Source organism: Wasmannia auropunctata, unplaced genomic scaffold, assembly GCF_000956235.1.
Source record: "Wasmannia auropunctata unplaced genomic scaffold, wasmannia.A_1.0 LD335880.1, whole genome shotgun sequence".
Classification (NCBI taxonomy): Eukaryota; Metazoa; Arthropoda; class Insecta; order Hymenoptera; family Formicidae; genus Wasmannia; species Wasmannia auropunctata.
This window is the reverse complement of record NW_012027010.1, coordinates 4,880-119,204: the sequence shown is the minus strand read 5'-3', so window position 1 is coordinate 119,204 and position 114,325 is coordinate 4,880. Positions and strand designations below refer to the sequence as shown.

The 114,325-nt window shown below is 36.5% G+C and overlaps 5 protein-coding genes across 13 annotated transcripts; 2 read left to right on the top strand and 3 right to left on the bottom strand.

Moving 5' to 3' along the window:
• Window positions 1–821: 821 nt before the first annotated feature.
• On the top strand, window positions 822–5,631 carry LOC105455725 (myotubularin-related protein 2). 3 transcript variants are annotated; one of them, XM_011699262.1, is made up of 10 exons: window positions 822–918; window positions 1,521–1,749; window positions 1,844–1,951; window positions 2,258–2,710; window positions 2,826–3,273; window positions 3,352–3,527; window positions 3,915–4,022; window positions 4,109–4,293; window positions 4,383–4,587; window positions 4,685–5,631. In XM_011699262.1, the coding sequence occupies exons 2-10, from the start codon at window positions 1,624–1,626 to the stop codon at window positions 4,835–4,837; spliced, it is 1,962 nt and encodes a 653-aa protein (XP_011697564.1). In that variant the 5' UTR covers window positions 822–918; window positions 1,521–1,623; the 3' UTR covers window positions 4,838–5,631. The 3 variants fall into 3 exon arrangements, with proteins under 3 accessions (XP_011697564.1, XP_011697566.1, XP_011697565.1); XM_011699263.1 differs by lacking the exon at window positions 822–918 and adding an exon at window positions 969–1,217; XM_011699264.1 differs by lacking the exon at window positions 1,844–1,951.
• Window positions 5,632–10,719: 5,088 nt separating this feature from the next.
• Window positions 10,720–17,203, bottom strand: LOC105455724 (nose resistant to fluoxetine protein 6-like). The gene is given in 14 exon segments (XM_011699261.1): window positions 10,720–10,949; window positions 11,023–11,165; window positions 11,404–11,578; window positions 12,082–12,211; window positions 12,289–12,384; window positions 12,482–12,561; window positions 12,670–12,835; window positions 13,259–13,396; window positions 13,398–13,467; window positions 13,554–13,781; window positions 14,091–14,191; window positions 14,328–14,521; window positions 15,013–15,257; window positions 16,621–17,203. Coding segments are annotated over 14 exon segments (2,151 nt in total). The 5' UTR covers window positions 16,847–17,203; the 3' UTR covers window positions 10,720–10,790.
• Window positions 17,204–27,316: 10,113 nt separating this feature from the next.
• Window positions 27,317–94,114, bottom strand: LOC105455723 (protein FAM102A). Of its 4 annotated transcripts, XM_011699257.1 has the most exons (10): window positions 93,825–94,114; window positions 88,258–89,086; window positions 37,750–37,870; window positions 37,003–37,193; window positions 36,180–36,382; window positions 35,709–35,928; window positions 34,737–34,814; window positions 33,939–34,646; window positions 29,299–29,504; window positions 27,317–29,027 (listed from the first exon to the last, which is right to left on the bottom strand). In XM_011699257.1, exons 2-10 carry the CDS (start codon window positions 88,401–88,403, stop codon window positions 28,906–28,908), a joined length of 1,995 nt encoding a protein of 664 aa, XP_011697559.1. In that variant the 5' UTR covers window positions 88,404–89,086; window positions 93,825–94,114; the 3' UTR covers window positions 27,317–28,905. The 4 variants fall into 4 exon arrangements, with proteins under 4 accessions (XP_011697559.1, XP_011697560.1, XP_011697561.1 ...); XM_011699258.1 differs by lacking the exon at window positions 34,737–34,814; XM_011699259.1 differs by lacking the exons at window positions 33,939–34,646; window positions 34,737–34,814 and adding an exon at window positions 32,169–32,360.
• Window positions 94,115–95,430: 1,316 nt separating this feature from the next.
• LOC105455722 (rab GTPase-activating protein 1-like) lies at window positions 95,431–107,286 on the top strand. Of its 4 annotated transcripts, none has more exons than XM_011699253.1 (17): window positions 95,431–96,549; window positions 96,894–97,072; window positions 97,212–97,386; window positions 97,475–97,673; window positions 97,763–97,946; window positions 98,327–99,046; window positions 99,160–99,325; window positions 99,416–99,657; window positions 99,744–99,932; window positions 100,069–100,194; window positions 100,281–100,466; window positions 100,620–100,794; window positions 103,954–104,144; window positions 104,230–104,289; window positions 104,373–104,564; window positions 104,660–104,897; window positions 105,421–107,286. In XM_011699253.1, the coding sequence occupies exons 2-16, from the start codon at window positions 96,902–96,904 to the stop codon at window positions 104,891–104,893; spliced, it is 3,210 nt and encodes a 1,069-aa protein (XP_011697555.1). In that variant the 5' UTR covers window positions 95,431–96,549; window positions 96,894–96,901; the 3' UTR covers window positions 104,894–104,897; window positions 105,421–107,286. The 4 variants fall into 4 exon arrangements, with proteins under 4 accessions (XP_011697555.1, XP_011697558.1, XP_011697556.1 ...); XM_011699254.1 differs by having other exon boundaries at window positions 96,548–96,636; XM_011699255.1 differs by lacking the exon at window positions 95,431–96,549 and having other exon boundaries at window positions 96,881–97,072; window positions 98,327–98,689; window positions 98,771–99,046.
• Window positions 107,287–107,964: 678 nt separating this feature from the next.
• LOC105455721 lies at window positions 107,965–113,605 on the bottom strand. The gene is made up of 5 exons (XM_011699252.1): window positions 113,203–113,605; window positions 112,555–112,802; window positions 112,287–112,469; window positions 108,665–112,203; window positions 107,965–108,582 (listed from the first exon to the last, which is right to left on the bottom strand). Exons 1-5 carry the CDS (start codon window positions 113,470–113,472, stop codon window positions 108,479–108,481), a joined length of 4,344 nt encoding a protein of 1,447 aa, XP_011697554.1. The 5' UTR covers window positions 113,473–113,605; the 3' UTR covers window positions 107,965–108,478.
• Between the last annotated feature and the right edge of the window lie 720 nt (window positions 113,606–114,325).

Sequence of the window (114,325 nt, the reverse complement as noted above, 5' to 3'; positions counted from 1 at the left end):
CAAAAGTAGAGACTTTAAGCTGTAAAATGCTTTTTCGATCATTATGTTACGATAATTTTTGATAAAGTTGCTCTATCTTGAATTTTTAGAATTTATCGATATATTAATGCATTGTCCGGTCAATTAGTTTGATGACTGTGTATATATATATATGTATATATATATATATATATATATATTGTATATATAGTATATATATGTATACTTGATCCTCTTATGCAAACTGTGCCTTTTTAATTGAGAAATGATTCTTGACAAGCATATATATAACGTCGTAACGTAATTATAAATATTACGTTAATTATTAAAGATAAATAAACTTATAATAAGGTTAATAATTTCTAAAAGGATCAGTTGTGCTGCTGTTTCGTCTGTATATATATATAGATTATTATGAATCTTACCAATTAAGTATATATATATATATATATATATATATATATCAATGGATTCGAATGTAATACAATTTTTTAAAATAATATTGTTTAAAATAAATGGAGCAAAATGAATAAAACGTACTGACTGTTTTTTTATGTTATAATTGCAGCGTACTTAAATTTTTCAAAAATTTGATACATATTTCTGAAATATGTATTTATTTATATATTATTTATTAATTAATTAATTATAAAATACAATAATTATATTATATTATATTATATTATATACATAAACATGGTATAACATTGGAAATATTTTGAGAAATATTAAATTTTTAGAAAGTTTAAATATAAGCACTCTTGAAAAGACGATCCTGAATCTGACAGGAACAGGTGCACGATGCACGTGCAGTCGCGGGTAGGAGCGGTAGCGTCACCTGTCGACGATCGCGTGCAAAATGGCCGCGTCTGTCAAAAGTATGTTTCACTGACAGAAGAAAACGCTGCTGGATACTTGCGTAAATACAAAGTGAAGCAGGTTTGTATCCGGCGCATCGCATAGGCTTTAGTATAACTGAAATTTTTGCACGTCTCGATGGACAATAAAGCGAATCCGTACACCTCTGGGCGTGGCACGGCATGATTCGCTCCCAATTCCGGTCGTATCCTACTCGTAAATTCTTTTTTCGTCGTGAGTTTTCTGTGAAAGTACGTGCCGTTTGTATCGAGCTCGAACGATCTCGCCGTTAGCTCGTCAATCAAGATTATTTTATCGTTACGTTATCACGAGCGCCGCGAACTTTGTGAGGTTATGTCACAGGGACAGCAGTCAAGTTTGTAAGAGCATAGAAAAATATTCAAATATGGCATTGTTTATATATATATATACACATTTTTTTATGCTCTGGCATGTTTTATATATCCAAAGTATATTTGTTTCAACAATATTTATTATTAGATACATTCAGAGAAAAAAAATGGGCAAACATTCCGATTCTGATTTAATATTCGGAGAGCAGATTGTTATTTTGATCCCGTTAACTCTACATTTTTGAGAATAATATTAGTTGAAAAATTGTTAACTCTTCTCTTACTTTTAAATTAATTATCACATATCTTACATTATAATTGGCTTTACAGGTGCAGAAGGTTTATACACAATCTCGTAGGTAGCAGTAAATAAAGTTGAAAACAAGAATGTCATTGCAACGAAAGTAGAAAAATTTGCGACTTTAATACAAGTATGGAAAAGAGGGGCAGTGCAGAACTCTTGGGTACGGAACAAAGCAATTCAAAGAATGCCAGTTCAGACTCTCTCAACACAGACAGCAAGAGCAGTTCGCTTAATTCGAAAATGGGCCAGGAATCGGTATGACGCAGAGTTTATTTGATTAAGATTACAATTGATGACATCTATACATTACTATTTATTAAATCTTGAGTGAAACTAAAAATTTCTTTAGGAGAGTTGGGAAAAAGCTTCACATTCAAAAAGTTTTTCTTCAAGCTCCACTTCAACAGATAATAATATAGTCTCTGCTCTAGAGGCTAAAAAAGATAATCAAGTAAAAGTGAGTTTGTAGCGAATGCTTAAGCACACACAGCACGGTTCTTATTTTTGTTTATGGCAATTATGACATTTTTTGTTCGAACAAACATTCAGCAACAATTGATAAATAATATAATATACTTTGAATGTACGATGTTTCGTTGTGTAAAACATTTTCCTATTATTTCACTTTTACTTTGCAACACACATTTACTGCTGTTGCCATTTTATTCTGTTGAAGTTGTATAAAAGCTTTTCTTTTATTATAAAATTTATCATTGCACAATATTTATTTTTAGCTGACTACTTACGCCGCTATTTTGTTTAGAATTTGTCTGCAGGGGACACGGGACCACCGCTCTTGAATGGAGAACGGGTGCAAGGCATTGCGCACGAAGTTACCTATTTGTGTCCTTATTCGGGGCCTGCCAGAGGAGTCCTTAGTGTTACGAACTACAAGCTTCATTTTCGTAGTGTAGATCGAGAAACGCCTTATGTTGTCGAAGTGCCGTTGGGGGTCGTTAGTCGAATTGAAAAGGTCGGCGGTGCGTCGAGTAGAGGAGAGAATTCTTACGGGATCGAGGTGTTTTGTAAAGATATGAGGAATCTCAGATTTGCTCATAAGCAGGAGAACCATTCCAGACGAGACGTATTCGAGAAGCTACAACAGTATTCTTTTCCACTATCTCACAAGTTACCTCTCTTTGCCTTTGAATACTCTGCAACCTTTTCTGAAAATGGTTGGAACGTTTATGAGCCTATTGCAGAATTAAAGAGGATGGTATGTATTAAGAAACATGATATTTTATTTAAAACTCGAATATATTTATTTTGACGCGATACTTTAATCATAATGACAATTTGTTAATCTAACATCGTTTCTCCTTGTATTTCAGGGTGTAAATAATGACATGTGGAAAATATCCAAAATCAATGACACGTATTCGCTGTGCGACAGCTATCCGGCTGTCTGGGCGGTACCCGCCGCAGCGACCGACGAGGATCTTCAAGCCTCCGCGGCTTTTAGGAGTAGAGGTAGACTTCCGGTCCTCTCGTGGATACATCCGGAAAGTCAAGCGACAATAACTCGTTGCGCCCAGCCGTTAGTTGGTGTCGGCGGCAAACGAAGTCGCGAGGACGAGAGATACGTCCAGCTGATAATGGACGCTAACGCACAAAGTCACAAACTTTTCATTATGGACGCGCGACCGATGCCAAACGCGATAGCGAACAAAGCGAAGGGCGGTGGATACGAAAGCGAAGACGCTTATCAGAATGCGGAATTGGTCTTTCTCGATATTCACAATATACATGTTATGAGAGAAAGTCTCAGGAAGTTAAAAGGTATCAGATTCGTCGCAATTACATTAATACAAAAGTTTTTTCTCTCGGTCTACATTTTCTTTTTTTTTTTTGCTTTAGAATTATGTTTTCCTACAATTGACGAGGCTCGATGGCTATCGGGCATAGAATCAACAATGTGGCTTAAGCATATCAAATGTGTTCTTGCTGGAGCTGTAAGAATTGTCGACAAAGTCGAAAATCATAAAACTTCAGTCTTAGTTCATTGTTCCGACGGATGGGATCGAACAGCACAGGTAAATGTCATTTAATTCTAATCGATTAATTTTATTATTAAGAAAATTGTTTGTCCTAATTGATGAAAAAAATGCGTTTTTGAGAACACGAGTAAAAAATAGAGCAAAAATATGACATTTTTCGTTGACTATTTTTATTGAAAATTTTTTTTACTTTATAACCTTTTAAATATAAAAATATATAAATAAATTGTTAACATCAAAATATTAAAATTTATTCTTAAAAGTACTTTTTTTTTATTGAACAGTTAAGCTGGAAAAAACTCAATAAATTGCAACGATGTAAATTTTATTTTGTATCAATCGATTCTAACTGTCGTCTAATATATATAAATCGAAAGATGAAACGTTACAATATTTATTACATGTCCATATTGTCTTTTTTAGCTTACAGCTCTCGCAATGTTAATGTTAGATCCATATTATAGAACAGTCAAGGGATTTGAGGTTCTAATAGAAAAAGAGTGGCTTAGCTTTGGACATAAATTTCAACAGGTACGTAGAACTTTATTTAAAAATTGCTTCTACAATATTTTATACTATTGTTATATTTGCTGTAATTAATAATGATTTTGTTTTAGAGGATAGGCCACGGTGATGAACATCACAGCGATGCAGATAGATCGCCAGTATTTTTACAATTTATCGATTGCGTTTGGCAAATAATGCAACAATTCCTCAACGCTTTCGAATTCAACGAACATTTTTTAATTACTATTCTTGATCATCTTTATTCTTGCAGATTTGGCACGTTCTTGTTTAGCAGGTACATATTTATTTTATAAGACGATTTACTTTACATTCTTATGTAATTATATTAATGATATTAACAGCGAGTCATGATGATATTTACAGCGAACGCGAAAGAGTGCAAGAGCAAGTGAAGCAAAGAACAGTCTCTCTCTGGTCGTACACCAATAGTCAATTACCTCTTTATCTGAATCCACTTTATCGATCCGGCACGAACTATCAACTTGTTCTAATGCCAGTTGCTAGTATGCGATATATCAAACCGTGGAAAAGTTTGTATTGTAGATGGAACCCCAGTATGCGGCAACAGGTACATTAAATTATTTCTAACAGGCTTATCATATTAAATTAAGTTTGCGAATTATATGAATGTCCTTATTGAAACGTCTGTTTTTGTCTATTTCAAGGATCCCGTCTATCAGAGAACAAGGGAGCTTCTAGTCTTGAAAGAGCAGCTTGAGAAGCAGCTGGAGGAAGGTAGACGCGAACAGGCCTCACGTGCGAATCGAGCCATTACCTCGCCGGCGCCACCCAGAATACATTCCCCGGTTCACATATAGCGCCACGGGGAACTTTGACCGTCTGATAATTTGTAGTTTTGTAAATGAGCTGTAAACTCTTGATCTACTCTTTCGAGCCAGTACAAGATATTTTGACTGAATTCCGCTTATGGATGTTATGTATAATATGCCCACTTGATAAAAACGAATTTAGATTCGTGCGTACTTTTTTTTTTGCATTTCAATGAATTTACCGCAACCGCATACGGAGAACGAATCCTTTCACATAATTTATACAAATTGTACCCAATTTAATCCCAAGGCTCCATCAAAGTCGAATATGATTTCGCACAAATGTGTAGCTGGATATAAGTCTAAAAAATTGATTTTATTTTATTCGTTTTTTATTACAATTACAATATTACATACTTCCATCGCACGTATGCGAATAATCTGATGTCCTTTATATTTTTTTTTTTTGCTGAAAGATTGAGTAAATGTTCGCATTAGTAAGATATAGAGTGATTCTGCCATTAAAGACAATGCGTATCCATAGAAATAACTAATTCCTAAGTATCCCATGATTAAGACGCTCTGAAAAACGAAAATTGTGACAATAAGTGTATTTATTTTAAACATATCGATGTCAGGATTTTAATTGTTCGTGTACTTACTATGAGCAGAAACTCGAAGTGAATGGGTGATTCACTGTACAGACGTATTAAATATACATGATAATAAGATTTACGAGGTAAACGCAGTACGTGAGTCTGCTGAAAGGAATCCAGACTTTCCTGTTACCAGCTTTTTAATGATGCCTGCAATAAAATCAAGTGTTTGATGACCAGATTAAACAATTTTTTTTCTAAATTATAATATTCTGTTACGCTCTGCCACTGTCTATTACAAAAATGCTTATTATTAAAGCGTGAATTAAAAAAATTGGATTAAATGGAATGTAAGTCGTGAATAATGTATATTACAACAATTTATTTATGCTGATATATGATATGAGATTTATTTATATATTATTAAATCAACTAACCTCCGTGCTTATAATAGAGCACACTATTACAATCCATGCTATGCCTATGGCCCAAACTGTTCTACTTAATGCAACATAGATAGCAGTAGACAGAACGGATATCTGTCGTTTGTAAAGGCTGAATAATACAAGAATGTTGCAAGCAGCACCAATGCTCCAATATAAAATTACAGTACTCTGAAATTTACGTATTATGTGCAAAATTATGTTTAAACTATTGTAGCACATTGCGAATAATTTGTGGATCTGGGTTAAATAATTTTTTTTTATACAGTTTCTTACATTACTTATGTTTTTTTTCATTGCAGACATGTTAAATTTTAAAGAGAAATCTCAGTGTCTTTATTTATAAATGATTAATCTGTGTACACACAAATAATAAATGCTATTTTGATACTATTATTAGATAATAACAAGCAAATAAAAATCTAATTACAGAAATATAAGAAAACTAGCAATTTTCAGCAAAGCTCTTTTTTCGATTAAAGAAATTATTTTGACATTATTAGTTTATCATATAGGTATAGACATTTCAAATCCGCGTCCTGAATTATTAGAAATAATAATTGTCATCTGAATAATTTTATTAATCAGTAACATACATATTTCATAATTGTACTAACAATTGTTTATGTTTTTATACGTCGAATTCTCTTGTTCGAAAATATAAATAATAGAAAATAATAATTAACTTTACCCTACTTTTCATGGTAATTTTTTATTCAGTCTTTTTACAATGTAATCTGAAATCATTCCAATAATATATGGATCAATTCGGATCCATGATGGATAGTATAAGACATCTCTAAGTCTGTAAATTGCTCGTCCAAGCTGCAATAATAAAAAGAACGTTCTTTTATCTGATTAATCTCATTAGTAAGATGACTATTAAGATTTTTGCAACGTTCGGGACAAATTCGTAAATGTATGAGACATAACCGCTTAAAATAATCAATTCTATCAGAAGCATACCTAGTATAACGACCGTGTAAAAATATCTGAAATTCGCAGCTTATATATTTATTTCTTATATTTATTTATGCGTGCGGTAAAATATATACATGTAATTAACATCTCGACATTAACGATTGTTTAGTCTTACATAGACGACAGAAGCAAGAGCGCCAGATCGATTACAAAATATTGCATATTGCTGGATAGATATACCAACTCCAAAGCATGCACTGCAAGAAAATGGGAATTCCGATACTTAATTCAGAATAAGGAATCTCTCGCGCGCTATCGAAGCGCACAATATCGGATTGAACATCATAATTTGCGTTCACGTATCACATCATTGAAATCGAACAGATTATTTATGTACAACCCAGATAGCACGCAGAGCCCAAAAGAATTCATTAGTATATTCAATTTGATGTCATCAATTCTGAGTTCATTTTCAGGTGCAAAAAGAATCTCTTTTAGAAAAAGGATTCTTTTTGCATCTGAAAATGAACTCAGAATTAGTGACATATAACTGAGTTCTTTTTTCATTCTCAGTGCTATCTGGTAAGATATATTCCTCCACCAATATTTCGCGCAAGTTTTGTCCGATCTCTCATCGGTGTAGAACTGCGAGGTCTCCTCCAAGCTGAGTTCAATTGAGCTATTTCTATATCATCATTATATGTAAGCCGGTGTCAATCTTAAAATGAATTTTTAGCTTTAATTATAAAAACGTGAAGAGAGCATTCATTTATTTATTTGGCTCGCCGTTGAATCGAATTTTTCTTTAAATCGCATTCTCTTATTTTGCTCATTATTACTATACTATTAATACTGTCACGCTTACAGCGTCGTCTTTGTTTGTCGTCGCTGCGCGAAGATAACGAAGAAACATACCGGATAAATCTTCTCATTACGCCGAGAAAGAACAGTTTTAAAGATTCTCTGCAAATCTCTTAATTGGTTTATTCCGTTCCTTATCATTCACCTTTAAATATATGTAGGACAATAAGAGCCCGCTTAAAAAGAAGTAAGTGTCGACCGATACGACTGCGTTGCTTATCACTTGAATGGGGATACCCTCGGCGAATCTCAGACTCCACGTTTTATTGTCTACGTATGCGAAACGACGTTCGTCATGCATAGAAAATGACACAGACGTAAAGTTACTCAGTTCTAACAATTTTCGTGCATTGGTTTATCGCAAAATGGAGCTAAAAAAAGTACGCTGTGGGCTATGATTATCCAAACCATAGTCAAAAATCGTAAGTCGTGAACGACAGGAATCGCTTTGCAGTTCAATTCCATGTTAAATATTATCTTCGTATTTGTGTAAACGGATAATCACATTAGTATGTTCCCAATTCTACCGCTGTGCGATCTCGAAGGGATTTCTGTTCATTGTAATAAGGCACTGGCTGCGACTGCCCAGCCAAAAATTATTTCCATAAAGGAAACCTGCGGTGGGACCGCCATTAGAATCCAATACTTGAAGACAAAAATACATAACATTGTCATAATTCACATATAAAAATATTGAATATAATATATCCATTCTTATTCATTGATATTAGATAATCGACGAAATTTTCATTAATTGCGGTGAATGCAGGATTACTAATTCACGAAAGACAACTATATATACATATATATCGCATTATTCGAATTTCTCGGTGTTTTTTAATTTCATTAATTTAACATCGACGCGATTTGCTTTACTAGTTTCAATGATTGTTACGAAACACATTATATGACATAATTATTCTATGTTACCTATTATTATGCATTTTATGGAAAGAATCTTAGAAGAATACGATAAAGAATAATAATGAGATAATGTATTAATAAGTGTACGCGAAATATTTTCGCTAACTCTAAACTCTCTTAAGTAACAACTTACAAAGAATGCTTTGCGACTTATTCGTACCAACTTTCATTCAGATCGCTTCTGTCATCCATGAATAAACGAATAGTGTGAAAAAATAACCGAAACTTAAGGCACATGCAGGAATATCTATTGAATACATTGAGTATCCAATGAGAGTGTGTACTCTTAATTATAACGTTCTCCAAACGCTGGAAGGCGTATAGCACCGCGGTACGCCTCGCAACGCGTGCCTGAATCTGCAGGATCCTCGAAATGAAATGAGAGAAAATCGTGCAGTGTTGCACGCGTAACAGACGCTTCTCCCTTGCACATGCGGCTGAGAAACTAGTTACTTGTGTAACACGAAGAAAGTTGATTCGGCTAAGTGTTCTAACCGAAAGTTACGCGTGCGACACAATCGCAGTTGGTAATACACTTATGGAGAATATGTTGCATAATGTGAATAAATGAATTATGATTGGAATGCAACTCATATGTCCCCGGACAAATTGTTCTCCAATCGAGAGAAAAAGACCACGTTTGAGGTTTGAATAATCGACGTGATAAGTGCCACTTTTCACGCTCGTTATTTTAACGATCTACCGCATTGCATATTTTATGGAACGCGAGTGTATTTTAAAGATATTTAAGAATGTTTTTGTAATAACGCAGAAAATAAAACAGATACAGCTCTTTGCATTCTATCTGAATGATAATTAAGTAATCCAAGTAACAAAATGATGTCAAATAATCGTTTCAATAACATCTTATTGACGTTGGAGAATAGACTAAGATGACTTTTGACGTTATTAAAACGTGACCTTGCATCACTTAGAAAATCATTTTACTGAAAATCAACTTTTTAAATCGTTATCATATGCGTTAAAGTACTAGAATTAAGAGGAAAAAAGAATCAAGTCGATATCTTAATTCGTTTTTTCGTAATTACTTCCGTCAGCTCGAAAAACATGTCACATTCAATTGCCACTTGGAGGTATTAATAAAATACATACAAAATACATAAAATAAAATACATTTTTATATAAATAAAAAATATTTTTTTGATGTTTAATTAATATATAAGTTTATGTAAAAACCCGCGTTTTAATGTATATATTAGATTTCCTTAAAAAAATTCATGAAACAAGGGCTAATTTTACGGCAAAGGTGAAATCCCCCCTTAAGTTGGAAAAAATCTCAATAAATTGCAACGATGTAAATTTTATTTTGTATATCAATCGATTCTAACTATCGTTGAATATATATAAACTGAATGACAAAATGTTACAATATTTATTACATGTCCACATTAGTCTTTTTTAGTTTACAGCTCTCGCAATGTTAATGTTAGATCCATACTACAGAACAGTCAAGGGATTTAAGGTTCTAATAATAGAAAAAGAGTGGCTTAGCTTTGGACATAAATTTCAACAGATGCATAGAACTTGGTTTAAAAATTGTTTCTACAATATTTCATATTATTGTTATATTTGCTATAATTAATAATAATTTTGTTTTAGAGGATAGGTGATGAACATCACAGCGATGCAGATAAATCGCGCCAGTATTTTTTCAATTTATCGATTGCGTTTGGCAAATAATGCAACAATTCCTCAAAGCTTTCGAATTCAACAAACATTTTTTAATTATTATTCTCGATTATCTTTATTCTTGCAGATTTGGCATGTTCTTGTTCAGCAGATACGTATTTATTTTTACCTTCACGTGAGAATCGAGCCATTCCAGCTCGCCGGCGTCACCCAGAATACTCTCCTCGATTCATATATAGCGCCACGGGCAACTTTGACCGTCTGATAATTTGTAATTTTGTAAATTAGCTGTGAACTCTTAATCTATTCTTTCGAGCCAGTACAAGATTTTAGACTGAATTCCGCTTGTGGATGTTGTATATAATATGCAGTCCATTTGATAAAAACTATCAATCTAGATTCGTGCGCGCGTACTTCTTTTGCATTTCAATGAATTTACTGCGACCGCATACGGAACGTAACCTTTCACATAATTTATACAAACTACCCAGTTTAATCCCAAGCATCATCAAAGTCGAATATGATTTCGCAAATGTATAGTCTGAAAAATCGATTTTATTTTATTCGTCTTTATTACAATTACAATATTATATGTTTCCAGCACAGTCATGTATGTGAAACTATAACCTCATGTTCTTTATATTTTTTTTTGCTGAAAGATTGGATGCATGTTCGCATTAGTAAGACATAGGGTGATTCTGCCATTAAAGACAATGCGTATGCACAGATATAACTAATTCCTAAGTGTCCCATGACTATGGTGGTCTGAAAATTGTGACAATAAGCACATTTATTATAAACGTATCGATGTCGGGGTTTTGATTGTTCGTGTACTTACCATGGACAGAAACTCTAAGTGAACAGGTGATTCATTGTACAGACGAATCGAATATATGACAAAAGGATTTAAAAGGTAAACGCAATACGTGAGTCTGCTGAGAGGAATCCAAAATTTGCATGTTAACAGCTCTTTAACGATACCTGCAATAAAATCAAGCGATTGATGACAAGAATAAACAATTTTTTTTCTAAACATTATTTATAACATTATTTTGTTACGCTCTGCCACTATCTATTACAAAAATGCTTATTTATTAAAGCGTGAATTTAAAAAATTGGATTAAATGGAATGTAAGTCGTGAATAATGTATATTACAACAATTTATTTATACTGATATATGATGAATTGATTTACTTATATATTATTAAATCAACTAACCTCCGTACTTAGTAGAGCATACTATTACAATCCATGCTATGCCTATGGCCCATACTGTTTTACTTAATGCAATATAGATAGCAGTAGACAGGACGGATATCTGTCGTTTGTAAAGGCCGAATAATACGAAAATGTTGCAAGCAGCACCAATGCTCCAATATAAAATTACGGTACTCTGAAATTTACGCATTATATGCAAAATGCTGTTGAAACTATTGTAGCACATTGAGAATAATTTGTAAATCTGGATTAAATAACTCTTTTTATATAATTATACAGTTTCTTACATTACTTGTGTTTTTTTTTGTTGCAGCCATATTAAATTTTAAGGAGAAATTTCAGTGTCTCTATTTATAAATAATTAATTTGTGTACACATAAATATTAAATGCTATTTTGATACGATTATTAGATAATAATAAGCAAATAAAAATCTAATTACAGAAATATAAGAACTCTTTTTTACGATAAAAGAAATTATTTTGATATTGTTAGTTCATCATATATAGACAATAGACATTTTAAATCCGCGTCCTGAATTATTATAAATAATAATTGTCATCTGAATTTTATTAATCAGTAACATATTTCATAACTGTACCAACGATTGCTTACGTTGTTATACGTCGAATTCTCTTGTTCGAAAATATAAATAATAGAAAATAATAATTAACTTTACCCTTTTCATGGTAATTTTTTTATTCAGTCTTTTTACAATGTAACCTGTAATCATTCCAATAATATATGGACCAATTCGGATCCATGATGGATAGTACAAGACATTTAAAAGTCTGTATTGCTCGTCCAAGCTGCAATAATAATAAGTACATTTATTTATCTGATCAATCTCTTTAGTAAGATGACTAATAAGACGTTTGCAACTTACGTCGGGACGTATTCGTAAATGTATGAGACATAACCGCTTAGAATAATCGACCCTATCAGAAGCATACCTAGTATGATAACAGCCGCGTAAAAATATCTGAAATTCGCAGCTTATATTTGTTTCGTATATTTATATATACGCGTGGTAAAATATATACACGTAACATCCCACCATTAACGATCGTTTAACTTACATAGACGACAGAATCAAGAGCGCCAGACCGATTACAAAGAATTGCATATCGTTGGATAGGTACCAACTCCAGGACATGCACTGCAAGAAAATGGGAATTTCGATAATTCAGAGTAAAGGGATCTCTCGCGCGCTTTCGATTCGCATAATATCGGATTGAACATCATAATTAAATTGGCGTTCACGTACCGATTCATCGGGATCGAACAGATTATTTATGTACAAGATATTCCTCCACCAATATTTCGCGCAAGTTTTGTGCGGTCTCTCATCGGTGTAGAACTGCGAGGTCTCCTCGTACCATGCCGAGTTTAGTTGCACTATTCCTATCATCATTATGTAAGCCGGTGTCAACCTTGAAACAAATTTTTTGCTTTAATTTTAAAAACATGAAAAGAGCATTCATTTATTATCTACAAGCGTGCCTTGCGCATCAAAAGTAAAATCGCAAAATATTTCGTTTTTACAACATAAATATTTTTTTTTACAAACTGCATTAAAAGTATAACTTTCATTATGAAATCACAAATATTAATCTAAATTCGTAATTTTTAAGAAAAATATCACAAGTATTAGAAATTTACTAAATTCATATATAGTAAAAGTGTTGTGAAATCGCAAACATTTCTAACAGTGTGGCTCGCCGTTAAATCGAGTTTTTTTTTAAAATCACATTCTTTTGTGTTGCTCATTACTATACCATTAATGCTGTCACGCTTATAGCATCGTCTTTGTTCTTCGTCGTCGCCGCGCGAATCGAGATAACGGAAAAACATACCGGATAAATCTCCTCATTACGCCGAGAAAGAACTCCTTTAGAGATTCTCTGCAATTAATTGGCTTTTTCCGTTCAGTGTCCTTCTCCTTTAGATACATGTAGGACAATAAGAGCCCACTTAAAAAGAAGTAAGATCGGCCGATATACTGCGTTGCTTATCACTTGAATGGGGATACCCTCGGCGAATCTCAGACTCCACGTTTTATTGTCTACGTATGCGAAACGACATTTGTTATGCATAGAAAACGACACGTAAAGTTACTCAGTTCTAACAATCTTCGTGCGTTATACTTACCGTAATAATTACTTAAGTAAAATGCGGAGTGAGCTATGATTATCCAAATCATGCTTAGAAATCGTAAGCCATGAACGACGGGAATCGCTTCGGAGTCCAATTCCATGTTAAATATTATCTTCGTATTTGTGTAAACGGAGAAACACATTAGTATGTTCCCAATTCTACTTATCTCACGTGAAGACGGCGAATCAGTCATTTCCATCTCCTCAACCGTGTTCTTTACACCTAAATCACAATACAGAATCTGTAAAAATCATGAAAGATGCTTGCCGACAAAGAGATATTAACGAGAAAATAATTCGCAAGAAAATATTGCACCACAAGAACAAATATGAAATATGGGAGGGAAAAATGCCTTGTATATTTTGTAGAATTTTACTAAAGTAATATAATATCCAAACTAGTTAAATAATTTCAATGCGCAGAGCACGAGTGTAATTTTCTGTTAAAATACCAGAAGCGTGGGACAAAATTAATAATGATTGTCTATTGCTTAAGAAGTTTAAAAAATTTAACAATTAGAATTGTACTTACTAACGGCAGTTTTACTCTTTCTCTTTAAATATTTTTGATATATAAATATATCGTATATCGTGCCGCTTATCATCATGGAGAAGGTAAGCACTAAAACAGCACTGAAACGATAAAATTAATATACGCAGATATCTCTCTTCCCCATTGCTTCTTCGAATACTCGAAAGGTAAAAACGTGTGTTATTATTTTATCTGTAATTATGTTAATTTTGTTGTCTTCGCGTTTTCTCGACGTACCATATGAGAGGCATCGCACCAGTCAATAGCCATTGATGATTGTCCCTTAAGTCTTTTACTTGGACCAGGCTGAAGTCCATAGAATAGAGATTATTGATCCAAAAAACTCTATCCTGAAATATCTTTTCCAATACAAAGCCTATATCGTTTATGGAACAGGACGCGGGCAAACAGAGGCCGAGGGTGATTAGATCCTAAAACAAAATTTTCTCTGTGTAGCATATTATATCGTATACGATGCATCATTAGTATTTTTCTGAGATTTTTCATAATTTTACATTTAAATATTTGTTCATTAGAGATAGATCTCGTCACGAAAGTTGTATGCGTAAACAAGTTGTATGCCAATTTTAATGTAACTTTCTCTTTTTACGATTTACGACATTACTTATATGCCATATGACCTAAACACTATAAGTTGTGTTTAGCGTGTTTAGGCCTGTTTGCAACAATGTTATAAAAACCGAATTATTTTAATGTTTTCGTCGCATTGATTTTAAAATAATAAAATTCATCCCGATTGTGATATTATAGAAAGACACTAGAAATGTGCGATTTAAGATCGATTAGCATACAATGTTACAAAACTTGACTTGAAATAAAAATGAAAAATCTACACTGTATAAAGCCATTGATTTAAAAACGGGATATAGTCTAGTTAAATCTCGACGAGAAATGAACTTACCTCGGTTTGTACAAATATGTGATACTGAAGAGTACTGTTATGTCTGAGATGAGCGACAAAGTAATTTACCGCGAAAGGCGGGAACTCTGTCTGCGGATCACGGTACCGTGTATTATTTATTATATGCCGCTGTGCGATCTCGAAGGGATTTCCGTTCATTGTATCGAGGCACTGGCTACGACTGCCCAGCCAAAAATTATTTCCATAAAGGAACCCCGTGGTAGGACTGCCACTAGAATCCAATACTTGAAAATACAAAAATACACATTGTCATTCACATAAAAATATTGAATAGTATCCATTCTTATTCATTGCTATTAGATGACGAAACTTTCATTGCGGTGAATGCAGGATCACTAATTCGCGAAAGACAACTTATATATATCTCGCATTATTCGGATTTTTCGATGTTTTTAATTTCATTAATTTAACATCGACACGATTTGCTTCACTAGTTTCAATGATTATTACGAAACAATAATTATATAATCTCGACATTATTCTGTACGTTGCCTATTATTATGCATTTTACGAAAAGAATTTTAGAAGAATACGATAAACAGTAATAATAATGAGATATTGTATTAATAAGTGTACAAAATATTTTCGCTAACTTCAAAGTAATAACGAAGAATACTTTGGGATTTATTCGTACTAACTTTCATTCAGATCGCTTCTAGTCATACATGAATAAACGTATAGTGTGAAAAGATAATCGAAACTCGAGGCACACGCAGGAATATGTATTGAATATTTTGAGTATCCAATGAGAGTGTGTACTCTCAGTTATAACGTTCTCCAAACGCTGGAAGGCGCATATGACACTGCGGTACGCCTCGCGGCGCGTGCCTGAATCCGCGGGATACAGGATCCTCGAAATGAAATGAGAGAAAATTGTGCGGTGTTGCACGCGTAATAGACGCTTTTCTCTTGCACATGCGGCTGAGAAACTAGTTCCTTGTGTAACACGAAGAAAGTTGATTCGGCTAAGTGTTCTAACCGAAAGTTGCGCGTGCGACACAATCGCGGTTGGTAATACACTTATGGCGAATATGTTGCATAATGTGAATAAATGAATTACGTTTGGAATGCAACTCATATGCCCCCGGATAAGTTGTTCTCCAATCGCGAGAAAAAGACCACGTTTGAGGTTTAAGTAATCGACGTGATAAGTGCCACTTTTCACGCTCGTGATTTTAACGATCTACCGCATTGCATATTTTAAAGAACGTGAGTGTATTTTAAAGGTATTTAAGAATTTTTTATAATAACGCAAAAAAGAAAGTATAAAACAAATACAGCTTGCACTCTATCTGAATGATAATTAAGTAACCTAAGTAATAAGATGATATCAAATAACGTTTCAATAACGTCTTATTGCCGTTAGAGAATAGATTAAGATTAATGTCTGACGTTATTAAAACGTCACCTTGCATCACTTAGAAAGTCGTTTACTAAAGATCAACCTTTTAAATCATCGTTATCATACAATATTATCATTATAAAGAAAGAAAAACGAGAGATTGTTTATTTGATTAGCATTCCTAAGGTTAGTACTTCGTACTTTTACGGTACGATTTTGATTAAGAATGAATTTTAATTACTTACTCTTCAAGCTCCACAGGATCCGTTGATCGACAGCATTTCGGAAATCTCGTAATTCCATTGCACATGTTGCCGAACCGAGAAGATCGGCTCTCGAGGCGATGGCATAGGCAGGTAATAAATGGATATCGCTGTTGTTTTCGTTAGAACCGTGATATTGTGCAGAAACGCAGAATAACGCGGCCGAATGACAGATATACGAAACGAACAAAAGTCGCTGACGCGACATTATGCATGTTTTTAGCGCACCCAAAATTCACAGGCACTTCTACTTTCCCGTTGCCGCAGCCTACGTGGCGAATACCAATCGCGAAACGATTAATTTCGGAGATACAATTACAGCGAAGCGTTTTGCTTGTGTAAAGAATTTAGTTAAAATGCATAGATCTAGAACTTATTCTCTTCGCCGAGATAAAGGAGTTTATCCTGACGAATCCCATTAAACAAATGTGCTGTTTGTTAATTTTGTCTGCGCAAACGTCAGTGTAACGTGTATTGGAGTTTTGTTCGAGGGTGCGCCCCTTTTGATTTGTACAATGGAGATTAATATTGGTCAGCGAGATTCGACGACCGGGACAAGACTGGTCTATATAGGGAGAAGTTAACGCGGATTTGCAGTGGAAAGCGAAACGTCCTCCCCGTCAACTTTTTCGTGGCGGAGCCCCACCACGTTATTGTGCACGATATCATTTGAATACGCCAACATATCGCCGAGATATCGTAATCTTAAAAAAAATAATCTTTTAAAATAATGAAATAATAAAATATATATTTATTGAGATAGCCTCTGTGTGAAAACAGAAACTATCTTTAGGATCGGCCGTAATCGATAGTCCATTTTCTTTGTTTAAGATCATCTTAGGTACAGTCTTAAGATATCACAAACCATTAACAATGCTTTTTAGCATTTTTAAAACTTAAAACTTGAAATAAAAATGGACTATAAATTATCAGCTTAGAGATGTTTTTTGTCTTATATTTACTTTTTCTTTGCAATTTTACAAACAAATTATTAAAAGATAAATACCATAATTGAAAGAAAAACATATTTAAAAAACAAATATTTCTTTATTTTCCAGGATTTTCAAGATTTAGTTATTAAGCTGTCAAAATATTCAAAATAGAAATTGATAGAAGAAAATCCAATTTTAAAAAATTGATCAAATTAATATAGCAAATTATGCTACAGCAAAATTCTCTCCGAAATGCGACCATAGGTTTCCCAAAGAATTTTTCGCACTGAACATGGTGCCGTTTGAAGAATTCGCATAGCACTTCAGGATTTTAAGTAAATTGGAGTGAAAGTGACTAAAAACTGTCATTTCACTTTCAATTCATTTCAATTTCCTCAAAATCCTGACATGCTAGGCAAATTCTGCTAACAGCATCGTGTTCAGCGCAAAAAAAACCTTTAATCGCATTTCGAAAAGAATTTTGCTATAGCACAGTGTTATCAATTTGATCAATTTTTTAAATTGGATTCCTTGTTTCCTCTAGTTTCTATTTTATTCTAAAATACACGTCAAATTTATCTAAATTATTATTGTCTGGGTAATCCGAGATAATTCCGATAAGCATGTAAGCAAAAGAATGTGGGACGCAAACGATGGAATCAAAAAATTCGCAGAAAATGATAATCTTCACTTTAAAATCATGCAGGCTAACAATAAATTATTCCGAAGTAATTCCCCCCAAAAAACAATTATCAAAGACATGTAAGGCAAAAAAACAGCATTGTGCATGAACTGACAAGGAAAGGAACCCAAGAGTCCACCTCCGATTTTGATGAGCATTTAGTATGTTATTCTCTAGACATAACCAAGAATTAAGCTACCGCATATTTGTGCTCGTTACGCACTTTTAAGGGATGAAACAACCCTTGGAAAAAAATCGGTTTTTTTATTTTAATGCGAATATCGAAACTACGAGAGATAGAAAAAAATGTTCGAACCAAAGTTGAATGGCTTTAAGAGTACTTTATAATTATAATTTAAAATAATTTTTGTATTGTTAATTTTTTTGTTTACTCCCACCACCACCAAATTTTTTTTTAATATTTCGAATTTTTTTGACCAAAATTAAATTTTTACCAATTTTAAGACAAATTCAATCATGTGTGATAAAGTTAGTTTCCGAAGTATCATTTTCGAAAAATAATTATAAACGCCTCTATACAATATGCACACTATCCATACTCTACGCTGCGTTCAATTCTTCACGCAGTACGTTCCGTTCGCATTTTTGCATTTAACAGGGGACAACGATTAAAAAAATCTATCTCCGCAATATTTTGCATACGTATAATTATGAATCGTTTTTATCGCGCGCGGCTAAACAACGCTAATTACGAAGCAAAATTTGAATACCATGTCCATAATGTCTAGACATGCTCGATAAAAACGATTCATAATTATACATAAGCAGAATATTGCGGAAATTATAGATTTGCTTTGATCGTTATCTTCTGTTAAATGCAAAAATGCGAGCAGAACGTGCTGCGTGAAGAATTGAGCGCACCATAATAGAGTCCGGATGGCATACGTATAGAGACATTTATAATTATTTCTCGAAAATGATACTTTGAAAAATAACTTTATCACACATGGTTGAATTTGTCTTAAAATTGGTAAAAATTTAATTTTGATAAAAAAGAAATTCGAAATATTAAAACAAAATTTTTGATGGTGGGGGTACAAAAAAATTAACAATAAAAAAATTATTTTAAATAATTTAAATTATAATTATAAAGTACTCTTAAAGCCATTCAAACATTTTTTTTCTATCTCTCGTAGTTTCGACGATATTCGCATCAAAATAAAAAAAAACCGATTTTTTTCCAAGGTTTGTTTTAAATCTTAAAAGTACGTAAGAACACGAATATGCAGCTTAATTCTTGATTTTGTCTAGAGAAAAACATATTAAAAGCTCATTGAAATTGGAAGGGGCACTTGGATCCCTTCCCTTGTGAGAAATGTTTGACAAATAATAATTATTATATACTCCTAGCGAGTTTCATAAACGTATTCACTTAAAAAATATGAATGCTTGAATATTTATGAATGCTTATGACCTACGATCGAGCTCTAATAATAGATTAGAAATCGTTTTTTAATTACCGTCTCGCTTATCGTTATTTAATAATAAGCAATCATGACATTGAGAAATTCATTGGCAGAATACGTAATGAAACATTATGTGGCGAACTGGTTTATACATAACGTCATGTTATTTGTATGTGTAAATAAGTCCGGCCAAATTAAAAAATGATATCTACAATATTCTAAAAATAAATGTCAAGAAATATATATTATTTTAAAAATTATAATCTATATAAATAATTATAAACGCACGTTACGTTATTTAATAATTATTATGCGTAAATAAATAAAACACATATGTAAGATATGATAGTTTTAACGTGTGCTTAATGCTATTATTTAAAAATATGCAGAATATTTGGAAAAGTATTAAAGAATTTAATGTTTATCGAATTATTAGAAATGATCAGCAAAATAAAATGCAAAAAAATTAATAAACATTCTGATATGTGTAATAAGATATAATTAAAATACTCGTTTATATGCAAAAACACACATACACACACACACACATATACATACGTAAAAACCTTGGCGACAAATACTGTTTGTATAATTGTAATTTTAATAAAAATTTTTATAAAATGGTTATATTAACAAAAAATAATAATCTAAAATCTAGCCTGTATCGCAGAAAGGCGACCCACATATAGGGAAATTAGTTGTGTTATTTACATAGGCAGTTTTATTCAAATTATAATTATTATAAAATAATAACTTTATTAGTATATAAAATATATATCTGATTTACTTCTGTTTGAACAGTTAATAACAGTCTTTTGATTTAAGAAAGAAGAAGAATGATACATTTCACATAATAATTATTATATTAAAATGTTTAAGTATTTATAAAATGTATATAAAATACCAACATTTTTTTCTTATAAGTTTCTTATAAGTACAAGTAATAAAAATAAAAAAATATTAAATTAGAAAGTTTTTTAACATAAAAGAACAATAAAAATTTATTAATCAAAGTAAAATCCGGTGTGCAAACTTTTTACGGGAATAGAAATAAATAATTAAGCTTTCTTTCTTGAATTTGTGCGTTAAATATTCTGTTTGTACTTTTTGTTTTACATGTAAAAGTATGTAATCTACATACATATTTCTGTACACTTCTACTCCTCTCCCCTCACCAGTAATTTAAGGGCTAAAAAAGATCATTTGAAATGCTTTTGCCTTGTCCCAATATTTTTTCCAAGTCGGCGCCTCTGAACATGATTCCTCTGTAATTATTCTGCACATAAAAGTATTAAGGTAAAGTTATCGAAAAATCAATACATGATATTTTATACTTTATTATATATTTGCCGTATTTCGACTTAAAATATAAAATATTTCGTAAACTATTGATTTCTTGATAATTGTTCTTGATAATTTTATTATATGCTTTTATGCACAAAATAATGAGATCAATGGATTGGTATAAAGAAAACTGCTGTGCAAAAAATACAATTTTTACATTTTTTTGCAAAGCAACTGTGTTATATATATATATATATATATATATATATATATATATATATATAATATACATCTGGAAATAAATTATGCGAAATAAGCTATGTTTACAATTATAACAACTGTCAAATTAATAACATTTAGAAATAAATATATAATTTAATTCTTCCCTAAAACAAAAAGATAGTTTTCGATTTATTTTACAAGTCTCTCGATCATTCTATCAATTACAAATGTTGTTTTTTTAAAATATGACTATTTAAATATTATATTACAAGAAATTTTATTGTGTATTTTCTCACTTCCAATGCGATAATCTGAGAGAATGAATAAACAGAAGCCTTAACATAAATCGCAACATTATGCATCGATGCATTTATTAGTGCCATTGCGTTGCGTCTATTCTAATTAACTTTTTAGATTGGTAATGCTGACTTTTTATTGTTGCACATTTGCAATTAAATACAGTACACCGTCGTTTAAATACAGTACACCGACATTATCGTCGACGCGTATAATGTTCACATTTTTCCATTGAAAATAACTCGAAAGTAAGTCGAAAAGCGTACGACACTTAAATATTGTATTTTTCACTAATGATGTAATCAACTTTTAAATTGTTATACTGAAAGCTTTGTGTACTAATTATTGCGCTCTCAATCATATGTATATGTTCTAAGCTCTCAATATTCAGTATTTTACTTTTTCTTTTGTTTTTAAATACTGGAAGTTCTTGCTTAATTTATCTGTTTATTAATTTTGAATATTTTCAAAATTTTGATATTAAGGATATAAACATATAAATTTGGTCATTTAAAAAAAAATTGGAACATTAACAAGTTTTCAATATATAATCTAAATTCTAAATAATATATGCAAATAGCAAGCAGTTGTCCTTAAAATTTCAATATTTCGCGTTCTACTTAAATTTGCAATGTTATATATAATTGCGTATTAGATAAATTCGTATCGTAACTGAAAAATACGCGTTGAGTGTTACTTTATTAAAAATAAAATATTGAAATGTGTTGAAATTCCGGTGGTAGAAAAACATCTGTTAAAGACTATAGATGAAATAGAGAATAAAATAGAATTTGAATAAAAATCTCTTTTTAAATTCAATAGCTACGACTATGAAAGAGTATAAAGAATTTTTACGAAATATTGCAACAACTTGGTCAAACAGGAATTAAAGAAAATGTCATATAGGTCACTATTCACAGTGGATTCTTATATTTAAGACCAGCCTAAATACAGTTTCAAGATGTCATAAACCAAAAATCATATTAGCATCTTAAGACATTACTTAAGACAATCTTGAAATAAAAACAAATTATGAATACTGATCATAGTAAATGATATGACAGTATATGTAAGTCAAAAGTTACACAACGATAAATCTGTTGTAGGTATCTATCAGTAAAAGATATCAGTTCTCTTCTCTTCTATTAAACACGTAAAAGATAATGTGATAAAGATCTGTCAATTCACTTTTTTTTAATTCATCAAAATTCAGGCAAAAATCCTTATTTTATTCTTCGAAACTAGCGAATTAAGTTAAGAAAATACAAAATAATTGAACAAGATTTTAACAATGAGTTTGTAACAAATCGAGTTTAAAATCGGAATTTTGGGGTAAGATTTCGCGATTAACAACTTTGTGGTGATAATTAGTGTGCAAAATATATATTATGTGAATCTATGTTATGATAAAACATGCAAAAATAAAATTTTTTTTCCTTTAAACAGAATTTTAATGATGTATAACTTTTGCAATAAATGACTAACTTAATTATTAATTCAACATATCTGTTTATATCCATCTATGTAATTTAGAAAATGTGTTAAGATATCCACATGTATAAAATGCGCGACGTCTAATAATTCTCATCTGATCGTTTTTATACATTTTATGAAACATACATTTCTATGATTGTATGTATTGCAAACCCTCGTCTCTCGGATGTATCTCGTCAAACTCCGAGGATTCGTTACCTTTAAAATAACTGAATCACGTTTATTATTTTCATATCGATACCACCTTGACTAATTGCTTCATGAATTGCTTCATTTGTGTAACAGTGAATAATGAGTATACAAGGTGTTCCAACCGTGACAATATAGTTAATGTTAGACTCCTGAAATCATTTCAAGATGAAAATTCTTATCACCAAATTGTCACAAGGCTATAATAACTATGTAATTAGAGAAATATGTTTTAATACTTTAATCTAACAATGAAATTCAATTTCCTTTCTTTTTTAAGAAACAAAATAACAAAAGCCATTTTTTACAAGACAAATTAATTTTGTTTTAGACAAATTAATTATTTTTTATTTCAGAAAAGATACTTTAACTTTTTATATAATTTTGAATAGTTACGAATCCCAATGTTCGTAAATACGATATTCGATTCAAAAGTATTTAAAATACACAGTTCATCACTGTCACGTAAAAAAAAGTCAGATTAAATTTTCATTACTTTTGTCACGATGATACGCCACGTTCTTTACACGCATGTTTGTTTTCGCAACATGTTACTCCATAAGAATGCATATACGAAATGAATGTGTGACTTATCACACGCATCAGAAACATCATGTACATCTATCGTATTTTCATTGTCAGTGTGACGCAAGATTTTATACATACACATGATAGTGTATCCTTTATACGTGATAAAATACAATTTGTAAATGCAGACATTTGCGAAATTTCACGATAAATTTTTTCATGTAGGTGTAATGTTGAGAGATTTTCCCATATATATACATGTACGTACATTCGAACACCTACATTATACATAAGTCATTTATAACGCAAGAACATCATATTAAAAACATTTACGAAAACCGACGTATGCACTATTAAAATATGGACGGAGACCGGGAAAAAGAAGTAGAAGAGAAGGATAGAGTAAAATTCAATTGCAGAATGCCAATATAGAAATGTTGAGCGTAGAATATAAAATGGAAAATATCTTCTACTTTATTCTTGATTATTTTATGTTTCTACTATACTCAATTTTATATTTCTTTTCTCTATTTTTAATTTTCTTTGTTGTGTTTTCTTGTCTCTGTAGCCATATGCATGCATATTTTGTTAACATTTTAAAAAAATAGTAATTACAATTTTTTGTATACAGTCATATCTATGAAATAATCGTATATGTATATTTTATAATCTCACTCATATATACTTTAATCTTGTATAGTTAATTTCTAGCACATATCTGAATTTAGAAATTAAACAAAAAATAAAATGTTTAAAGTTTTTTCTGAATAAAATATGTAAAATATGAGCAAATATTTTTGTAGTTATCAAATAATTTGGATGAAAATGAAAGAATTAAATTTGTTTTCTTAAGTCTAACTATCTTGTTCTCTAGCTATTATTTTTCCTACTCTTTTTGGTTTCTTGTAATTACCTATTCTATTGCACAAGATTAATAAAACACGAAAATGTACCTGTAAAATAAAATAAATAATGCGTCGATAATGTAAAGTTCTCTACTTTACGAATTCATTTAATTTAATAGCGATCTATTTATAAAGATTACGTAATTTAATTGTGTATAAAAAATAAAAAATTACAAATTAATCAGATAATACAAAAACGTTAGCTGACAAAATGAATAACAGAACTAGAAGTGATCGGGATAAGCGTACCATTCAAAAGGTCTTTTAAAAATCAATAAAAACATATAATGCCTATTGTAAATTTTAAATATAATATTTGTATTTTGCGTTTACCGTCAAAAAGTTCTTACTTATTGTACTACTAAAAATATATCATATATTTGTATTAATATTTTAATATTGCTAAAATTTCTACTATATGAGTCAGAGACAGAAACAAATAGTGCGCGCATTATTCTTTTCTGATTCGTGAAGAAAAGCAATGTGGAGATGAGGATTCTTCAAATAAACGAGACACGCGTGGTTTTCAGAATGTTATTATCAGCACATGGAAGTTTCGTATTCGTCTCACAAAGTAAAGATTAGACGTAAAATGTCAACAATTGCGAATTAAAAGGAAGGCGGCCACGCGCGCGACTTGCGGACTCGCATGGCGGCCGTTCCCCTCGAAAATAAAGATAAAGCATTTTTTTGTTTACAATACATTTCGATGATAATAATACAGGTAATAACGGTATTTATTATTACGGTATCGTAAAATATCACAACATTAATATCTGCCGAGCGAATGAAACGAACGGTCTGCGATCGTGGCTTCTTGCGAAGGGAGAGACGCGAAGCGAGCGAGCGGATTCCACACTTTTCGCACCTATCTCTCTTTGTCTCGACGTACAAAAAAAAGTAGAAGAAAGAAACGAGGAATCTCGTTGGTGTCTCACTCGGGAAGGATACTCACGCGTACAGTTACCCCTTCGCGAGAAGCTACGTTCAATAAATTAACTAATCGTCAATCGGCGAACGCGACACGCTCCGCAATGGAGAAATCACGTCTCCCGGTCATCGCGCGCGTATTTTTATAAATAAAAGAGCTGTACACAAGCGGCGTGTCGAATGAAAAAATAACTCTCGCGCGCAACCCCGCGCGAAAGCTTGCGGATCGACTTGCGTTTTAACTCGCAACCACTTTGATCGAAGATGAAGAATATGATTGCTATATGTATAGTGGGTTCAGCTTTTATTTATTAAATGGCACTATATTTTTCAACAAATTGACAATTCTAATTATTATCCGTTATCCTCCAATAATCATACCCCAATTATTTCTGCTATCTATTTTCGTGACGAACAAAAAAAAGTATTAAAAACTACAAACAAAAAATAATTAATAATACATTAACAAAAATACATATATAAAATATGTTAGTATAATATAATTGATAATAAATTAAAAATTTAAATTAATTAAAAAATTATATACTTTATGTTTTTCACAATTTTTGAAAATAATCGCAAGCTTTTAAGCGTTTAAATTTATGCTTTGTCAAGTTACAATTATCGAATCTCTACAAACTCCTTACAAACTCTTAAAAATCCTGCATCGAGATGAAGTTACTACGCGTATATTGAGCAATTTTTCTGTTATTTTATAAAATATGCGATATGGGAATGGGCTCGATCTCACCGTGGCGGTTGAAAGTTAACCCGGAAGTCGTTTTCGCGATGGAACTCGTTCGAGTGATACGATACGGTCGTGGTTTCGTATAAAATCGAAGTGGTATCGAACGGCACTCGGGTATGACCTAGAAGAAGGAGAAGAAACGTACGTAAAAATGAAGAGGAAACGCAACAATGGAAGGAACGTATCGATCTAGTTATAAGAAAAACGTACAGCGCGACGGCTGCTTATTATCAAACTTTGCGATTCACAAATCGAATATACGAATCTGCCGTCGGAACGTCGGGCGATTATTATCACCGCTATCTACAGTCTTCCCGGTTTAGCGTAATTAGCGAACTCGATCCCTGAGAGCGGAACCCGAACGGGGAACATCTTGGAAATCTTCTCGGGGGGGGAGGGAAGTCGCTCGCGCGAGCGCGCGTTCAAGATCGGTACGATCAAATCAAACCGGCGTGAATTGCTTCGGAGAGCAAGCTCTGAAGAAGCGTTTTTTTTTGTGCAATTGCGATTTTATCGACTTCGTACTCGCGTTCATCTTATCTTTCTGCGACGAGCCACAAGAGGACCGGAACGCTCAGACTAATTTCCGAAACGGGCCTCACGGACGCTGGAAGTACTCGCTATTACCCTCTGCAACGATTCACAGGCACACCCAACACTACACACGCACTTTTTTTCTTTTCGTCTGGCAGACACACACGGAAAAACCTTCAGAAAGGAAACACGCACGAGACGCACACGCACACGCACATACACGTACACAAGTACACGCGCGCATACATTTTTTGATACGTCAGCACAATGTATACTAGCAATTACAGGATTATTCGAGTACGGAGAGAATGTGTATACAACACCAGCGATCTAGCTACGTAACAATTACTACAGCTATATACACAGATTTACTACCGGTACAGCCGGTCGCGTCAAGTTCACCGGGCCTTTGGAGAAGGTTCGACGAAACGGTGGTCCATCTTCGTCGAGCTCGATATAATACAAAATAATAATACGTCCTGTACATGTATATTCAGTCGTGAAACTTTTATACAGAAATATCTTCAACTTTATTTCCATTTAAAAAAAAAGAAGTGAATCGGCTAGTTTAGAAGTATTACAGAATTCAAGAATCGGAATTGCTCAGTAATAGTGTCAAAACAAGTATCAAAACTATGCCGTTTTCAAGGGAAAGCTACTTGAAAACAATATTTATATAAATTATAGAACTACGCTCTTATATTTTTACAAACGCATTCAGCAATATATTTATAATTATAAATTTCTCTCTCTCTCTCTCTCTCTCTCTCTCTCTCTCTCTCCGTTCAACTGACCGATTAATTTCAACTGATCTCACCTCTAGCATATTATTTAAACGCATTTTTACATTAATTACATATAAAGATTTTGTAATCGAGGAAAGAACGCAACAAAAAATAATCGGTAGAAAAATATATATGCATACAATATAAAGCAAAAGTAAATTGTTAATACGCAGAAGAAAACTACAATTTAAAAGCGAGATATCGGCAGAATGTAATTTCCCGGGATGCCTCTCCTGGAAATTCACTTCGAGCCATCCACCGGGAAATATTCGTCGTTTCGGCTAATATTGTCAGAAATGCTGTCAAGAATACTTTTTATACAAAAGATATAATCACGATATACAACGTCTCAATTTGATATTTCTTTTCACACCGACTTCCGCGAGCCGCTTCACAGTGTACGTCCGCGCAAGCTTACGTCGTCGTCATATATTGCTATAGGTAGATAAATAAAGTTGGCGCTTAAGTTTTGCTCGATGTTACTTCCCATTGCGAAGTTTCGTCGGACCTTGACCGTGTTTCGCCGTGTCGTTATTTTTCTGTAACTATACTCCTTCGCGCTACGCTCTGTACTCCCTCTCGGTTAAACTTTATTGACTAACCCTTCCCTTTCAAGCGAAGCACGCTTGACGGGAATCATTGTGCTTCGTTTACCAGGAAGAAAATATGTATATTTGTCTTTTTGAAATGATTTCGAAAACGTGTGAACATTTTTCTCATTTTTTTTTTTTTTTAACCTGACATCGTTCGTAAATTGTGCACGCAGCTGCGACTACAGCGTCGTGAAGTGGCAACGCTGGCACATGGATTTCGTTCGCTGCACGAGATTTTGGAAAATGCAAAAACCCACGTGTGAGAGAATTGTCTCGGTCAGCCGCGTGTCGAAGACGCGACCGACAATCTCGCGAGCTGCACACGGCTGTCCGATTATTCACGTTTCAATGCGCACTTATGAGATGAGATGATCAGTATCAGCCTCGGTCCTGCGAATCCGTACAATGGATTTCACACGAAGTAATCGACTCGAACGTACTACTTCGACGGATATCAGTTCGACTGATCGTCGAGGCACGTTCTTTTTACACGGAGGAGAGAGGTACAGTCTAGTACGATCTAGTGAGGATGTGCGGACGTTTCGCGCCGCGTTTGGCTGCTCCTCCCGAGTCGACGATTCCCTCGTCCGTCGTTGTCGTCATCTCTTGTGACTACCGCGGCTCGTAGGCTTCGTAGACGAGCTCTGGCACCAGTGCCAACGAGAACGTGGCGCTGGCCTGTCTTGCATACTGCCGTCTCGTGGTGATGGCTTCGTGTTACCTGTTGTTCTCCTCCATCACCACTTGCTTGAACACACCGGCGGGCATCTGGCTCTTCACCTCGTGACTACCAAGCGCGGTCGTGCCGTCTTTCGCGATGAAGAGTTGAAGACCAGTTGCTGCAAAATGCAAACGGCTTATTTATTTACAAAATTTGTAATCTTTCTCAGGTACTCGTTCAAAAATTTACGCTGGAAAATAAAGGTAGTTGGGAATAATATTTCAACGTAATTAAACAATTACAGTTTAGAGAAAATAAAACGATTTTGTATCTTTTGCTCAATTGTTTTTGATTTCTCTTCATTTCTTGCGCTGTAAAGTAAGGAACAGTTGTGAATAATAATATTTCAACTATGTTGAAATAAATTAGAAATTAAAAGGAAAACGTACTCTCGGAACTTTCAAGATCGGTCTGCTCCAAATTCGTTGCCTTAAGCAGCTCGTCGATAAGAGAATCGGGATTCGGCCTGGTGACTTCAACTCTACAGAGGATAGGATTACCGGCACCGTCCTCCGCTTTTTTTCTACGCTCCAACGCAGCCTTAGCACGGTCCAGGGATCCAGTTTCACTGAGACCCGAACCGCTGGAAGGATTTCTGCGAATAATGACGTACAAATTAAACCCTCATTTTCATTGCATATCGCGACACGTTCTATCGTTATTAAATCGAGCACTGGGCATAAAAAAAGCAGGAATAAAGTAGCGACACTACTCTGTTCGGCGAAATCGGAAGATTACGAAAGGTTACGAAGATTTATGAAAGATTGCGCGGATACAAATATTACAACGCGAACGAATCTAATAGACGGTTTATAAGAATTAATTTTATCCGTCGGCTCATTGACTACGTAGATTATGAAAAATTGATAATTAATCCAGGAAGAGGTCTAAATCTTCCATTACGGCACACTAATCTATTGCAATTACTCGTCACGGTAGATGTAAGCCATAATTATAACTTACTGCATGCCGCTATCTTGCTTAATGAGATGATCGATTAAGTCTGGCTTGAAAGCAAGATTTGATCGATCATTTCTTTCTACGTCCGTTCTGAGTTTATTTATTCGTTCAATCTTAGCTGTAATAAATAAGCTCAGGGCAGCGATATAATACATTTCTAGAACACAAAGCTTCTATCTAATATTTCATATCGCCTTGATTTCTCCGCAGAGTAGTGTCACAGTTGTATCTACAAGCAATAAATATGTCAGATACGTAATCAATAAATAATTGTGTAGTTTAAAATTCTTCTAAAATTAAGAAAGGTGTTGTTCCTATATAGAAAATATGTATTCCATGCCGATGTGCTCGCATCTATTGGATTTCTTGAGGTGAATGTATCATCGAGTATGTGTGTAACGCACTCACTTAAAGTAGGAGAAACATTATGTTGAGACGTGAGTGTCCGATAAACGTACAAAAGAAATAAATGCGTAGTTCTCCGAGTGAGGGTACTAACAGTAAATTTAATGTACAGGGGAGACGACTTCTCGTGCGGGTAGTGATCGAGACGATTAATTATACGCGTGGAAGTTGAGGGAAAGAACGCTTAATTGAGTGAGCGAATGAAAAAGAGGGGAAAAAAATCGCAGAAAGAAGAGTACCATATATGTGTTAATTACAATAGATAAGATAAAGTTAATTAAAAATTAAAAAAAAACAAAGATTATTAAGTAAGTTGCCTGAGAATAAAAATAGAACCTATAATGATTATTATATTAACAATATGTTACTAATAATTTAAATAACATAATTTAAATAAATTAAAAAAGTAAATGTAATTTATAAATAAATATTAAAAGAAACGTTTCGATTAATGAAATAACTATTTGTCATTTTTAAATTTTAAAGATTTAAATATTTTTAAAAAATTAAGCGGTAAACATTAAAACATGAGAGCAAAAAATCAATTTGAATTTTATTAAACAATATTTGTACTTCTATTTTTTTAATCTAATTTTCCTCTAAGTTGAAAATTATTTTATTAAAAAGAACTCAGAATTTTAATTTAGAATTGATAAAAGAAAATTCTGTCATAAGGAGTTAATATGTGAAATAAATTACGTTTAGTACAATAAAACGGTTCACACAAACATAAAACATAAATAACAAGTAAATTAATAATAAATAGAGATATTATTTCTAACAGATTAATGTAGAGAAGTGAATGTGGTGCACGAAAGTATTATTTAGTGAATTTTTGTGAGATAATTGCATTTTTTGCGTGTGAGAAGCATGCATTAGATCCGGCAAGCCATGCAGATGTGAATTCTTGCGGATTAATTGCACGGCGAGGAAGGAAGCAAGAGAGAGAGAAGTTTACAGGGTGCCGCCGAGCATTATAACGAATCGTCGTTTCTACCGAATCATTGGCTTGGACGGCCACCGACTTCCGGCAAGCGTAGATAAATTTTAACGACAGACATTATTGCTAACGTGCGCCCAGGCTGTCATCGTCAGACGATGATCAGCGTCGGGCCACAGTGAAATGTAAATCGTCTCGTTTTAAACGCGACGCGGTGAAATTAGATTTGGTTCGTAGCTCGCTTATTCCCAGCGAGTAGGAGCAAACTTGGAGAGCACTTAAGCCTTATTAAGGTCCTCTTGTTCTCGGAAATTTCTGACTAGCCAGTTCAAGGCCCACTTCATCACACTTTCACCCCGCTGCGCGATTAAAACAATGATTTTTTATTTTCCTTACGAAGAATATATTTTACCGATTTTTATCATCAAAGATATAAAAACATGCTCTGCATCGGGTAGCTTACATGTGTGACTCAAAGACTTACATAAGATAGAAAAAAAAGTAATTGCTACAAACAATCAATCTGATATTCAAACTCATTTCTCCTTAATTAATATTCGAATCGTCTGCAATTTTCTATTGTAGTAAATAAATATATCATTAAACCAACTAATTAATTTATCACAAAATTGAATTAATATTGAAATATCGATTCGTTGATAATCTGGTTCTGATGTATCATACATTCATATTACGGCATAAAGAGCAGAGTTAATATTAATACTAATTGAAATGCATAAACTATAACTGGAAGCTACGTGGGAGAGACAGCAAGAAGTTACATTTTGCATGCATCAAGCTAATCATTGCCTGCCTCAGGATTAAATGTGCTAGCACACAGTTAAGTATTCTTCATATCATAGAGACTAGAAACTGCTGTGTTTTTGCATTGGTGGAAAGCAAAGGTGTATGCATGAAGGAAGGATATACGTAAGAACGAAAGCATGGACTGACGGTGGGGTAATGCTGTTTCGGTGCTGCGAGCTCGGCGGCGCGATTTCCGGCACCCCTATCGAGGACTCCTCAGAGTCCGCTGGACTGGTGGCGACGGTAGCCAGCTTGCCCCCCGCCCCGTCCAGCAACTTCCGGTGGCCTCCGCCAATACCCCTGCAAGGATTCACAAAGCCATCCAAACTGAAAGCATAGCTACCGCATACAACGCTAAATACCCCGATCTGCACTTCTTCATTTGCGGACAGTCAGCTTATAGATTAATTAAATTTAGATTAATGACAGCGACATTGCTTCTGGTTCTGATTATGAATTACACTGCACTTTACGTGTTTTACATATTCTTAATTCTTTATTATTCTCATTACTTATTAAATCGTAACAAATTTAATTTTCTCTTCCACCTGTTATTATTTTACAAGGATATTTATGTTACAGTAGAGATTTAATTTTATATATATATATACATATACGTATATATTACGACAGTTGAGGAATCATTTGGATAAGTCTCTATCTAATCTTAAAACGTGATGATAAACACATTAATAATATTAAAGTCGTGGCTTTGTAAGAAAGTGGAGAAAGAAATGTGAGAACAGATTGTATATCTCATGAGAATAACAATGAATTTTTAACGAGACACACATTCTTTGATTATGTTGACTATGCTCTTATGTTAAAACGTCAGGCGCACAATTCCCCTTGTACCGAGATATCAGATAACTTTTCTTACTTGGAACTGCCATATAATACGTAGCATATATTTAATTAGCTCACATCAAAGGCACAGAAATGATAAATGATCGAGCATTTAGTTATCATGGTTAATGAATCATGAGTTATTGCAGTCGTATGATAAAAGTAAGATGTGGGAGATAATTAAGCGATAGCGTAATATTAAATTTAAATCTGTCCAAAAAATTCATCATTTTTCATTGAATGAATACCTATACGATTAGATAGACATCTCTTACATTCTTATGTTACATGTACGATCGATCAAGTATCGTTAATTTCTTACGGCATTAAATTCAAGCGAATCGATTACGCGCAAAAATGAGCTTTAAACACGAACTTCTCTATTGAATTATCATTATTTATTTCGTCTCAAGCATCGCTCTACTCTCTGAATAAAAATTGGACTAAAATTACACCGAAATAAAAGATATAAAAAAACATACGTAAAATAAATTAAATAGTTGATAAAAGCAAGATTGGTGAATGTAACTTGGAATATGCTTTTCTCAACTTTCTCAATGTAGAAAACATGATGTGTTGCACAAGGAAGAGAAACGCTGAGGGTGGGGGAGGGGGGAATTGCTTCTTCGAACATCTGCTGATTCGCTCAGGACGGAATCACCAATTACTCCGGCATGCCGGACATACAGTCGTCGTTAACGATTTGTAAGTGAGATGACCTCACCTTCGAATAAAGACCGTTTAATGCAAGGATAAAATGCGGCGCATCGTCGGCTAATCAAATGCATTGTCGTAAATATTCACTCCTCCGGTCGGAAATATCTCCCTTCTAGATATCTCCTCCCAATAAGCGTTCTTGCGACCGAGAGGGTATTAATCACTCAAGATAAAGCGAGATATTGCGGCGCGTAGAATCGTCTCGGGGAGTTGAAAACGGGGAAACCAGACAAGACAAAGACTTTTTGAGGAAACCGGAGGAAAGAGAGAGAAAGAGACGCTCGCGAGATCGTCTCCCGTGAAAGAATCGCGGGAAAAAAACTGAAAAACTCGCTGATGAATGAGAAAACCTACCTGAGGGTCTGAGCTGTCGTCGTGGGACGTAGCGGGGCTCTTTGATTGTCGGGCCTATGGAGAGGATCGGGGGAGGACACGGCTCTGGCCTGATCGACCAGTCGCAACACCGGGCTCGTCTTGCCCTTCTCGATGCAGTCACAGGTCTTCGACATGCCGCGCCAGCCCGCGGCGCTAATTCTCGGCTTCGCGATCGGGAAGCTACCCGGCTGGCCGTTACCCTCCATGGCGATCGAGCTCATTATCGCGTTACGTTCGTTGCGCGCCTCGAAGCTGTTCCTCTCGTAATTCTTGCGCGAGTGCCGCGGCACGTCCGGCACCCTGAAGATACCGGGCGCCACTCGGGCGTTCGCGTTCGCGTCATCGGGACAATCGCGCGAATCGCTGTCGTTCAAGAAACCGTTTCCGATTCTGCAAAGCGGCTGCTGCTGCTGCTGCTGCTGCTTTCCGATCGAATAAACGTTCTTCGCGACGGACGCGATAATGTCGATTTTCATCGGGTCTTCCACATCTGTCGGGCCAGTACGCGAGGAGAGAGGGCTCGATGCCGACCAGAACCGAGCTCTGGAGGCCATGTGTGACAAGGAGGACGGGTGCAATGACAGTGGTTCGATACAGGCGGTATCGGGTCGACAGGCGATCGGCTGTGTGGACAGGTTCTGGGAGGAGTTGGGGATTCGTGGTGCCCATACCGGCCAGGAGGGTGACCTATAAAGATCACAACACAAATGTACAAGCATGCAAAAATCATAAACTCATGTACATAAAGGTAAAAGAAAGAAAGTAAGAAAGACGTACGTAAAGTAAAAAAAAGATAGAGAGTCCAGAGTCTCGTAGTTATGGTCAAGAAATTGAGAATGAAGAGATCGCTTGAGGCTGGAGCAAAAACAGAAGATTTTCTTGCGTTATTGATTCGCTCGCTTGTCAGGCTCATCTGTCAGATCGCTTATATCCGCCATATATAATTCCAATAATGTTATTAATTTAAAAGTGAAACGGTTAGTTAATCGAAAGTTTACATGAGCTTGCTCAACAAGCAAGTTTTTTTTATCGATTAGTATAAAAGGTTGATATCGTTAAAGGTCGAAGATAGAATATCTTTCTCAAGTTAAGACAAAGGCGAATAATATTTAAAGCAAGATACAGTGTGATAACTATAGCTCGAGTATCTTGTTAATAAAGCCATATATGTATTGCATTATAAAAGAGAAATAGTTAGTTTATTGTAGTGAAATTAGGGACGAAATCTATTTATCATTCGCGCGTTATCGGTCGTTTATAGTGATCGTTGCAATGAAATCGATCATATTCTTTCGTGCGATCTTTTTAGATCTTCTCGATTTTCAACTCATGCTCATTGCTGTTATCACAGACATAGTAAAATCAGGCAATTCGCAGGTATAAGATTAGAAGGAAAGTGCAGTGAACGGGTGTCGATAATATCTTTCCAGAATATCGTACTATTGGCAACTATTGAATAATTGACAATAAAAATTCAATATATCTTTCTATTTTAATTAAACGCGATTAGATGTAGAAAGTGATGCAATATGAAAAATTTAAATCGTCTCTGTCAATAAAAAAACTCTGAACGTCTCCTCGTTGATTGCACTCAACTTAAAAATGTTTTTCTTTTTTTCAAGATATAAACCTTCCTAAAGTATCGCTTTGTCTCATATATGCTACACCAGACAACGTGACGATTTCGAAAGTTGTTCAAAGTTATAGATGCGTAGGGTCGTCGAAACGTAGGATCGTGATAAGTCTTACCTAATGTGACCGCTGTCACCGCTACTGCTCTGTCTGCTGTGCTGGCTGTGCGAATTTAAGGAACCGTAGCCGGACCCCTTGCTAAGCTGGCTGGTATTGCTGCTGTTGCGCGAGTGCCCGGATTCCGTGTGCGCCTCTACCAGAGCCTCCACCGGGACTGCCGAGGGTACGATTTCGCTGAGCGTCATCGGATCGTACGTCTCCGTTCCGCTGAGAAGTTCTAATCGCATCACGACTCATTAAAATAACTTTTCTTTGGTCGATTTTTTAAAAAATTTCTTCGCCTCTTTCCAGAATTTATTCTTTAATTTTTAAAATAATTTTATAGTCTTAAAATAATTTCAAGACCACATCTCGGCGCTTTGCACGTATACATACGCTTCTTTTGTTAATTAATTAAAATACAAAATCTGTTTTGTGAATTACAAATACTTTACATATCAGACGCAAAATAGAAAATAGACGAATTACCGGAAGTGAAGAGCGCGGGCCTCTTCTTGGGAAGACTGCCGAAACCACTGCTGGCGCTTGCTATACTTCCCGCCAGCGAACCGGTAGACACATAATCCTCCCGATTACTGCATCTTTCGGATGCCGTCACCTCGTCACCGGTGACGCCAGGCACACCCTGCACCCCGGGCACCGTCAACTGCTGCTTCAACGACGGGGAAGGGCTGGGGAAATAATCGATTAATCCGTTAATCAAAAGAATTCCATCAGGTCGTTACGATCAAACGCAGGCACAGCGTTTGTCGTACAGCAGAAATAATTAAAGCGTAACGATTTTATACCACACTTTCGCACGGTGTAGAATAGATCAATAGGAAAAAAGAAACAGAAATGGAAAATGTGCTATAGGAAAGAATTTCTTTTCATCGAGGCTCCATTTAAAAGTTAGATTAGTTTAGACTTGAGTTTGTTTAAATTTAATCTATTACAATAGAACTTCGTTTACCCAAATATATCGAGGAACAAGATAGGCCGGATAATCTAATGGATAATAGGGGCTCATTAGTTTCGATAATTGGAACTGGCGTTTAGAAAACGGAAGTCGAGCTCTTACCATTCGAATGATTTGGATAATAAGAGTTTAGTTTAGAGTCCTATATTTGAAACTAAATACAAATTTGTTCGGATAAACGGAGTTCTATTGTAATTTGATCCAATATATTACTTATTTTAAAAACTACACATATGTAACGTGATAAATTCAAGAATCTGAGATATAAATTTTCACATAATTAATTCAAAAATTAATAATAAAACTATTTCAGATAGATGGATAGTGCCTTACACTTTAAATAGAATATCTCCGGAGAGCATATTCATTTTTATGGCTACGCGCAACATAGAATTATCCTGACGATGTCGCGCATCGTAGCCCTCCAGGAGGCACCTTGTTCGGCAGAGGCCAGCTCCTGCGAATTCGGCCAGGTTTAAATCGGTGAAGCCCAGCTTCTGGAAGGACCTGCCCCCTTTCAACTCCTGCCGCGCAAAAGAGGTTTATGAAAACACGTGGCATAGTTTAAAGTTAACTACTTGTCTAATTACGCTTTCACTCAAGAATATATTTATAAGAACAAAATGAAAAATTAATTTTGTAATAAAAAAATATACAGCTCTGGTATTTGAATATTCCGAATATTTCCAACGGAAGAGATATTTATTTATTCAAATTATCTAACAATAAGTAATAAATCTATCGGAACATTTTTAAAGAATAAAATTAGCAAATTTTATTATAAGCATTTATGATGAGATCACAATTCTTATCTTCATCGTATATCTTTCTTCATTTTATCGATTGAAATTTCTTCGTATTATTAATTTTACAAAGAAAATAAAGAATGAATAAATAAGACAAAGACGTTATTTCATAGGCGATTTTTGCTCTGCGCTATTTCGCACGCGTGAGAATGTGAATGAAGAGAGTAAAACGTTCGCGAAGACAAGAGTTGAGAAAAATCTCTCCGTCTTCCTTTCGTCGCGTTCCCAGCCCGGCGATGTTCACGCCTCAAACGGAAAGTAAGTTTGCTCTCACCTTTCTCACAGATATCCTTAAAATGCACGGATCGAGTACGCCCGTGGACGCGTTGGCGCTCATCTTGCATAAAAACTCGAACTTCGCGTTCCATCTCACCGTGTGCTCCTGCACTTCCTCCCTGCAAAGATAGAAAAAAAGGTTTCGGATGAAATTCAGAAGATTAATGTCTTTCCGCGTTATTTCGCGTGTTACTTTCATTGTGACTATAAAAATACACAAGTAATTGCTTTCTCTTTCTCTCCCTTTCTCTATAACAAGTATTGTCATTCAATACTACACACTCCTAATTTACGTGGATATTCTTCAAGTTCCACGTGATATCAAGAATTGCACATGACTTACACCGATAAATTTCATTAATCATTTCGCAATACAGCAGCGGTATTGCAGGCTGCAATCGTCTACTTCTTAATTTTCTGTATTTTTATCTTAAACCTCGGAATTAATTTTTGTTATCTTGAAGTTTCTATTTTTTAAATTGACTCTACAAACAATTTCAAAAACTCTAGAGACTAAATACAATTTCTTTATATATATATATATATATATATATATATATATATATTCATTTATTCTCTCTGAGTTCAATTCAAACTGCTTTAATTATCATTGTTAAAAATTCCTCACAATTCGACATTTTGTCAATAAAGCGTCGCTAGGGAAAAATAAATTCTGCATTCACGAGAAGATCTACGGCTGAAAGGAAATGCGTTCTATAGGGCAGCGGGCGTATATACTCGGGGAAAATGTATTCTGGGACAGCTCGTGTACTTAAGAAAAATGCAAAGTAACGTTCGAAAACTCAAGAACTCAAGGATTCTTCTAACGTTCGCGACAACCGGCGTGGAACAAAAAAAAAAGATACGTTATCGTATAAAATAGAAATATGTAAATTATCCAAGGACACCGTTGTCGTTTTTAATAACGCTTTGCATCTCCCACGAGAGTCTAAAGTCGACTTTTTCTATGTGGCAACGCGTTTTACATCAGACGAGAATGCATGCACCGGAAAGTACGAGGTAAGAGACAGAGAAGACACACCGCGCTCTCGTCCAATGCAAATGAAGGCAAATTGGCGCGTATGCATAATGCCGCGCGATCAACGTTTCAGTTCCGCCGGGAACTGCGCGAGGACGCGTCCAATGAATCCGCGGACCCCGAAATGACGCGGGCGTCTCCCACATCGAGACCCTTGGCCGACATGCGTGTAACTTGTTAATGAAACGCGCGCCGATTAACGTCCAACGCCGTTTACTTCCGGTAAGAACACTTCCGGACGCACGCTCCAGCGCACGTATCGGCCGGATCCGCGCCGAAGGGACGAGGCACGGGGACTCGTAGCGGATCGATAGCGATTTCAACGACGACGGGCTGTCCCATCGACATGCTGTCCGAATTTCGTCAACTAATTTCATACGCCACTGTAACGAGATTTTCGCAGTGTGTCGTGTGGGACAAGCAACGTTATTATTATCAATTTCACTCGGTTTTGCGAATAAAATCGTAATTGATGTTAGTACACATTGATGTAATTGACGTGACGCTCGCGGCTAATTATACGCACGATGACGTAAAAAACCGGCGATGAAATTGCGGACCGCTGATACGCAAATAATTTCTACTTATTGCGATATACGCAACGTTTATATATTATTACCGATTTAAGCGGCCCGAGCGGCAAACGGCGTCCTATTATTTCTGACTTTGCGTAATGAACTTCTTTACGTCACGTGATCCTATCAAATGCGATGAACTGTTCATCGAAAAATAATAACATTCTGCGATGATTATATAGCGTATATATCATTCCGAGATAATAAACCGTAATTATAAGCGCATAAATTTCTTAATTGTACAATAATTGTACGATCGTATACAGTATAGAAGTTCAAAAAACTTCTGCAAAACCTAATCGTGGAACTAATGATAATATCAAATAAATCTCGCTCCAACGCGACCCCTGCGTACATCCTTGCCATTTTAGCCTCCCTCTTCCTTCTTTTTTTTTCTTCGATACACCGTCTCTCCCTGCTCGTCTCTCACGGATATCTTAAATAAGCAAGAGCGTAAAGAGCGATCACAAGAGCGGAGGCCGATATTGACTCATGGTGTACCGAATAATGCGTGATGACATGAGTTTAAAATAAACCAACCCTGTGCACAACGCCCACCACTCGACAGCGCCCACGTAACCCCGAAGAGCCTGTCTTATCGTAAATATCATCGCCAACCCCTCTTATCGTGCCAGGGAGCCGGAATATCGATAACGGTAGGTGGTAATGAGAAGGAAAGAAAGGAAACGGAATACCGCCTGGAGCGACGAAAACGTGCAAATGATCGCGGCGAGAGGGGATTGCAGCACGCACAACGGCAATCTGAAAAGAAAACGGCATTGCTTTCTTTTCCTTTTTCTTTTTTCTAAACAATCGCGCTATAACAGAAAGCTAAAAATATCAACGTGACTGACGTCAATCGAGCGTTTTACAGAAGCGCGCGCGCGCGCGCGCGCGTGTGCGACGGTACGCTTTATTTTACAATATTATAGTTTTCTGAACCTCTATCGGAAGAATCAAAGGTAGTAATACGCGACGCATTGTTTTTTTTTTTTTTGCGCTTTTTGTTTCCCAGAAATTTCGGTAGAAATTTGTTTTGTTATCGAAAACGGTGGCTTCGTGGTAAATTGAGTAAAACAATATGTATAGCTCACGGTAAAATATATTCGATAAAAAAGAAAAGAACAAGTATTTTAGGGATAAAATAGTAGATGGTTGATAGCACTTCGCACGATAAACGGTAATATAGGGATAGGATGCCTACGCGCGGCCCACAACAACATTAAGCGGTTTAGCCGCGCGCTCGCCGTGGTTGTAATACCATCCTAAGAGTGTATGCCATTAATTTTAAATGTCGGCCGATAGTTTCTATCGGAACGAGGGGCCCATTAAAACGCAATCTACTCCGTGATAAACGAATTTCGCGAAACGTAAAATATGAGCGGGGTAGATAGCTCCTAACAGAAATCGCGCGACTTAAAAAAAATAACGGGGAGGTAACGGGAAAAGGGCAGATCTTCATTTTCCGCAATGTTAGCCAGGCAACTCGACCTGAAGCGACTTGCGTAATAAAAGAAGAAAAATAATAGGCCACGCGACACACCGCGATGACGTATTTTGATAACAGCTGATAAGAAGCTACACGCGTTCATAGAAACACTTGCACGCGATCGTGCTCGGTTTCAAGCGTTTTGTAGCGAAAATGCTAATACAATATAAAATTTTATATTAAACATAAAAGTGTATGTAAACCTATACATATATTTAATATATGTATTTATATATGTATTATATTTAATATATGTATTATAAATCTATACATATATTAAATATATGTATAGGTATATATAATTTTATGAGAAAGAATTATTATTATTATTTTTTAAATTATTGTCCTTCCCATGACAAAGTATTTTTTTCATCGTATAATGATTGCTCAGACATCTGAAAGATATAACTTATATCTATCAATCAAGTAGGTAAACCTATATCGATATAACGCAAATTATTATACATATTTATAAAGTCTCTGCATGATAAAGAAGGCAAATTTTCTAAGATTTCATGTATTAATAAAATGTACAAACATACAATTCTTTACAAGTTACAAGAGAAAAAAATATATTATAATATTAAAAAATTTAATAATTGCCTTCTACGTGTGCGACATCAATGTATCTACAAATTTCAAATCTATATTTAATTTAAATTTTATGTGACTTTTTACTGGCAAATTTTTCCAGTCTTGAATTTTGTTCCTTTCATGTGGTAAATTGCAATAAACATACATTCTTCTATAATTATTATAGAAATTAATTTAATTTAAAAATAAAATAATAATAAATATAAATGCAAATAAATGTGAAATGGTTTATATATTTTAAATGTACAATTTATAAATTTTACACATTTTAAATGTACAATTTATATAAATATTATAAATATTATTAACATTTCTTTCAACTCAGTCTCACCAAAATACGCGGTAGTTTTATAAACTCTCTGTACACAAAATATTCCAGATTAATTTATACATTTTTCAGCAAATTTGGCGTCAATCTCTTTTTTCTTTTTTTTCGTAATTTTTCAATTTTTTCGGTTTAATTTCCAGAAATCAAACTACAAATAAAATCCTTGTTAAAATATTGGCACAACTGAAATACGAAATATTCGTACCTATTCACACTTCCAAAGGCATATATAAATTGAAAAATTACTTGCTCGACATTGTAACAATTATTATTCATCTTGCCGTTTAGCGTTTCCCATTAAAAGGAAAGCGGAGAACAATGCCCGATACGTTGTGGAAAGTTATAAATGTTATAATGATCCTGAAAAATAAACGGTGTTTTCCTGTGCACAGGAAAACGACGAGATAGCCGAGCCTGAATTAGGACAGTAGGTTAAGAGAGCCGTTCGGGCGGTATCAAACGTCATTACGGAATAATAACGATACGGCACATATATACGGTATCGTTGCTCCGTTGATAAGAGACGTGAGATTGTGCGACGATGCGACAGAGAACGCAGAACGGATTCTCCACTTTTTGCCCACGCACGCGAGTGGTATGAAATCTCGTGTGCACGTGGAAATGGAAATCGGTTTTGCACGATACTCCCGAGAGTCTGTAAATTCAACGAAAATTTATTCCATGTAACTTTCATCGTTCATGTAGAAAATCCAAACGAATTTATTCCGCCGGCAAGTCGACTTATCGATATAACGCGCTTCGCGTATAATCTCATTTGCGCCGCGTTGATTTTTATCAAAGTAACACGTGGCAAAGTATATTTCGTTCCCTCAAAAAAAAAAAATTACCAATCAAAAATCACGAAATGATGAATAAAATCCTGGCGATGTATAGTGTTAGATAAACACATGTCCCAAAGCTATTATTCTTTATTTATGGGATAACGATTTACTAGTGATTTGTATGGTTCTGTGACACGCGAAATGTATATACTGTGTATATATATATATATTCTCATTTCTCATTTCGATAAATCGTCCTCTTTCTGTTCGAATCGTATCAAATGGTAGTTATTTATTCATTAATACCGACATGTTGCGCACGATGGTGCGATGCTGTTGCAACCTCCTGTCACCTCGAGGTAGCGCCCAACGGTATTGTGAGTCACAATCTGCATTTGAATGAAACTGTCGCGCTCTCTTATGCAATATCGTTCGCACGAAGACCAAAGTGTCAAAGGGAGAAGGAGCATCCCGAAGACGTCGCGATCCTCTTCGAGACATTCGACGAACGTACGTGACGAAGCTATCGAGACGTTGGATTACAAAATATGAAAATATTCAACGGGGCCCATGAGTAGTATATAAAGAGTTTTGCGTTTCCTTCTCGCTCCCGTTGTGCCTCGTATAAGGTGCATTGTCCTCGTCGTTGAATGAAAAGAGAATCGCAGCCGCCAGGACTTCTCGCGGGAGCATTGTACGCCCGCACAAGATTCCCCCTCCCCCCCTCCCGTCTGCTCGTAATTCCGTAATGTTTTCCATTTCCAGTGGCTTAACAGTGTCACTCGTCGTGTCGGCCGCGTGACAATGACGACAACTCGCGGATTTATCAACTTCACTCTCGGACGAGCAGTCGGATGCGAATGTAATAAACATGAACGGAATGTTCGATTAAATTCCTAAGTAATGCACAGGGAATGCATTCGCGAAAAAATATGTAATATAATAAGAATGAGAGAATATGAGATTATTAAAATCAATATCAATAATTTAATTTTATAATTTATGTTTCTTTATGCTAGTTCTTTATGATTCTTTCGCTAATTGTGATGTAGCTCGAGTATCTTCACAGGAATGAATAAAGATTCGTTTTGTATAATTATAATGTTAATGTTACGCAAATTATGCGACAGATGAAAGTCTCTCCTTGATATATGCGGATGAAACGTGTTACTACGAGCGTAAAATTATATAAACGATGTTACACACGACGTGTAACGCCGAAAGTGCAAATGAAGATAATATATTTTCAGTAGTTTTGCCCGGCGTTTACAATCAGACAAGCCGTGTGTGAGACTCTCCGTTCCATACCGATTGCTCAAGGAACGGTTCGGGAGCGCGAACGAGAACGAAATGAGCGTCCGTAATGAGTTGCGAAATGAACGCTCGTTTTTGTCTCGGAAGTCTCGGGACACACAGGCGAGCAAGCGGTGTGACGTAAATGCGCGCCCGGCATCGTGGGCGAAAGTAAAGCTATATAACCAGCGGGATTCTCCAGCAACTTCCCATTGAATTCCGGTATTCATGGACCGGGAATGCGACGCGGGGGACGGCTACGGGGGAGAACGGTGCTGGCGCCGCAAAAGGGATCGCGCAGCGTCAGAAAATATACTGCTTAATGAAACGAATTTCTGAATGGCGACCAATAATTTTACCGCGCGCCGATCGCGAAGCGCGAGGAATCGTGCGGAAACGCCCGGACGAAGCGACCGCGCCCGATCTATTCGCATTGTGAGCCAGATCTCCGGTTCGGTTCGATGCCCGTAAAATTGTTTCAAAGACCTCTCCCCACCCCCGACTTCCTCCCCGCCGCGGGTGCAAAATGCGAAAATTCATCTCCGCGGAGCTTATCGCCCGCATATATTCGCGCGCGAAGGGCAACGTTAGCAAAAAATCGCGATTGGAAGCACCTGTTCGCGAGCGTGTCCCAGAAAAATATATCGACACGCGAACAGCAGCATGTTTTCCGACCAAGCGCGGTGGTTCGTGAATCGCGTTTAATGAGTAACGTCATATGTTCTTTATTTGCGTAGGTCTCGTCAAGCAATGAACGTGTAGCGTTTATAAAAGAAGATTAAAAAATTGTTTGCAAGAGAATAAAAAGAAACATTAAATTTGAAATGATTGAGTGAAATAAATGAAATCAGTAATATAAGTAGATAGAATTTTGAGATAAAAAGTGTCATATTTATCATATTTATTTAATCACAAAGTTATTGATCTTTTCTTTTTTGAAAAATTCTATTATCGCGTAAAATAATAGTAAAAGAAATGTGTTGTTATAATCGTTTATGACTTTATCTATTTTTATAGTAGATAGCTGGTAATGAACGTTTGATTAGCTATCAGGTCTATCAGTCTAGACTCTAGTACCTACTCATAGATTACATGTAACTAATCAGACTGTCGTGTAAAACATCGCGACAACTAATTATCAATCGCATAAAGCGCTTCTCAGCACGAGATTGGCGATTCGATCTTGAGTTTTGTGAACATGATCTCAAATCCCACCGTAAATTCTCTTCCGTTCTTCGTCTACAGTTTTTTTTCCATGCGTTTGACGACAGATTTCGATAGAATATCCTCTGGAAAAGCGACTCGTCTGAGTTCGCAACACTCATTATCCGATCATTATCTCGATAGAGAATTTCATTAGCTGGAAACGCGAACGTTGCCGTTACGGGTGACTCGCGGAACGGGCGCGGGATTGCGTGCAACGAGACGACGACGGGCACCAGTCAATACTTGAGCGGCGACGTGGGCGTCGCGGCGCGCCCGACGGCGCCGGGAACGCGCCTGCGGTTGCCAAAGTTTCGTCGGAGCGAACGCCGCGAGCCAATTACCATGGAGAATTGGAACAACGCATCTGCTTCTCGAACGCACGTTTCTATATATATATATATATACGTAAATCGGATTTTTGGTTCCGCACCGCGTCGCGGAGTTTAGTGGTCAGATTTTCCCTCGGACGAGTTGTGGAGTGAATCTCTTTTTGACCACAACCCGATTTCATTGTCAAGTTTGCTATCTTTTCACCGGTGAATTTCGTCGCGATCGCAAATTACCTGTTGAGGAACAGGTAAATTTAAAAAGTTATTACGCTTAAAAATCAATTACATTAGTTATTAATTACTTAAATTATTAATTAAATCATTTAGTTGTGTTAGTTCAATCAAATAACTTACGGATAATTACAGTCAGACTGTAGACAGTATTAAAAATGAAAAGATTTCTTTATAATTGAGAGTTAATTAATTTTCTTGTGTAACGTGAGCTCTCGAGACTGCGAACGAAAATCCAACTTCCGAGGTTCCGTTTACATTTTGCACAGAAATAATTTCTAACTTCTGAATTGCATTTTCAATATCGCTTATTAATTAATTTCTCTCGTTAACCTTCCACTTGCGTTTTAAAACATCCCATTGTTCTACAAAGAGGACAACTCGTAGGATTTCACATGCAATGTTGCGGCACGGTAATGCGGTTTCAGTAAATTACAAAGCGCAAAAGACGCCTATCACGTAAGTCTATTTGCGTTTCACCGAGTTTCTAGGATTTTATTATCATCCTCGTTGTATTTACGCAGGGCCGCTATTATAGATTTTAGGGTGCCGTGTCTCGTGGCAACAGGCACATAACAAAAACGCGCGTTTCGTCGAGCGACGGAAGATCTATTGATTGATCGATCGTAGGCACCTGTTCGTCGAAGTGATACAGGAAGCGTTGCCAATGAAACACAACGCTTGCGTGTCGCGTGTGCGTTGCCACAGAGGTCAAAAGTCATGACCTTACGTTTTAGTAAAAATTTGGTGTATGTATGTATTTGTATCGTCGCGGTATAGTTAGTCTGCGAATAATTGAAAATTTTCAAGTTTCGTTTCTAACAGTGTGTTGAAAATACAAAAATTACGTTATACGTTTCTATACATGTATACGTTTGTATACATCAGATCGGATATCAGGGTTGCCACAAATTCCTAGAATTCCATAACTTTTTCTCGATATATTTTCAGACAAAATTTCATAAATTTCAATACCTGATTTTCAATAATATTTTCAAATTTTTTATATTTTTCGACTGTGACGTTGTGACACAAATAACACAAACACGCGTGTGTAAAGTTAGCAGCCCAACATTAAAATTTCATAGTTCTGATTAGAATTCCCGCTTCATTTTGAAGAAACGAAGAGTTCTCTGTAGTTTATAACAAGCCGCTCAGAACTATTCGATCATGAATTTTGATAAGAAGTTAGCACCCCATTTTTTAAAATTTAAATTAAAAATTCTTATTAAGCAGAACTCTTGTTATAAACTATATAGTTATTATAGGGAACTCTTCGTCTCTCTCTTCAAAACGAAGCGGGAACTCTAATCAGAACCATGGAATTTTTATGTTGGAGTGCTGTGTGAAGTTAATTCAGAACTATTCGATCATGAATTTTGATAAGAAGTTAGCACCCCATTTTTTTTAAATTTAAATTAAAAATTGTTATTGAGTAAAACTCTTGTTATAAATTATAGGACTCTTTGTATCTTCAAAATAAAGCGGGAACTCTAATCAGAACTATGGAATTTTATTGTTGGGATGGTAACTTCACATATGTATGCCACAAACACCGAGTTGAATTAACGTGAGGTCATGTGAAGGTAACACGCGCGCTAAAATTACGTAGGTTTGATTGTGCACATTAAACTTTCTCAAAACCAAGAATTTGAATTTTGCAGAAAATTTTACAATGTTTCCTGAGTTTTTCTTAATTTCCTTGACATTCTCCTGATTTCCCTAATTTTCAGTTTTGTGACAACCCTGATATACGCAATTATATTAACTGCGTAAAATTCAGAATTAAACAAGAATATATTTTGTTGTTATTTCCATTTTCAGCCCGCTTTTACTTGCAAAAAATATTAACACAAAAAATATTAAAACAAAACTTGAGACGTGTAATTGTAAATTTTTTTTTAACAAAACGTTTTCACGTTTCTACCGTGCCAAATATGTTTTTTTTATATGCAAAGCACGATCGATTTAATCTTCGTAATAAATCGCCGTTGATTCAAGTAATTCAGGACCGCGAGAGATCCTCGTGAGAAACCCGCAATGACGAGCCGCGTATAATCGCTTCGCGAGACGAGATTGCTTTAAATTGCAAATTAACGATTTACGCGAAAAAAAAAAGAGAAAAGAACGATTATTTGCGCAGCAATAATCATTAAAAGGCGGCTTTATCGTCGCTTGTATTCGCCGCTTAATTATCTCCGGCTCCACGCGTCACTGAGTTTCGTTCAGAGGCCAGAAGAGCAATCGGGAGCATCAAAACGAATTATCCGACCTGCGAGCCGATCCGGACGAGCATTTAATTCAGCCTCTCCGTCGTGTAATTTGATCGTTGATTCTACCTAAGGCAACCGCACGATAGCTCGGTATTACAGTCGGGTGTCAACAGGTCGGTTACCCCATTACGTTCGCTGATTTCTATTAGCCAGATATTGCTCGACACGGTTTAACGCGTTCTTACACAATGCTATGTGGACTGCAGCGTAGAGTTTGCGTAGATTTAAATCGAGACACGTTTGACATAACGACGGAAAGTGTTACCGTGATCGTTATGCATGCAGCTTCCGGATTTCGATAAGCGCGTATTCGAGCAGAAATATATCTTCCAAGTTTATTTATATACGCGTGCTCGCGAATAAGCGGCTCTGAATAATTTGTGGACGTTCTTGCTGTATTAAAAGGACAGAATGTGAATCGCTTCGACAGAATCGATTATTCAGTTGCGCGCGTAAATATTAAATGTCGGGGAATTTGCGCTGATGCGAGCGACTAATTATGTAAGAACATCGATCGCGATTAACGTCAAATGAAGAACGCTACATTATATGAGGACCGAAATAATTGGCTATTTTTCTTTGCCTTCACCTCCACCAGGTAAGTAATCTTCCTCACCAAAGCGATAACTTACGGCCGAAATCTGTTGTCCGACGAGAGAATCCAGGGAGGATTGGAGGAAAAGGGGAACGGGACGAAATCAGCCATATCGAATGAAAGATCACCACTGCAGTGTGGTCTTGCCGGTTTAAGCGAGCGCTGCTCCAAATATGTCAGCGTTTGGCGTAATGCAGACTCGACTCCAAAAAGGCGAAAACGCTATCGGCTACATGCTGTGCGTGTTTCAGAATTGATAATAGTGGCGCGCAAGAAGAAGTTTTCTCTCAAACTGATCTCAAGTCCAAATATTACACGCTGTAAAATTTCAAGCTGCTCGCTAGAAATCCAAAGATAATTTGAAGATAAGTTTTCAAATTCTCATAGACTGTTCTATATTGTTCACTTGATCAACTTTTTACTACAGAAGAAAAGTAATTTCAGAAAAGTTTTTGATTCTTTCAAGACTCTTCGCGTATCATAAAATAAGATGTAAATACTTTCGAAAATTGATTTTGAAGAGAATATAACTACAAAAAAAAAACGATATACGCACGTGCGCGCGTGTGTTTCAATTAGATTACTACAATTAAACTGTATGCCATTGTAAAATATTATTGTCCGATTAATTATTTATCTTTAATGTTTTTTTTTTTGTACAAAATGATGAAATTGCCTTCGTGTTCGTTAATGCCTCAAAACCGTACAGCAATCGCATTAGCTTTTTCTCTCTTTGGAGAGTTTAAACAGGACCACAAACAGGATTAATTTAGACCACACGTATACGTGAAATTGCACAAGTGAGAATATTCCCGAAAGCGCAACTGAAATGTAAAGCCAAAATTCATGAAGTGGAATCCAAGTTGAGTTACATGCGACACTTTTACAAAGTCATGATCTCTCGTAGAATTGTAGAAACGCGAGACCGAGTTAATTCTGCAGATAACGAACTCGGAAGTTCGCCGTACCCAATCCACATTGCGATTAGGCGGTATCCGTAAAGCTCTATTAAGCTCACGAGGCTACGAGGCCTCGTTTCGGTTTGACCTTTGCACGATCAGATTCGTGCGTGAGAGCGAAACACGTAACAAATCGCGTAATAAAGCTCGCATTCGACGTTTGTACTGCAATCGGTAGTTTCGGATGTAGGCAAATAAACCGATAACACTGCAGTTGTGATAAATGCGCGCGCGTATATCCGTATCTAATTTCGCGATTACGAATATCAACATTATAAGAGCTTGCACTTTTCACCGAAAATAAACGCGTAAAAGAAACGGAGAACATAAAGAAGAAAGGAAGGCATAATTGAAAGCAAAAGCTTATATTATTGAAAACATTTGTGACGATTATTTCATCCTGAAATTGTAAAAAGGAAGAATTTATGGAACAGAAAGAAACATAAAAGTATCGCAAAATATACGTGCGCAAAATTGTTTATATTGTCAGTGTAATCCAAGATATAAATATAAATATACATAATTTCAAACGTTCGTTTCGACCTCCAATTGGGTCATTTTCAACGCTATTAAAACAATAATTTAAAAACAAATAATCTGTGTTTGTTTTGTACATCATTTATATTAATTAAAAAATTGTAAACAGCATACTGACATATTTAGACGGTTGCTGTTGATATATAAATAATAAAATATAAGCACGCTTTTGTGCACGTCTTCCTCCAGCTTGTTATTTCCGATGATTGACTTTTAAACAGCGCGACGAATATTATAGCTTGCAACATTCCGAAGGCCGACCGAAACCGTTAATGTTGTAGAAAGATAGTATATAACGAGTCACGTAACGCGTAAAAATTGGGGCCGTGGTATCGTCACGATATGAATATGTATGGAGGATTAAGCGCGTTTCAAGTCGGCGCGCGCAATATCGACGTTATTCATGCCCGAAGCAACTAATTAATTTTCAGATTCAATACACAAATAAAAATATAAGAGAGAGTTATCGGGTCATGCGCGATAATTTCTCGAAGCGCTAGACAATCAAACTCGAAAGACTAAATTTCGATACTTTTAAAACGTTGCGATAACGATAAAGACTATCTAAGGATCAAAATCGTAAGAGCCGCGTCGTCAGACATTTCGTCGCATATGTAAATCCGATAGCAATAATTAATGCTAATAATTGCAATTATGATTCATGCTACGCCTCGAGCGATGTAGTAACCGTTTTTATCATTCCGCGAATTGTGTAAATATAACTTTCTCCAGGTGTCAATTCACCTGTTATCGCCAAGTGCTACAACACGCTAGAGCGATGATGGTCATTACGTGTTACGTGCAGATGCAATTGATTAATCGCACCAGTCGAGAGTCACATCCATAAAACGTAACGCGAGCAGAGTATCAAACGCGTTTCACCATATCGAGCACGTTCTCTTCTCCTCCTCGCCCACCTCACTCTCACCCGGTATGGGCCTGGAGAAACACGAATGCGACTGCAACAGTTGCATTAGCCGTGGGCAAGGCTGTTTCAAGGCTGTCCAGATCGTGTGTCGTTTGCGGTTTTGCAACGCGGCCTGTGTACAAGCGGGAGAGCGAGCCCTCATGACGAGAGAGTGCATTATATGACGCGCGTGCATGATTTTCGTCTGTACACAGAGAGAAATATTTTTTTAGATTGAAATTTCGAGGAAAATTCTTTCACATCGCGTTTTCTCTTGTGCCAGACAATACAGTTTAATACGACAAAACTACAAAATTTGTATTGAACGAAACAATATTTCATTAAAAATTATACAGTCAAACCTCGACAACTCGAATCTCTATATAACTCGAAAACCTCTACAAGACATTCATTGTCAAATATGAAATTTTTTCTTTTCAAAGCCATTATAATCGGAAAATTACAAACTCTCGTGTAAACACTCCAAATCCAAGTGTAAGCTTAATAAATCTGTAGTAACATTTTACGCATTTATATTTTTACACATTTTATCTGTGTTTTACACAGTTAAATGCATATTTTTACATGACTAATTTTACAATAATATGTGTAAAAAATATGCATTTAACTGTATAAAACACAAATAAAATATGTAAAAATATAACACGCGTATAAATGCGTGAAATGTAACACAGATTTACACACTTGGATTTGGAGTGAAGCCTCCGTAAGTCGAATTTTCATATGTTAACCCTCTTTTACTCGAATTTCGATAAGTTAAAAACTCTATAACTCGCATATTTTAGCTCTTCCCTTGAGATTCGAGGTTCGATTGTAATGTTTCAATAAAATAAATGTAAGCCAAACAAATAACAATACTGAATAAAAAGAAATTTTTTTTCTCTGCATACTGTCTTTTGTAAAATGATAAAATTGCAAATTATATTTTTTTACAGATATAATTTCAATTGATATTTTCGAACCGATGATAAATTACCAATTCGGGAAAAATAAAACATTACATGTAAAAACGGTACAGCATGAACGTTTTAAAAATTTAATTTTCAGATAAAAACAGAATAAAAAATTACAAGTGCAATTACTTAAATGCACATATTGTTTTTCCGCTTGACCTTTTGCGTTTATCGAGCTAAATTTGGACGGAAAATTGGACGGTGTTCGCTGAAGACTCGTATAAATAATGCACGCCAGTATTTACGCGATCCGTTCCCTATAGGGTGATACAGAGTTATCGTTCACTTTTCCCAAGTACCTTCTCTACGAACGGAGTCAAGGAATTCTCTTTCTGCTGCATATTAATCGTATATCGTATCGTGTATCAACACAATTGAAATTTTTCTCAAACGTATTTATTTGTTCGTGAATGTATTCGAAAGTTAGTATAAACAGTATAAGCCAACCCGTATAAAACGCTCTAATCGGCCGCAGACAAATCGATCGTCAGATCCTTCAACGTCAAGTCAGCTATATTTGGTTCACCTTGCACGTGAATCGCGCCGAGAATACCGTTTACGGTGAATTTATACGACATTGATGTACAACGTACATACGTTAAGCGTACCGCCGAAGCCGAGATACCAAAAATATATATATCCCCGTTTAGAGACGTTCGCGATGATCGTAGTAGAAACGCTTACGACACGACACTGTCCCCGCCCAATGTGTTTCACCGTGAATGATGTGACCACACGCGTAATGACAGGAACGAAATAAACGGTCGGTCGCATTACATTTAGAGGTAATGATTCTCCTTGAGAATCGCAAAAAACGGAAATTTACAAATTATCTGGTCGTGGCAAAACAATTTTATTGACTTCGCGGTGCGCAGACCGTTGCTTTTCCCATCATATCTTAACACGAGCCATTAATATTCGAGAAATCTCCTTAGAAATTGTATAGCGAAGATGCGCATCGATTGTCACCGCTGGCCATTCTATCGCGGAATCTGTCACGGTCTCCGTTATGCCGGACGTCGAACGGTATCAGGAGGCGTTCCAAGATAAATAGCGGCTTGTTTGCATGGCAGTAAAAACTATTAAGCGTATAGTTGCGCGTTGCCGAGGCGGAACTACTGTCGCGTAAGGTATTTCGAGCTCGTCGAAACTTGTTAAGCTGCAGAGCTCTCTGCTGGAATCCGGCGAGACGAAGCGACTTTGACTTTTGTGCCGAAGTTAATATACAGATATTACAGCAGATTTTGCAGTTGTGTAACTGACGGATAAAGCGTGCGAACAGACAAGCGCGAATATATTCGAATTCGCGATCAAGTATTGTGTGGACGATACCTCACGAACTGCGGCTTTCGATATCGTATCGCGTATATTATCCGCCACGTCCTCCGAGTCGCGATGTAAAACGATCGACGGGCAACGAGCGTTTCCGAAGAAAACCGTTCTGTAGAATAATGCGCGTAACTGTAAACGAGCCACCGTAACGCATTGGGAATTCGCCAGTTGAGTTTCTCATTTTTATCCTCGCCTCCCGGCCGGACTTGTGCATCGAATCTTAATCTCGTCGCTCGACGGCGAGCAATCGTCGCTGTATTAATGAGAACTAATGCCACGGTATGTGATATTGCATCAGATAAAGCCAATAAAGCTGTCACTCTGATTCATTCCAATCTTAAGAACCATTGTTCGTACGCAACGATTTCGCATTCCTAATGCGATTCTCGTGCTGTAATATTGCACAATTATTAACGTAGGTATTATTATTCAACTAAATAGTCGATTTATCACAATTAAATGTAAAATTCAAAAATAATATATAAAAATATATATACATATATTACACATAATTCTTTGTTTTTATTTTGAAATTCTGTTTTTTTGATCATTAACCATGCCATAAATTTCTTTAAACACCAAGGAGAAGGTCGAATATACTCCTTCACGAATTAAAAACTCGGACGTGCGTTATATGCCAAAAATAAAAAAAATATGCCGCAGAATCTTATTTTTCGATATAAATCTTTGTATAATAAAATAAATTCTCTTGATTCGACGGAAGCTTATAAGTTCTAGCGCAAATTCGAATCAATTTTTTCCTCGCAAAAGAAGTGCAGGACTTGCGACGTGCTTGCGACACACGGCGACGGCAAATTGTTTGTACAGACGGCGCAAGCCTTGTTTGCGCTTGCCAGCTGCAAGGCGCGTTTGAAAAAAAGAAAAAGAGAGGAAAAAAGGCAAGAGCAGTGCGTGAAGGAGGAACGACGGGCGCGCATAGCGACCGATGATGTAAGCTAATAATAAGCGCGGTTTATTCTCGGTGATGCACACCTCTCGCGCGCGCAGCGACCGCGGGAGAAGATCCCCCGCGAGAGGCGGCAAAAGAATCCGAGATTCATTGGGGGAGACACGGGCGATTGGCCGTGAACTCCCGCAGCCTTGCAGCCATCGTCTGCGACTGTCATCATTATGTCATTCCGCATATAATCACCTCCGTGCGATCGCGCGCCCGAGAACGCGCACGTGCCCGCGCCGCCAAGGCGAGCGCTGGCTGGAACGATCGAGACCGATCGGGAAATTCGCTGGTGGCGATGATGCCAATCGTAGACGCAATCGACACGTTTAACGCTCACGTTATAACACGATCGCGTAATAATATAAAAGCGTAGTCGCGTCTTCTCAGAAAGTGAATCCGTGACTTCCACGATTTATATATCGTGCGCCGAGATATACTTCGGAATTATCTTATTAACGCGTGAAATCTCTCTCGTGTTCCATCTCATTTCAGAACTCTTTCTTCTTATCGTATATCCTTGTAACTTAATGCCGCCTTAAGAGGCACGAGCAATCTGCCAAGGCAATGCTCATTCGAAATCAGCTGACAATAAATAACAAAATCGCGCTATCAATTCTTATCTATTTCTATCGAAAACCTCATCACCTGTTCAAACATTTAGCCGACATTAAAACCATTTCGTATCTATAATCCAGAAGATTATATCGTTGAAAACTTGAAACACGCGTGGTGTGCGTCTTCGGGGAATTCTTTGCGAACGTGATAGAACGCGGCTCTCGTTCTAGAATTCGGCGGGTGAAATTCAAGAACGGAAATAAGCGAGAGCTCAGCCCCTCTCTCCGCAAATGTCCCCTCGTAAACCGGCGAGTGTGTACAAGCACGCACGCGATACAGAATTATATTTACTGAACGATATATTAACCCTTGTTCGAGCAGGAAAAAGTCCATCATATAATCGGACACTTGCAATTTCATGGCTCAGCGTGCAAGTTTCGCTCTATCCACGTAAGTCGAATCAATCACAAAAAAAAATTCAATAAAACTCGATAAAACGCAGAGGTATGATTTTTGTTCCAAGCATTTCGAAAACGTGCTTGATTTCTGTTACAATGAAATGTAACAATTACGTCAACGAAAATGAAATTATACAACGGCGCGAAATTATTTACGCTTCGCTTGTATTAGCACGATAATGTAAGCAAACAGACGCGTTGTAGAAAGAGACGCGTGCGAGAATTCGCGCTCCCTGTAGTGGCAGATGTTCACTCGGTGAAGCGAAAACTTCATTTGCCTTCCGCGACCGAATTTCTGCACGCAATTTCGACGTAAACATCAAACTCGCATCAAACAACTCGCGTCAGGAGGAAGTAAAATCGTTTTGAAGCGAAATGAGTGCGTTTAAATACGCGCGCGAGACGTGTTTTCTCTGATGGTAGACTGGCGAAAAACCGGAGAAAGGACTAACGTTGAAAAATTAACTTGCGACACTAAATCGACGTTAAAAAGCGACGATGATTATGTAACGGACCGAAAACGTCTGGGTAACGGCGAAGTTGTTGTCCGAATCGAACGTTCGCGAAGTGCGCAGTATCCAGAGCGCCGCCGTTCGCCGTTGCGTTAATCCGGTGCGACCAGTTCCCTTTATCTTATATTGAGTCGGCTGATCGCGATTAATCAAGTTACACTCTGATTAAAAATTCATGCTCGAGGCAAAACATACTGTACAGAACAAGAACTTATAGCCAACCCGAAAATTTCAACGTTCTTAATCGTAAAACTGCCTCAATTTCTTATTATAAATAATAATGTAACAATGACAGTATGACAACAATATTAATAACAATTATCTTAAATATATTAATAATATTAAGAACGATTATCTTATTATTAATATATATTGATTATTTGATTTTTTCTGTAAAAAATAAGACGGCAGTATTTTCAAAAAAATAGTTTTTCCATATATTTCAATCTAAATATTATTTTCAATCTTTGTTTTATTTTGTTAAAATTCTAACTGCAAGCACGTAAATATATTTCAGCATATTTAAAAATAATGCCAAAGATTCTACTAATTTCTAATAAAGAACTTCCTTCTATTTGTAATATAAATATAATATCGTTTTTCATAAAAATAAAAGCTAGATTTGCAATATCTGCGAGGCAAAGCATTTCATTCTATTTACGGTTTCAGATGCGAATCGAACGATAACGAAATCGAAATCGGGCCGCGCGTTTCATTTTCCCGATTCAATTTCGTGTAGAAAGGCAGGCGAAGGTAAAGAGCTCGAGGGAGCATGATTGCACGAATTTTAATGCGAAGGAGAAGCTTTAACGGGGAAAATACAGAATTTGACTGGCTTGCTGATAATTAAGGCTGCACGAAGTCTCAATTGATGTGCGCGATTATATCCCTCCCCCCAATTTCTTTATCATCGTTTGCGTAAAACGAGCTAAAACGATTTATGTAAATCGCTCTTCAGTGTGCCCTGTTTATATTATACCATCAGTAATAGGTATTATTACTTAAAGTATTAAAGGTACTTGCTAATCATAAATATTTAATTAATTATTAAAGTATTAAAGTATTAAAAGATTTCGTCTTCAATACCTATTGTTTTCTAAATATCTTACGTAGGCTCTGTGATAATTTTGTCTTTTTGTTAAAGATTTACAAAATTATAGATAAACATATATTATTGCAAATATCAAGATTGGACGACTTTGGCTAATTGGAGCCTTGTCATTGGCAACATAAATTGATTAAATTTATATTTTCAATATAATCTATTAAACACTTATATTTATAAAAAATTATATTGATAATGCAACAGAAATATTTCTTATCGAGAAATTCGGGATTATGAAATACGTCTGAAAGGTTTTTGCTTACTTCAAGTTTCTTCCATCGCACCATCGCACCGGAGTTTTCATGTTTTCTCAACAAGAAATGCACATATCAGAACATATATCTTATGCCTTATAGCTACCATCGCGTACTTGGATTACATATACATGTATGTACGTGCGTATCGAATACGCACGTTTACTTGCCTATGGAATAAATTCGCATGGTGCTCGCGACGAAAACTTTCTATCGATTTTTGCGTAAATGGATAAATAATATATTATTTATGTATAAAACTACTACTTTCATTAATACTGTACGCAGCAAAAATAAAATTTGCACAATCAACTTCATTCTTTTCTTCTCGAACACAAGTGTTTTAGATATTTCATATAAAAGATAATAAATTATACCTGCATGTTACGTAACTTGTATAAAGTCCATTCTGATCTCTATCGGTTTTTTTCTTATTTAAAAAAAAACTCTTTTACGCAATCATAAGAATTTCAACAATAATATAATAAGTATAATTAAATGATATTATAACTTGAATAATAAATAACTTCAAAAGTAAATACCAAAAAATTCAATCTGACGAAAGAAATTTTATCATTAATTATATTTTTATTCTTCTTTTGTGCATTCTTTATATTCTTTTTATCTTTTTTTTTTTTCAGGCAATAACAAGAAACGCTTGCATAATATAAATAACTTTATCGTTAATTATTCAAAAGTCCACTCTCTATACTCTGAACCAAGACGAAGGTAATAAAGAATCGAGTTCGAATAATAGAGTATAAACGATTCGAATGAAAAAGATTAAGCCTTAGACTATTCGAGGACCTATGACCCAAATAATACATGTGAGCTATCATGATCGCGACGATTCAACCTACACGCAAAAGGAAATCAACCGTTACGAAGGCTGCGGAAGGGTCATATAAAAAAAAGAGCGAACGCGTGTTCTCAGTACCATTTCCGGTAGCAGTGCTAGCGAATTAACACATGGCGATCGCCGTGCTAAAATTAAATGCTAATTAACTTCCTAGCATTCGCGAGCGAAGGCGCAAACCGCCGCTTCAAAGGCAATATTCCTTCGTAAACTGCGCACGAAGAAGAGCTGACGTGTTTTTTTTTATGGTCACGATTATGCACATGTTTAAAAATAGTAGATAATTTTAAACCAACAAGATACCTAATTTTATTTTTATTAAAACAAAAAATTCACTTTTTCTATTTTAATCAATTTTTAATTAACAATTATTAATAAAGTATATCGAATAATTAATTAATTAAAAATTATACAAAGCTGTATAATAAGGTAATATTAGATAAAAAATATATAATGAAATCTCTTTTAATCATTCTGTTAAAAATTAAATTATATGTAGGAAAAGTGCTAATTAACGGAAATGGCAATAAACGGAAATACACTGAAGTGAAATTATTTCAAAGAGTTTCTTGAAGATCCATTTAATTGAAAAAAAGTGAAACGATAATCTTTGCGTAGAATCTTGTTAAAACACTTAATAATAGCCAGAGACCTGAGACAGTGACAAACATGACAGTACTGAGAACTCAGAATATCATGAATAACCTTTGGACATAACAAAAACACACTGTTCCAAAGAATCATTTAGATTACACGATAATCGATTAAGATAAAGCGATAAGTTATCGGAGAAAGAGATGGTATCAATAATTCTTATTGCTAACAACAGTGAATAGCTCATAATTAATTGTTCACAGAACGCATTTTTACACGTGGCAATTTTTACCTTATCACGAAACTTACGTGTGATTGTAAACAATATTGCAAGTGTTTTTGATCCGATTAAAATAATTCCGCGTTCGCGAGACGCGGACAGGTGAGTCACGTATACAACGTTTCGCGGGTCATTCACGCAAGAATTAATAATCCTGACTAACCGATTAACAGTCCTTGCGACAATTGCATATGATTAATACGAAAACGAAATGACAATTGATCGTTGATCGTGTGAGAGTTTGTTACCGTATGAATTCTCACCGGACAATGCGTGTCAGAGATTAAACTGATTCTCACACTACTTAATCTCCTCGGGTTACCGCCAGTTGCTATCTCTACGAGTAAGTAATTAAGTGTATCTTAAAGCAGCATGCAAACAAATTAAATCGTAAGACGCTAAGATCGTTACACCTTTTTCTATGCGTGCACGCTTTCTTCTATCTTGCATTTTATATAAATGCCAAACAAAGTACACAACAAAATCGTAGTAATTGAATTGTAATCATCGACGATACGATCATTTTCTATACTGTTTTTTTTTTAATCACTAAAATCTTTAAACAACTCTGCATGTGCGTGAAACAACGTTACACTTTCGCTGTGATTGGAAAGACTTTCTGATTTGCAAGGGATAATTCGCAATCGTTGCATGTAATCGGGTTACCGCCGCTGCGTGAAATACTTCTTCTTTGCAGCATAGACGTTTACGTAATGTAATTACAGATACGAATACGATACAAGAATTTTAAATAGCAGTGTAATTTCAACTGCACGGGAATCGATCTTGCTGCCACGAGAGAAAGTAACGATAATCGCACTTTCGCATATACATTGCGTATATTTATATTAATATCATGATGGCAAATACAAATCGTACACATACATAGTATATACACATTTACAAGTCTATTTGCTTTGACCTGAAAACAATAAATGTCGAATGATAGATGAATTTTCTATTTACGTCTCTATCTACCGAAAAACGTAAATCGTCGATTTCGTTTCTGTCAATTTATGACTTGCCGCGTTATCGCGATTCGAACGAAAACCCACGAATGCACGTTCTGGCGTCTGTCGAACAACGAAATTGATGACAGCGCATATAAATTACGGCGGAGTAACAGTAGTGTCGCGCCGTGAAAGCAATACAAATCAGAAGCTGATTTTGGGATCAATGCCAAAGCGCCTTTTGACATTCTAATCAAGGCTGAAAGACTAGTCTGACACTTTCGGTACCGCGTGTATGCAATCAAGAATCACTTCGACCTTCTAAAGGAATATTTCTAGATCTTATTTTCCATATACATAGGTACGAACGAATTTCTTTTTTTTTTTTTGTTAACAAACAAATTAATTAAAGCAAATTTATATTTACACGCGATATAATCTGTTACAGTTTCATAATAACTAATTTTTAATGCGTTTAAATTATAAAACGATGGCACAAAGTACATTACATGTCACAAAAATTTACACAATTAAAGAGTCCAATAATACTTTATCATTTCGCATTTAATTGCGTACACAAAAGGCCCCGAAGAAGGATTTGATATATAATTTGCTTTATGAAACATTTTAATTGACGGTCGCAACTTAATCGCAAAATTCACCGAAATTCGAGCGTGCTTTCACGAACGCAAGTATAAACTATATGCGAGCGTAACTAGCATAAACATCCGGGTCAAATTACAGTTCTAAATTACATCGCCAGTGTCGAATTTCCTGATGAATATTTTGACGCCATAGAGGTAACTTAAACGGTGATATACTTTCATATTACGTATATATCGCATCGGGCGAGAAATTCGTAGATACGGCTGAAGCTGTTATGCATTACCGGTCTCTGACGCGCTTATCGGCAAAATTTTACGATCGACAATCGAGTTTAAGTCGCTCGCTGCCAGAAAAACTTTTCATGGTTAAAACGGCGCGGTATATACGACTATAACGGCCAATTTGGACAACTGCCACCGTTATATTCGCTGATGAAAGAAAAGGATATACGCGCCCTTGGAGCGATAACGTTATCAGGAGAATTATTGTGTCCAACTGTTCTCGCGTGTGCATAACGTTGTTTGTGTGTATACTTGAATATTTTATCGTTGCGCGTACAAATTTACGCGCTCCGCGCTTCTTCATTAAAACGACAAAATTCTCTGTGCAAAACCATGAATTCGCCGTTTCCTCAAAGGGGTTTTTATTTCGGAACATGTAATTCCATGTGCAAAAACTACGTGCCTGGATTTGAGAACTACGGACGGACATAGAAACGCCACTTTTAGAAGGTGAAACTACCTTCGGGAAAGTCGGAAAATTTCCCTTGGAAGCAGTCACGATTCCATTTGCTGATTGGCTGAGGAAGGCGAAAAAGCGTCCTTTGGCTCGTTGTGATATTACTAATTAGAGTTCGAAAGCAATCTCTTTCTCTCTCACTTTCTCTCCCTTTGTTACTCTATAATAATTAAAACTGCCAATATTCGTGTAGTCGAACACGAAGATGATTCAATTACAGTCGCCGCATCGATCACATGCTTGCGGCAGTGTTGAAATTAAACAAGCAATACCTCTGACGAATTAAAATTGTACATAAAAATGTAATTTTTATATTACAAGCGGCAATTTAGATTCATTCTAATATATAGACAGACAGTTTTACATCATCAAAAGCATTATCAATTAATAATCTCATAAAAAATCCAAGCAAATCCAGTCATTTTCGAATTTCAAGCGTAGTTTACAGGCTGTTTTAATTTATACGAAAATTATATTAAAATTATAATTTTGTATACCCTCGTTTCGCACTGTATAACGTTTCCAAGAAACGTTCGGTAAATTCCTTTTGATATTAAATGGAGTAAATCGGTTTATAAAATTATCATTGAAGTAGCTTGATATATGATCGAAATATCGGATGAAACATCCATGCTTATCAAAGAGTTTATAACGATTGCGCGCGTGATTGCGTGGCGAATATAACACTGAATCAATAAGCTGACGGTCGGAATTATTGTACATCGTATTCGCTTTATACGTTGCGATATTGCGTGCACAAGGGACGTTTGTAGAAACCAGCGTTCGACGACATTACGTTCACAAAACGACGTCCAGAAGGAATCCGACGACTCAATTTCGCTCTACCTTAATCCAATCGTAGAAAATATATTTGACGCTCGCCACACGAGATGTGCGGAGATCACCACGTTATTCATCGTTATTGTTTACTCCGTGTTTACACAGAACGTAATTCTCTCTCTTAAAAAAAATAAAAAAAAAAATCGACGTCCGGTAATTAGAAAAGTCTAGAGAAGTCGATCGTAGCTAAGTTGATAAAATAATTATATAAACTGTGGACACACGTGTCGCCGGGGACGTGGACTACATTACATTCCTAATTACATCCGCCGAACATGTTATCATTACGTTGCGGTCGTTCGAGCTCCGATAATGATAGAAGAACTCTGTTTGCATCGTAAATGTTATTATTGTGGCCTGTTTCATAAGAAGCGTGTGTAATTTTGCTAAGTAAACAAAAACGATTACGTGAGCTGTTGAATTGCAGATCTTCCATCAGGCTGCATACACAGGATGTTTCACAAATTTTCTCCTGGGCGTATATATAATAAATATGTATCAAACATAAATAATAGAAATTATGTCTCAATATTTCCGCGAAATTTAAGCGATAAGATTTCTGAATGGAGAAACTCGTGATGTTTTTCATAATCATAATAATTTTGTTTAATAAAACTTCGAAAGATGTACAATTGTGGTGAACACGGAACAGTGAAAATGTGAACAGTTTTCATGTGTAAAAACAAGCAACAACCTTACGTAATTTTCAAATCGAATCCATAAAGAATTCAATGCTGAAATAAAATATTTATTTAATGTATTCTTCGAGAGAAGCATATTCCTGGGAGTTGTTCGACATTTTATCGCAATTTAAAAAAAAAGTATCCAAGGTTAGTCGTTTGAATATATTCAACCGGCACGTCTAAATATAAATTCTATTTATACGAACGCGCGATTCACAAGTAACGACGCTCCTCGTCTATATCGAATCGAAACGCGTTACATAATCATCGCTCGTATATCTCACAATGTTAATTACCAATTCAAAATTGGTTTATCGTTCGACGGATTATGTTTCGCGTGTTCTCGCGGTGTTCTAATTCAGTTCAATCGCTATAACGAGGGAATACGAATAGCGCGCGTTGCAAATCGGCAGAGCGTGCAACGGCCGCTGCAAAAGACATTAACACTTCGCAAGCAGTTTGCGTACGTGCTAATCGCATTTTCCGTTTGAACGAAACCCACAATTAAATTGCATATACAAGTTGCAATTCACATATACAGAATTCTAAAATCCCTGATTTGATTTTAACGATAAATTATTTGAAAGAGTCGGGATTTTCCTCTCACGAGTATCAAGCCAATGGTCCGATGTTATTTGACAGATAACGTTCGAGCTATAAATTCAAATAATTTTCGAATTACAAATCATCGATGTAATTTTCGTCCGTTCGTAACCATCCAATTCCACTTTAACCACAAACTTAAGACTGACACGAAATTCCACAATTTTTTTCAGATCAAATAGCGAGATCGGTACAACATGGCGTCCTATGGTCACGTATAGCAATTGGCACATTAACACGGATTCCTAAGCAATCCCATGCAATCCTCCACTTGATGTATGAAGATTTCGTCGACATCGCTCCCGGATTCATGCTTCACGGGAGTGTAATCATGTCGGACGGCAGCACGCCGTAATATCGATCATGAATATCAATTGTATGATTACGGCCGGAGAAAAAAAAATATATTGCGCAGCTCGTACTCTCAATACTGCTCTGACAAATTGCAACGATAAACTCACGACGAACTTTTTCGAGCGCAGGAGAAAGACCGTTTCTCATTGCGTGAAAAATTTCGAGGAAACGTCCGTTGCAGGAACATCGCCCGTATAGAACGTGCCACATGCACGCCGTTGTGTCAGTGCTATTAATCGCGCGGCGGTCGTCATTCCTCCGTGAATAAATGACGCGTGCAAGAAGTCTTTAAATGCGATTTATTGCAACTCGGGTCGTACGAAACGTGTTGTGCGTTTGATTGCCATGTGAAAAGAAACAGCGCGCGCAGTGTACTATCATCTCGACGATGCGTTAACGTCTCGAAAAAGAAAAGGAGAGAAGCGAGAAGTTTCTCAACCTATATATACGGAAATCGAGTAAATGAAATACAGTCGTCGGGCGAAACGTATGTTCAGACATGTTGCTTTAACAGCATTGTAAATTAATTGTATATTTTTGTGAAACCAATTAAAAGCGATGAGATGCAAGGTCAAAGCGCATAAGAAAATATCTCATTTCAAACAATCATTAATAAAATAATGCCTCCATGTAATAAAAATATAAAAAAAAACAGTCAAACGAGAGACATTATTGCGGGGACGTGTAATTGCAGAGAGCTATCTCTCCTCGGATATTTAAGCGGAAATTAGGTATCGCAAAGTGCAAAAGTACGTGAAATGAGACTTTAAGTAACGGCGCAGGGAGCGCAAAACACGCTGCGATAATTAATATCGCAGTTTGCGATTTTTCTTCGTCAGGAAGAACTGCGCACGGCGCGGCGGCGCGGCGCGGCGGCGACGCACCCGCGGTGAAATCAAATTCGCGCTTATAATTAAAAAGCGAGAAAAACGGCGCGCCGTTGTTCGGCTGCTTATCCAATTTGTACCGGCTCCGAGTGTTTTTATCCGGTTGGATTAATTGTGAATTGTACGCGGAGGAAAAGTGAGTCCAATTTGTAAAAGCGTGACATCGCGCGCCGCGCGCGACGGCCGGCGGGCCTTTCTCGTTGGCTTTACGCTAATTATGGGAGGAAGAGAAACTCCGCGTTTCGCAGGTGTCAAGTGTGAAATGCATAATCATGATATTCATGCGTAAATTGCACAGCGCTATGAGAGACTGGACTTTGGACTGTCCCGCAAGTGGTGACTGACGTTAACAGCGTGGAAAAAAGAAATGACTTCGCAAAATCACTTCGCGTTTTCAGCCGTTCGTAAAATACCGCGTAGCGCAACGTAATAATTACGTTAGCGTATGTTAAGATAGATAAATCGCATCTCCATCACAATCACGATACATATATTCCCTGAAATTATTTCTCCCTCCGAGAAACGCTGCGATAAATAACGGTTATACTTCAGCACAATTTTAGAAGTATATATAAATTTTTATATATAAATAACAGTTTTGTTTCAGCACAATTTCGAATTTCGTGGAAGCGAACGGATGTCTGCGAAACCTATCTTCCGTCCAGAGAATTCAGTAATATCAAATTGTCCCAGTTTCCTATCCGGCGACCAATTAGCTAATCCGACCATAATTTACGTAATGTACGAGAGCTAAAACGACGACGTGACACGATGGATGTAATGTCGATATAGAACACTCTTCTTTACATAATCTCTTTATATATCTATGTAGAAAAGTACACCCTGCGTCAATCGTCACGGCTCCCCTGTCAGGCCGTCACGATTAGACACAGCGACAGTTTACGTCTAGCGTCTATAGCACTGAGCTCACCGACCTGCTGCCTGTTATAGTTTCCGCACCTTTGTCGAGTGAGGTAATCGGATAAAAAAAAAACCTACGGCCGTCGACACCTTCTCCGGGAGACTCTACTGTCGGATATTTCAGTTCAGACAGTATTCGCGAGATGAATCGCGTGTCGTTGGCAAGTGTAAATGTGTACAACGATAATAAACACGTGTCTTACGATATTTCATGAGTGCAGGAAGTATATACGTTCGCGCGCCGTTACCGCGCCACTCGCGTATTTTTATCGCGAGAGCGAAAGGCCGTGCCGTAAGCGCGAAAAAGAAGGGTGAGAGAAAAAAAAGAACTCGTTCTTGAATTCGCCTAGTTGTGTGTACGTGTAACGAATTATTACGAAAGGCCAATCAGACTCGACGGGGTCGAGCGGCAATCGAGATACTTTCCTCGGTCCTCGGAACGAGGCCTGCGTAATTGATAGATTGGGAGAAAGGGATGAGAGACACGTTTGGACGTCCAGATATATTTTTTTTCTTCAAGAATTCGTCCCGCTTACGTATTCCCGGGTATCTCTCGTTTCCCCCAAGTTCTGTACGAAGAAAACTTCGAATCTGCCGTAATCTTCCGATCGGAATGCCCTGTTTTCACCTGAAATAATCTTGATAGACGAAGTATGCGAATTGAGTATGTAAATTTTGACATTTCAAATCAACGCTTTACATTTATAATTCGCGATCTAGTGAGTGAGTGCGAGTTGACTTCCAGTTGTATGCTGTATAAAATAGCAGCAGAAACGAACGCGCTTTTCGTGCGCATACACGGCATAATTCTGAGTCTGTCAAAGGAAAACTTCGAATAATTTATGATCAACAGGATTACTTTGGAAAGATACGTGAATTGTTTGAATACCATATAGCCATGACAATGGCAAAACATTTTAATTTCTAGTATTGCCTTTTTTTTATAGTCTGTTAATATTAGCGTTGGTCATGTTATACAACTTTTGTTAAATAAACGCGGCGATATTAATCGTTCTTAATCCTTTCGCGTTAAACGGATTACACGAAGTAAACAAATTGATAAAATATTTCACGATTTTATGAGTACATATTTATGAGAGACACAATGACGTATTGCTCGATGAGAGAACAATTGATTTATATTCTAAAGGTCTCAAGTTCGAATCTGATCGTCACCCCATATATATTTCGATTCTGTAGAGGAAATTAAATATAAAAAAGAAGAAGACAAAATCTGTTTCGCATAAACAAATTGGATATTAAATCCATATTAAAAAATATATATAGGTATATAGATTTTGTGCTTAACAAATTTCATGCCACGTCTTTTAAATGTCACCTCGAGCAATCTATTTTATCTATTCATCGAATCTCGTATAGACATGATAAATGTTCTTGAACTTACAAAAGATGACAAAATTTGCTGTAGTATTGGCTGCGAATCATTCATAAGATACTGAAATAGATATTCACACGTTCGTACGCCGCTCATAGCAATCTGCACTCTGTGCGCAGCCAAATATGAAAGTATCACTGTGCACACGCGATCCTTTTTTTAGGATTGTACACCGTGGCGGGCGATTTTTTTTTTATGTCAATTGTAAGTTATAAAAATAATATAATTCGTCGTAAAAGGGTATCAAATAAACGACAAATGTGCATGTTGCGCTTAATCTGACTTTTATGTAGTGGCATAAAAGAAGTTGGGAAGGAGCTCGGAATCTTGACAGTCCACCGTTTGTTGCCGGTTATCTTTATGGATTTTATTTTTCGCTTGTATCGTGGAAAATGACGTGCTTCTTGGAAGCGATGTATCACGATCTTGGCGTTGCACACGATTTGGCGACGTTATAGATAAGCTTAAGAGGAATCGATCTCGGGATTTACCGGGGACTGAACGTGGGATCACAAAACAAGTGAGATCTTTCTGTTTTCCCTTATAGCTGCGAGAAAATTAATTTTATTTCTTATCGTAAACGTGGATTTGTACGAACAGATTACAAATAAAAAAAAATAAACATACACATATAGAGATAAAGTTGAATATACGAGATTAGATAAATTCTAAAAAAGATATATAGAATATCCTTTCCTTCAATTAATATTTATTTAAACTGGTCAAACCGTATTAATGCTGTTCAAACGGGTTACACACGCGAAGTAAACAAACTGATAAAATATCTTCTCCGTCTGTATATTTAACGTAAATCGCCTTTGCATATCTGGGATTCTTAATCTGAGATTCTTAATTTAATTCAAAGTATGAGCTTATAAATTACTATTAAGTCTGAAAAATAATTTCAACTGGAACTGGAAAATCAACTTCGTTGTTAAGTTTCATAATATTACGTGCAGTGTACTTTGCCATTAGTAATTATACTACTATGCGTGACTCTGCAGGTGCACGCTCTATCGAATGGAAGAATAATGCATACTAATTCTCAAGATTGTTATGACACAAAATGCTGAGTAGAGACCTTACAAATTAAGTAAGAAATACAAGATAACGACGAGCAGGGCCGCATCAATAAGAAGTCAAATAATCGAAGAACAATCGTCTAAAGAGCAGGTTAATTCGTTTTTGTTATTCTTTCTTGAATGCACGTTTCCTTAACTACACTTGAAATATGGATCATATTTATTAATAAAAGACAACTTTTGGAAAGCGTGGTATGGCAATTTTCTTTTAATCATTTATCTCTCGCGATGTGTGTTAACGGGATGGAAAAATAATGGAGGTAGAGCTTAATTAGAAATTTATACCGCGGAGGCGTACATGACGATAAATGAGCGGTAATCTAATGTTGTACGGAGCTTTCATTGTCACGCTTGTTGCACGTTAGAGATCATCGTGAAATCAATAAATTGACACACAAACGTTCGTCCACGCGTTGGTAGCGTGACTCGGTCGTCGTTGCGACGCTGACAGCAAAGTGCAACAAGTGCAGCCGTGGAAAGGCTTCCGTTTTTTTATACACATTCAAAAGATTCTCAACGATAGCCTCGTCGGCGTAATTTCTAACTGCGCAGAGCAAAATTTACAAGCTAATATCATAGAGCAAAGTAAAAATATCTTTTCGTTTTCTTGTAAGATAAACAAAAAATTTCGTTTAAACAAGTTTACAGAAAATAAAGATACAAAAACGGGAATATAAAAATTCTGGGTCAACTAAGGCGTTGATAAAATTGACATTAATTAGCAACATGTTTCTAACTATATCTTCTTTCTACAAAACTTTTATACGTTATACATATAGATATTTTCAAAAAATATTTTAACATTATAATAGACTATACTTCACATGTAAAACTTCTTGTTATTTGATCCAACGTCATGGAACTTTCGTTAAAAACTTCACATCTAACTTTAGTTACAAAGATCGAGTTGCCATTGTACATTAACGCGTATTTCCTTAGGAACTACTTGTCAAGCCGACGCTTTCTTCGATGCCAGCAAAATACTTTTATATGAAAAGACCTCTTTGTCACCACGCAAAAACCATAGAGATGTTCCCATAGGGAAAGAAAACGCGGAATGCCATGTGGGCGGTCCATGGTAAATATTACGCGGCTAAGACGACGGAAGGGAAGGCGAGCACATGGTTTACATCCGAAGAAGCGGCCGCGTCGCGACCATACGACTGACATTTACCAGCTGTTACACTCCCGCAGCGTCAAAAGAACGCGAAGATAAGGAAAACATTGTTAACACACTACCAGTCGACGTGTTTGGCTCGCGTATCACGAATACTTGTTGAATCGTGGCCCAAGTTAGGAGAAAAGACTCAAGCATGAAAAGATATATAACATTTAAGAACGCCAAGAATAAAATATATGTGTATGTGTGTGTGCGGGTATGTATGAACGATTACTATAAAAACGTCTATAAAATAAGAAACGGAAACGTGTAAATAGTTTCTAATACATAATGAAATATATAAATAAACGTTAAAAAAAAAGGAGAATTTACGACTATCGAAAATTGGTATTTACTATTCCGCGCAATTTGTAACAAAATTCGGATCGACGCGACACAAAAGTACTAATTAAAATTATTCTCGTAAGTCTTCGCAACAATTATCACATCTGGTCGATTATCGATCGCCAGATGTCGTCGAGAACGATTGTATCGCGATGTCGTGTCTGTGCGCGTGCACAATGGAGCACGTGAAGGCGAGAGCTTAAGTGTGCACACACGCGTGCGTGCGTGCATGCGCGCATAGTGCGCGTATGTGCACGCGTATGTACACGGCCGGGTAATCAATAAGTCGCTCGAGACTGTCGGCTAAAATGGTGTTTAGTGCGAGGGTCGCTCTCGAAGAAAGCTGCAGAATGCCACCCGCTTTACACTTCGGTACGATAAATCGCCACTTTCCCCTCAACCGATAAACAAAATAACAAAGACGGAATTAAAAAGGAACGCGCGGATGGAGAAGGATATAAAATATAAATAAGATAGTTTTTTTAATATAATTTTTTGAAGAGATGCTGCAAGACCAGTTGCGCAAAACACTATTTGCTTTGACAAAATGAAGATTGATGTTGATTTTAGCATGGTTTGTGAACCCGAGCTTCATTTGTCAACCGAAGTGCAAGTTATATTGCAATATAAAAAAAATCTGTCAATAATTTACGCCATTTCAATAGAGTGTTGCGGCAATTTATCACTATTATTCGCGCTACACAATCACAATTTTGCATTGCAAAAGAAAATTTTTATGAAAATAAATAAAGACAACACGGAGATAAAGTAGTTTCACTATAAAGTTTATCTTCAATTCAATGATTTACGATGAAATTAATGACTAACGATGAGATTACGAAATATATATATACACCTAAGAGATTTATGACTGCAGAATCGAAAGAGATATTACTCTCTCTTATATCACTCTCTTCGTAATTATGTTGTATCTTGTGTTGCACGTAAAGATTGCTTCTGGACAATCATCACAATTTTAATGAACAAAGATTGAATAGATCCTAACAATTTTATTACATTTATTTCTATATCGAATTCGCGATTATTTTACGTTATTTCTATACCGCGAATTATTCATTTAAAGCATATCTTCCGTCTATTAATAATCGACTGTTAAACCGGTAACATTCTATCGCTATCATATCAACAGCTGTTTCACTTTTACGTCATTTACGCGACGATTCTGATTGCAAGCACGATTTTTCTCGCGAAGAACGATAACGTTGCACTCGCGAGATAAAGTGCCGCGATTTTTTTTTAAATTTTGTACACTGAGAAAAAAAATTACTTAAAACAAATAAATATGTTTCAGGTACCCCTCAAAGAAATAATTTTCTTGAAGCAAGTAAAATTTTTTTATTTTAAGTAAAAGTGTTTGCACTGAGAAAAAAAATTACTTAAAATAACAAAATTTTACTTGCTTCAAGAAATTATTTTTTTGAGGGGTACCTGAAACATATTTATTTGATTTAAGTAATTTTTTTTCTCAGTGTACGATTGAAACTTTAGAAGTGTAAAACTTTATCGACACGGGTTTTCGTTACGGTGCGAATTCCTGACGAGAATTCATATCGCACATGTTGCCGGCAGTACTTCAAGGCCGCGTCTGGATGGAAGTATTGGCCAAGGTTGAATAAACGGAATAAACGTCGTATTGAAGAATACGTTTCAACAACTGGCTCACTGATGATTGCGCCGGTAGAATATTGTTTAAATGAAATATTTCGATTCGATAATATGATACCTATTAGAGATAACATACGAGACGCTCTTTTTCAGAATTTTCCCTACGTGCTTGCAGATATCCGATACGCACAATATAATTTAAGACATAAAAGAATCATATTACAATTCGAAATCAATTGTAATATTTCTTGTTTAAAAATTTCATAGTATTCCACTTTTTACGATAAAATTTATATAATTTATATTCTCGATATTGAACGGATTTCACGTTATAAAAATTGTCTATATAGCTTTGTAACGTAAATTACGATTATGCGTTTACACAATATTCGTTTTAATCCGCAAACTATTAACTATACTGTATCACACAGCATTTTTTTTTATACCGCGCAATACGTTTTTCATTGAACTTATCTATTATATCGAAGCAGCGATTGAAGGTTTATGCTTTACGGCGGAATATGTCACTAGCGTTTCAAGGTAATCCGAAGAAAGGCTAGCCAAGTTCGGTTAAATCAATATCGAAAGAAATCTACGTGGTCCATAAAACGAGCTCGCGTCGGCATAACTTGACTACATATATGAAGAACAGTCCCTTCCCGAGCCTCAAGGAGCAATAAAGTTAAGAAGCAATCGCTGCAAATGAAATTCAGTGCGACCCCGAGAGAGAAACCGTAATTTCGCCAGCGGGAATGTTATTGCGCTTTTTTGCGGTGATATAAAACACGCGGTTAAGATCAGGTCGAGTCCACACAAGTGTAGTTTCCGATTCGGATGAATAAAAAAAATATGATTTGTCGCGTACGCGACAGTCTCTGCAAGGACGGCTCAAGACGGAAGGGGGTTAGGGGGTCAGGGGCGAACTGAATCGATGCCTAATCGATCGCAAAACTCAATTTAAGTGTTAGATTGGACATCAGAAAATCATTTACTTAAGTTCGCACTTGTATGTATATAAAACTTGAAATTTTAATGGAAACATTATTATATATTGATTCCTAAACGCGATATGGTATAGTTTCATATTGAGTTACATATTATGTAATATTCAACATACAGAGATATTTGTATATGTTTAATGACTTCGAACTGCCAATAGAATACTATCAACTGAATATTTTAACGATATTTTAGCAATTGCAAGCACGTTAGCCAAATGTTTCTTGAATTGCTAGGTAATAGTTCTTAAGCTTGTATCAGAGGTATTAGAGATTGAGAATTGGAAACTGGAAACTCTAGAATCCAATCAATTAGAATGAAACGAATTGAAATTAACTGATTGGTTAAAATCTAATTTTCAATTAGCAATCTACAATCTCTAATGCGTAGTCTGCTTAATATACATGATAATACCGACAAAGTGTACGTTAGTTGAATAAAATATTGTTTTGTTATATGTAGGTATATACTCAACATACATATAGAGATATTTGTACGTTTAATGACTTCGAATTGCTAACAGAATACTTCCAATTGAATATATTAGCGATATTTTAGCAATTGCAAATGTTATCCAAATGTTTCATGAATTGCTAGGTAATAATCTTAAGCTCACTCAGACGTATTAGAGACTGAGGATTGGAAACTGGAGATTAGAATTCAATCAATTAGAATGAAATGGATTAAAATTAAAACTAACTGATTGGTTAAAATCTATAACTTTAATTCCAATTTTCAATCTCTAATGCGTAATCTGATACGGGCTTTAATACACGTAATACTGCACACGGAAAGAATAATTTTGCTGAATCCAGATCTGAAAATAATTTTTGTTCAATAATCAAAATAATTTTGTGCGAAAGTCAAAGTGATTGCTAGAATATCTAAATGTTTTATAGCAATGCTTATCAGTTTTAACAATCTAACAAATTTTTTTGATAATTCAACTAAAAATTAATTTCAGATCTATTTTTAGCAAAATTTTTAGACCTTTCAACAAAATCATTCTTTTCGTGTGTGACAAAGTATAAGTATGTGCCAGTTGAACAGAATATTGTTTACATTTCTAAGAAAGCAAATCACAAAGTAAATTGTATAGTAAAGCGCGCCAATGAAATCCTATTAGAAATGAAACTAGACCATTACTCTGACCATACTCTATAGTCTATACATTCGCCAGTTTTACTTTCATTCTTTGGGGCGTTAACTGCCGTTTTACTATCCGCTGTAGTCGAATTTATAGATCTTTCAAAGTTAAAGAAGCTCAATATGGAAGATAAACATCCATCGTTTACGCATCGATTAAAAGGGCTTACAGAAAACGAAAGCTTTATTCAAATTTATTATTAATTAAAATATAATTAAAAGTAAATTAACGTATTCATGCTCTTAAAAAAAGAGAATATATAATTTTTTATGTTATTTTTCAGAAGAAACAAATGCAGCTTTCAGTAAGTTTGTGGTGGCAGGGCATTTCTATCCTAATTAATTCCGCGGCAGCAGCGAATGGTATTCACTTTTCGCGATTCGTTTCCTCTGTAAGTGCCGGCCATTTATCTTGAGGGTAAGAGAAAGGGGCGTTCAGCAGATTTGCGTGGGCGTTCAAGGTCAACGGAAGGCGGAAACGCCGTGCCGGCTCGTGCAATCGATGCCGGCAATCCGGATTATCGTTTGGCAGAGAGGAACCTCGCGGAGCTACGCCTTACGCCACTAGCGCTATGGTAAACTCATCGACTTATCTTCTTATCTCTCGAGCCTTCTTGCTTTTATTCTCCGGCTAATGATGCCGAAAAATGGAAGTTGTCACTTTGTCGCTCGCTCGGTCGCTCGTTCGAATGCACGATTGGCATTTCCATTCGATGCTTCAGCGAAGTTTGGCAGAAGAAAGATAACGGTGCTACCCTTACAGAGTTATCTCTCGCGCGAAAGGAAATAGAAATGTCAAACGCGCAAACTTTTTCGGAAAACTGCCTCGCTTCTTTGCGCCGCTCGATCGCGAGCTTCTCGCTCCTTCGATCCTACGAAAGCTCCAAACGAAACTCAATTCTTCCAGGAACTTTTTTGCTCGGGGAATTTCGAGTGAAAAACGAGCAAAGAAATCGATCTCGATTCTCAGTCGTTCGTCAGTTAGACAAGTGTGATAATTTCTAGACCGGGCGCATCACAAACAGCTCTCGGAATTCGCGAGAATTCCGAAAGGAACGTACGGGAATTAACAAGGTCTTGGGAAATTCAGCTCCCGGAAACATCTGCTCGCGTTTGCGCCCTGCAATCGAATTTCTTTGAACTGTTCATTAAACCATCAAGTTCCGGGAGTTTCGATATTACAACCCGTTCGCGCGTGTTGCAAGTCATCGATGCGAATCTTCGTGGGACAATAGAAGCTTTGGGCTAACCACGACGTCGAAGGACGTGCGTCCTGATCTAATGAATATTCAGGTCTGGGATATTTAGTGGCTCTTCCATGAAGAGCACGCATTGAAGACATTTCAATTAAAGTACGAACACATCTAGCTTTTCAATTGAAAGGAATGTTTGCATAGCGTTTTCAGTGAAACGTAAGCCAAACGTAGTCTGAAGTGTATATAATAGAATTCAATATAATCGACACGGAAAGTCACACAATTTTGTTGGAAAGTCAAAACGATTGTTAAAATATCAAAATGTTTTATAGCAACGCCTATCATTTTTAACTTTCCAACAAATTATTTTAATTATTAAACAAAAATAATTTTCAGATCTATATTTAGCAAAATTTTTAGACCTTTCAACAAAATCGTTCTTTCCGTGTATGGTCTATCTTGAGTTATAATAATCACGCAAGATAATAATAGCACGTTATTTAGCAGAAAAATTCTCATTGATATAAAAAAAAATAAAATATTAAATGTACTATAGGAATCTTTTACAACACAGAATTTTATTATTGTCATTTTCTTATTTTCTATCAGATTTAAAAATATTTACGCCATTTCGTGTTGAGCAAATGTGATCTACTGATAAACAATTAATTTACTGGGAATCGCCTCGAATTCTCAACAGTCGCCGCTTACCGTAACGGGTGTGATACACAGCCAATGAAATAACCACTGTGAAAATCGACGTCTGCTTCACTTCCGCGTCACAGTCACAATTTTCAAAAGGTAAACGATCGCGGTGGCTGGGAATATTCAATCGGGCAGGAAGTCCCGGAAGAAAGAAACGACTTCGCTTCCGGCGGTCCGTCTGTCAATCCTCTCTCGGAAGCACGCAGGAAGTGACAGAGCGCGAGACGAAGACGGAAATCAGGAACGATTACGTGAAAAATCGAGATATGAGAGAAGGTGACACGGAGGCAGACCGAGAGAAATGGTAACGGTAGAACAAAAAATTTTACCACCAAGTTTTTCACGCTCGACAAAGTTAAAACGCGACTGACAAAAAAAATCGCGAAAGAGAATATAGTCGAAAGAGCGATTTTTTCTCGTTATAATCACGGATCGCCCCAGTACAAATTGAATTGTACGATCCGTGAAAAAAAAAACGAAAGTGAACGTTTCTTGGAGAAATGTGTTTTTATTTGGCACCGGCGCAAAATGAATCGAGATGTACGAGTACCTAAAGCTCCAGCTATCGAACTTCCGAGAGAAGCACATTACCGCGGTAGTCTAAAGCTCGAAAAATGTTCCGTGAACCAAATACGTATGAAGGGAAAAAGATTATCGAAGTTATTGAACTTTAGCTAAAATAAAAGTACTGCAAGTATTTGAAAGTAAAGTATAGAAACTCTTTGTGGAACTCTGAAGTGTTTGAGCACTAAAACTCTGGGTAAACTACATTAACTCGTTCATATTGTTATTTAACTATAATTTTATATTGATTTTTCTGCAATGAAAGCTGGCAGATCGACGTTGTGTCGAGCAATTTTTGTACGTGTTTTTGCAATTTTGCAATTTTGTTACATATAATGTGTATCTGCTCGATGTTTCGTGCTCTCGCTAATACGGGATTTATGACGTTCGGATACTGTGAAATGCCCGAAATCGATTGTCGGATACGTAAATGTGTTTCGGGATTTTCTGTCGGATTAACTTGAAGATCCGAGCCGGTGAAAAACGGCCTGGTGAAAACCGGAGAAATCGAGCGTGATCCACCACCTCTTCGGACGATATCCATCAATGGGAAGTGGCCGGACGTGTTCTTCTCTTCGATCTTCTCCGATCTTCACCTGGCAAGCGTGAAGTAAAACTTCAAGCACACTTGCAACCTTGCTTTTTCAACGAGAAGCATTTTCGCTACGCGCGATTCATCATTAATGCTTGTCTGCGGTTTTTTATCGTTTTACGAAATTTACGATTGTATTTTTAATCTAGTTAGGCGCATTAATATAATTACTAAATTAAAGAAATAATATTAGATTATAATTTTATTTCACAATATTAATGTATTCTGTAAATTACGAATTATATATTAAGCTTCGCTTGTTATCCTTTTTTTTTAATTTATTGCATTTGTCTTTACGTCCATTTCTTAAGCAATAAAATATAGAAATGTGCAATTATGATATTTGAGAAATCAAAACTTCGAAGATCACTCCGCAAGAGAGATGGCAGTAATTTCCCAGAAACCGTGGGTTAAATTCAGGAAAGACTTATTCCCGGCGAGTGCAAAGTTCGCGTCAAGTTATCAGCATTCCGCGCGACCGTAACGGATAATGAGCTTTCCATTTATCTCGCGGACAAGATAGCGCGTTCTGCGAAGAGCGCGAACATGAAAGGCTTCGGCATACGTTTCGCCGGAAGTAAAGGCGATTGAGACGCGTGCGTGCGCGCGCGGTGGGCAAGGCGTCCACACGTGGAAAAAGTTCCCGTTTCTGGGTGTACATGCACGGCGCGTGACTTTCTGGTGGCGACGATACGCGTGTGAATGACGGCACGGTGCAGCCATCGGGCATTACGATTATTACGATCAAGTGACCGCGACGAGGACGCAGAATGGAGTGGCGGCCCTGCTCACGAGGACGACAGTCGGCCCACTTATGAATTACCGTTACTACTTGCCAGTTTGCGCAGGCGAAAGCCAACCGCAAGTGGTCGGGCGAGTGCATTCGAGGAGTGCATTCGAGAAGCGCACGGAAAACACTCGATCGTTTTGCGAGGTCATGCGCGCGATCGGGATGTATAAGGTACAATAGGCGAAGAAATCGGGAATTTGAGATCAGGATTCTCCACGGAATTAATTCACTACCTTAAATCTATATAGTATCAGTAATGTCGCAGAAAGTAGAACGGCACGTCATCGCTGCGGAAAATAGCTGAATTTCTCGCATTCAACGGCATAAGAGAACGGATTACTTGAAATTACATTAAATGGAATGATCACAATTACTTTTTTGTATAATCCAGCTCGTTTTTCCAGTCGAGGACGTTTCCCGATAATTGTGACTGCATTTCTCATTCGACCTGCGAAAAATGCTTGCATTTCCCGATTGAATATTTTTAAATTCTACCATCGTTGTCTAAGTGACACCTTCGTGTCTTCCTCCTTCTCCTCCTCCTCCTTCTTCTCTTCCTACTACAATAATTTTGAACATTTGAGCATCGTTAATACCGCGCACGATAATGATAATTGAATCGATGTCGCCGAGAGTTATACAAGCCAGAATACATGCGTGATATAATCTCGCAATTTCCCGCAACTAATACAGCACGGTGCATTACGGCTTACACGCGCACATATATTATGTGCACCCGATAATTGAGAAGCCAAGATCATCCTCGTAACGAGCGGCTTTACTTTGATAACTTCATACGCTCGTTTATCCCGCGCCGAGCGGCAATCCAATTCATAATTCGGGCGATGACCGGCGATATGTACTTTCGCTTTTCCTTGGTTGCGTATCGGTAGCTACATAACAATCGATCCCGGCGGCGGCACCGTGCCGTGTAAATGAGTAATACGGCCGTTGCTGCTGTGTTACATAATACATAATTGAAGATATCCTCGAGAAAACGTAATCGCTAAATTGTATAGGTATACTTAATGGGAAAAAATATATCGTGAGAGGAAATGTGATAAATGATCATAGATGGAATCTAAGCGTCTTGACAAAAGCTTTTTCTTCCACAATGTTTTAATTCTATTATTTATTAATTATGCATTTAAAAAGAAGTTATCCAAGAATATGAAAGATAATATCTTTATATTACAATCTTCGAAGGGGGGGGGGGGTTGGGTCAGGGTTTTATTTAAAGCATCATATACGATCAATTTTGCACTTTCGATATTCCTGGAAAATCCGTCAATTATAAATTATAAATATAAGTTTCATTTATTATGTATCAGAAAAGATATTTAAGAAGGACGAAAGTATACATAACGTAAGGCACTAGCATTACTGCTGCTATAAAGCCTACCAGAGAAATTTCAATTGAAATTAAATGAGTAGCAACGCAATATATAAATGTTATACATTATACAACTATAATTAAATTTACAATTACATTAAAATAGCGCGATATACGCGTATAAAACAAATTAATAAGAGAGAAAATAATTACAAAAATAATTACGCGTCGACTATCATCCATTACATTCAATTCTATTTTCAAGAGTATAACTAAACTGAAGGGAGAAACACGAAAGCATCAATTAGCACTGTTCTCAAAACAAAGATACAGTGGCATATCAGATGCAAAATGTAATTGTCACTAACAATAAATACTCTTGCACCGCGGTATACCTGACAATCACGCACAACAGACATGTTTGCACTCGTTTCGCTCATAATGGATTATAGAGCAAACTGCGGCAACTATCCCGTATCTTTAATGCATGTACATACATAGAATATCGGCGTAAATATGTAACGTGTTCGTTGGATTAATATTTTTTACGTAAAGTAAAAAATATTAATATTGCGGAAAATGTTTAGAATAGCGTGGAAAAAAAATGTTAATTAGAAAGTTCATAAAAGCGCTACAAACTTCCATATTTTTTTTTACGAAAGAAATCTATTTTGTTCTCACATTGTGAAAACAAAATGATAAATTACAAAGTATGAAGCAAAAGTTACGTTTATTTTTTGTGCACTATAAAATAAACATCGAATCAATACACATATGTATGTATGTATACCGACAATCTGATTGTGGCGGTACCGTTTACCGAGATAAACGATATCGGAACGATTACCTACAGGTGTCGGTGACACGTTGTATAAGCGGATCAATTGATACGTGTTACAACGTTGTCGGACACGAGGCAGCGGCACACGGTGTCGATCCCTTTATGCGACCCTTTCAATTCCCAACCCTATACGGCAAATATGCGCACGGGAACACGATATATCCCGTCTATCTTGACGCGCGCGTGCGTGCATCAACATAATCGCCCGCCGTTGGTACACGCAGAAATATTAATGTAACGCCCGCCGCTGCGCCGCCGGCCGCGCGGCTGCCGGAGCAGCCGTTGTAATCGGGCGTTTCCTCATCACGTATGAAGTGGTGTCAGGTCCTCGAGCGCGACCGGGCCGGCGGCGCGACCGGTCGGTCACTTCCACCGCAGGGACACCGTCGACACCGTATACGACAGGACATTGTCCATTATCATCGCATGCCAACCTCCTCCTAATTTTCTCCCTCCTTTTTCCCTGCCCGTCGTCCGTGCCGTCGTCGTCGCTCGTAAATCTCCTCGCGGCTCGCCAAGATAAAATGGACCGCGGGAATCGAAAATCCCCCGTTGGACACGATCGTAAAGAAACCCAAGCCGATTTTATATATTTCGGTTACGACCGTCGTGGGAGAAACCGTGAAACCGCTTCTCACCTTGGATTTGTAAGTCTAAGTTTCCCTTTTATTTCGCGATCGTATAATCAAAAATTCTGAAAGGAAGGCCTTCTACACCGCGATATTTCGTATTTAAAATACGCCCGTAAATTATACGGGAAGTATAATTGGATTCCTATCTTTTAATGGTAGTATCCATTTCATGAAAAAAAAGTGATCACGATTTTAAAGATACTTCTTATATTTCTTTCTTGTTATCCCACGTAGAAACTTTGATTCAATTTGAACTTCTAGAGAAAGTAATTAGAAAAGCGAGAGAGAAAAAGAAGAAAAAAGAGAAAAAAATTATCTCGGCTAACTAATCCAGATCTGACGGATAAAATAAAAAAATATTCAAAGTTCTCTGTACATACGTCCCTGTGCAATGGAACAAATTTCAAAAGTAGATGAATTATTATTTTTTTTCTTTCCACTCGACGCGAAGACGCTAGAATTTCTCATTAACGTGCCTAATAATTTCTCATCGCCGTTCTCTCTGTTCCCTGCGTTCCGCTATATTATCGATTTCTTGTCGACCGTAAATTTGGAGATTCGCCGCATCGTCGCGTGGGATTTTCGCTCCGAGTTTAGCCGAATAGAGGGGTCTGGGAGACGTTTTCGCGGAAGGTCATGGTTCAAAGTGGCGCAGCTGACGGAAGTTAAGGACGACGGACAAGGCAGTTACTACTAACTTTAAGCGCTTATCTCGATCCGATTATAAAGCTCGGTCTACCATTCTGTCGTCCAACGTGCAATTCAACGCCATTTATTTTACAGATGTAATTCAGATTAAACTTTTGTTCTGTGAAGAAACTTAAAGAGCAAAACGTGAAGTGAAGCCGACTATTATCGCAAAATATATGATCAAATATTTTTTTTTGTAATTTGAATATACGCAAAAACATTCTTTTTGCTTCAATATTGAATAACTCGGTGAAAAAAAAATCGCACAATGCTCTACAAAAAAAGCAAATTAATTTAAAATAAAGATTTACTATTTCAAAGCTGTAAACTCTGCATTTGTGCGCGAGTTTTAGTTCACACCGTGGAGCTTTATAAAATTTGTAAAAATTTATGAAATTTGATGCATCTCCGTTTGTGTAATTGCATAAAAACGTCAGTATGATTATTTTCTAAATTTTCGATCTGAAAAGTAGAGACTTTAAGTTGTAAAGTGTCTTCTTTAAACATCTCGATAGGATCATTTTCTATGAGTTACAGTCTCTCGAATTTATCTATTTTTAGAGAGATTAGGTAATCCTTTTTTTTGCGTGGTATATATGTATATTATTTTGTCGTATAGATTCACTAAGTACATTATTCTACTTATTGATGTTTCTCTTACGTTACGAATGCAAAGAAATAAATCCAAGCATGTTGGACAGCAGCTATTTTAGGATTTCAAAAGTTATTACTTGCTCATCCATTTCTTCATAATCTAAAGAGGTTTCGCTCGAGGAAGGCTCTCGCGTCAGAATAGGAAATCGCTTCCCCCTTTGCTACAGCGAGATGCATAAATAACTGCGCAGCCACCGCAAGATAGGATATTTCTGTGGGTTGAATGCATTTTTTCGCGGTGTACAAATCATCATTTTTGCGAATGGGGCAAGTTCTCGCACAGTTAGCGAGTCGAAAAAAAAAAGAAGAACCGAGACTAGTTTTCGCCGGACTGAATACTCGTTGAATTTCAGTTTTCCGTTCTAGGCGCGAGCGTGGCTAGAATATTGCACAAAGCCCGCAATGAATTACTGGCTCTGTATTAACCGCGAACGCCCTCAACGCATAGACTGTCTTAAAGTACAATGTGGAGCTCCATCGCAGCATCGACCCCCTTCCCCCACCTTTGTCCCCGTTTCTATCGCCGCTTGTCGTTTTGATTTCAAATGTCAATTAATTGCTGCCGGTTTCGCCGAGCCGGCTGTTATTCCTCGCCATGACACTTGCAATTTGCTTTATCCAACACTGATGCTATTTATTAAGTGCAGCCCTAATTAGTAAGTGCCGTGTATTAACTCCTCCAGCGTTTGCTCTATAACGAGCGTTATTTTTCTCATACGTAATGCAGTTCTAAGTGCGTATTCTATAAAAATATCGTTTCAATTCGCGAAACGCGTCCTGTGTTATGGTCTAAATTTCATGTAGTGTCGTCTATTAATTTTAGATGAGCTAATAAATCACTCTTTCTGTAAATGACTCAGATTATCAAGAAGTAGAGGCAAAAATAGCATGCTATACATTCTGACCGCATCTCGTGCCAACTGCAGTTCTTATCAACTTCTGAGAATTCATATTTATATTCAAGTTGCATGCACAAAATATCTGGAGAGGCTCCATTGCTTTCATTTATATATATTTCTTAAGAAGTTAACTAGGTATTTTATTAACGAAAATCTAATCTTTGACGTTGCCTTTCATCGAAACTTTTTAATTGTTAAACTTAAATATTCCGATACTTATAGTTAAAGCACAAATTAAAATTCCGCTAATTGAAGTTAAAATCTTCTCAAACGCTTGCGAGATAATAGAATTTCGCTACGCATCCGTGCAGCGTAAAGCTAGTTAAATAAAACTCCCGTGCACAGAACAAAGTATGCTGTAATACATACTTTCGGTAGCGGAACAATATAAAAAAAAACAAAATTAAATTCTAAAATTATGGTCTCCGTAAAGTTGAACGGAGCGTAGGCGACTATGGGATGCCTAAAGACTCGTGACAGTCATACTTATGTTAGCGTGTTAAATGCGCGTCGGAAATGTGGGTCAATGCGGTATCGTACTATGTAATTCTTTGTTATGACTGAGAACGCAGTGAAGTGCAACATGTAATTAATTAGCAACTAAATGAACGTTCCGTAAGCCAGCACAGTGTGATGCTTAATAATTCACTTGTTAAATCATGATTGATGCGATAATACGCGTGTAATTAATATTAACTCGTAAAAAAAAATTATTTTTCGCGACAGATCCAGAGGATCTTAGATATAAGCTGTAGCGAGAGAATTTTTCGCATTTGCGCGATTAATAAAATTTTTCATTATCTCTTGCACTTTCAGATATCGACGGACACTTTCTAGGCTACATCGAAGAAACAGTTCTACCAGCTGTTCACGTTAATTGATCATTTTTTTCCTTGAGAAGCGCATAAAGACGATGCATTTATCTTATATGCAGTATACTGACATTTACTTGTTATAGCTAATCGATAAATATACTGATAGATTAGTATACAGAATTATTAGAAACCTTGTCACGACCTTGCTTCGCATTTTTCAACTGTGTTTTTCTGTAAAAATTTAATCGCTCTATGTAGAATTATAACATAAAAATATAAAGGCAATATAAATATACCCTTTTTTTTAATCGCATCCTTGCGTACCATATTCTGTATCTTTTTTTATAACTTAAAATCAGAAACGGCTTTAACGAGAAAGCCCCTACGCGTCGCAAATAGAATTTATTATTACTTCCTGGATCTGAATTACTTTTAGAGTGCAAGACAATTGAGGAAAGTTAAAAATAACCAGAAAACTCTCCTAAGCGTTATAAATCTCCAACGTGTCTTCCAATTTTGAATTATCTCTGTAAAAGTATCGGGATGCCATTGTTGGTATAAGAAAAACTTTGAAATTGCACAAGCAGCCGATAGGAGAAATCGTCCAGAACTTGTTGTACGACGGGATTAAACTGAATCAAAGTTTTCTAAGAAATAGCGTATCAGAAATACCAATGTGGGAATTAATGACGCGCAAATAACCGATCAATCTGCTTAACCTGCATAATTATTAGAGTAATTAAGAATATAAGCGAGACAGATTTGCAGAATTGCTCGAATAAGCTTTCGTTAATTAATAACTAAAATTAAATATATATATTTTAATAATTAATTAACTAAAAGCTTATTCAATTCAGCCTGTAAATCTATTTTATATATATTTATCTATATATATACATAATTTTATATATACATATTTCAAATTCTATATTATTCTATGTATGTAATTCTGATGCATATACAACTTTTGCTTTTTTTTCACAAAAGACAAAAGACTGCAATTTTATATAAATGCAGAATACCAATATTTATAATTAAAATTTATAATTAAATTTTTTAAAAATATTTTCCGATATTAAAATATTATTTTTCAGACGTAATAAATGAAGTGATTTATCTATATACCAATCAATGGATATTTAACTTTTTTCAAATCCAATAAGTATATCTATGTATGCCAAATATTTGCAAACACACACATGCACACATATCGCGACAACGAATGATTCTAATTGGATTTAACACAACATGTTAACGTTTCTTTCACTTCGTGGCTAGGATACAAGATCACAGTTCGTTAGCGGCTTAATTAACGTGGAGAAGAAATTAGAAAGGGGGAATTCAAGAAGGACTACGTATATATCTATAGACGAAACAGAAAGCGACCAGACAATTAATGAGCACGACGCTATTATCGTGCAATGGAACTCTTTTTTTTTTCCTAGGAGGAGTCGATACTAGTACGACCGGAACGCTTTTCATGGAAGCTCCATTCTGATACAAGTGTAATAGTGCCGTTCTCGTGTCGCTCAACGAGCACGCCGATATCCGAAATAAAAGCGGCGGTTGTAAAAAGCAGTTTCACGCGGATGCGACCGGTATACGTCATATAGAGTCGGATCATTTTTGCGCGACTGGTTTTATCGACTTCGTTATTCTACTATGAACGGAAATATATATCACACGGCGAAGAAGTGAAACGAATATTCGGAAACGGAGAAATAATTTCGAAAGTGAAAGAATAGTATCCTCGCGAAAAATATGCAACGCGCATTTCTTTACATACATATATATACACACACACACACACACACACACACACACACACACACACACACACACACATTTTATATATATATATATATATATATACACAAAATGCATTTATGTTTACTTTCTAGCAAAAATATCGTTCGAAATTTGAAAAGATAATACACAAAAAATAACACTTCGGAATATGCCACTTCTGAGAAAAAAAAATAACGCTTCACGTTTCACCATTATCTTGCATGCGGTGAAATGCGTCGTTAAGCAGAAACGGTTACACAAATGACGGTGGAATTTATGCTGTACGCACTTGCACACACAGAAACATTATACTACTTAGAAAGAGAGAGAGAAAGAGAGAGAGACAGAGAGGGAAAAAGAAGAAAGCATACGACACCGCGTATAACGCACGGGATACAAACATCGCAGTGTTAGTTCTCTCGCTAGTGAGACAATAGCTCGTTTTGTTAAACAGCGTGGGCACTCTTTGAACTCCACAGTTTTCGATTTATTGTATTCGACGTCACGAGTTCCACGAAAAAGCAGGGGCATGCTAATAGCCACTGTAAATCCGTTAATTTCACACTTTGAGTGCGCACGGAAAAGTCAAAGACAAAACGGCTAAAATTAAAAGGCATGCCTCTATAGACAACGAAAAAAAAACGCTATGTACATATTCACGAATTTAACTAGGAAAGTTTTAATCGTATGGCATGCGCTGAGTGGCCCAGATTTCCCGCAGTTCTTTCACGGGATGAGCCGTGCCACGGTCCACAAAAACGGTTTGGAAACGATCCTATTTAGGACGTAGGATTTTATACTACCGCGCGATATATCCCCCCCCCCTCTCTCTCTCTCTCTCTCTCTCTCCGATATGTACCATCGATTTCAAGTGGATTGGATCGCGATCAAATCGACTGGAGCTTTACTTTCAGTAGCGTTCAGCGGCGGTTATTAATAGGGAAAGAGAGTGCTCGGTTGTGTGCAGAAGCGAGAACGCATTGTTCTGAGAAATCTCGTGTGTTCTTGCACGTTTAAAGAGAGGTCGCGTTTAATAAGCAAGCAGCAAAGAAGCGAAAATAATGGCAGAAAGTGGTTGAGATAGCGACGCGATCAACAGTCACGCGAGACGTGCTGGCGTCTGATAATTCGCAGAATATCAGTGGAAAACGTATAAATATAAATTGCGAAACGTAAATTAACGATCTCGTGAACGTGATGCGCATCATTTTGGCGGTAGCGAACGTCCGGCTATTTATCTAACGCATTCAGAGATTTGTCCGTTTCGACAAATCGGAATTTACTAGATTTACGTAACTCTTACTGCATTGTTGTATATACAATTACACACAACGGTGTCAACATAAATTACATCACGGGAAAACACTGGTATTTCAACGCACGTTTGTCGAAAATAAATGTATATTGTTCAAAATTGCTATTATGATTACTAATATAATTTAATCGTCAATACAATCATGATGTAATAAAAATTCGTAACAGGTGTAAATATAGAAATACCATTATTTTCCAATTTATTTCCAATTATTTTGCGAAGTTTCCTATTATTTTAATCAATCAATGCACTATCAATAACCCAATGTTATGACATTTGTGTTTAATATTTATGAAAATACGTTCTCTTTAATTTATACACGGAAAGAACGATTTTGTTGAAAGGTCTAAAAATTTTGCTAAATACAGATCTGAAAATAATTTGTGTTCATTAATCAAAATAATTTGTTGGAAAGTTAAAAATATATAGGCGTTACTATAAAACATTTTGCTATTCTAGCAATCGTTTTGACTTTCCAACAAAATTATTTAGATTGTTGAACAAAAATTATTTTCTAATCTGAATCCAGCAAAATTGTTCTTTCCGTGTACAATCAAATTAACGAAATTTATGTTAATACCTTCCCAAGATAGATACTTCCAAGATACGTTCGCAATAATTCGAGTAATACATGTGTTTATCGTAAATACGCGCGCGTTTCGCGTAACTATGTATATCCGTTTCACTAGCGGCCTATGCTCCCTAGTCTTAAGACCGCTGTTTAAGCGCCCTAAAGCTTGAACAGTCTTCGAGGTGGAGACTATCTAGAGCCGTACGAGCTTCCGGCTTGGTTCAACGGCGTTTTAATGGTTCATCAGAAAAAGCAAACTGCGCGCCGCGCTAAATATAGGTCTCTCGACTATGGCGGGCCATTATATACGCTCGCGAATTCCATACGGGCGTCTTACGGCGTCTCGCCATAAGAGAATCCTAACGTGCGTGCGTTTCCGCGTCATCGCCGAGAATAAAATTTTCAGTTTAACTCGTGCTTCTCTCGTCGATATATAATGCCGAGATACAATGGGTAGCCTTTCAAGACAAAAAAGGGTAATAAACATTTCCAAGATTAGAAAAGAAGCTAATTGCACGTTGCTGCTCCTATCATTTCGCGAAATAGAATTACTCGAAAATACGTAGATTTCAAAAGAGGATATATATAAAATATAAGCGTGGCGACATCAGTTCTGTGGGACTAACCTACAAAACGTTACATGCAGACGTTACGTTATATAGGTACAGATGTTACGTCGACATTACATACACGGTCTCTCAACTTCGAAACGATCGAAGGCACTCCACGTTTTTGAATATTAAAGTCACGAAACAAATAAATTTTTTACACATTAAAATGCAAGCATATTTCGCTCGCTATTTTTCTAAATTATAAATTTACGAGGATTCTCTATCTGTCCACGCTGAAAATCGATAAAGCAATTTATTTATTCGGATAACGAACGAAACTAATCGATATTAATAAAAAAATCAGAGAGTTAACGGAGCTGGTACAATGCAACGGATAACGAGGTGAAATAGGCATGTACCGCGAGAACCGCATTCCCGAGTGCATAGAAAGGTGACGTTATACATTATTATATAGCACAAAAATGCAAAGTTCACCGCGCTGGGCATAGTTGAAGTCTTTATTTCCGTCGAGAATCTATTTCTGGAAAGTCTCGAGTTCTATGGACGGGCAATATAAATCTTGATAATCATCATAACAATTTTTCATGATAAAACGCCAACGCTGTTTGCCGCAACATTACAGACAGGAAACAAAGTTCCGCTAGATTAACGCTCGCTGATATAAATAAATATTAAATGCTGAACATCACGTGCTTGTAACTAATTACGATAAATTAATAATACCCTCGAAATTCGCGAAATGCACGACGTATTGTTAAAATTAGTTCATTTATATATAGATATCAATGTATAAATATATCGAAAATTGTATATTACTCCATGAGATATTGGGAAATAATCATTTCGTATACGTGGATATACATTAATATGTGTTCAGAATTTATACGGTGTGTTCATAAAACAAAATGCACCATATAAAAAACAAAAACGTGATATTAAATCAACTCGTTGATGATTTATTGATTTTTACTATTAATCACATTCAAAGCTTCGGTTTTAACGTACTTTAATAAAATCCTATTAAATTATAAGATAGAATGTATAATCCTTTCGTCGCAGACAAAATGTAAAATTAGTACAATTCACGTATATGAATCAATTAAATCCGTAAAATACCAACTCGTTGATTCAATTCAATTCTGGCTCGTCGCTGGCGTTCAACGGCAAGCATATATCTCCGAATAGTATAGAACACTCACCTGGTGGAATGATCGACGAAGGAACCGCCGTCCAGGAGCCTCAGCTTGGCGAAAAGCACGGCATTGACAAATGGCACCGCCGTGAGCTCCTCGAGGTCGACCTCCACCGAGAATTTGTACTTTTTCTTCTTCATCATGAAGGCCATCTCACTGAGGCCGGGGCACCGCACTTTGAATCCTATCGCGTGTAACGCGCGAGTTCTCGAACAAATCCTATAGTAAGCGGGACACCTCGAATCTCTGCCCACCTGTGTCTCTGCGGAGATCCCTTCCCCCTCCCCCCTCCCTCAAGCGACACTACCTTGGCGTCCTTGACTTCGATTCAACGATCGCGGGTGATCCCGGCGGCCGATCGATGCATACGGCCGATTTCGCGACTTCCTGGAAATCGCGGGTTCGTTCGCGTCCCCTTCGACTATCGCCTCGCGGTTTTACGCGCCATCGGCCTCACTGACGACGACGTTCCGCGCGGGAAAGTCATGCCCGACGTTTCAATTACCGGAAAATGCAGACCGGGAGACGCAAGCTGAAGCCCTCCGCTCGACTGTCCGCGGAGCTCCTCGGTTTCTCGGTTCGCGCGATCGAGATTGCCTTTCCACGACGACGGCGGCGGAGGATTACGCCGCGCGATTTCCGCCACCGGGTATTCCTCCCCGGAAGAGGAACGTCTTAGGAGCGAGTGCGACGTGGCGGACGGCGGCTTCGTGATCCCGCGGATGCTTCATCGGACGTCGCTCGTCGTTCTCACGCCGATCGACGTCGCCAACGAGATTTTTTAGGAGGAAGAAATGCAGCTGGCGCACTTGCACACCATCCTCATCGTCTGGAACTGCAAGCAAAATTCGAATGTTAAATTTGTGCGAACGTACGGAGCGAAACGGTGCGGTGGCAAATGGGGGGAAAGTAACCGGTTTACGTGGCAGAAAAGAAAACGTTGGCGCAACTCACTTGTTGCGCGAAAAAACGAGCGAATGAGCATAATGCGCACGATAAAATTCATTAAAAATCTAGTGAACTCGAAATGCAATTACTCCTCATATATCGTTTGCGATTAATCCTCATCGACGTCGCATTTTTCGGATAATTATGAAAACTGCGCGAGTCCTGTTTAGTATTCCATATAATAATACATGAAAATTCTTCTATCAAAATTGGAGTTAAAAATATTGTGCATATGTGTTGCATGGCATTCAATGTGTAAACTAATAACAAATAAAATGTAATAAACATCGACAATAAACTCATCATATAACAAAAATCAATATGTACTTGTTTTTCTAGATCTAGATCATGCACATACATTACACATGCACATTATAGATTACACATAAGATTATTGTTATTAGATGTTAATCAAATAAACAAATTCATTCTGTTTATTTACAAACGATCAATATATCGAAATTTGAACAACAGTAGCCGATATTAATGCTCGAAATAAATGTAAAATATGAAATTAATATCAGAGAATATATTCACATAAATATATATGTATACATATGTATGCTTGCATTTTAATGTGTAATACACGGAGAGAATTTTATTTTAAAATTTACCTTGAGAATCATGTTAATCATAGGACAATATAGTATTTCAACGAATTTTATGTAATTTTCGTTATTTTTTTTAATATATACTATAAAACAAATTTATTGTAGTGTACAGTAAAATTTATTGTAGTGCACAGTAAAAGTTGCCGAAATATATTGTCCCACAATTTACATGATTTTAGGATAAATTTTAAAAGGAAACTCTCTCCATGAACGCGTAATACGATAACGAATTCTTACGCTATAAATTTAGAAGGCAAGATTCGCACGTATTTTAATATCACAGTACTTTCCATAGATCTGTTCCCAATCAGTTCCCAATCAAATAAATATATGCAGAATGAAATATTCATTAAACCGAGATTACAGCAACAATGACTTTAAAGGCAGCACAATAGCACAATTGAATACGCGATTGCGGAATTAAATGAACGTGTCAGAAAAATACTAATCTACGTGTATACTTGACGGAAGCAGAAATCGCCCGAATCGTTATCTTTCACAATTTGCGGAAGACATCAAGATAACATCCTAAGTTTGTCAATATTTTGTGTACCGTTTGTATTGCCAGATTTTTAAATAACGTAAATATCGTGCTTTTTTTTAAGTACATGGCGATTCATTTAATGGAACGAAAAACGTTATATAAACTTTTTTTCCCAAACAGAGATTATTATTAACTTGTGTTAACTTGCATAAAGAGAAAGAGAAAGATCAAAATACGATTTAGCAGTAGCAGATACTTAATATACATTACTGTCATTTAAGTAAATGGCCATGAAAGCCACACGCCGCAAGTACTTTATTCAGCACAGAATACAACGTTCCTCACTTCTTTGTGTTACAGAGTGATTTGACAATTTGCAAATCGTGACAGAACTTGTCGCGCGGCGAGACACGAGAGAAATGCAAGCTGCATAACGGCTAATTAGAAGAACGAATGAATATGCTAATTGTGCTCGGAAATGCGAACGAAGCCCGTTCCTTCCTGGGATCGAGTTTCGGGATGCGAACTGGGTGAGCGTGACGCAGTGACGTGACGCACCAACGGCTAATGCAGGGTACGTCGAATATAAACACAACCGCAATAACCAGCGCCAACCGAAAAAGCACGGTCCAACCCATACGAGACAGAAATTTAAGCAATCAAAGAGGAGGGGGAGGGGGAATGACGCTCTAGAATTATGAAGACCAACGGACAGCGATAAAAATGTTTGAAAGCCGCTTGACGCAGCAGAAAAATTAAATGCTTTCAACGCGTCGAGAAGCGTTTCAACAGACGTCTCATCGCGATTTAAAATTTATGACGGAAGAACAAAATATATCCTTTGATAAATTTATAGTATACGTTTGTAAAACATGGTTATGAAAATTAAGAATATCCGAATTGTCAAATAAATTGGAAATATGTATATAATATATATTATAAATATACATGATATATACATACAGAAAATATTATAATTTAGATTCTCATCCGAGTCTCTCCGCACTTCTCACGGGGAAAAAAATGTGTAATAAATTAATTTCCTTTTCATCAAGTTAGAGTAGGTACTTCTAAACTTTGTGATAATTGAGTAATAATAAAATATTTCTTATACATATTAATTTTTAAAAACGCGAACAAGTGACGGAACTTTATATCCTTTTAATTTAGATATCTTTACAAAATTAAGAAATATTTCTTTAATATCATTTTATTTAAATACAGAACTTAACAAAGATATTTAAGTATGAAATTTTAAAAAGATTGAAAAAAATAATTTTCAATTTCACCAAAGAAAAAATTCAATTCAAAATTGATTAAAAAATCGAAAATTTCTGAATAATTCCAAGATTTTACAAAAATTCTGGCATGAACTGTTGACAATTAAACTAATTCAAATTGATTTGATATATATGTACTTATAGTAGCATATATATGAAAACGAATTTTTACCATAGCTCGCCGCTTTGTGTGTGTGTGTGTGTGTGTGTGTGTGTGTGTGTGTGTGTGTGTGTGTATTTTCAAACTAAAGAGTTTATTTCATTTCAACAATCAAAAACTTAATTCAAAAATTGCCGTTAAAATATATCCATCCAATTTTCCATTACGAGCAATAGTATTCCTATCTCATTGTCTTTAAAAATTAAGGGGATACTCATTGATGATAAATTATCCGGTCATTGAGCGTCATTGACATCGATATTCACTCGACGATCTCGCTACTCCCTTAACCCGTCCGGCTTTTGGATGAGAACAATCACGATAAGGACAAACGACAAGTATATCTATATAATTCCTCCTCTCTCCTAGACACTAATCTCTACAGGATTAATTTTCATGTCCAAATAATGACTCAAAAGACGGATTATTTTAATTTATACACTGCACAAATTTTCTTCACATACATTTTAAATTATTACAAATAGTGCAGAGAACAAAATGTGCTAACAAGTTTGTTTTTCCATTTATATATTTAATGCAAATATTAATTGCGTGTGTATCGAATGTACGTGTGTGGAATGGAGGAGTGAATTAACATTTATTAATATAATATGTACATTAATACGTAAATTAAATATATGAGCAAAAAATAAATTTCTTTTATATACATATACGTGTATGTATAATCTGTGTACACATATATACGCGCATACACATATTTTCGAAATTATTTAAATGTACTTATGTATTGTATATAATACTTTATGTATTATAGGTATATGTATTTATATAATACCTACATATAAAGTATATATATTTAAAAAATGTAATGCATATAAAATATAGTTTTTGTGAATATTATATATATATATATATATACATATACATATACATACGTGTGTGTGTGTGTGCGCGTATATATGTGTGTGTGCGCGTATAGATGATCGTTTAAAAGCACACACACAATTTGACTACCAAGATTTCTCGCGTTAGCTACAAATCGACGATTTAAGCCCGACATAACCTACAAAACGCCCCGAGGTGTACGGTGTCTCGTAGAGGCGATCTTCGTGCATCGCGCTCGCGCTCGGTTGCGCGCATCGCGCGCACGCGACGATTGTGAAAGTAGCGAGAGCGACGGGGGCGATAAGATTGCATACATACGCGCGTACTGTACATTATATACATGCAAAATGCGCATCACGTTCTTATCGCCCGGTCGGCCGACGACCGCCAGTCGTCGCGTCGGCCAGTTGACAGATCGGCGATTGACTGCACGCGCCGCCGGATATAGGATAGAGATAGACAGGACCCTCTGTCCTCTCGACGAGAGTCGATCCGCGACGCCGCGGTTCCGCGCCGCGCTGCTCCGGAGTTCCGCGCGCCAGATCGCACGACACAGATTACGTTAAATCCCGGACGGTTAAATTCCGTCGACACCGGAATTAACTCGATGAAAAAATCACTCCTTTCGCGACGCGAGAAAGGGCGCCCGGGTCGAGCACGATTTCGAGGGTCGAGGGACCCGAGAAGAAGCGGCGCGGATATCTTTTATCAGGCCGCGAGCCACGAGACGGTGAAAGCGACGACCGCGTCCGGTCGCGGGGGGGGACAGAGCGTCGACGATTTTCCGCGCGCGTCGACTTCATAACCTCTCGGCGCGCGTCGAATCAGCGGCACCAGCGGCTGCGACGGGGGATCGATCCTCGAGGCGCTCCGATCCTGGACCCACGGACTCCGTGGATGTGCTCCATCTCTCTCTCTCTCTCTCTCCCTCTCTCAATGAGCGCGCGAATCGCGACGGAACGTCGAACGAATCCTCGGACGAGTCGGATGAGAGAATCTGCGAAAGTCGTCCGAAGACAGCTGGGGAATACAGTTTTATAACCTCTCTCGCGCGCGCTCCTCGACGCTTCTCCTCCTCTTTCTCCGTTACTCCTGTTGCTCCCGCGTTTTATTTCGAACCACACGAGACGACACGACACGACACGAGAGAGAGAGAGAGACTCAACGACCGAGAATGTCTCGGATTCGAAGAGAGGACGGGCGCACATCCAGGAGAAACTGGGGACGGAGACTTGGGCACTCACCGTGTGTGTATCCGTAACGCTCTCCTCCTCGCACGTTAGCCGATTTCACGCACTCTCACACTTTTTCCATGATTTCACAGAGGCGTCTCTCCCCAGGTGCGGGCTCTCTCGCGCGGACGTCGGTTCACCACTGCTCACGATCGCGATCACCGTGGCGACGGGGCGGACGTCGGTGTGCAGGCGGTTTCTCGACGCGAAAGATAGTCCCGTGAACGAAGAGGACTTCGCCTCACGCCCGACGTAACGGAGCTCCGCGATCTCGCTCGCCTACGAACTGAGCCGAACTGCACTACTGCACTCGGGTGTCCGCCGTCCGGCGATACGGGCCAGCTTTCTCGCGCATGCGCGTTGTTCGACGCGACCCCAGTGAGGTGCCCGGTTCGAATGGAAAAGGGCGCTGGCCCGATTAGCAGATCACTGATAAATTTTTGAAATGCCAGTAAAATGTGTACATTGAAATATACATTAAATATATATTATCTGTTTTTAATAATGTAATTATAAAATATACATGTAATTTATATTAATTTTGTGTAGCTTTTTTTAACTTGACTTTTACGTAGCTGTAAAGTCTTACATTTAAGTATAGGATCTTATTTATACATGTTGCTATATATCCGCCACATAAGCTGAAGATTTTCTTCAATTTCTTATTGATATTTCTAAATGAAAAATATGCAATTCCGTCACTTAATTGAAACTTTTATAAGTATAAGAAAGACGTTTATTATTATTAACTCTAAAAAGTTATTCCGAGTTGTTGAGTTAAAAAGATCTATTTCAAAATTTCTCTTCATTTCAAAATTATTATAATTTTTCTGAAACGATTAGAATTTCAAAATTTAACTCGAATCACACGTTGAATCGGACAGGAATTGGCGGCATTGGCGCTGTATCTTTGTGCCATCTTTCGAGAATTGTCGAAAATAGCTGTCATATAAGTGTTCAATTGGTAAGTTCGAATGATATATGATCGTATTGTTATCAATTTACAAATGCAACACCACATCCTTATGTTTGTGTTAAAACACTTAAAACGTAACGTGATACAAATACAAATCAGAAGTACAATTGTAATATTTATTATTTATATTTGCAGGCATGTTCCTCAGTATCTTTATTTTTTCATTCCCTTTTCTTTCGTAAAAGGGATCAGACCGATTCGTTTTTTTTTTTTGATCGGACGTACGACTGTAAACAAAAACACGTAGAACACGGAAATCGTAATAATATTATGGAGTCAAGTGATATGTCATAAGGACATATCGTTATGGCTTTATTTGTCACTTGTACGTCGGAAATAACGTAAGAATTGACGTCATTATGATCATTTAAGTGATATATATATGTTCTACCTGAGAACGAACGAGGCTTGTCACATGCTGTCATTTTCCGCGTAATCCGTTTGAGAAACGAGGAATCCGCGAGGAACTCCCTCTCCCCCCCCCCCTCCTAAGTGTGGCTCTTTATCAAATCAGAAAGGGTTACATTTATTGTTACACACGCGCCTTATTAAATATATATGTAGTATCGATACCGCTCTGCAACGCGAGCGAGTATCGATACCGAGGAGTCCGGAGGGAAGTATCGATACGTCCGCGTATTGGGATACAATTAATCGGGGACATACAGTGGCTCTCGCCGTCGAGAGTGTATTACCGATCTGTCCCCGTGTTCATCTACTCCATCTGCAAGGTACTCCCGTTATATCGAGAGGACAGTATCGACGCGTTCCTCGCGGGGTAATCGGAGGGCAATCCCCTACCACTCCAGAGACTTCGAGGCCGTGTGTGGGTATACTCGCGAATGGCCGACCCCGCCGCCGTCGCCGTCGTCGTGTCGTCGACGTTTCTGTCAGCCGTCGCGCCGCTCGCCACGGGGGAAGTCATGTAAATGTCCGTCCGCCGTCGGGTCGCGGGGAAACGCGTGCGGTGAATCGAGGCGAAGCGAGGCACGAGGTCCGGGCGCGGCGACACGCGCCGGAGGGACGTGAGAAAGAGAGAGAGAGAGAGAGAGAGAGAGGAAGCGAGGTGGCCGCGGGACCAACCGACGGTCGTGTGTCGTGGTGTCGAAGGTGGGAGTCGGGAGCCACACACGGTTATTGGAGCTGGAGTTGGGGCCGTGTCGAAGGCCACACGAAGAACCACACGCCGGGATCGGGAAGGGTGGAGGATCCACGAGCCGCGAGGAAGGCGATCTCTCGTCGTCGTCGGTCGCGGACAACGTCACGGGAACGGGACTCCCCCCCGGGAGGTGTGTCGTCGTCTCGTCTCGGGATAAGCTCGGCGAACTAGGGCGGATACGCGGGATCCGTCATCGCCTGAAATAATACATCACGGGAAAAATCACAATCAAAGAGAGAGAAAGAGAGAGACAGCTAGAGAGAGAGAGAGAGAGAGAGATCACGGACGGATGCGTTGCCCGTCGCACAACGGTGATGCCGTCGACGCGAATCTCGCACGTGCTCCGCTGGCTTCCCTCGGACTTGATCACGGCCTCCAAACGGACTGTCTCGTTCTAATGGGCCGCGCCGAGCACGGAGCACGAGGGTGACGCGGCTGAGAGTTAGACTGGCGAGGCAGCAGGAGGTGATACACCTTCCCCGTTGATATCAGCCGTGTCGCCTGGGGGGACGTTTCCAGGGATACTGGAGCAAAAATAACACACTCCGCTACGCTGGGAACGCACAGAGTCACTCGTGTTCTTGAGAGGAAGTCGTAGTCTTGTACGTGTTTATTGTCACTGCTCTAGAATGATGTTTGTAAATACTGCACGGGATTTTTCCATTGATTCAAGGTTGCCCTTCGTATAGGTGAATTTGAGATAATCGTGTGCAGGTTCCAATCGAAATTTACATTTCGAATATGATTGAAAGAGTATATTTTATTTATTTGTCAGAGGCAGTGTCCGAAATATTGATTAAATTCCCCCCCCACCCCCCAAAAAAGCATTAATATAATGTAGGAATGAGAGACATTTTAAAGAAAGCCTGCTGCATGCTTTTAAAGAATACAGATTGCTAATCGTAAAATTCGGCTCAATGTCAATTGCTGAATATGAATGTTGCAGACCTAGTTATGGAGGATAGCATGAGTGTAAAGTCCATGGAATCAGTGGCGACAAGCGATGAATATGAATTTGTGAATGAGAAAGGTACTAGCAAGCAGCAGCCAGCCCTCTTAGAACCACCCATGCTAAAAATCGCTAATAACGGCAATTTGGAGGATCTGCAAAATAATCTCCGTGAGGTCTGTACATTTTATCGGACTTATCGTGCCCTCCCTAATCTTAAAACAAAGATAGATAAACCTTTAATCTTAATAGATAAGACATCCATGACTCACAAATACCGGTATCAATATATCCTCTTTGTGTGGCAAACCGTAGATTTTGACAGAGGACTCGAAAATGGAGGGAAGTGAGTTCAAAGTGACGAGTGCCAGCCAACCGAACCAAGAGAAGACGAAGAAGGTGGGCCACAGTCAATTTTACGACGTTAGCTCTTGCGTTGTCTCGTCGGAGAAGCAGGATATTATGAAGCCCGAAGATTATCTTGAGGAGGGTAAGATACTGACATGTTTGTAAACAAGGATTATCAGTATCAATGCGACAGACTTTAGAGTAAAAAAAGTACGTTTTATGTGGCCTAGAGTTAAACACATTGTCGCACGTTCAACAAGAATGCACTATTTTCAACGGTGTTACGTATCTCGGAGCAGCTGCCATAAATGCGCCAAAATCAGAATGTGAAATCCAACGTAACATGAATATATTAAATGCCGAGCAGTCCTTGACTTTAGGAATAAGGGTTTCTGTCTCTGTGCCGAGTAGTTCGCAAGGTTCAGTTATGTGAGTAATTCGATCTAAATTTAGTGAGTAAGGACACAAAAAGATTATATACATATGATCAAGTAATATGTATATGTATCGTTCTTTAGTTTATATGATGCTGCAACACAACAAGCCATCGCCCGTTATGAAGTCCAGCGTATTCTATTTTATGCACGTGGTGAGAGTACTGGTTCATGCGCAGCGTGTTTTGCTTTTACATGGTCACACGGTGATACTTTAGAATCTGCCATTTATCAATGTCACGTTTTCCGCTGCGATATACCAGAAGCGGTACGTTTTTACGTTATTATATATACGCAAACGCAAATACGTAAGAAGTTACACAACTATAGTGTTATATATTCTGTAATTACACCTTATAAGTCATCGTAATTTCACTTTAATATCGTATAAAGTAACATTTTAATATACAAAACAATGAAAAAGAATATAATATTTAGTCATTTCTTAATATATATTGATAGTGTTATAATATACAATATATTAAGAAATGACTAAATATATTTTTTTTCATCATTTTGTATATTAAAATGTTTCTTTATACAATATTAAAGTGAAATCATGATGAATTATAAAGTGTAATTACAGAATATATAACACTATAACTATAGCTTTTTCAAAGTATCTTAATTTATAATTATTTTACGTAGGTCGGACAAGTGTCAGCCTGCTTTTCAAAAGCGTTTCACAGAATACCACGGTCAATGACAAGCTCTTTGACGGGCAGTGACTTCAACGGTTTCAATGCTGGCGAAAAAGTTAACTCTAGAGTATTTATCTTTGAAGTCACTATGGAAATAAAGGAGGAAGATGGGAAAGGTAGTTTTAGTACGGTACCCAAGGATAGAAATTGTTTCAAATTGCGGAGCAATGTGGCGAAACAAGTTTGTTTGAGTATCCAGCAAGTGTCCAGTAAAGAAGGTGGCATTACGCTTGAAGTCGAGAGATGCTTCGGAGTACTCGTTAGCCCCGGGCGAAATGTTAAGCACAGTGATATGCGACTACTCGAGATGGTAAAGAGAGATTCACACCAGCAAGTTAATTTTATGTCTATAATCAGCTCAGATGTTCGCAATATTACAACAATTTTGCAGCAAGTTAATACTGGACCAATATTGCAAGACAAACAGTGCTATAATATTTGCGGACGTTGGGATCCCGCGGATCCCGCTTTGGAGACTCTTAATATAGAAACTCCCAGAGAGGGCAAAACTTTCATGACTGTTGCCGTCGATCTTGTTATTAGAGATATTCGGGAACCAGTGAGATTTGTGATAGAAACCTCGGTTAAAGTATTCCCGCAAAATGAAAGATTTTGGTATTTTAATAAAAGAAATCTCGTGCAACAGTTTTATCTCAATTCCAAAGAGGTGAGCTATTCCGATTATAAGAAATTATATTAAAAATATTAAATGTCTTTATCTCAGTTTGTTATAGCTATATTTTCTAAAAAAAATTTATCTGTTGATTTTTTTTGTGACAGATAATTTCCGGGGATGCAGAGGTACATCACGAAGTACAAAGCATAGAAACATCGGGTGAATTAGATAGAAACAGATTAAATCTGGCTCTGAATCTGGCATCTTTAATTAGATCGCCCTCTTTAACTAGCATCGACACACTTACACCTAAAGAAGAAATAGATTCAGGTAAATAAATTCAGTTCTGGAAAGAGTTGGCTCCGTTAATTTAATGATACAAAATATACGATTTGCTAACGTTTAAATTTCTGCACATAGACGGGGATGAGCCCATGTTGAGTGGTACAGGCGAAGTGTCGAAGGATTGCTCGGCAGACGAATTGGCTAGCTGGGCTGAAGTTTTAGACAGTTGGCAAGTTAACGAGCAACGTCCAAAGCTTCTTATAAAACTGACAAAACAAGGAATTCCCGAAGCTCTACGCGGCGAAGTTTGGCAACGTCTGAGTAACTGCGACAATTCACAAGAGATGATGGACAAATATAGAATGTTAATTACGAAAGTGAGTACTTGGTATAATTTCATGCAAAAAATTGTGATCGAAGTTCTTTCTCTGAGAGGTATAACTTGAATTTTGACAATACACAGGAGAGCAGCTGCGAGAGCGTAATTTTAAGGGATATTAATAGAACATTTCCAGCCCACGATTTCTTTAAAGAAACAGGCGGTTTAGGGCAAGACTCTTTATACAGAATAAGTAAAGCATACGCTGTTCACGATGAAGAGGTTGGATATTGTCAGGGCCTCAGTTTTTTAGTTGCTAGTCTGTTACTGCACGTAAGTAAAAAGCTATATAGTTTTATAGAAATTAATTTTGTAGAAGTGACGATAGAATTCTTTATCGGTGATACATATTTTGTAATAATAATAGTTTGTTAAGTACTATCGACAAAAACGAACTGATTTCTTCTAGATGCCCGAGGAGCAAGCATTCTGTGTTCTGGTCAAATTAATGTACGATTATGGTCTTCGACATTTATACAAGGATAGATTTGACAACCTTTACATGCGATTTTATCAACTAAATCGTTTGATAGAAGTGAGTTGTGATCAATCTGTACGATATGGCATTTATATAACAAGTTATGTATAGGTTGAGCTATACTTTGTACATTTTCCTTCTAGGATCAATTGCCGGAACTCTATAAGCATTTCTGTGATCGCGGTGTAGAAACGCACATGTTCGCCGCACAATGGTTTCTAACTCTATTTACTGCTAGATTTCCATTATATCTTGTCTTTCATATCTTGGACGTATTTCTTTTACAAGGACTCGACACGTTATTCCAAGTCGCCCTCGCTTTGTTGATGGTAAGCTGTTTTTAAGCAATTTAAACAAAGTTTACAGTATATAATATGTATAAACCAAGTATATAATTATTTTGTTGATTTGATTGATATTATTTCGTACGTTTATTCCATAAAAGAATATGTATGCCAAAGAAAAGTAATTTTACTTTTCAGCTTTGTAAAAAAGAGTTATTACAACTAGACTTTGAGAGCATATTAAAGTACTTCCGGGTGCACTTACCAAAACGTTGCCGAAACGAAGAAGTTGCGCGCTACGTCATGAAGTTAGCTTGTTCAGTGACGTTGAAGAAACTGAAGAAGTATGAAGCAGAATTTATGACGTTGAAAGGTAATTTTATATTCTACGTTTGAACTGCATACTTTCCCCTGTTCACCTTTAAACACAATGTTCCATCAACTCATCAGGAAACACTGTACACCGTGTTGTATACACATGCATGTACATTTTGTATATGGTTCAGCAATCATTGCCTGCTGGTTGTGAATTTGTTTTCAGTGTGGGTACAAGTTTCAGGCACATACAAACTTTTACATTCAAACACATATTACATTTAAAACTAAAGAGTCAAAGATTCCTGTGTGGCAAGGAGATTATTGCTAGTAAAACTATATATAATACAACGAGTTCTTAGGCTGTGCCATAGAACGTAAATGATACGTAAAAATTTTTTTCTTTTTTTGTAGTACTTAGAGAATTTTTTTAAATCTAGAATCAAATATAATTTAATTAAAATATATAGAAGCACATTGCTATTATATATTTTAATAATATAATAAAAATATAATAAATCAAATTTATAAGATAATTTAATATTACAATATTAAATTAATTTTAATTATAATTAATTTTAATATATAAAATATAAAATACACCTAATTTATATGTAAGACAGTATCATGCTCACGCGTGTATATTTAACGTTACATACAAATTCGGCAAAATACACACGAGATAGAACTTCATATTTTCTGAGCCAAAGTATAAAATGTGTCTAGTCTCGTATTTAAGTTAACTGATTTTAATAAAAATTTTATTATAACTTTACACACAGCTCTCTATATTTGGATAATTTAAAAATACGAAATGGACATTGTTAATTACTTCAGTTCAGGTGGTGGTTTTACTTGCCTGTATATTTTTTTTTGTTTTCAAATTCGAGTATTGCCACTTGGCGAAAATACATCACCGACTGTTAATGTAAGAAATTCGTTGAACAAAACGCAGTTTAAAAAAGAAAAGAGAGAACATTTTTCCTTGGAAGATATAAAGATATATTCGTCCAAAGTGCTAAGTTACAATAAGACTAATGTGTGGAAATCACTCATCCATTTACTTGTTAATATAAAATCTGTTTTCGATATTCCTAATTTATACTGTATACAAATAATTTTGATCACACATGTAAATCTGTTTGCTTTCATCTGTTCATTGCAAATAGCTCTCAATTTAATAATATTGCTTGAATGTATTAATGATATTATATTATTATATTAATGGATATACAATGAATAATTCTTAACGATATTAATGGATAATTTTGTTGAATTTAGAAATCTAGAAATAATTCACCAAAATGACAGGCTTATTATTCTTAATGTTTTATTATAAAACCTCAATTTGTCACAATTATAGGATTCATTTAAATGAGTAAACAATAAGACTTCAATAAGGATATTAAAAATATTTAATTAATATTTAATTATGTATTTTTTTAATTCTATTAATTGAATAATGAACTAATGAGCAACTGATCAAAATATGACTTTCATAATACTCATGTAAAAAATTCTAGAATTGTTATGCTGAATTCTTCTTTTGCGCTATTACACTACAATAGGTATATGTATGTCTCGATGCGTGCTGTGAACGTATAATACATTAATATCGTTAGACGAGATTTCATGTCACCAAAATCTTTATTTGTAAGTTTAATTTTGTATTATTTATTTTTTAACGATATCACATTTAAAAAACTGGAAAAACTGATATTATTTTACGTTTGTTATTAGAATCCATGCTTATCGGCTGTAGCGCTTATATATACGACCTCTTGTATTGCTTTTTATTTATACATTATTTATTGCTTATTGAAAAATAAATCATCTCAGAGTACTTTTAGTTTTGTGAATTGTACCTATTTTATCCAATAATATCCTGCTCCTAATGAATATCTAGTAAACATCTGCACTTCCTATCTTCATATTTTGTTTTCTCGCTATATTTGGGTATGCATGGCACATCAGGCGAAATTGTCAGCACTTGTTTGTACTGTACTAATTACTTCCCTCGTATATATCTATACAAGTAGTGTAGTGCCGCAATGTAAATGCAAAAATGCTAGATGATTATGATTAACAAAAAGAACAAAAATAGTGAAATACAATGCTAACTGTGCACATATAGTATACATACATTTATAATATGAAGAAAATTATCTAATCTAGAGATCATCTCGGGGATATGTAGAAATATTTTTATGAAGCTACTATCTAAATTAATCCTATATATCACAGGTCGTTGAAGTATGCGTAAGCTGATAAGCAATAACATAACTATAAGCTGAATCATATCAGATAGAGGTCTTTACCTTTGCACTGAAAATGCAATATGTTATTTATGCAAATTTGTTCCTGACCCATAATCAGTTAATGATATATGTAATAGTATAGTGTATCAATTATTATAAGAAAACATAATTTACAGTTATTTTTTCCTAGCTGGATATGCACGAAGAACAAAGACAGCTTTATAAAAATATTTTGTCAACCAAATTTATATTGTTTCACAATGTTGCAAAAAGAAAAAAATAACAAAAAAATATCCAGGAAAACCTCGGCTATCAATATTACTGTCACTTATACCTAGCAAGTTGGAGATATCCAATATCAGCTATATCAGCAGTTTAAATTTGGCGTAGTGTATTTCCTACAGCAGTATATAGCGAAGCTATGTACTGGGCACTCGTGTTAACGAGATATCTGTATCTGTCAGTTACGTCCGCGCGGACCATCTGTTTTTAACGTATCAACGCGAGTATGAGCCATGCAACGAAAGAACTAATGAAGAGTAAGAGTGAAAAGTGCACTTATATAATACTTCAGTATGCAGTGCTCAGAAGTTATTTCGTGTTGCCATTGTCGTTAAATCTTTAGAGGAAAACGCGTGCAGTTGGAAATAATACGTTTACAAAACACGCGTGGACTTAAGCACGATTGACAAATAAAATAATAAAAATACATTCTCATAGCAAGAAAAAAATAAGTCATGCAAAAAAGTAAAAATACATTTTAAAAAATATTTTTTGTAATAACTACTGTGTAATTGTGCATTTGTGCTGAATTTTAGGAATTTATAACTGTAAATTTAATAATAATTATAAAAGAGAAAGATTAAACATTATAAGAAAAAGTCCCGAGATGTATAAATCTAATCTATACATTAAACTTTTAAATTTGCCTAAATGAGAATTGTTTATTCTTCGTGCAGAGGCGCAGGAAAATGCTGATGAATACAGCAACGAGGTCGAGCAACTGCGCGGGACAGTGGCCAGAAATGAAGAAGAAAAGCAAAGATTGGAGGCAGAACTCCTGCAGATTAAGGAGATGCTGCAGCGCGAGGTAGCTCGGGCGGACGCTGAGAGCCGCAGAAGCAATGTCATTATAGCCGAATACAAGCAGGTATTTGCAAGATATATATATTGTATCGCAGATGGTTCGATTTCAAGTATTACGGAGAGCTGTAAAAATTATTTACACGTTCCAGATCTGTCAGCGTTTGGAGGACGATTACAACGCTGCGAAAACAACGTTGAGCGAGTTACGGGTGCGTAATCATTCCGTTTGATTTCGATAGCGTTAACACTTTATCGAGCGCATACCCCGATAACGACACTGTCGTCGTTTCAGGCGAAGGTTTCGAAATGCGAGAAATGTAGGACGTGCATAATGGACTCGTCGAACATACTGGCGGACATCGCGCATCCTTTGGAGAACCGAATAGATCCCATGCTTCACAGGGTGCAGGAGAGGGTGCGCGAGCTGGAGCTGGAGTTAGCGCAGACGAAGTTGGCGCACGTCGAGGCCGAGTGCCGGAATCAGGTGGGCGACAAGAACACATTTTACGTGTAGGCTATAATCCTTTGCGTTCCCTCCAAGAATGAAGTATAGAATCTAACGCAAATATCATTCGACAGGATCTGACGCATCAGTTGCACGCCACCGCATCTGAGCTGCAAGCCGCGCGGAACAGTTGGCCGTGGCTCAGCAAAACCTTGTCCAGTATAAAGGAAGCGGCGAACAAGAGGGAAGCGATGGCACCGACCCCGCTGAGAGATCTGAGGCGCGACAGCGCGCCTGGAGGTGATCTGCACCATCTAATACATTCTCGTAGCCGTGAAACACGCGACAGTCTCAAGGAAGTTGTGTGATGCAGTAAGTATAAAATACAGTAATCTACAAGGAATATGCAAATAGATGCGACACAGATTACGTAAACCAGTTACTACATAATTGCATGGACGTGAAAAAGACTCGTATTCATAGTCGGTTCTTATATTTAAGACCATCTTAAGTACAGTCTTAAAATGTTATAAGCCAATCACAGAGCCGTATTAGCATCTTAAAACATTACTTAAGACAGTCTTGAGATAAGAATCAACTATGAATACCGGTCTTATATATACATATAATATATATTTCTTATCTCTGCTTTAAAAAATATTTGACGAAAACATTCGTTGACGAGTAAAATATGTTTATAAACCATCAAATATTTTTTTAAAACAAAGTTAAAGATCTTTTATATGCGACTATCGAGCGATTGTTTTATACAATACTATTGCATCTTACTTCCATATGATGACTTTAATACTTTTTCTGGGGCATTAATAGCGTGTATGTGAATGATGTTCCAATATTCGATATTCTATATTATTTTTATGTTTTTGTTATGCAGACAAAATGCCATTAGGAGGAGGAAAATACGTACATCTCGGAGTCATGTAATCACATCGACGGACATATGTGAACATGATGTATGTTCGTAATTACTTGTAATGTACGACTTGATCTGTTAACTCGATGTATTCTTTGTCACGTTCCCCAACCATATCGCACATCAAAGTGCTTTTGATCAAACAGCTCCTTTTACAAAACAGCTGATATTACATTGAAATTTTTTGTTAAGATCTTGTTATGTTTTGAAAATAGATTCGTTTCTGTGATTTTTTTTTCTTTTTCTTTCTGACATTACGAGTATAAACGCTTATATTAACATTATTTTTTACGTTTATTCCTTTTTCTTCCTTTCATTCGACGTATATAAATATATATATGTAAACGCAATGCTCGACGTAAAAATTTACACAACGCCACGCGGTTATGAACAATCCACCGAAGAGGAATCACGTTACGTAAATACGACAGATTATTTACAATAATAGGAAATAAAAGTACACATGCCGCGTTTTGTATGAAACTAGTCTAAGTGTGAAAGGGAGAAAATAGAGATTTCTATGTACATACAGTAACTTTCGAGTAACAGTAGTCATGACAATTCTACTGGACAAATGCGTGATTACGAAAATCAGAATTTACATTGTAACGAGGAGGTAATTGTTTTGTTTACTTTTCTATTAACTGATTTTTTTTTTTCGTGATATGATTTTTATCTGGATTAACGTAACATTCCAAAATAGTGTGAACGCGTTTTTTCTTCCATGTATCTTTATTATTAAGTCCACTATTCTGCAATGATTTCAACTCTCAACTGGCGTAATTGATAATTACATACGTATAGTTTTGACGATTCTACTGACACAATATATTCCGATAATTCTACTAACCCACATATAGCGTTAGATTTGATATTAACAACTTTCACTATTTTAGTTTTATATTATACTTTTGTCACCGATAAACACGCGACACGTATATAATATTTTAATATTTCCCACATTTCATCATGGGATAATTAATCATAAAAATGTAGCAGAATAGATACACGTGTAAATTACACAGTAGTTGCGAGATATTTATAATCTTGTTTAGTTACGCAATTTGCACTTTGTTTTGATAAAATTTGTAGCAAGAACGAACGTTACTAAAAACCATAGATTATGGTGTTAAGGCACTACTTAAAAATGCAATTCCATTGATGTGTAATTTTGTCTAGTATTATAAGTGTTTCAACAATAAATTTGCTATACACTTGTAGTACATTCTTGACTATCAAACTTGGCTTTGCAAGTCGTGCCATTTATATATAAGTATGATATATTTATTTATACGGATTTACAAGGAAGAATTAAAAGATTACAACTTTATGCGAAAAATATTAAAACTGCATTTATATAAAGTTATAAGCATACTTGTGTACTATTAAGTTATTGTTAACAACGAAATTTATTGAAATTGATGCATATTTTTTTATTGTATTTAACTTTTTTTTTATTAAATTCAATTTATTGAAATTATTAATGAGTAATACGTACACGATTTCGAGCAAAGTTTATGGTCACGTTTGACTTATACTCTAGCGAATAACCGCTTGTATCGAAAAATGGAAGACTTTATTTCTGTAAATACTAAAACAATGACAACAGTCGAAATCGTCTAACAGAATCATGTAAAGTCTTAGGCTAACTACGTACGAACCATTGTATACCCTGTAATTTCATTCCACTGAAATAAAGAAAAGATATCACGTTTCCATGTAAAATATTTAATATTAAGAAGCTCGGTAAACTTTTATGCCATATAATGTGTACATGTTTATCTGTATTAGGATAAAAATATATTGAGAACATTACATCTGTTCAAATTTTATATCGATTTTATTTGTCCAAAGTTTTTTTTTTGCATCACTGCGAACTTAACTATGCAGTTTCAGTCTTAGATAGGAAGTTTTAACGAAATTATCAAGCAATTACAAAAATTAATATTTAATATTAGTTATCACGTTTGCTATGGATCTACCAGATATCACATAGATATACGTTACACTCTATAAAAATTTAACATACTAATAAATTCTCAAATCACATTAAGATCTAAAGTTCTGTATTAGAAATATTTGACAGGTCATAATAAAAAAAAATCAGAATTGTAAAAAATATGTATATATATGTATATACATACATATATATGTACAAATGAGTTATTAAGCTCATTGTGATAATTTGAACAAGAGCGAGAATATTTCATATACATAATAAAAAGAGAAAGATCATTGATTTCGATATACTTTTTATAGTAGCAGAAAACTGCAATGAAAAATGCTTACAGCCATTCAAATGAGAAAGAGAGAATATCATAGAAAATACTCACGAAATAAAAATAAATATTATACGTTTGTACCTAACAAACATAACTTTTATATATCTAGATTTACCTAAATGCCTTATTACATAAAACATAAAACATTGCATAGGCTTGAAATATTTAATAACATTATATTAAAAAATATAAAAAGAGGTAGTTATTCATCAATCAATTTAAATAAATAAAAAAAAAACTTATTCGAGCTGTTTTAGAATACAATCTTTTATATATAAAAAACGTAAACAAGAATACTGTCCAAAATATTCACTGTTCAAATAAACAAAGTCAAATTTCAAGCCTACACTGCAAACTTTGTTAGGAGCATCGAAGAATGATATGTGAGATATTACTTTGACGCTGCAATCATATCACGCTCACGTTTTACTTACGAGTTCCTCAAGTAAGAGTTAGGAGTAATGATTTTTGATTGATCCGTCGTATATAATAAGGAACCAAATTTTTTTGCGAGAAACAAGTAAAATAGCTATTTTATTTTAGTTGCTTTCTCACTCTATGTTCCAGATCTTATTCTATCTTGTACGATAGAATAATCCATCTTATTCTATCTTGTAAGATAGAATAAGATAGACAGATCTGGATAGTTCCCTATTAATGGCGGCTGATGTTCTAACTTCCGTTACTTCAGGAACTCTAGTTTTACCTTTACTTTCCTTCTCATTAAGTAAAATTCTTTATTTATCATGTCCATTATCATTTTCCATTTCATTGTAAGCTACATCATTCTCACTCTCTGAGGAGCTATCAAAACCTTCGTCATGACCTACATAGTTAGCACCTAGAAATATAAATATTATAAAATATATTGTCTTTTTTTTTTTAAATATGTAGACAATATGGATATAGGGAAATATAGCTACCTGCAACTTCGTTAGGAATTCTCAGATTTTGCCGAGCTTGCATGTCAAAATCAAGCGGATTCGCCATGTCCAATATTCTCAGTAACCATATAGGAAAGCCGTTCTGCATTACGTAAATATCATTCTCGTTCTCGAGATCGTTCTCCAATACGTCAATAAGCGGTTGCAAGTTTTCGATATCATTAGCATCCACAGCCATCATATTGTTGCCTTCGCCGTCTCTGTTATTATTCGCCAAATCGCCGTTTTCCACCTCGACCGGCTCCAAGACCCCGAGCCTCGGCGCTTCCGCGACGCTCGGCGATTCAGAGTCTGGTATGTAATCCTGAGCTATGCTAGGTAACTCGTATTCCGGTGTTATATCTTGCGCGGAAGCTGAATTCGGGTAGCCGGAATCCATGATCTCGGGGGACCAGCTGTTCGGAGGTGTCTCGAGCGGAGAAGACGGTTTAGCTTCAACGTTACTCACTAATCCAGCGATATTCGATATATCCTTACTCGTACCAACGATCTCTTCATTTTTCAGCACCGATGTGACGTTAACATTACTCGTATCCTCGCTACTTGTACAAGGTACAAACCTGTCATTTCTTAAAACGCTAGTTTCTTTGGCACAATCAGATGAAGAGTATTTGCTAACGCTCTGCGACTCGGAATAATTCTCTAGACTTAATAAATCTCTAGGCGGAATTAATCTCTTCTCCCTTACGCTTGACTGTGCGAGATCACTAATCGCATTTTCTAAGCGTTCCTTCGCGTCAGTGCTGTCCGCCACATCTGTTTCCGCTAATGTACAATATACACTTTTGTCCTTACGATTAATACTCTCATTGCCTAACGATAAGTCACGGTGTGCATCTACATTTCGTGGTGTATCGTCTGCAGTATCAGATTCATGATCGATTCTATCATTTTTCGCGAAATCTCGATTAGTATCTTGTATTAATTCTATAGAGATAGAGTTGTCAACACCACTAAAATCCTTATTCTCTAAACACAATTTTTGCTGTGTGCTGCTATTAGCGGAACAGTCTACGTTACGTCTTGAAATATTTGTAACACCACTGCCCGAGGAAGTTGCATATGGCTTAATTGTTCCTGCGATACTATTATTAGATTTCTGATTAGCTTCTAATGAACTACTGTCAGAAGTATCTGAGACAGTTTCCTTGATTTCTTCCGTCGTATCCGGCAAAACATTACTATTCATCGCAGGTATTAGCTCTCTGTACTTCAAACTTTTATTAACAATATTGGTAGTGGGCGTTTTTGTATGAGGTGAACTTGTGTATTTCGGCTGACGATTAAAATTACTATAAGCGTCTGATGACATCACATCTGCCATATCGTTATCCTCACAAATTTGATTTTTATCTGAAATACCTCTTCCCTGTTCGACACTACAGTTATGATGGTTCGGAGGCATATGTAACGAAAAGTTTATTTCGCTTCCTCGTGTATCTTTCTTTGGAAGACTGTCCTTAAAACAAGTATCGCCTAAAACAGATTCTTCCGAAGTCACAACTGTTTCAGTCGCTATGTCAGATTGACGAAAAGTACTGTTTAATAAACACTGATTGTTGATCAACGATTCGTTTTGATAATAACTAAAATCTTGCAAAGAGTTGTTCGTCTCAGAGTTAAAGTAAAGCGGTGTCGGCGACGTCGATGAACGCGAAACAGACATACGTGGTTGGAAGTTTAACATTGAAGTAATCCCTTTAGTAGTTGCTAGATTTATCTGGTCACTTTGTAACAAAGCAGGTTCTGCTGTAATATTGTCAACTGAGATTTTTAATTGCAAACTGTCGTTGAGTGGTGCTGAAGGCATATCAGAAGCAATTACTTGAGTTTCCACTTCTATCTCATTTAACGTTAGAGAAATCGAATCACTTGGTAATTCTCGTTCGATATACATTAAAGATTCTGCGGTATTTCTAACTGCTGAACGTTTGCGGCTATCGTCACACGTTGCACGCAGCTCTTTAGACAAATGAGATTCTTCCACTAAAGAATTTTCGCCATCATACAAATAAGTGTTCTCTTGGTTAATAGAGCAATTTTCGGGTATGATAATGCTGAGTTCCTCGTGCCAATTTTCAATACGAGGATTTTCCACAGATGAATATTCTTCATTCGCATCCGCAAATGTCTGATTTATGGATAGACCAAATTCACAGTCCCGTCTGTTCATCTCATTTGTAAAATTGGATTCTTCAGGCCAATTTTCGGTATGCGGATTTTGCGTAGATAAAGATTCCTCTTCTATGTCCGCATTGTGTGTCTTATTTATGCGAGACTCATAATCCCATCCATCCTCATCATCCGTAAAATTGGGACTGTCAAGCCAACTCTCGGTATGCAGATCTTGTTCAGATAAATATTCTTCATTTGCATCTGCAACTGGCTCATTTATAGGTGAATTAGTTACATAATCTTGTTTATTCTCCTCATTTGTGACATTAGACTTTTCGTGCAAACTTTCAGTATGTGGATTTTGTCGAGATGAATATTCTCCATTTGTATCTGCGGATGCAACATTTATGGATGAATTAGTTGCACAGCCCCATCTGTTCTCCTCACTTGTGACATTAGGCTCTTCACGCAAACTTTTAGCATGCGGATTTTGTCGAGATGAATATTCTCCATTTGTATCTGCGGACGCAACATTTATGGATGAATTAGTTGCACAGCCCCATCTGTTCTCCTCACTTGTGACATCAGGTTCTTCATGCAAACCTTCAGCATGCGGATTTTGTCGAGATGAATATTCTCCATTTGTATCTGCAGATGCGTCATTTACGGATGAATTAGTTATATAGTCCAATCTGCTCTCCTCATTTGTGACATTAGACTCTTCATTCCAATCTTCAGTATGTAGGTTTTGCCGAGATCCATAAACTTCACCCGCATCCACGTATATTTCACCTATGCGTTCCCCAGTTTCATAGTCCCATATGTTCTCCATATTTATCGAATCGTCCCTTGAATTTTCATATTCGTTGTCCCAATCATCATTCTCCATGTTACTATAATCATTGCTTATGTTCGACATTTCATCAGAACTCTCGAAAGGCTCAAGAAGCACTGCTGGTCCATTTTCTCGATCTACGACGCTCCATCCTGCGTCTGTCAGAATCGACCTCAACGTTTCCAACGAAACGGTATACTTGGACATGAACTCCAATATACGGGTCAGGTGTACTTCACCGATGGTATCCTCGTCATCATTTATATCATTTAGATAATGGATGTAATACGTCGCTTCATCCAGTATCTTTCGTTCGTCTGAACGATTGTCGCACTGTCCTGTACTGTACTCATATTTAGCTATTGTATTATACAACGCATGTTGCCCTCTTAACTTAATGTATTCATCTGGCATTATAATCTCTATTCTTGATTCATTCCTCGGTAAAATTCGGTGAAACACCGCCATCTGCGTCACTGCGCCTAATTCCTCAGTGCCTTCGGGTCCATTACAAATTCCTTGAAATGTCACGCTATAATACGGATATCTTACCACAATATTTTGTGCCCTGTTGTTAAAAAAAGCGATGATAAAAAATCACTTGGAGTGAATTCTCAATTCATTTAAATTCTCAATTTTCATACAACTCACCAGTCTTGAAATTGTTCCCTTGTCCATTCAAACTTATGATCTGGATGTCTGTAGCCTGACATATTTGGAAATACTACATTAAATTCCACATTTGGTGTTGTCACTATTACTACTTCTGGCTTGATGTAGCCAAAAATATTAAAAGGAAGATCTATCAATGTATCTGGATACAAATGCTCAATCCTAGAATTTAAGAAAGAATTTTTCCAAAGAGATGTATAAATAAATAACTTTTATAATGTAACGTTCATGTGATGTAAAAACATACAATTCAATGCATATTACAGCATTTGCATGCTTCAACTTTATATCATTGTCCGTTACACTGCCTTCACAAATCTCTATCGTAAGCTTTCTCTCTCGACTGGACATCATCTCCGTGATTAACGGTGCCGCTTTTCTTTCATTTCTTTCTAGAACCTCCCTGTCCACGTCTACGCAGAGTATCTGTTCCACTTCCGGTATACCTTTCAAATAAACCAGGAAGCCTAGCTCCGCACACCCAAAGTCAACAACCTGCGAGAGGAATCAAAAAATACAAAACTTATGTTTTCTCTATCAAACAATGTGTCGATATTAATATAACATAAATATAAAATTGTTGGTTTCCCAATGTGCTAATTCTCGCAACCTTTTGCATGATGATTGTATGTTTAGTAAAATTTACGATAAACAACAAGACATTCGGAGATGTTACACAGTATCCTATCTCGTGATTCTCTCTCACGCATACACACACACACACACACACACACACACGCATACAACAAATCGGACAGGCGAAAAACTGAGAGGCTTACGCAAATATTTCATAATAACGACTCTACGACCGAGTGGTGTTTCTCATAACAATATATGTGGCGTACATTCGCGTTGTTACAACAAAACACGTATACGCGCAACGTGTCGCCGATACCTTTGACAATTTTCCCTTGTACTGGCTGAGCACTTCCGTCACCGCACAGTATCGCTGTATGTACGCCGGTGGGAAGAAGTTGTTTATCGTCCTGTGCGTCCACCAGCACGTATCCTCGAACTCCGAGACATCGTCGAACGTGTCGTAATCGTAACGGAACAGCTCCGCCTCGTTCGCGACGTCGGGTAGGAGCCTCGTTCTCTTGACGCGATATCTATCGTATATGCATTTGCCCAACAAGTAGAGCACGTGGAGGAGTAGGCCGACCATGTTCGTAAAATTCTTTCGCAATTCCTTCCAACACCGCTCCGCAAACCGCTCATACCGCTCTGTGTATACACTTCACCTTAACCGACACGGCGCACAACGGCCTCACCACGTCGTGTCGGCGCGCAGTATCGGACGGTTCTGGAACATGCGCAGTGCGGCGGGTGCTAGCAGACGCTGCTCTCAAGGATTCGCGATTCCAATCGCGCGTACACTAACGTCACCTGAAGAAGCGGATGTAAACTACATAGCAACATTCACCTCTCTGCACCGCCGGTATATAATTTGTGGTGCATGTCCGTGCTACATCCGCACCTTTCGAGACTGCTGCAGGGGCTTTATTCTCGAAAAATTGCGCATTCGAAATTAAATTATGTCCTCTCTCAGATTACGGATATTTTCGACGAATAACACGTCTTCGACTTTGTTCCGCGTCTGTACGTATAGTATATTATTTGGTGCTATTCCGTGCTATACAAAATATATAATGATAAAGTTATAATTGGATATTTCATGATGAAAGCCTAAAGGTAATCTTTTCAAAAATAAATCTTTCCAAATGCAATTTTATACTGACATTTCTTTCTAATTTATTATATTATATTATATTACTTAAACTTAGAATTTTCTTATATACGAATAATATATATTTTCAATTTAAGAATTCAAAATTTAATAAAAACGCGAGCTCGAAGTGAAGCACGAAAAACATGTTTATGTGTATGCAGGGTTGTGCATCTACGCGTAAAATATAATATTCTACGTTTACGTGTAGACAACGTAAACTATTGTATAAGTGTCATCTATGTAGACAGTCAGTAGACTATCCCAAATAAAATGTGTGCGTGTTATACAC

Bases quoted from the DNA above. Each gene is read 5' to 3' on its own strand.
- LOC105455723 (XM_011699257.1), bottom strand. From the start codon at position 88,403: ATGGCCTTCATGATGAAGAAGAAAAAGTACAAATTCTCGGTGGAGGTC. The intron at 37,194-37,749 runs GTGAGAGCAAAC...TTTGCGCGGCAG, and splicing joins TAAGGATATCTGTGAGAAAG to GAGTTGAAAGGGGGCAGGTC. The intron at 34,815-35,708 runs GTAAGACTTATC...TTTTTGCTCCAG, and splicing joins GGTGACAGCGGTCACATTAG to CCTCAAGCGATCTCTTCATT.
- LOC105455725 (XM_011699262.1), top strand. From the start codon at position 1,624: ATGGAAAAGAGGGGCAGTGCAGAACTCTTGGGTACGGAACAAAGCAAT. The intron at 1,750-1,843 runs GTATGACGCAGA...AAATTTCTTTAG, and splicing joins CGAAAATGGGCCAGGAATCG to GAGAGTTGGGAAAAAGCTTC. The intron at 3,528-3,914 runs GTAAATGTCATT...TGTCTTTTTTAG, and splicing joins GATGGGATCGAACAGCACAG to CTTACAGCTCTCGCAATGTT.
- LOC105455721 (XM_011699252.1), bottom strand. From the start codon at position 113,472: ATGGTCGGCCTACTCCTCCACGTGCTCTACTTGTTGGGCAAATGCATA. The intron at 112,803-113,202 runs GTATCGGCGACA...TTCCTCTCGCAG, and splicing joins ACAAGGGAAAATTGTCAAAG to GTTGTTGACTTTGGGTGTGC. The intron at 112,204-112,286 runs GTGAGTTGTATG...TTTTAACAACAG, and splicing joins AGGGAACAATTTCAAGACTG to GGCACAAAATATTGTGGTAA.
- LOC105455722 (XM_011699253.1), top strand. From the start codon at position 96,902: ATGGAGGATAGCATGAGTGTAAAGTCCATGGAATCAGTGGCGACAAGC. The intron at 97,073-97,211 runs GTCTGTACATTT...GGCAAACCGTAG, and splicing joins TGCAAAATAATCTCCGTGAG to ATTTTGACAGAGGACTCGAA. The intron at 100,195-100,280 runs GTGAGTTGTGAT...TTTTCCTTCTAG, and splicing joins AACTAAATCGTTTGATAGAA to GATCAATTGCCGGAACTCTA.